The 121,896-nt window shown below is 47.5% G+C and overlaps 1 protein-coding gene across 2 annotated transcripts; it reads left to right on the top strand.

The window, feature by feature from the left end:
• Nucleotides 1–1,684: 1,684 nt before the first annotated feature.
• On the top strand, nt 1,685–86,918 carry PHF2 (PHD finger protein 2). Of its 2 annotated transcripts, XM_054838222.1 has the most exons (23): nt 1,685–1,786; nt 2,163–2,355; nt 44,482–44,567; nt 49,848–49,962; nt 52,856–53,016; nt 55,309–55,450; nt 58,242–58,428; nt 59,005–59,167; nt 60,563–60,650; nt 61,257–61,363; nt 62,559–62,650; nt 63,973–64,062; nt 65,283–65,654; nt 66,593–66,712; nt 67,985–68,103; nt 68,758–68,936; nt 69,166–69,239; nt 71,630–71,787; nt 79,721–79,998; nt 81,416–81,511; nt 82,399–82,508; nt 83,687–83,948; nt 86,510–86,917. In XM_054838222.1, the coding sequence occupies exons 2-23, from the start codon at nt 2,258–2,260 to the stop codon at nt 86,596–86,598; spliced, it is 3,186 nt and encodes a 1,061-aa protein (XP_054694197.1). In that variant the 5' UTR covers nt 1,685–1,786; nt 2,163–2,257; the 3' UTR covers nt 86,599–86,917. The 2 variants fall into 2 exon arrangements, with proteins under 2 accessions (XP_054694197.1, XP_054694198.1); XM_054838223.1 differs by lacking the exons at nt 1,685–1,786; nt 83,687–83,948 and having other exon boundaries at nt 1,820–2,355; nt 86,510–86,918.
• The last annotated feature ends 34,978 nt before the right edge of the window (nt 86,919–121,896 follow it).

Genomic DNA, 121,896 nt, shown 5'->3' with positions numbered 1-121,896 from the left:
CTGGTAGACGCACTTGGCATTGGCGAGCAGCAATGCAGTAAAGGCACGTGCAGCTCTTGCGATGGTTCCCAAGCCTCTCCTCCTCATCCTGCTTTACTCCCTAGACTTGCTCTTCTACTTTCTGGGTGAAGCTCCGAGCAATTAAAATCACGATAGATCAATTTAAACTTAAAAGAGGTCTGATTTTTAGAGGGCAGGTGCTTACGCCACTCAGCGCAACGAAGAAAATAGGCTCCTTTGTGCATGCCGAGACATTCGAAACATGTCATTCAAAACAACTGAGTCACGATTTAAACTGCAGGCCTATAATCTCCCCCTCGCGGTACCACACCTTCAGCGATGCCAGAAATTTCATCTCGCTCCCGTAAACATCCCCGGTGGACCGGAGTGCTCCATTTCTGACACTACTTCAAAGGTAGCTCTGCCCGAACCCCAGCTGAACGTCACTTCTCTGGCAGGTAAATTCAGTGGGCAAGGCAAGTAATTTTGCCAGGCCCTCTTCAGTTGTCCGAAACCGGCTCTGCCTAGACGGACAAGGCCTTCTCTCTGCAGAAAAACTTGGAATTCAAGTTCTTTGGTCCCTTGAATTTCCCTTGTCCTCCACAGGTGATTTCTGAGGATTCTTGCAGACTGATGAAAAACGGCAGAGAAATAGCCCTCTTCTCTTTTCGCTCAAAAATAAATAGAAGATTCCCCCCCCCCAAATGAGATGGATTCAAGACACTGAGTCCATCGTAACTGGAATTAAATGCACACCTCGGTTGGGACTCCCTTCGTGGGTACTTCGTTGGAAGCTCTCGCGCTTCTCAGGGAAGTGTGCCGGTGGCTATCAAACGCCCTTGGGACACAGATCCCCCCAAAATGCCCCACGGCCCGATCCTCTTAACCACCTCCAGAGTCCTGCGTCGAGGGGGAGCGAGGTTCTGCATCCTCAATCTCGGTTCAAACTCGAGGTTCCTCTTTCGCCTCCGTCGCCGCTGTTGGCCCACCTCCACCCGAGAGGCAGCCAGTGCCTGTGGGTCTGTGCAGGCCCGGGCTTCACGGACGTTGTGTGTCCGGGCGTCCCTTCGCAGCACATACCCAGCACCCTCCCGCTCCCATCCGGTGCTCCACCGGCGCCGGGTACCCGTTTTCATCTCTCCGGCGTAGCAGTGAACGGGCTGCCACGGGCGGAGGCGAGTAACTTTAAAAGCAGTAATAGAATTCTACCAACTACAAAGAAGGTCAATTTTTTTTTTTTTCTCTCTTTCTTAATGCAAATCAAGAGCCGTGCGTGTTTATGGGCCCCGTCCCGCCATCACCACCGAGCCACCAGACCAGCCGGGCGTTATTCCTGCCGGTGGGGCAGCTCCGGACTCACGGCTCCTTCCAGGCGTGCCTGCTCCGTGACGGCCGGTCACTACAAGAGGGCTTTTGTGCTCCGCTCTTGCAGGGACCCGTCCCGCATCGCCCCACGCTGTACCTGCGCGGAGGGGCGAGCGGGAGCAGCCCTACCCGCCGGCGGGGTCCGTCCCCCCCCCCCCCGCTCCCACCGAACCCCCCCCGGGAGGGAACAGAGCCTCGCCAGGGCCGCTATCTTTTTAAAAAAAAAAAAAAAAAAAAAAACACCAAACCAAAACAACCCTCCCTCCTGGCAAGCAGGAGGTAAAACCGCCCCCCCCCCCCCCGCGGAAGCCCCCGCCGGCCCCGCTCACCCGCCCCGCCGGCCGCTCCGCCGAGCCCCGCCGCCAGCCCCGGCCCCGGCCCCAGCCCCGGCAGAGGAAATATTGCAATGTTGCAAGCTGACGTAAGGACATTACAAGGAAAGGGCTACATTTCGGAGTGTTTATGAAAAGCCTCGGTACTGTACTGTCACCAGGGGGCACGCAATAGAATGCATTTCGCCAAACATTTTGAATAATAATCATTTAACAACAACAACAACAACAAAAAAAAGCCCCAGTCCGGTCGGCGCTCGCAGAGCCGGAGGAACCATGCAGCCAAACTTCGGGAAGCCCTTTATTATTTTTCTGACATTGCTCGCCCGCCCTTGAGGAGCCGTAATTGCATTATCTGATTTTTTTCTTTTTTTTTTTCCCCCCTTCCCCCCCCCCCCCCTTTTCTTCTCTCCCTTCTCCCCCACCCCGTCTCCTCGACATCGCAAACCCGCCGCGTTTGGGCAGGAGCAGCAGCCGGAGCGTCCCCGCGGCAGGAGCCGCCGCCAGCCCCGCTCGCTCCGCTCCTCCGGGCGGCCAGCCTTGTTTTGAAGGGAGCTAACATGGCGACGGTGCCCGTCTATTGCATCTGTAGGCTGCCCTACGACGTAACCCGCTTCATGATCGAGTGCGATGCCTGCAAGGACTGGTTTCACGGCAGGTAACACAAAGAGATCGGGCCTTTCCCCCCCTTTCGCCGCGGTCCCGCCGCCTTTTCTCCGCCGGGCAGCGCGGGGAGCGGCGCTGCCGGAGCCGCCGCCGTGTGCAGTTTTCCAACAGGCCTTTTTGGAGAGGAGGAGGAGGAGGAGCCACTCTGCCCCCGTCTCTCGCTCGCTCTCTCCCCGTTGTATTTTTGTGTGTGTGTTTTGTTTTGTAAATTTTGCTGGATTCCCCGCACCAAGCCGCCCCCCCCCTCCCCCATCCCTGGGGCTCCGGTGTCACCGGGGTGGGGGGGGGCCATTGTGCTTTACTCGGGGAGGGGATCGTTCCCGCCGGCCGGCTGGGCGATGGCAGCGCGGCGCGGCGGCGGGCTCTTACGGCCGGGTTGTTGTGCGTCCCGCGCCGCCCTCCCCTCGGCTCCACACCGCTTCCCTCACGGAGAACGGGGCCCGGGCGGCGGCGGGGCCGGGGCGAGCAGGGGGAGCGGGGGGCCGTGGCGCCGGAAGACGGGGCTCGACCGCCCTGTCACCGGGCTCCGGCGCCTGGCGCGGCGGGCCGGGCCGGCCTCCCGGCCGGGGGGGGGGACATTCCGGGCACCCCCCCACCCCCCCCAGTCCCCCGCGGCTCCCCGGGGCGGCGGGAGCGGGGAGGAGCGGGGGGGGGGGGGTGGGGGCAGCCGGGGTGTTTCCCGGCTGACAGGGCTACCATCACCGCGCCAGCCTTGCGGCTTAACCCTTGGCGGGGCGGGCCGAGGGCTGAGGGGAGCGCGGCGGGGCCCAGCTGCGCGCCCGCCCTGGCGGAGGGGCGGCGGGCGAGGGGAAGCCCCTCCGCGCCGGTAGCCGGGCGGGGCGGGAGAGCGCCTGCCCTGAGGCGGGGAGGGCCGGGCGGGGAAGACCCCGTTCGCCCAGAGCCCGCCCCTGAGCCGGGGCAGGGCACCCCCGCCCCGCGGGGAGCCGGCCGGCCGGGACCTCTGCCGCCCTGCCGCGCCTCACGGTGGGCGCCTTCCCGGCGGCCCGGGCAGGGGGGCGGCTGCCCCCGGCCACCACCACCGCCCCCCCCTTCCCCCGGGCCGGCCCTGTCGCCGCCGCCGAAGCGCCCGGGGCCGGGGCCTGTCGTGGCGGCGGCGGCCGCCGGGCGGGGGGAAGCGACGGGCGGTGGCGGGGGAGGGGGAGCCTGAGCAGGGCGGGCCGGGGGGGAGGATTCCTCTTTTTGGCTCATTTCTCCCCACACCGTCCTCACGGAGCGCCGGTGCGGCAGACAATGGGAGGGTGGCCGCGCTGGAGTTGGGGCGGCCCGGTGCAACTTCTGGAGTGTGTACGATTGTTCTCCTCCCCGGTGAGAAATGGGGAAGTTGGTGTCTGGAAAGCCGAGAACATTAAAATTCACAGAATTACCCGCGAAATGGCTTCAGCACCGTCCTGCAGGCAGGCTGGGGGTCCCGGAGAGCTGCGGCAGGGGCGAAGGGGAAGGAGTTGCGTCCCGAGCAGCTTGGCGGCTGGCTGCCTGCCTTCAGCCCTGGATGGGAGATGCTGGAGAACCTGGAGAAGTGGGGTCTTTGTGGGGCTGTCAGCCCAGCTTTGGTTCAAAGAGTAAACGACCAGACGGGTACCACCACTGCGAGACACTTGTGTGGCCGGGACTCTGGGACGGTGGTACCGGAGGGTCACCGCGATGGAGGGGAAGGTGGAAGAGGAGGGCAGCCGTGCGGGCTGGTTTTCCTAGCGTCGGGTGTTACGGAGGAGGAGGATGGAGTGTTACCAGCTTTGCAGCCATTCTCCATGAGTGATGCAAGTGTAAAAAGTGAACTTAAAATCCAGTAAATCACCTGGGTGAGCGCTTTTTATGACAGGTATTCAGTAAGGTTAAACTGTAACTCTTCCATTTTAACCAGTTCTGATAATTGCCTCAAAATAGTTGGCGGAGAAGGTGAAGGCAAGAGGCACTGCCTGCTGCCTTTGCAGTTCACGGATGCCTGAGTAGGCCCTGGGTCAGCCACAGATCTTCCCCAAAACCACCCGAGCGCATAAAAAACTGTTAAAGAAACTTCGTTGCGGCATTAGGGATGATGTTCCGCCATTGATTTTAAAAGCTGTGTAGAAACATGAAGCAAAATACTGAAATATCTAGTGCCAGTGGTGGCGGTGGGGTGCTCTACGAGTGCGGTGCTGGACATGAGGCATGCAGGATGCGCACTTGCCCGTGTTCATTAAGACAGGCACAGATGACAAGGTGAGGCTGATCTAGAGGCTGGAGAGAAACTTCAAGTGTTGCGCACTTGGAAGACTTAAGAACGTGAAAAAATTAGGATTTTCATGCAAACGGGTGATAGAGTGGGTTCGTGAAAAGCTAAACGGCAAAAGGAGCTAAGCTGCCTGCCAGCAGTGGTGAATTGTGATTAAAGCTGATGAAAAGGGGTTAGTTGTAACTGATGAAGAAAATGATCGTTTCGTGGACAGCTTGGGGGCAATCTCTCGTGCATGCACAAAGAAAGGTATTTCATTTTGTGGCATAAAGGGACGGAATTGAATTGGAGCTCCGAGCAGGGGTGTTGCACCCTTTTTGCTTAGCTCACGGTAGCACCCAGAAATGGATTTTAAAGAAAACTGAGAAGGAGGAGACTTCTCACCATGCCAAAACCTAAAGATAATTGTATTGGAGAAGTACATTGAGTGATTTAGTGGAAAACAGCTTGTATATGTCCCTGTTTGCTTTTCTATGAACAAATAAATATTCAACAAACTAAGTAAAAATCAGGATTCAGTTGTATAAAATTGTCCTGTGTCTCTCCTAGGCACTCAAAGCACTTGTGGTGTTTACTGTACTACAATGAAGAAAAAGCAAGTGTGCATAGCTGCAGACTGTTAAGGAGGCTTGCCCAGATTTTAATCATTTAATCATGCTTAGGTCTCGTTTTAACATGACATCCAGTGTGCATTTCAGAAGAAAAAAGTGTCATTTCTGTTTTGGTGTTGTAGAAGCAGATCAGGTGTTTTCATGCTTCCTTTCTGAGGGTAGTTTCCAAATATTTAAAGAAATGTTTTTCATGGTTTTATTCACATAGCAGTCATAGTCTCCCTCGCATCTGAGGTTGGGTAACATCTCTGTGGCAACTTCAGCAGTTCCGATGGTAAATTCACGTTATAAAAATATCAAACGCATGTTAAACTGATTTAGTGCCATGTAGAAGTTGGAAACGGGGAGACGGAGCCGTTGGCAGATGACAGCCGGGCGCTCCCCAGACCACCGCCAAGTACTCAGCACTTTGCTGCTGTGCTGCTGACTGCAGTTTGGAAATCACTGCTCCCTGTCGCTTCCCGTACAAGTGCCAGAGGGATGGATTTGAGGTTCTCCGTAGCTTTTAGATATCACTGATCATTTTTATTCTCTTTTTCGGGGGGATTTCTCTTGCAAGGCAGTGTTCGATCTTTCCATAGAAATCATTACTTAATCTTGAGAAGCGTCTGTGTCTGGGCCCCTGCGTGGCGGGGAAGGCGGCGCTTCGGAGCACTCGCTGCTCTTGCCTGGGCGCCCATCATCCCTCTGGTCTTAGGCCCGCACACTGTGAAGGTGCTGCGTTGGACCGCGCAGCTGAGTTGATATGTATGCCCGATAGGTCTCTTCTGACAGACCAAGATGAGGCGTCTGCGCTGATTTTGTAGGTCGGTAGTCTTCGGTAGTCTTGCCCATGTGGTGGTGTTGAGAGAGTAAAGAACTTGTCATCATTAGCTCTGTTCCTTCCTTTCTGCAAGCTTTCTGAGCCCCTCTGCTACAACTCCATACATTACTCATGGTCGGCAACCCTCGGGCACTGCTTATGGAGTGTGTTGGGCTATGGGGCCACCGGTGTGTTCGCAGGATGCTGGTTGTGACTTCTCGTTAGACTGAGTTTCAGTCATTTCCGTGCTTTCCGATTGCCTGAGCAGCTTGAGACAAGCAGCTTCGAGCTCTGGAGAGCGTGGAGATGATCTGATAGGCAAAAGGAAAATAATGCTAAAGCAGACAGTTCTTTGCCATCTGATGTGGGTGTTTGGTCTAATGAAGTCCCACGCACCTCAGTGGCTTCCAATCCTTTGCTTTTCTGTAAAAAACCCACCTCAGTGCTCCGTGCTTTCCTGGCTCCTCCATGGTTCTGTCGTAATATGTCTGTGTTACGTCCTCACCTGTGGGGTCCCCGTCCTGATGAGGTGTTCCTGGCAGTGTGCCGCCTGTTACCCAGCAGCAGGACAGCAGCAGTAGCTGGGGTTGTTGGAACCCCTGTGCTGTACAGCCTGTTGGTATGGGAGATGGCTCCTTGGACTTGGAGAAGGCCAGGAGAGGAGGAGGAGGGAGTTTCATCGTGGATGAAGAAGCTGAGAATCAGCAAGTGCCCAGGTAGTCACTCTGGTTCCTCATCTGTAGGCCTGGCCTACAGACGTGCAGGCAGTGCTGCGGGCCGACGGAGGTGTTTTGTGTGCCCTGTACTGCACAGGCTTGCGTTAGGGGATGTGGGACAAGACGTTTGGCCGAAGCATGTTACGCTGCGCGGCGTGACAAGCACCTTCTCTGCCGTCTCTGCTTCCAGGGCGCGATGTTGGTCACGATCTGCAAGGTTGCGTGTGGTTGAGGAGCTGCCTGCTGCAGGGACACCCTCTGTTCCTCAGCACTTCTGCTGCAAGTGCAGGCAGCGAGGGTGGGTTTGCTGACGGGTCGTGAATGCAGACGGCCGAGGGTTGGAAGGAGTCATATTTAACGACAGGTCTCTAAACATCTTGTCTGTTACGGGAGTGCTACAGAACCCAGTACTCAAGGAAAGGCACTGGTTTGTTCAACTAGAAGTCTGTACTGGGTTATTTATCACAGCTGTAGGTGAAGGAGGGTAAACTCTGCAGTACTTACAACATGCACCTGGTGGTGTAGGATGGGATCATACAATCACTTGCCAAATAAAATAACAAGTATTTTTATATTTATTTTTCTACCTCATGTATATTTAAACTTTGAAACTTACTGCCCCAGGCATAGCTGAAGTAAATAACTTGGTAAAAATCACAAAAAGTTTAGTGATCTAGTAGTTTGTGCAGTTACCATAGCAGCATAAAATTATGATGGGTGTTAATCAAGGTGCCTCGATGCGATGAACTCTGGCTGGGTTAAGAAAAGCACTTGTCTGTTACATTGCAGAACTAAAACCCCTGTGCACGGGGAGATTGGTGTCTCCTACTGGAGCACTCAGCATTGTCCCTTTTAAAAATAGATATAGTTTTGCATCGCAGCGTCTAGTTCCTCTCTGTAACATAGACTTATCACTAGCCGCGGCCAAATTTGGAAATTTGGGTACGATTTTAAGATGTGGATAATCCTAAAAATACAGTGCTGTTTGCCATAGTATTATCACAGCGGAGGGAGTTACTAAGGTAATTGTACCATGCACAGAATGATTTCCATTAGTGTGAGGAGTTCAGGTAGTAATGAGGTATGTAAGTTTTTCCAATAACTAAATATTTAAGATTATTTCAAGTTTTCCTGAAGAGTTAGTCAACATTACAGCTTCACTTATACTGGGAGGTTGGTCAGAGCAGCCATCATGGATAAGCCACACTAATACCTACACCAGAATGCTTTCCTTTATGCTCTATTCCAGGAGAAAAAAAGAAAAAAAAAAAAGCCAGGTTGTTCAGAAATTATTTTATAGAGCCCACAAAGCACAGTAATTATTCTGGATAAATGTCCGCATGGACACTTTAGTGGGTATTGTTTGCCTTCAGAGGAAAGCAGCCCAAACAAACCAAAACACCCACTTTTTTTTTTTTTTTTAAAAGAGTTGTCAGTATGGAATGTGAAGAAGATTTGAACTTAAAATAAAACTGTTAAAATCCTTCTCGTCTTCAGGTTGAAATTGCTGTCATTTTAAGCTTCCTTTCGGCAACATAGCATTATTTATTCTGTAAGTTGAAAGCTGTTCAGAGAACTTAAGAAGCTTTTTTCATTTCAAATTAATTTTATATCTTTTTTTTTTTTCTTAATTCTTTTTAAATGTCCAGGACTGCATAGAGGTAGAAACACTTGTCCCAGTACTGATGCTGGGTGTGTTGCCTTGTACTACCGTGTGGTCCCACGGCGATGATTAACACCAACTTCCAGAGCATCAGGAGCCCGGCCTGGTTGTAAAGTGAGTTGGTTTTGCACGTTGCGAATCAGCGTTGTGTTCTTGGTCCTTTGGCAGGGCTAAATAAACTTCTCGTCCTACCATTTCACATCCATTTTGCTCTGAGAAGGAGCCTGAGATTCAGAATGGAAAATATGTCAGAGTTTTAGTATGCCGTTAAAACTTGCAGTTGACCTCAGAGTGTCTCTTGGGCCGTTGCAGTATCAATCACAGCTGCAGGAATACTTTGCAAGTATTTGGTGAAAGTATAGTCTCAATTTGTGTAGCGGATTTCCAAATACAAAGTTTTATCTGCAGTTCTATCTTGTAGAGAAAATATGCTAGAAGGTTGAAAACTTGTATTTGGTGTAAATTAAAAGGGTTGAATTCTTACTCAAAAAAAAGAAGGTTGCATGGAAACTGAGGTTGACCCTTGACATTTCCACGGTGGTATGGTAATGCTGACGTCCCCAGCAGAAGCGCTCGGCACAGCACTCTGTTGCTAACCGATAGGATAAGGCTCCACATTCAGATACGCAAGCAAAAAGGGCGTCAGCTTCCCCATTTCTGAGTCTTCTGTCCTCTTCTGGACCACCGCCTAAGTACTGGGCGGGTTTTCCACAGATGTCCGTGCAACATCTGGGTCTACAAAGCTGGCTTTGAAGCAGAATGGACATTTCTCTTTTGATCAGTTCTTTGCCCTAGGACTGAGCATCACTTTTCGACACCTCTAGGTTTACTGTGCCTGGGTATTAAAACTTGCTCGTTAGAAAACCCTGAGGGTCAGTCTGAAAAAGTGTTTAACTGAGACATCGAGTCTAGTTGTGGAAAGAACTGTTTACTCCGGGTTATGGAAATAGGAATTTGGGTACCATGAGTGCTTAGCTGGCATGAACATCGAGGTGTTGATGTGTCAGCTCATGGAGTTATTCTCCAAATTAAGATATCCTTTAGAAAATCCAAGTCTAAGTAATACTAAGGGTGGACAGTAGCGTGGGAAGAGCTGGCCTACAAGTACGTTGTCTGGTACGCTGGTACCTGGCAGTGGGTATAGATCACAGAAGGGTCTTGTACATAAAGATTTGTTTAGTTTCAGAGGGTTTTACCTCAGAAAGGATAAAATGTTATGGATATTAAGCACATTTCATGTTTAGTTAAAAAAGAAACATTTGAAAAAGAGTGTGAATTAACGAGTGCTCTTCAGCACTTTGGCCGTGTTTGGTAAGCAGTCCTGCCAACACCCGGGTGCCTGGGAAGGTCAGTCGTAGGAGAACTGCACCCTTACCGGGTGCTGGCTTTTAATCAGAAAAGTTTAAGCAATGTCATTTTTCAGGCAACAAAAAATCAGTTCTGCAAGCCAAGCAGGGTTTGGATGCCCACTGCTTTTTTCTTATTGCCGAATAGCTCTGTAATAAAGGAAATGGATAAAAATGTCCTGAAAAAAACAATCAAAGCAGCGTAACTACGTATAGGAGAAACTGGTGAAGAGAAAAAGTATTCTAGAATTACTGCAAGGCTTTCTAAACCCCATCATCTTTAATATTACCTTCGTATATTTTCTTCTTTCTGATCGATATGCATTTTATAGTAGTGGTGTAGTATATCTACACCGAAAACGAAGGGTATTTTTCCAGCCTGGATAGCAGCCTGTAACAGTGCAAGTGTGGGCTTCAGCCGAGGGACAGCTTGTACAGTTGCACAAGGACTCTCAGTAAATTCTTGGTGCTTGGAGCTGTGCGGCCGCCACGGGTCTGCAGCCGGCTTTGGCCTGCCGCGGGGAGTGTGGCTTGCGCTTTCGGCTGGCAGTGTGGGCATGTGCAGAGGCTGCCACAAGCTGTGCGCTGAGCGTGAGCGGGCTGCCAGCCTTTGTCCGCCGTGAACAGGACATCCTTTCACTGTCAAAAGCAAATGATCTTTTTTTTTTTGCTCACAGTTTCATTAGCAAAATTTTGTTGCACTTCAAAAATATATTTGAATGCTGGGTCACAGCAAATATAAAATCCCACTTACTAGTGTTACGCTCTTGCTGCAGTATTATTCCGATGAGCAAAACTCCATCAGCTAAATGGCAGTAACTTTCTAGTTGTAATGACTTATTTTCCTGTTTGTCAGAAATTTGTATATCTAAAATATTCTACAGTTCCTCAAGACGTTTTATTAAATGTGGTTTGTGACATTAAAAGTGTCATATAGAGGTGCACTGTAGCAGCACAAGGGTCTTTCTTGTAACGTAGGTGAGCTAACTCCTTGAAACCAACTGGATTTTTCATGGTAACCATTTTAGGTGTCTTTATTTGGGGCTGGGAACACCACAGTGTGGGTGTATGTTAGCAACTCTTATACTTGCTGTATTAGAAACTCTTGTACTTGCTGAGTGATCTGAATAGTAATTTTTTTCTAGATTTTTATTTGAAAACAAAAAGGCTGTGCGCAATCTATTTTAGGGCATTATGCATGATCTATTTTAGGATGTTACCTAGCTGTTTGTTACATCTAAATACCTTCCGTAGAGACTATATTGGCAACAACAAGGTTTTTTAGCAAAATTCACAAAGTGAAAGGACTGGACTCGTTCCTGAGGGGTTTGTCCCCCACTCCACGTAACGGCTGAGTAGCTCAACCCCCTTTGAAGAACTCTCTCCGAGGGACAGTGGTGTCCCCGTGACCATGCTGGTGACTGGAACATCCACTTTGCTCTGGTGCTTGGTGCCCTCCAGAGCCGGGATCCCAGCCCGGGGGGCATCCAGGGTGCCGAGGGACGGTTTTCTCCTGGTCTTGGAGAGCACAAGCCCCTCCTTGTCGAGCTCTCCCAACCCTTCGGTAGAGCTGCTGGAAGAGGCTGACAATACCCGCTCAAGAGTCCACGGAGGAGTCCTCCTCTTCGTTTCCTCCCAGGCACGTCCCCAAAAAATCTTCTCCAGATGAGGCCATGGCTTAGTGATCTCCTTACAGACCCGAGCAGATGTGCGCATGCTGACTTTCACTGCCGTGCTTATGTGCTTGAAGTTGCACAGCTAACTGGTGTAGGCCTCTAGTGGGATATCCAGCAGTTTTTAGTATTTTATCCATTAGTTTTAGTGAGGAGTTGAGACCAGCAGAAAGTTAAGCAATAGTATATATTGACGGGAAAAAATAAATCAGAATTGTAAAAACAAAAGTATTTTTAAATTTCCTATTTGCAGTTGGAGTCAATGGTTGCCTTCTTGTTGTTATTGAGCTGCTTATGGATTTCATTGCGTTTTCCTCTTTTAGCAAAAAATACGGTACATTTACTCTCAGGGAAAGCATTTTTCCTTGAAATTTTCATCTGGCAGACTGAAAGGATGTAGCAAGTGAAAAAAAGAAGTGAGACATTTCTGCTAGGAGTCATTAGTTGTGATTTTTTGTTAAACCTCCTTTTTTGCTGTTAACGTCTCAATGGAAGGTGATGGAAATGTGAAAATTGGCAGGAACACTGTTCCTATGTCGTATGTGCCATTCATTGGTCCGGAAAGCTGGATTTGATATGGCCAAATTAGAATGATTTTTAAAAAAACCCAACCATTTAATGCATACTCATTATTCTTAAAAAAATAATCTTCCCGTGCTCCTTTGGCACAGTGACGCCATGTGCGCTCTATGTGCGGACGGCAGAGTGATCTCGGTTTACCAGATGATATCTTAGCTTTTCGCGGGATTTGCACATGTAGTGCGAATGAGTATAGTATGCATCTGTGATTGTTCGCGTGTGTAAAAATACACACTCATTAAATGTGAGCCATGTGGCTGTGATTTACCCTTTCAGCCGGGATCTGTATTGTTACTGCCGCGGTGCAGAACAGTATCTCATTGTGCACGCCTCGCACTGGGCACTGCGCAGCCCTCTGCCTTCCGATGCCAGATACAGCAAAGACTGCAAATGGTTTTCATTATGGTTTTGGATGAACGCAGAATAACGTGGGAGCACATGAAACAGCCAGGGATCGTTATGCAGGAATACAATCCCTGTAGCCAGAATATAAGCAATATTTAATCCCTTCTGTTGAACATCTCACCAGAGTCTCTGGATCGGGGCAGGAGGGGGAAGCGAAAGGGCTTAGACTTCTGTTGCTGCATCTGAACAGGGAGAGTGTTTCCTGGATCACCCTGCTATCTGTTTGTGATTTTCTTTCTCTCCATTTGTGATCACTAAATACCCTTAAATACAATTGCAGCAGTTGCTAAGGAATGTAAAATTAGAGTGTAACTTGTGTACTTTTCATTTTTTTTTTAGCTAAAACTTGCAGATTATTGTCTGGAATTAATTGGGAGCAGGACCACTTGAACATCTAGCTCCTTACAGACTGCTATAGGTATAACATATGAACTCCTATCCAAGAAATACTACTTGTGGAATTAAAAGAATGCTGTAGTGGTAAGGAATCCTGCCGGACACCTGAATGAATGCTAATTAAGCAAAGAATGGTAAGCTTGTAGAGCCATTAAGTATTTTTTCCATGGTGGCTCCAGAGATCAAAGTCTCAGAAGCACCGTCAGAAGCAGCAAGGCCCACCAGATGACCAAATCAGCTAAGGCTGCTTCCCACTGTGCGTAATCTAGCTAGAAAAGAAGTCTATAGGCAACTTCTCAGCAGTCTCAGCTCGCTCAACCCTGCCCGTTGTGTATGGAACACTAAAGCTTGTATTCCCCTTTTAGTTGCTGACTAGGGATTAATCGTTCTAAAGATTTGACTAATTTCTGGTCTGGAGATGAGGCCTCTCAGCTAAGGTTTACCGTTGAAAGCCATAAGGACGTAGAACGCGTTAGAGAAGATCTGAGAAAGATGAGGATGCCATTTCCTTACAGCTGAGCACGGGTCTTCTGTTCTAAAATGGGTGGGCTTACCCTTGCTTGGGTGGTTGGGGAGATCTTGAAAGATTCAGGCTTGTTCTGAGAAGATCCTCTGAGTCCACAGATTTCACTGCCAAAATGGTACTGACAGTATGCTGAACTCTTACGTAGGTCATCAATTAACTTTTTTTGCATCAGAACAAACACATCAGCCCAATGAAAGCACATCTACTCTCAAGGAAAAGTCAACAAATTCACTAGTGAGTTGTCCCAATGGTTTTTTGTTCCATTATTGGAAAAATCAGGTATATTTCCAATCTAGCTTTGCTTATTTTCAGTTTCCAGGTGTTATATCTTATTTTTTTGTTAGGTGAGTTGAAGAGCCCTCTTTCTCAGTCAGATTTTTCCATCGGCATTTTGATGTCCTTCTGCTAAGAGAGTCATCTTGTTTAGTTGTGAGGTAATATAATTGTTCGTTTGAGGTCTCCTGAGAAAGTAGTTGAACATTTCTTCTACAGTCCAAGCAATATGCTTACTTTTCTAGTTCCGTACACAGACCTTTTCATTTTTTGACCATGTTTCGGTGAATGTTTTGTCACATATCTTCCACTCAACATTAATGTTTCCCTTTTGCTTTGTCTATATTTGCGGTAACTCACCAGGCAGAACCAGCAAATGTTTATTATTTGCATTAAACTTATGAAGAAGCCAAATACAGGTTTACTAGTCATTTTTTAAGCAACTCGGTTCTGAAATTGCTTTTCTACCTTTTGAGTTAGCTCACAAATAATAGCAGAAGACTGCGCTCTGAGTCCAGAGGAAGAAGAACCCTCTCTGATATGGTGAACCAGCACTGATATAAGTCAAAGTATGAGTATTTAAGAAAAGTGTGGTTGCTCACAGCCGCAGTGTCATTGTAGCAGAGCTACAACCCAATAGCTGTCAGCGGTTGTCGCTGTCGAACAGTTTCTCACCACTTCTGCAGGAAAGCTCGGTATTCCCCCGTCAGTCTGAGCAGGTAGCGTGACTGTAAAGCCATACTCGACTGTCTGCGCTTTTCAGGTGTAAAAATACCGTGGTAGTTGGGGAAAGTGAGTTACTGCTGCAAGGGTTCACAGTCTCTAGTCAGTCTGGTCTGACGTTTAAGAGAGGGTAAAACTTTATGATAAAACTTCAAAATACAGCAGGGCATTAGAGTGCTGTAGGAGAATAATCCTTCCCGAGCGCTGCAAAAGGCACGCTGGAACCGTGAGGGTGAAATGTCTCTGAAATAGTTGCTTAATTTCTAGGAGTCCTGTGTAAGCAATTCTCTAGGTTTCCAAAGAATTAAGAGAAGTAACGTACTTAACATCTTTAGAGCCTTTTTTATTCATTCAGAACAGAGTGTGTGTCCTGACGTACCGTGCCTTCTGCACTGTCTCTTCCAGTTTGCGCTCTATAAACGGTCTCAGAAATAGGAACGTTTTTTCATCCACAGCTGCATCTCACCCTGCCGTATTATTCATAGTCCCCTGCAGTTTTACTCCCACATCTTCCAGCAATCCTAGATTACTAATGACATTGCTGTATTCGTCGAAACGTGCCCATACCTTCCGCAGCACCTATAGCTATCGTCTTCAGAGGTCTTGGGGATGACGTCATGAAAGCTGAGCGGTACTCGGATGAGAGGCCCACAGTGTTGGTAAAACCAGTAACGAGGATTCAGTAAATAACGTGCTGCCTTTGAATATTGAAGCAACTACCCGGCGTTGTGCTAAAAGGAGCTGCGCTCTTGAGTGGGAATCCTCCGTGGTGAGCAGGAGGCTGGTGGTGTGGCCACAGCAGTCCTTGGAGTGCTTTGGCCTGACTGCATTTTGTAACACTAAGTTCTGTTCAATGCAATAGCCCCCCAATATTTTTTTTTTTGGGGGGGGGGGAGGGTGGAAGTTATGCATTTCTTTCTGCTTTCCTCGATTCTTCAGCATTTTGACCTGTGGTCGCAGCGCAGCTGGTGTTGTGGTTGCAATGCACGGTACGATGCAGCCCTGCGCTGATCTGCTGCGACTGCCTGTGTGCTTCGTAGAATCGTGGAGCGTAAAGATACTCTGGGTTTAAAGTTGCTGTGTAAATTGCTTTAGTCAGAACTCTGTGTGAACTACTTGACATTTATATTTTGAGATGTAGTGGTTAAACACAGAGATTAGCGCCGAGGACAGAGAGGTGGGACTGCAAGGTTTCATTACTGGCTTTGCTCCTCCTTTCCTCCCCAGGTTTTGTCAAATCAGTTAACCTCTCTGTGGTTGGGTTCGGTTTAACTCTCTCTCACGCACACGCGTTAATATTTTAAATGTAATATGTAATGCAGTGAAGAAAATGAATAGTTTATCCCTGGAAGAGAAAGGGAGGTGAACGTTCAAGAGCCAGAGCCAGAAGAGGATGGGGAAGGTCTGGTGGCAGTGCCGCGGGCTGTGCTAGCTGGGTTTCCTCCCTGACGGCTGGCCGGCCGCTTGAGCTGCCTCCGAGTCGGAGTTCGCTGTTACCGACATCCCCTCAGCTCCCCTTCGCCGGGCACCGACTTACACTGCGTGGCAAGCGTGCGGCAGCGAGCTTTGCGGTGTTTCTGTTTGGTGGAAGCCCGGCAAACTTGTAATTGCATGGAGTCGTCTGCGGCTGTTTGGTATCTTAAGAAAAGGATTTCTTTAAGGCAGGGTGTGTGTCTTGAACATAGCGGGCTCCTTTGCAGCTTGGCGGTGAGAGGGCATAGCAGAGAAGTGACAATCCGCCGTCATTTTTCTGAGCGTGTGGCAGAATATTTAGCTCTCGTTACACGTGCTAGTTGAGTCAGCAAATCTGTGTACAAGTTGCTATCAGAAACTCAGGTAATGTCGTTTGCTCGCTCTTCTGGAGGGTTTTTGGATTTCATTTAGGGTTTCATTTTATCTCAGCAAAAGTTACCTGATTTTACTCCTTACGTAACTCACAGGTTTGGCTTTCATCAGTTGTGTTTTCCTCCTGCCTGCTCACTGCTCACCGCAACTGAGAAAAAACACACGAGCTGGTTCTCAGGCGCTGTGAAGGGATTTTATTCTTTCGATTTTCAAGCTGAATGCGGTCCACTGTCCTTGTTGGATAACGTGGGATTCCATTTTAAAAATGCTGAAATTAAGTCATTGCTGAAATTAAATTACTTCAATACTATTTGAAAAATACTCAAAGGGCTGGAATAAGCAGCAGTTGGAGTTGTTCCTTTCTGCTTCCAAAATAAAGGACGGTAGGAAATGATCAATTCAAGACATCAGTTGTAATCAGAGATGCCGTTACCCATTATGTTAGAGAAATGACAAGCCAAACTTGAAGTTTTTAATTCATCGAGCCTCTGCTTCCTCCTGTGAGGCTTTCCGGGGTGGGGGGGGGCTGACAAGTTTGTTTGCTTGGTTAGTTTTTTGCTTGCTTGGGTTGTATTTTTTTTGAGGAGGCAGAACAAGCAGCGTGTCATTTTATGCTTTGGTAAAAGGATGTTTTTCACAGATACTAAGTACAAATGCTATTCAGAATAATTTTTTCTGCATTTTCACGGTGAGAGAGTTGGCGAATGGAGTTAGCAAGAAAAGTAGGCTTCCAGGAGGGGTTTCTGAACAGCACTCAAACTGAATTTAGCAGCGAACGGGAACGTGTTATGTTTTCAGAGCCCATCTGAGTGCTGACGGTCACAATCTAAACCTGCTGCCTGCTGCTGCTTTGTCTTTGTTCTTTCTGAATTTTGAGTTTCTTTGCGTTCTCCGCAATCCCGCTCAAAGCAGGACCCTTTGCTTTAAATGCAGACCACGGCTGGCAGGGCTTGCTGCAGGGAGGCTCAGCGGCGCTGGCCCGCTGCCTGCCCACCAAAGCCCGTGGCAGAATGCCCGCGAGAGCGGCAGGCTCCGGCCCAGGTCTTGCTCGTGCCACAGGTCTTCAGGGGGACAGAAATTTCACAGAAGACGTCGCAGACATTTAATGAACGATGGAGAGTCTTAGGGGAACCCAGCCTGAACCGTTCACCCTTTGGGTAAGGTTTTCCCTTCGAGGAGAGCAAGGCTGAGCTCTTAATTTTGTGTTGATAAGCCCCAAGCAGGGAAACAATATTAACACTTTATGTCACGTTTGTAAAAAAGGCACAAAAACTGTCTGGAGAAAACAAGAAAATTTATTACTTCCCATACGATAGGTTAAGTAGCTTTGGAAATAAATGCCATTGGTAACAGTTTGCATCTTCCTACTCTTTGTATATATGAGTTCCAGTAAATGTACCGTCGATGTGCAACATAATTTTTAAATTATAATTTTAAAGCGTAATGTTAAACATAAATATAATGTTAATCGTGCTTAGGAATATGTATCAGCATGAAAACAACACTTCACCTAAGACTTTGCAGAAACCTAGCTGACTCTCAGTGCCACGCGCTAAGTGTCGAAAGACCCAGAGGCTCCAGGTGTGGGAACAATCAAAGCCATTCGCTGTGTTTATGGAGACATTTAATCCGCAGCGCGAAATGTAACGTGATTACATTTTTTTTACAGTTCTTTGGTAGATGGGAATCTGCTTCATAAATTGTGTGCAGTAAGTGTTTGTCGATTCGCAGACGTCTGAATCAGCTGAAGCGAATAGCACTTTACAGCAGGATAACATTACGCCCGTAACAATGTGCAATCTCGAGCACACATTCAGTTACTGATGGCACTGAATCTTGCTGTGTATTTTAGGTTCTGTTACTGCTCCTCTGCGGTGCAAAATAATGCGTCATTAAGAAATATTTCGGGGTTCCCATGTCAGTTTGGACCGAATTAGTTGCAAAACTGTGAAGCTAGCAGTTCCTGACGCATTTGGAGTAATTTGAAAATAGACTAAAAATTACAGGAGAGTGCGACGTGTTTGCTCTTGGAAGCAAATTAATGTCTCCGTTATTATTCACTAGTAATGGAATCATATGAAACTTAAGGAAATCCATTTTAGACAGGTTACTTTGAATGTTATTGCTTATATTTGACTTCAAATTTACTTTTTAAACTTTTAAACCTTTTGTGCTTTTAAATGACCGAAGCCCACATAAAATACTTGATAAGGAGAGCAAAGAAAAGCATCATCTTAAATGTGCCTAGTTTTGTGCAAGATTGTATCTGTTCCGGCTGGCCAAGACAGGCTTTTGCAGCAATGCCAAAAAGGTAGCGAACAAAGAGATTAAAAAAAAAAAAAAAGAGGACATAGGAGTGAATTGGCTCACTGGGGAATGAGGAGTAGGAAGTTTCTATTTCAAGAGTTGCTTAGAGGTTCATTGGGATATTATTTTGTTTGTCCGTTCCAGCTGAACTGAAGTTGGTGGGTTTGCGCGGTGTTTTTAAGAGGGCAATGATAAAGGTGTAACTGGGGTGGTGCCGGTAGCGGCCAGTGCTGGGAGCCTGCGGCTGCCCGGGGCCGTCTCTGCCATCCCGGGCAGGGTGCCACCAGTTTCCCAGAAAGGGAGCTGGAAACACGGTGCCATTTAAAATGCCTGGTTAAATCAAATTCGGATACATACAGAGTTTATGAATTCTTTCTGCCATGTATTCAGAGGAGGTTTGGGGCTGTCAAGTGTCTTGCCCAGAACCTTGAAAACCCCTACCTGCTTCCTGCGGTGTCTTTGGTGTAGCTTACATTTCAGTTTAGGCAAACTTGCCTTCCAGAGTATTTGTGTGCTACTCTGGAAGTTTGTTTGAGCTTCAGCTTTACATGGCATGCACGACTTTCACAAGTCTTCGCTGTTACCCTGCTTCCATACGAGCAGCCACGAGACCAGCAATTCCTTCTGGCTTTTGGTTCGACCATCGCATGCTGAACAGCTTTGTAAGTCCCACCACATGTCTGCCTAGGTTAAAATGAGCGTGAACCTCTCTTCCCTCCTTGGGAAATGGAAATCCCCATCGCTGCAGTCACGTCTGCAGTCAAGCCGTGTTTCTCACATGAGTAAGCTCCAGTTCACCTCTGTGTCATGAGGGGGGGGGTGTGTGTGTGTTCGCTGACTCAGGCTCCAAGACTTCATCCCAAAATAGAGCTTAGAAGAACAGTTTTGTAAAATGTAATGTTAATGCATAGCGAATTAATTTTATAGGAATCGCTTATCAAATCCGTGCGAGCCTGCCCGGCCACGGTGCCTAATGGGCTACTGGTTTCTGCAAGGCACGATCTCTTTGGATGAGGTGCTGTTGTGAAAGCTGTAACCAACAACTTACTGCAACGCATGTTGACGTGGTGTGTAGGTATGTGCTCTAAAATTGCTGAAGAACAAGGGTAAACCCCAAACAATGTACAGCACGCAGAAGGAATCTGCTCAGCGGCGGTGCCTTGGGACCTGTTTCAGTAAATAGAGGTTCTGCTGCAGTCAAGAGGGAGAAAAGGGGCCCCAGGATCAAATCTCGTTAACTGATCCAGTATCATCAGCCTGTTATGTCATACAGCTTGTAAAAGTGAAATCGATGCCTTTGCAGACCAGGAGGGAGACCAGTAGTACCAGTTAGCCAGGGAAGTGTGTACATTCAGGGTTGAATTACCAGGTGGAGCAAATCGTTATGAGTCCACGGGCATAAAGGACGCTGCTTCATTTTAGACCAGCCCAACGATTAGTCTGAATGCCTGATCCTAGGAGACCTATGTGGCTTGTGCCTCCGGATAGTACAAATATTACTACCGTGTTTTTTTCTCTAAACGTGCAGGTTTGCTTTTTTCCCCTCCCTCACGTATGGCATCTGTCATACCGAGATACGTATCCTATCTGCTGTATCAAAGGAGAAGAGGTACCACCTCCAGCAAGGAGGCAAGGCAAGCACGGTGTGGGCAGAAGGATCCCACATCACCACGCTGCGTAATTGTAGTTGGGGTGAGGTGGCCAGAGCTGCGGGGGAAGGACGTTCAGAGCGCAGCACGGATGTACGCGTACGCAGCTAAACCCAGCTTACCACCTTGAGATGGGAATGAAGTGGGATAAAGCTGTAATTAGATCATTTGAAATTTGGCGTTAATCTTTGGAGAAATGTATTTGGAGTGCTGAAGGCTATGGAAGTAAAGATACAAGAGCAGGTTACGCAACTCAACAACAGAAATAGTCAAGAATGGTTTGGGGGGTTCTGTTAATAATTTATTATTCTTAAATTGTATTGTTGTTGGGTTTAATATAGTAAGTTCTTCATAAATATGACAGTGAAAATCATTCCCTTTCCTTCTTCCCTCCTTGTTGTGCCATCGGTTCATTGTTGGAGCTTCCCCTGTAGCATTACAGTTGGCTCAGATTGTTTGCCATGCAAAATAGAGCGTGAAAAAGTAATGTCAGTGTACTATCAGGACTGCTATGTGTTTATAAATATATATATCGGTATAAAAAGAATACATAAAAGTGGTACTGTGAATGAAAATGAGAACCAGCCAAATGTTGATGGGTATTTTTGGTGAGATCTTAGCATAACAATGCCTATGCAAATTACAGTAACAAGTTACCTCAGGTTTAAAACTAAGTTATGTCAATGGACATGGCAATTAAAGCAAATCAAACACATCGTACGCAAAATCACATTTATGTATATTTTGGTATGAGTGGTTATTGTTGTGCAAAGTTAATGATGTTGCCTGGCACTTTGTTGCTGTTTAGTTTATTTGTAACGTGTTTGTTTGCATTTATCTGTAGTTTAGTCACACACGTATATCGCACGTCTCCAGCGTGCCCTTGCACACGTGTGACTTGGTACGTGAGATGCAGAACGACCAGCTCCTCGAGGCGGTGGATGGCTGGTTAGAAGGAATATGGCCAACTCTGCCTTCCTAAAATAGTAGTTTTCTCTGCATATTACAGTGCACAGCGGCTGCTGGAGGAATTAGTGTTTCTTCGCTCCTTTAAAGAGCGGCCGGCTTGGTGCTGTGCTCGGCCAGGCAAAGTGGTCCCTTTTCTGGGATCGTATTTGTGCAGAAGTGCTTGTGAAAACAGCGCGCTGGTCTCGGGGAGGAAGAAGTGTTTTCCGAGCGTTTTGGGTGGTTTCTTCAGAGGGCAGAGCAGCTATGACAGTCGTCAGTGGTTTCATTTTAAAGTATTTATGTAGCCTCAGTAACTGAAGTTCTAAAACTTAGACTTGATGGACCTCCCATGTAAATGTTTAATCCAGAAGATCGTCTACCAGTGTACCTTCAGCAGTAAAATTACTCACACATTGCTCTGTGTAAATGAGCCCTCAGACTGGTGTACAGGAAGGCAAAGACATCATTTAATTCCAGGAGGCTTAAGAACATCTGATTCAAACATATTTCCCCTCTTCAGAGCTTGACCATTTGCAAACCACCTTTACTGATGTAAATGTAAGTGTAGATGTGTCTATCCGGGTTGAAATCCAAACCCACTTGTTACCTGTGCGCAGGAAAATTATCTGAACTCTTTTTTAGCAGTGGGGGAAAGCCCCATTTCTTCCCCGATTCTTGATTCAAACGGCACGGAGGTTTTCTCTTAAACTATCCACAGAAACTGAAAAGTTATCTCCAAAAGAAAACAAAGAGTGAGAAAGATCATCTTGAGGCACAACTATGCTACTGAAAACGTGGGTATTGGAACTCATAGACAAGCGTGGCACTCGTTCATAAAGCCAGGTTTGTTGGACGTTTAGCTGCGCCCAGGGAGTAAGTACTTACACGTGTGTGCTGGTAGCTACCTGGCAGGTCCTTCTCTTGCCTTCCTCCTCCTCTTGCATACCCGCAGCTCGCAATCCAGAAAGAGTAAAATGCATTCACAGTTTGGTGCCAGTGCTTTCTGTAGGCAGCCAGAGCTAGACATGTCGCTCCACCTGGACTAGCCATGTGAGTTGGAGTTGCAGAGAGCACGTCTCCTGGTCCCACCACGGCGCAGCCTTCTGCCGGAGCGGCCGCCGGCCCCTTTGCAGCCGGGGGAAGCGTGTGGAAGGTTGGTGCGCATACGGCAGGGACCGTGGAGAGCAAATTAGTGGGGAGGAAAAAGATACAGACCCGGTTTTTAATGGATGCAGATGGCTACAGCAAGTGGACATTAGCTGAAGGTGTGATCCATGTGTCTTTCAAAGGAAACAAGCATTTAGAGAAGAGAATGCAAGCTTTTCCCTGCAAACAGTTGGATTTGTTTGTCTAAACCTTCTGTGTTAAGTTCTCTTGGTCTTCAGGCTGCGAAGTTACTTGCTCTCAGCCAGTCGTGTTAGGGGGCTGACAGTGCAGATGTGCACGAGGGAGTGGACCGAGCAATTAAAACACGGGTCTCTTGCTTACTGCTGGAAAGACGGGGATGTAAAATAGCTTTTGCACATGGTAACCATCTTGTTAATAATTCTAACATACTTGGTTTGCATAAGGTACCTTGTTTTTATAAATAAACAGCACTGCATTATGGCTCAGTGTTTCAGCTGGCGAGTATCTTAATGTATATTTTTCTAATTTTGTTTTCAGCTATCTGAAGTTTGCCCTTAAATTCACGTTGGTCTCTTAATCGCTAGGCAGAGCTGATCAACTGGATATTTTCTTGCTGCTTACCAAAGCTAGCAAGTTACTTTGAGATGCATCGCAGAGGACTAATGGAAACCTTCCAGCCACCCTGACTGCCCACGTCCCGCTACGGTCTAACGCCCGAGACGCTGGCAGCTGAAAGCAGGAGTAAATGCTACCCCCATGTGCAGCGAGCAGGCGTCTCCAGCAACAGGGTGTGCGATACCCCCGTTGTTCTCATCCAGCTGAGCCGTGCCGTGGTCGGGGTTAGCGCCGGTACGGTTGCAGTGCAAGGGAACGGTGTCGCTCCGAGTGCTGCGGCTTTTGGAGGACATGTTGCAAAATGACAAGTTACTGAGGGGTCTCCTGGATTGTGGATGTGAATTTGTAATAGGCTGGCGTTCCAGGTATTTTAGTAAGTTGTGGATATTGCATGGCTGTTTTTACTGTGGGGACAGGGCGCTGTTGCAGTAGGGTTTGCAGTAACATTCCTGTTGTAAGGAGAAGCGAAGTGACAGGGTCATAGCAAGACTGCAGTCTGTTTGTAAGGCTTTTGCATATTGGTTTATTTCCTGATATGTTTGTGCTTATTTTTAAAAATTAATTCCTAAAATCATAGAGGGCAAGAAATAAGGAATACGTTTTACACAGTGGTACTTAAATTGTTTTATGTTGCAGTGCTGCATCACAGGGGAAGTGAATAAGTTCAGCTGGCTGGGCTGAACTCAGCTCCCGTTCCTCAGTTCTTGCTTTTAGCCCAGCTTTTGGTGTCCCTTCTGCCTCATGTCCTCGAGCGCAGCCTCGGGGCTCTCCCAGGAAGGTGGCCTGCTGACTCAGTGACTCGTGCAATGACATCCCTGGTAGAGAGCCTTTCTTCTTCAGCTCCTGGGAACGGCAAAGAAAGCCTGAGGGGGAAATCAAGCACCGTGCCCAACAGCGTTGGCTGCCATGGTGGGCTGGTGTCTTCCAGGTCTCACTTGGATCGATCTTCCACTGGCGTCAGCCATGATAGTCTGTGGGGTCTTGCCCACACCATGGCTAGGTAGCTGGAGGTGTCCATCCTCCATCCATCATGGGTGCATGATGTGTTATATTAGACCTTGAGACACGGGTCTGTGGACTCTCAAGAAACCGAACGGTGTGGTATTGCTGACTTTCAGCTTTGGGTAATAGATTTGTCGCTGGCACGTACCAGTTCTAGGAAGGCTGCTTAGCGGTATGACGCTGACAGCGATTGTGGTTGTGCAGTAACTTTAGATTGCTGTGATCCAGAAACTTTATTTATTTCTGTTTGATTGATTTCCTTTTTTTCCAAGATATATAATATGTCATTTATACAACAATACTGGTTTGTTTTTGCTGAGGAACAGAAGGCACTTGCTAATAATAGACACTCTTCTAAAGCGGTTTTGACCTGTACTCACGCAAAAGGTGTCATATTCATGAAAACAAATGAAGGCTAAATCGCAGTGCTTCTTCGTGGAGAACAGTTTATGCTGGTTTTGTTATGTGGCTGTAATACAAGACCATTTGGACAGTAACTTTGGTGCGGGCTGCATCCTGGAGCTTTTTATGGAGCAATGGTAAATAGCAGAGGCGACTCGTTGAGTGAGGAAGAAGTGCTGAGACACTAATATCACAGAATTTTGTTGATCATACAATAAAGCAAGGATGCGTTTTTTTCCCCCCAAGACAATTCCCTTTCCTACCCCCTTCTCTGGGCAGAATTTAGCCTATGGTTTCCAACGTGTAGGTGAAAATGAGTACATTGCTGTTATTTTTTGTTTGCTGTTGCACTTGATTCTCAGGATCTGTTAGAGAACGCACTTCATCACTTGATAATTGCAGCTGATAAATAATGACTTGTTTTGATCAACCTAGTGCCTGATTTCACATAGAAGTTTTGAAGCGTGTGTGGAGATAGGGAATTTGTAGCTTGCTGCAGAGTTGCCTACGTAGCCTGGTAGCAAGCTGGGAGCCTGAGGGAGGAAGGGTAAAGGACAATTTTATGCGTGAGTCCACTTTTAGATTCATTGCCACTAAAACGGCAGAGTTTAAATCCAGACTGAGCCTCAGGACCAGTACTCAGCTTGCAAGTGCTCTTTACTCATGTAAAGCTCTCGGTGACTTCAGTGGGCAAACTTCAGTATTTTACATCTCAGCCATCAAGAAACTTAGCGCGAGGAGTTATTCTGCTGACAAGAGGCTTTTTTTAGGAGTATCCTGTGAGGATGACAGGTTTGAAGGCATTGTAAGATGAACGTCGTGCTAGCCTGTGCAGTAAACCGCTAACTACCACCGAAGCTACGTGCTTCATTAAAGAGTGTGAAGCTGCAGAAGGGGTTAACTGTCGTTTGAAACGGCGTTGGGTGAAATGACCCGTCCTTGAAAGAGGCCCAGTCTCTCCTTCTCTGGGCACAACAGAAACAATCTTCAGATTCCAGGGCAAAATGCTCTACTTCAAGCATGTTTACTCTCTCAAAAGTATTTTCTGGAGTGACTTCCCGTGCTCCTTTCTGCTCTGTCAATCTTGGGAGCTCCTGCTCAGACTCAACGTGCATCGCAGGAGGGAGTTTAAAGTCTCGCGTTGCAAAGGTCCGTGGTTTCTGCTGATTATAGGTCACAAACGAGGAATCTGTACTGAAATGTGAGATGAGCTTTATGAGACCCTACAAATACGTGTACTGTCTACTTTTTACTGTCTTGCGTCTAGTCTGCAACTGAGGTTGAGGTCTGCTGTGCTAGTGTTTTTTGAGACTAGAAGGAAGTCTCTCCTCAACAGTGCTTATCATCTGTAAGATAGAACCAAAATAGAAGATTTAAATGTCATTTTGTGAAAATGACTTATGCACATTAATGCAGTCTCCAGAGTACCTGGCCATTTTGTTGTGGATGAGACCATTCTTCTCTTCTGTAGTGCTCTTCTCCTCTTTCCATGTTTCCTGGCAGAGTATATGTATAAGCGCAGCCAACAGGAACCACTTGGTCAATGTGTAAGAGAGAAAGGCAGAAATGGTTTGGTTTTATATATGCAGAGTTGACAAAACCTAGATTGAAACAGTGTGCGCCACCGCGTGTGTAAACAAGGAGGATAGGCCTACTGAGAAAAAAAATTGTGATGACACAGGAGGCACAACTGGTGCCAGCAGAAGTACACACAAACACTTCGGTGCTTTCAGATTCCAGGCCGGGAGAGCATTTCCATCCTGTGGGATGCTCGAGGGCAAGCGTTAGGCTCTTTTACCTGGATGAACTGAGATACGTCGCAGACACACACACGGGAATTGAGTTTCTTACTGCTTTAGTCCTTGGTCTCGCAGCGCTTGGTGGCCTCTTCTCTGAGATCTTGATCAGGACTGGAAGGGACAAATTTAAGTGGAGAAGACCCATCCTTATGCTATGGTTTCGGAAGCTGATTTAGTGATTGTGAAGGCTAGTTTGATTAATAAAGGTTCTATTTCACTACCGTTTCTGTCTTTAACACACAGAGCAGCTCACCGAGAGAACAAATACATTTGCAGAGATTTCAGCCTCTTGTCACTATTAGAGGTACAAGTATGTGTGGGGCTGTCAGGCTGTATTCCCCTGTATTGCTTAACATAAATTTTAAAAGAGGAGAAAAGTTGCATCTGAGAACATTTATGATGAGCGATCACGTTAGGCATTCAGTCTGTTGCTGATCTGTGGGCCCGTTATCTAAAACTTCAGGTAATACTGACCTATTCGTTTTAGTGGAAAATTCCTGCTGATGTAATGGAGTTTGGATCGGGCGACTTTCGCTTATTTAAATAGTTCAGATTTTCCTTACTGATTCCTGTCACGTTGCTGGTCGTGAGGTTATTGCATCTGTCTGCTGACCACTGGGTCAAGAGACCCGTGTGGGTCCCCCCGCGGAGGGGATGCTGCGCTGGTCACAGAGCTGAGCACCGCCAGCACGGAGGGATGAGTTTTGGGGTATCGCTGGGGTGTGTGTGCAAAGGGAGGTAGGAGGTGTGTTTGTGTTCTTCTGCCAAAAATGGTCTGTTCAGATATAGCTGCTTCATGTTTTGGAACAGAGGAACTTAGATGCTGTCATGCTGAGTCAGACCGGTGTGTTTTGTGGTCATTAGCTAACTAACACCTGGCACATCGGTTGAAGATGAAATGGAAAACTGTATGTAAAGAACAGAAGGTAACTGGCGAAAGGAGCGGGAGAGAGAAAGCAAGCAGCAGAGAGAAAACATGTGTGCAAACCAGTTGTTCTTTCGCACCTGCAGGCTATCAGCTTACACCCTGGAGCAGGGAGCGGGGAGCTTCCTCGCCCTCGTCAACATCTGTGTTGCACAGCTCGGCTACCCAGCGGTGCTTTGGAACGCCTGCCTAGCGCTGGGCTCTGCCAGCCGGCACGCTGGGCTTTGTAACCTCCCCGCTACCTGGTCGTGATGAGCTTCTAGGCTCCCTGCAATTTCCTTATGTCCGCGTAGCTGGAAAAAAATACGAGCTTTATTACTGCATATGGCCGGATTCTTTTGTGGACCAGTGCTGCTTCTTTCGCTGAGTTACACACGGAATAAATTGAAAAAGAGGAGGGTGATTTTGAGAGGAGAGTTTATTTGTGTGTTATTTGTTTAATGTACTTCTTGACCTTTTGTTTTTAATTCGCTCTAGCTTTGCAATTTTTTTCCTTAAGCTTTGTTTTGTTCCTGCTTTTTACCACCGCCTCTTTCTCTGGTTCCTTCCCTCTTGGCTCATTTCCCATCTGCTTTTGGGAAATCCAGTAAGGAGAAGGGGCAGAACAAGGATCAGAACAGCTGTAATCACACAGGGCCAAGCAGCTTCTCCATCAAAGCGGCTGCGTTTGGCAGAGCCCCGATTCCAGCAGTGAATCCTTGGCACGTAAGAGGTTATCTCCAAGCGTCCTGCAAGTGCTGCACGTGGCCGAGGGCAGAGGGCTCGACGCAGGCTGGCACTGCCAGAGAACAAGGCGAGAGGGCAGCAGTCAAGCAAAGAAACTCGTAACTAGGGCACGGATTTGGGAAAGAAGCTGTGAAATAGTAAGATCTACATTCTAATCCCAGCTGTATTTGGATGAGTCTCTTGATTTCCATTAGCATGATCCTACATGGCAGCCTGGTGTGGCTGAGAACAGAATCAGGCTCTGATTATCCAGCCGTCATGGGAAGATGATGAATTCTGGATATTGGATGGTGAATTTTGGGAATGTGTTGCTGTGCAAAAATTGCATAAGCCGTTCTCCCCGTGTTGTCTCTGGTGAAGGTGACCTCTTTGAGGTGTTGCCTTTGATGTCACCCAGATGACAGACATTGCAGTCAGCTGGAATTGCGTGACTAAACATCAGGGTCAATCGCTAAGCCTTTAATTATTTTAAATTATATGACAGTGAGATGAAATAGAATTTTGATTTGATATGAAATATCAAGAAGGAAAAGAGTCTCATCGGGCACTTTTCACCCCCACCCCTATTTTGAAACCTTCTTTTCAGCCTACATTTATTTGTGGCTGGTCTGTTCTTACCTCTTTCAGCAGTAGGAACCGGGAGACCCAGGCTTGCTTCTTAAGTCTGCCCTGGATTTTCTGCATTTTCTGCTCAGCGAGCCCCAGTGAGCGACTTGTGTTCAAACTCGAGTGGTCCGCAACTGCGGATGATCTGGCCTAAAATGGCAAACGCTGACGGCTTCAGGCACTGCTGAGTGTCTCCACAGGACGACCCAAAGGATGCTCTAGGAATGGATTGGCCGTTGGCTTGGAGTTGTAACATCTCCGGTGTGCTTACCTCTACATTAGCTGCTATCTCCTCAAGGGTGGTGTGTCCGCCTGATGTGTCCTCAGTGACCCTTTGTTCCTCCTGAAATAAAATAAACTACAAGTGCTGTAACCTGGGCAACTTCTCATCAAAGTTGTGACGTTACATTTTGCTTCCCGAAATCACACCTGGTTTAGTTACATGCAGCCCACTGTTTCGTGTTTCTTTGTTTCCCCTTCTTTCCTTACTGCTATCAGTGGCAACAAATTACACAGTAAACCCAATATTAACATAATAGCTAATGAAAGGCATCATACCCCAGAGCCTATGGAAAAATGTCAACTGGAAAGAGCCGGCCTGTGGTGTGTTTCCTTGGTCTGTACGTTGCCTTAGTGAGAAGAGGTTGTTGGAAAATACTCATTTTAAACTAAACTGTAAGCCTCCTTCGAATTATATCTTAATAAAAAAGAGAACATCTTGGATAGTCTTTGATTTAGATGCGCTGCATTTTAAATGTGTCCTAATTATAGTGCTCATCGCTTAACATTAATTTAATGAACATCCTCATTTATACGGACAAGGTTGGCAAATAGGAATTAATGCCGTTAAAACCCACAAGTCTCCCAAAGGAAAAAAATCAAAAGATCTATGAAGAAGAGGTAACCTTATTATTTATAACAAGGCAAAGCACAAAATCACCAGCCGTACAGTTTTGTAATTGGCTCGGGGCCCCTCAGCAGATGCAGCTTGGGAAGGACCCATGCCGTGCTGCCAGCGGCCGTTGCCTGCCCGGCGGGGGGCTGGCAGGGACCTGCCCCCCCGGCATCGCCCTCGCTGAAGCACAGCTTGCTTTGAGGAGCTTTCAGTTGAAGGTTCCAGTAGTGCAGGTGGACCCTTGGCTTTGGTTTGGGCTCAGTTGTCTGGATCAAGGCAAGACCTCCTCTGATCCGCTCCAGAAATGACCACAGTAGTTTGTCAAGGCCCAAAAGTAAGGACTGAAGGAAGACATCAATGTTTTCTTGGTGGATCTGGAAAAGTGCTGATGATGCATATCTCTGCTTTTATCGTTTAATTGCATGCTGATATCAGAACTGTTTGATTTTAGGAAATGCTGCCTGTCAGATTCTCTCTGCCGGCATTGATTTCAACACACACGGAAGGTGGATGGTCCACTCACTCCTTAAACCCCTTTGTTACCCTGAGCTGTGTTTCAGTGAAGTCGTAGGAATTCAAGCGATGGCAGTGACAGTTATTTTCAGCCAAAGAGACCTAAGGGTACATTATGTCGACAACGGCATAGCGCAGACCTACACGGACCCCGCAACCCTCACAAATCGTCCTCTTTTCAGGTAGTCATCACATCCGCTCATCGTATGTGCTGTACCGGGGAGCGGTTGACACCACGGTGGCTAAGCTTTCCGTCTAGTCCAGCTCGGTTGAATTACTGTACTGCAGACTCAGTTTTCTCCCTAAATATGACGGTGATCTGCAAAATTTAGCCCCTTCTTGCTGAGCGCAGTGAGGAGAACTTGCATCATCCTTATCCACATCCCACTGTACAGTTATTTAAGGGGTGGGGGAGCACAGCTGAGCTTTAAACAAAGACGTAAGTGTGTTGTAAGAGTTACGCCTCGTACGAGTGCTACTCAGTAGAAAAGTGCTGTAATTGGAGACCCAGATTGTGCAAAATTTTCTTACAGAACTGTGTTTCAACTTCTGTTTGAAATCAGTGGTGAGTACATGCTGAAGGACTGCTTGAGTTTATCGATAACTGATGTATTTATTCTTAGATCTCCTCTGCCACTCTGCTGTGCCTACATGGCACTAATGTTACGCAACGAGCACTGCGTGTTCCTAATATTTGCGATATTACTGACATTAATCTTGTGTCTTTTGCCCCCAAGTCTTGTCAGCGGTGCAGCTCGGTACGTGTTGGGGTGAATGTGAGTAGTCCTGTCCCTGGATGGGTCACAGCGAACAGTTCAATGTTTGTTACCTACATGTATAATCGTAGACTCTTAGGTTCCTCTCAAATAGAGTAGCCTCTGAGCATCTCCCAGGTACAATCAATAGTAATTCTCTGGTGGACTTTGTGGAGTCTATTTAGGGTCAGGACTGTGGTTGCATGAAAATGTTCTTCGTGTCTGTCTGCGTAGGTTTATACACGTATGGACATATCTGTGTCTCCAGTGGTGGACAGACAGAGAAGTGATTTTTTTTTTTTCCCCTAAATTCTGAGAGGATAGGTGATAAATTTGACCAGTTCCGCTATTGACGTCAGAGGATCCAAGTTTATAGAGTTTTATTCTGGAACCGAAGTGCCTTGTAGTGAATTAAAAAAATCCCACAACACACCCTAAAATAAAATGATGCAACTTAATCAGAAGCTAAACCAAAGGGAAAAGTTGGTTTGAATATTACTGTGACAAAAGGGACTGTAAGATAAAACTTCCTCTGAAACCCAGGAAAAGGGTATTTGACACAGAATAAAACATCGAGTCACGAGAAGACGTGGGGTAGATCTGTGTATTTGAAAAACAGCCTCAGGAATACTGGCATGCCTTTACCTTGTCTCAGTACAGGTGTTTTCCCCTTTTTTAATTTCATTTTTCATGTTTAGGTTTCTATTAATAAGACATAAGCAGATCCAAATTCAGCTCCCGCATGCATAGAGGAGGATGGACTCTAAGAGCAGAAATTGGCTCAGATGATTAAAATTTTTGTGTGAATTTACACTTTGCAAGGCATTTTAACACCTTTCTGGTAGTTGGCAATGTGCTGTTTCTGCGGTGCTGTGACACCGGTGTCAGCCTGTAGAAGACGGTGCACAGTAGGAAACGCACATCTCAAATTCTTCATACGAATAGCTGTTTACGTTACTGCATCAGGAAACTTGCAGTAAGGATGTTTCACAGTTTATTTATGTTAGTATTTTGTCTTCTACAGGGGTTTCCTGTCTCTTTAGTGCTGTTTTCATCTTCTAAGTTCATGTGCTTTGCTTAAAGCAAGAGTGAGATTACATCTCTGCTTGCCGCGTGACCTATTTATTGCTGCTTCAGAAAAACAGAATTTTTTGACTCTTCTCATGAAATGCAAAACTGGGGAACTGTGCAGTTATTCGGGGGCAGGGGGTGATGGCCGAGGCTGTGACTCGGTTCCTTGCCACTCGTTCCTAACATCAAAGCCAGCAACACCAAAGGAGTTACCTACATCGAAACAGAGTTGGGGCTTCAGACTCAGCATGGGCTGCAGAGCGAAATGATTTATTGGCGTGCTCACCTAAGCAAAGACCATCACCGTTTCCTTGGTGAATGTTTCGAAAATTAAAGCAGTAATTAGTGACCTGTTGAAATGAGCATGGAGACACCTCTGACAGGACATTGAGCTTTTCGTGCAGCTCGTGATGAAGATAAAGAAGGGCATCCACAGTGTTTATATTGCTGCCTGCAATTTTGTGAGCATCCATCTTTAAAAACCTGTGATTTTCCTGATGGAATACTGGGGTTCTTGGGCACTATGTGGAAGGAAATGGGTTTAGCCTTTGGAAATCTAGAAACTTACCTGTGCCTCCAAGAGCACAAGCTTTTCTGGACCCTCAGGAGCGGCTTCAGTCCGTCTGCACTAAAGCCAGGCTGAAGCGTGCGTCAGCTCACCAGCAGCAGTTTTAGGGTGGTCAGTTTGGGTAGCAGCTGGCACAGGCCTCACCACCGCCTGGAGCCCTCTGCAGACGCGCAGGGCCCTCGCCTGGGGTGCTACCCACTTGCCATGGAGTCGTCAGGGCTGCAAAAGTTGAGCTTAACCTTTTCAGTCAACACCCAGTGATTCTTTGACCTCCCTACTTTCCAGAGTAACTTCAAAGACGGGTGGATTTTGAACAGTTACATCGAACGTGTTCGGTATTCAAAGTTAAATGTATCCCGGTTGGTTTGACCAAACTGTGACAGATGAGAAGTGGATGTGCATTGATTTATTAATAATTACTTTTAATAATTGTATGAATAAGTGAGAAGAAGTTATTGGGTTTTTGGAATTTTTCAACGACTGTCCTAGTTTAGATTCAGAGAAGGCTGTGGAAGAGGAACCCAGGACACCCTGGCGCGCCCCAGTGCACCCTTGAAAAATAAGAGACAAGCTGTTTGCTCAAAGGATCCTTCTCTTCTCTCAGGCCGTGTTTTGCCGGCCGAGGACTTAGAGGTCAAAAGAACTTTAAACCCATTGAAACACCTTCTTAAGAGCAGAACGGTGGTGGCTTTCAAGTGACACAGGGAGAAAGCTTCTTGGAGACTACCCTGGGGTAGGAACAGTTAGGAGGAAGATAGGCGTACAGTCACTTTGGGGGGAGGTTTATTCTACATAAACAGTAGTTGCTTTCGGGAGGTTATTTGGCCACTGCTTACAGTTTGGCATTGCTCCTGGAGGGAGCAGAATTGCAGGTCTGAGCACGCATGAGGCTAGCTGAGCTAATTATGGCTCGCAGGGCAGCGCTGCCAAAGCACGGTGCTGCGCGTGGTGCCAGGCGCTTGTGCTGGCTGGGGTACCGCACGCCGTGCAGCTGCACAAGTGCCAGGTGCAGTTCTACTGAAGAGATAAGCGGGCTGCGGTTTCCCCCCTCCTTCCACCCTTGTCACGGTGCAGCGACGACCATCTGGCCGCTGCAGCTCCCCAGGAGCGCGAACGTTAGGGCGGCGTTTGCCCCTGGATGCAGTGCTGCTCCCCGCCGCGGTGGCTCCGGCGGAGGCGGTTAGATGGGCCTGGGCGGCGCGTGCGCTCGGGGAACTGTCTTGTTCCAGCACGTGAACAAGCTGCGTGGCACCCTCTAAATGGCCCGAGAGAGTCGTCTGATTCCGGCCTCTGCAGAGAGGCAATAGTGGAAGCTCTTGTCTTGAAATCCAGCATCCACAGAGGTCGGGAAGACCTCCAGGTCACCTCACCTGCCAACTACAGCACGAAGACACTCTGCGGGTCATAAAGTCCCTGTGTGTGTGGATATCATGATTGCACAAGTATAACTCCTAGGCGTAGGCGAATGTCTTAGATTCGGGTTGTGCAGAACCTCTGGTTTACAAGTTAAAAATGCCTTTTCCGGGGATAGTCTCAAACATACGTGTGGAATCTGCTTCTTCCGTGAGTTTCCCTGACACTAAACACCTCGTGTAAAGATTTGTGGTTCCTAAGCACGGTGGGGGTTAAATACAGAACCAGGAAAATTGAATTCTTATGTGAGTTGCTGTTTGTAAAATACTCTGTCGGCTTTTCCTGGAGGCTTTCTTGATAACTGGGTGAGAACAGTGATGTTGGCTGGCTCTTGCAACAAGGAGGAATTTGGCACGCAAAGGAGAAATAGCAGGGCCAGAAGGAAGGTGTGGACTGCATGTTGACTTGTGTTCAAATCCCAGACAGCTGCTGCAGTAATGAAACAGCCTTGGGTGCACCAGTAAACCACTTTGCAATAAAAGTAATACAGAGAAGTTATTAACTTCAAATCTGGATAGTTTATTAAGGGAGAAAATGGTATTACCCTGTCAGGTTGCAGTACCGTCAAGTTGTTGACAACCATCAAGTTGTTGTCAAGTGAATGGGACAGATTGTTGATGATTACCCTGTATTCAGCTTTTGAGTTGCTCCTGCTTTCTTAGAAGATTGGCTGGCCAAACCCTAGACTGTTTCATGGCTTTTTGAGTGTCTCCAGGTGTCAGAAAAAAGAGTCTTCTAATTCAGCACGTTCCAGGGACCCCTCCAAATCATTGTCCGTTTTTAACAGACTTTTGATCTAAGAAAAATAAGCCTGATGTCAGTAGGCTTAAATTTGCTGTAAGGAGGACATCAGGAAAATATATAGGACTCCACAGACCAGCAAAGGTTGGGAAACCACTTTTAAGTAATTACATTAGCTACATATGATATTAAAAGAGATAAAGAGCTGGTTTTGCAACAGCTTACTGGGGCTCCAGTCCTCTTTCTGTATGTTAAATGTATGAAGATCATGGTACTCTGCATTACTCCAGTTGGGAGAACCGTACGTTTTTTAAGAAAAGAAAATTAAATTAGTGTTGTGGTTGATATGTTGTTGAGCGCTTCTGTTACCTGATTTGAAACGAGGTGATGCGGGCTGGTTCCCCTGCGCTGGAGTCGTTCCCAGCTGAGCAATTAGGGCAATTTTTCGGTCCTTTGTGCCCCAAGAGCAGCCCAGAAAGACCAGAACAGCACCCAGCATCTGGCCCATAGCTGAACTACAGCTGCACAACTGAAGGAAGGGAAGATGCAGCCAAATCTGTGCTGCTTTGTAAAGAACTCAGCTCTGCCGAGGGGTCGGGAGTGAGGCCGAGGGATGGAGAGTCGTGGTGGGGTGGCTGGATGGCGGAGCTCCCTGTCTCTCTGCATAACTGGGACCAGCGATTTAGGAAGTCTCAAATGCTTTTTCATTTACTAATAAGAATATATAGTAACTAACATATGGCTCAGCGGCTTCAGAGTGTGAATACCACTAATGAAAATCAGACCTGGGCTTCCAAGTGGCTTCAGGGATGCTTTTAAAAATCACACCCCTTTCTGCAGCTTCATTCAGCTGCTCGCTTCAAGACAAAAAACCATTTCCCCCCCCCCCATCATTTTTTACTGCTTCTTTTGGGGCGAAAAATTACAATTTTTCTTCTAACACATTCCTTCCTAAGGTGAAGTAGTGGTGTAGTGTGCAATTTGTTTTAAAGACTTGTCTCAACTTAGAAGAATCTTCCTTATGGTATTTTGAATGTAGGTAGAGGCTGAAAATGGGTTTTATGCATCTAAGCCTCTGGAGTAGTTTAGCATTTTATGCCTATGAATAACAGCAATGCAACTGTGTAAAAATAGTAACTCTCTGCAGAGTGATCTAAACTTTTGTTTCCTTTGTAATGTCTTGAGATTACAGAAATCACTGGGGAGTTCAGCGAGTGGATCAGATACAACGCCTTCAAAAAACAGGATGTCTTTTTCCACAACAACTAACCTGCTCGCAAAAATAGTAACCGAGGATGGATTATCATTAATAATGTTCAGTGTAATAGAGGCAAAACTATTACACCTTAGGGAAATATGTCCTATAATAATAACCTCAGTTGCTAAATAGGATTTGTTTCTGGTGTTTTTCAACTTGTTTTATGACTCAGGCTTGAACAATCTGGATATTGTTGATTACATAAAATCTGTAATTCTCTGGATGTAATTTAAGTTCTCAATGTCTGCACTTTGTTTCTATGCTTACTTTTATTTTAGCTTTTCCTTGCAATTTGGGGTGTACCTCCTGAAAAACGTTCAGTCCGTGGTTTTAAAGCTCTGCGTGTGATTTTTGCTCTCCAGAGAGCTCAGTGTGGGTTGGCACTTCCAGCAAGGGGGGCAAGCCCCTATTCCCACATCACCGGGGTCTGAGAGATTCATGTTGGGACCTTTGCAGGTACGGCTCTGTGATAAACACATAGGTGGAATGTACACTTGAATGGCTATATGCTGCAGAAATAAGGTCTTCACACCCGAAACAGGGCAGGTTTTTATCTCGTAATCAAGGAGGTGCCAAGAACCTGCACTGGCCAGTAACATCCCTGAAGTCCCTCAGCCATTTACAATTAAAAAAATATTCTGCAGCTGGCTTAGTTGGATGTAATATTTGTTTTTCAGGGAGGTCCCAATTTCACTCACTTTCACAAATACTTTTATAGAGGTCAAGTAATTTGTGCTTTCTCCCCAAGGGCTAATTCTCTGCTGCAGGCCACAACTGCAAACAAATTCGAAAAAAAATGGCAAAATGTAGTTCGGTCAACCGAAGAGCAAAGTTTATCCAAGACAGCAAAACTTGTACAACTGGCTGCAGCGTGGGGACGGAGCAGCAGAGCGAGCAGCTCCTTGCTGTAACTCAATCCCCTCGGTATTTCTCAACCAGCCTGTAACAAACAGATGGACTCTGCTCCTCTTTGTAAAAGGAAAGGGCACCTGCTTTATGAGCAAGGGATTTACTTCCAGTACAAGTGCAAACATCAAAAAGAGTGGGCAACACCCCCACGCCCCAAAGAATTCCCAAATAATGAATAAGGTGGAAAAAGAGATCCAGTCCGCCCTATGCCCCCTCTCTGGGTGCTGGGACCACGCTTCTCCCATCACAGGAGTGAGGAGGGCACCCGCGCAGCCCTTCCTCATAGACCGAGAGTTTTGTGCCTGTTTGCTGGAATAAAACGTTTTCAATGTCGTGCCTCCAGCCCCCAAGTACTTGAATCATTTTGTGGCTTTTATGAACATTCAGAAGCGCGTTGGCGTTTGAGTAAGTTAAATATGTGTCCTGTGTTAGCATGATACTCCTGTTTTACTCCTGGTATATGCTGTACGTACTTGCTTGTAGCCTGGTGGCAATAGTTGTGTGGATGTTTCCCCGCTAAGGCGCAGGCTAAGGTTGTGTGTCCGTAGTTAGGATCCCTTAGGATCACCATGGGTCCGGCTCTGCTGGCTGTAGTACCTGCACCTGCTCCTGGTTCAGATTGAAGGAACGTGGTCAAAACTGTGTAGAACAGAAAAGAAGCTCCTTCAAGATTTTTATAAGCTGGAGGAGGTTAATTCTTTGTTATATCAAATAGTGCGTTTGCTCTAAACAAGCTCCAGCGTTGGGCCCAGAATTGCGGAAACCCGAATGTACATTTTAGATTAACAAAGTACTCGGGAAAATACGTGGATTTGCGAAGGAATGGATAATGTCACAAGGCAAACATTTGTTTGTAAATTCCCACAGGCAGTGGAGACAAACCTCTACAGCAACAGCCGTGCGTGTAGGTAGCACAACCCAGCGCTTGCACCGAGCCTGTCATCTTCAAAGCACCGAGCAAACGTTTGTTAATTATACTACAGCAGCCTTCGAGGCTATCAAGCAGGTATTAATATTACTGCTTTACAGGTGGAGAAACTGAGTCAAAGCAGTTACATAACTCAGGTAAAATTAAGGACAGCTTTTCCTTGCCTTTACGTTTGCGTGTTGCCGAAGCCGCTGCGCTCCTAAAGGGAACCGCGCTGACACGGCTGTGTTTTGTCGGGAGATCTTTCCCTCTGCATTTATGTTTCTCACACACCTCGGGTGAGCGTGTGCAAGGCCACATGAAGTACTGGCTCTCCAGCGTAGCCGGGGTTATCTCTCCTTTAGGCCCTGATTCAACAAGTGCCACGTATGGGACACGTGCACGTGTGCCCAAGCCAGCCCACGCGGGTTTTCTCCTGCCGGTGCTTGCTCGTGGGTCTCCTGCTGAGGAGGCACTGACCTCTCTGTCTTTCTGTTCTCCCAGATGACTTCTGAACGCGCTCCCTAGCTTTAACCGTATCTGACAGCAGGCTTGCAGGTCTCAAAAATTCCTGTACGTGTTGTGAAAATACGTGGCTGATTAGATGAGACAAATGCTTCTGCTTAGGAAAAGGCTTGTCTGTTCTCTCCGTAGGGACCGGAGAGCGTACGTGGTCAGAGTTCACCCTGTAACAGCCACCAGAAAAACAGCACATGAGACTCAAATGCTTTCACTGCTCTTGGAACCGCTGCTTTCCCTTCCTTCCTTCCTTCCTTCCTTCCTTCCTTCCTTCCTTCCTTCCTTCCTTCCTTCCTTCCTTCCTTCCTTCCCTTTTTTTGTCTTTTCTTAACATCTCTTGCATCCCCAGCGTCAGCTGTTGCATTTCTGGATGCTGTGATGTGGACACAAGAAACTGCCGCCACTTAACATTGGCCCGGCATCAAAATGTGGAGCGTGAGTCTCTGCTGCTGCGACATCCTGGTTTTCCCACAGTACCTGCAGTTTTTTTCACATGGTGGAGGCTTCTGAAACTGGATGGGTGTCTTCCTTCCCAATGACACCTTGTTGTTAAGGAGGATCATTATTGTGCAATGCATGATAAGTGACACATCAAGAAATTATACCAGTTGTTAAGGGATAGGGATGAGCTCGGGTTAATTACTAATTATGACCTTTATTACCTATAGAAATGCCGTGAATGCCTCTTCTGCACTGGGATGGCTGCCCCATCTGGGGCTTTGATGCTTTATCCTCATGTGCTGGGGTGGAGCAGCCGGTTGCTGAGCACCCCTGCTGCCTGCACCCCTGCTGCCCGTACCCCTGCTGCCCGTACCCCTGCCGGATCCCCAGCACGCCACAAGATGAGCCCATCAGCGCAACCCTCTGCTCTCCTGGGGTATAGACATTGCACTGCCTCCGGCTTCTGAGAGAGGAGAGAGGGGTGGGACATCGATCTCCACTTTCCCACGCTTAATGCGATGCGGGTATCCCAGGGTCGTGGCAGGGAACAGAAGTTATGTGGCCTTGGACTGCTTCAGGGAGAGAAGCAGAAGCAGAGAGGTGGTTGTGTGAAATTAGAGTGGAAGGTCATTTTTCAGCATGTTTCTGGTGAAGTGGCAAAGGTTGAAAACAGATTTTAAGTTAAATACGCAGAATATAACAACTACTCCAGTGATTTATGTGCTAGCTACAAACCCTGAACAACATACCTGCGTGCGGACGTGGCAGGCAACGCCGTGCCGCCAGCTCTGCAGGGCTGCGCCCTGTGTGGGGCTGTGCTGTTGGCCCGCTGGTAGCTGGAGCAAACCCCCCAGTCCTCATCTGCACAGCGGTACGGGTGTAGTGACCTCCGCGGTCAGTACCAAGCGTACAGCGCGGGGAAAGGTGGGCTTTTTTTAGGGGGTGAGGTGGGAGTGAGGGTGCCCCTTCCCACCTGAAGCCAAAGCGGTCCATGGCCGTGTCGCAAAGAGCGGGGACGCAGCATCACCCCCCAGGAGCATCCCGGGGAGCTGCCGCTGTTCCCGTCTGTGCTGGCTTGCAGCCTTTCTTGCAAACCCAGTTCTCTAGCTGAAGACCTTATATTTCATCTTTGTGCTGTGTTTGAAGAACGCTTCTCGGGAACGGACGAAATGCCTGGCTTTGGTTTGTTTTCAGGAGTTAAGATGTTAGCTTGTTTTTCCTTCTACTCTATTTATGTATTAGATTTTATTTTCTTTCCCATCAAATGGCCTTTTGTTCGGTTGTTTTATTTTTTAATATTTTTCTATACTTGTCTTCTGGTTGATAATGGAGATTACACGGTTTTGATAGAACGGAAACTATGTGGGTTAATTTTTCTCCTAAAATTACTTAAAATGTCATCTCACTGAAGATGACAAATTGAGGTCCTCAGAAACATTCACACTGTAAAAACAATTCCGATTTATGTACCCTTTATTAGTGTTGCCTGCATAAAAAAATTGTTGCTAACTTTGTCAGAATACTGAAATCTGAACATCTCTTCATTGTGAACATAGAAGCAATTTCATTTTGAAGTGACAAAAGGGCAGAGTTTCCAATAAAAATGTAGTTTGTAGCCTCTGACCGCAAGTGCTTCTGTTTGTGCTAATTCTCATTTAAGTCACTGTAAAATGTGTGATATATCAGCTTAAACAGCTGCAATATTGAAGGCTTTACATTTCATTATTATTTTTTCTTCTTCCTGTAACAGTTTTGTTAGAATTCAAACGTTTCACTTCTATCTCATTATCAAATTAGTTTTCCACTGCCTCAACCTGAGTTAAATCACTTAAATACCATTGAAAAATCAACCATTAAGTTGTTTTAAATCATTCCGACAAGATATTCTTGGATGCACAATTTTTAATCTCTTATGCCATCTTTACTGCATTTGGGCAAAAAGGTGGAAGGAGTTTTGTGTGGGTCGAGCAGGAGGGTAGAGCGGTGGGTGCTGGCTGCCGCCGCGGGGCCGCTGCTCCTGCGTCCGCATCCTTTCCGTCCGCACCGGCTGCGTCCCCGGTTCCCCGCTGGCACATTACGGCTGCAGCCTCTCAGGCGTTAACACTGCTGGGACAGCGAGCGCCAGGCTTTGCAGGACCTCTGGGGAGTTTTCTTTCCTCGCTTCCTTGTCCTTCACCAAGTAAAAGTTTTCTCCTTCTAATTCACTTGGGGAACCTGATGCTGTCCCAAGAAGAACGTGTTTGGTCCTGCCAAACGCCTTCGTTGTCACACCGTTAAAAAGCAGGAGCTGGAGAGAATTCACTGTCAGTCAGGGACATCCCTAAATACTCCGCTGGAGGACACCACTTTGTACCTGCGCACACCCCCGAGTACGGCATCTCCGGCGCCCGCCAGGAGCCCTTGCTGCGCGAACAGGAGGACGTGTTTAGCGATCTCTTTCAAAGACTGCCAGGGCGTAAACACTGCACTACTCGATTTGTGAGTTCTTCCAGCGGAGAGGGACCTTGCAGGGATGCCAGCACACTGTTTTGGGGTGTCTGTGGGCTTTGTGAAACGCATTCTTGCACCGCTGGCACAAAGGAAGCAAATAAATCTGCTCCTGCAGTTGTCGAGAAGGCTGCTTCCAGCTCTGCCTCCTGCGCCTCGGCCCTCTGCTCCCTGCCCATCCCTTTGCAAGCTCTGCCCTACCAACTGCCGCGCCGTCCCTTTCCCGAACCTTTTTACCTCATCGGCGGGCGTGAACAATCACACGAAAGCGCTACAGAGAGCTTTTTCTGGTTCTTCCCTGTTGATGGTAGCGCATCCAGGGCTCACATCGGAGGATTAACGTGGGGCTGGCTGCGGCAGGGCCCATTGCTGGAGGCTGCTCCTGGGGATGCCGCCTCTGATCCTACACGGTCTGACTCCGGACCCGTCTGGTCGTTGCAGGGGGTCAAACGCTTGGCTCAGGTCTTTTTTATGTTTGTGTTTCACTCAGGCAAACGGGGCTGAAAAAAGAAACTAGAGGGACCAAAGTGGAGCGTTCTCATGGAAAAAAAACCAAACAGATGCAAAACACAAAGCGCCATTTGTGCTCGAATTTGGGGGCTTGAGGGGAAGGACAGCACTGTTCAGCTGCTATAGATGACTTGGTTTTCTTCAGCTAGAGAAATGCTTTGATTCTATTCTATTGTTAATTAAGCACTCTGAGAAAAAATACGTTTGTAAATGAGGCGGGAGGCTGCTTCAGGACTCTGCGCTGCTTCCTGCCAGGGCTGGCGGTCTCCTCCTGGTTCTCATTCGCACGTGCACGTGCTCTGGAGACCAACCCAAGGGTCGGTCGCTGCTGTGGAGCTGACGGCCCCCCGCTATCAAACCCTCGCCACGTAAAACCAATACGCCTGGCAAGAAATCCTTGTTCCTCTTCTGGCAGGAACTGTCTCTCTCAGTCTGTCTTTAACTGTGGAAGTTCAGTTTTTTGACGCCTGTATTCATGTGGAAGCCCACAAACAGCTCTGCTGGTGGAAATACGTGGCAAGTCACGCTCTGGTCATTGAGAAAAGGGGCACAGACTGGAACTGGTTCCTATTTTGGTTAAAGATCACCCGAGGCGTTTCGGTAGGGTGATCTCTTGGAGTCTGTACTTGCAATTTCCCGTACGACGCGGACAGCAGCTTCTGCCTACGAGTAGCTGTAAATGGCCAAACCTTATTCAAAAGCCATGTTGTAGTTGGAAAAGCTGACTGCATCTTTTAGAGGACCGTTTGAGTTTGAGGTCAGTTATTTTTACTTTTCCGTTTTGTTCTAGTTAAATATTTTTACTTGCGCTCAGAACAATAGCTCCCACCACACTGGAGCCTTTGCCCAGTGCAGTAGCTTTTCATACCTCCTCCCGTAGCAATCCAGCAGCGCCCAAGGGTCTCATCTCCTTAGTTTAGCTAAATATAGACTTTTGAAGCCCTTGTGTAGAGCCTAATCCATACCTTTACTAAGCTTAACAAGCTGAATCCAGTGGTACAAGCAGCTGATGCAGCTTTATGGGTAGAGGAATCCCCTACGTTCTCCTACACTTGCTCTAATCTGCCAGGGTTTGTTTAAATTTTCTACTGCTTAATCTGGTATTTTGCTGCCTGTATGTACTTGACTCTGAGGACTGGATTGTTGTGATGATTTTTCCTGTCTGCAAACTTACTTTTCAGTTTTCCATGCTGTCTGCCCAGGGAGACCCAATCATTTCGTATTTTTTTCAAGTGACTGTTTAATAAAAACCCCATCAGCCAAATCTGCAGATGCTTTTACACACTTCAGAAGGACTGTCCTGTTTACCAGCCTGTTCACAGGCTGAATGCACAAAAAGGAGAGTTTCTCTGGCTTTGGTTGCCAAGCTTCTCTCACCCTGTGCTCTTTGGTTTGGAGGGAGCCGGGTCCCGTGCGCACGCTGGCAGCTGCGACAGGATGAAAATATCCACAAAGGTTTCTGGCAGAACCTTACTTTGACAAAACATTTACAATGGTTATAAAAAAAGAGTCATTTCCGTATCTTAGCTGGTTTGGCTTTTTCCAGCTTGGTTGCAGACTCATTATGGGTTTTGTTGATGCTCTTTCCTACAAGCAGGTAGCTCTGTGGTTCGTAATCATGCTGTGTACAGTTACACATCACCGTGCACCTTGGATTCAAAAGTGGTTTCAAACCCACCTTTGTAAACAGGGAGGGTCATGGTGTATTTTAACAGTGACTCCTCCTGCCCCAAGCATGCGCGTGTTTGTGTGTGTGCTCGTGTGCACCGTATGCCTGCGTCATCAGGCATCAAAAGAGCTCCGAGCTCTGTGGAGCCAGGTGGCTGCTTCACTCGCAAGGCTTAGAACAGTGTAGAAGAGGCAGGCACGCACGATCATGCGTTCCACCGCCGTTGTCCATGCACCTTCCTGTCTGCCAGCAGCCGGGAGCTTAGGGCCTTCCCGGATCACGTTTAGTGATTACTGGTGTATCCAGCCTACGTGAATTTCTCTAATTATTTAACTTGCTTATAACTTTGAAAATCGTGGCATTGTCCTAAAAAGCTTGAACACGGTGAGGATGGTTTGAGAGATTCTCTAAGTCACTTGACAGAACTGACCCACCCCGTTGCCCTGCCTGTGAGCGAACACACTTTTCTCTTGCCTGTGGGTCAGAACCAGCGGCTAAAGGCTCTGAATTTGTTCCTGCACTAGTTGCCGCTTTGCACTGCCAGTGGGATGCAAGGAGGTTGCACACTACCATATGCACGGAGATGGCATTGCCATGACACGTGCCCGAACCCTTTCTCTGGCAGAAGAGACGTATCGGTGTTTTCTGCTAGCTGCAGAGCGCTGAGGAGGCGTTTCAGCACCCAGCTGAAACTCTTTTTTCTGCGTTGTGAATGTGCCTTGCAGCTTGGGCCGCTTCAGATCGAGCAAGCAGGAGCACAATCCTGTTTGCTTCGCTCCGTCGGAGGAACAGTGCCGTCCTGGAGTTTGACTGTTTGGCTGGCTGCTCAGCGCTTCGACTGCGCAACAGCTTCTTATCTCGGGTACTTCATTCCTTTGCAGTTCAGTTTTGTTTTTCCCCAGCGCTGTGTTCTGCCATGGATTGCATTCACGCGGCGTGCCCGCAGGCTGCGCTGTGTTGTTGCGTATGTTGTGCCATCCAAAATAATCTCGGTGGGTGTTCTAGGCAGCTGCCATGATACAACCCATCTTCTTGGCAGCCAGACGTGCTGTGAGCTACGTGTCTTCTTTTCCTCTTCATCTTTATATATTGTAATAGAGATGGAACCTATAGAAGTCTTGCATATGGTATCCCTTGCCAAGATTACTCCGGTACCTAGCAGCTGTCCATACATGCTTGGTAAAGGAGATGTGTTTTGTTAATTAGGTTTATGTGGGATGGTGCTCGGAGAGCTCCATGTAGATACAAAATGGTTTCCCTGGGAAAAAAAATTCTTTGGGACTCTCTGCCACATCTTAATGTAGGTCCACGGTGAGCCGGTGGTGGGCTTCTGACTGATACCTGGTTTAGCACCACATCAGCAGTGTAGGCTGCAAAAACCCAGTCTGACTGTACCAGCATAAAAAGCACCTAAGCTTTGCTTTGATCCAGCCGTTAGCAGTCAGCATAGCGGCATGGAAGGTGCACAGCTTATTGGGGTCTGGGTTTTTTCATTATTAATTGCATGCTTGCACGTTTGGAGATGGACTCAAGCTAATGTACTGTTTGCCTTCATATATTCCAGCTGTGTGGGTGTTGAAGAAGAAGAGGCACCAGATATCGACATCTATCATTGTCCCAACTGTGAGAAAACCCATGGAAAGTCTACTTGTAAGTATACTTGCACAGCTGGTCCTCACATACATAGCAGATTCTGTATCTTTAAACAATAGAAGCTTTTTTTTTCATTACAAAAAGACACACCTAAATATCACGTGTCCTAAATATTAGAATTCAAACCTTGAGGTGAAAAAATATGTTAAGGGAGAGAAAACCATGGGTCGGAGCATGGGTGCCGGTCCCTGCCTGGCCTCAGGCAGCGTGCAGGAGCTAATGCGGGGCCCCTTACCGGGACGGCTTCGCTCCCCAGTCCCGGCAATGAAGATGATGCTTCCTTCTTCACCCGGAATTAAGAACTGTGAAGACACTTAGTACTGTGGGCTAGATAAATCCTACAGAGACAGCTAGTTCTAATACAGCGAGTTTGGGAAACTACATGGTGTTTTTTGTCTTTGGATGAGAAGAGTAAGAAACAGTTTGTTATGCTTGGCCTGGATGTAAAACTGTAGCGATTTCAGTGGCAGTCAAAATTGTAGGATGCTCTGAGGGTGCCAGTTCTTGCAGTTCTTTCACAGGAAAAAGTTCTCCTGAGTAAAAGTGACAGTTGATCTCAGTGGGAGTTTTGTCTGGGAAAGAACTGTAGGATGTGTTTGCTTTGGTCAGATTGATTCACAAATTCTTTCTATTATACAATGGGGAAAAAAAAAAGAAGAAAAGCAAGCAATCCCTGTAAAAGATGAAATGCTTTACTTGAAAGCCCTTTAGTGTAAATAAGCAACAATGACATGGAGGTTCTCACTGCTTTGCAACCTTACGGCAGCACGCAGAGGGAGAACGCTGTGCTCATCTCCCAGGAGCCAAACGAATCCTAATGTTGCTTTTTTAGTGCGAAATAAGGGATGGCTGGGAACTGACTTGTGTTGTGTTAAAGTTCAGTAATTTTAAAAACTAGCAATTATTTCTGCACTGCCTTAAAAGTTAAAGTTTAAAAAGTTTCTAAGGGGAAAAGGGAGGAGTGTGAAATGTTCATTTGGGGGGCAAAAATGGGAATCATTTTTCCACATTGACTTTTTCAAAATCAAGTGTGAACTGGAAACCTGAATGACCTGCAGCTCTCCCCTCTCCCAGATGGTCTGCTAACAGCTTTGGCCCAAGCAGGGCACCCACAAACTGGGCAAGCTGGCAAAACCCCCCACGGGAGGCATGTTCTGAAAGACTTAACAAAATCATTATGTCCCCACAAAATGCTTTGATTTAAAAGAGTCAGCCTTTCTAATGTTTCGTTGGCAGATTTCTGACAAACACACTGGAAATTGGTCAAACAAATAACCACAATCTTCAAGTGAACAATTTGGTATTAGAATCTGCAGCAGCAGAGGATCTCTCGCCTCTGTGGGTTTTGTATAACATTGAGATGTCTCTGGTGCTTTGATTTCTTGCGCTTTGCTTTGAATTATGAATGGCGAGAGGCACGTACTTTTCAATGCGAGGAGAAAAAATCAGAGGCAGCAAAAGTCTATAACCAGGAATTAGATATCAGTTCTACAAAAACTGTGGTGGATAATCTTAGAATTCAAGAAATGGCAGTTTTGATAAAAAAATGACAAGCTTCATATACCAGTTAGGATGAGAAGAGTTGAATCGACAGCAGCCTTCTGATGCCTTAAGAAGGTTTTTGGCTATCCAATTCTTTTCATCCAAATAAAAATCCGGCTTGGCTGTACGTCCCTCAGCCTGCATCGTGCAGCATGGCAGAAAGTGCCCCTGGAGCGCTGTCGCTACTTCTAGTCTGACCAGCGTACGGGGTTATCGGTGAGGTAGGAATACAGAACATTATAGAATTCTGCGGTACAGCAGTACGGCTTTGTTTTCTCCCTTCACATGCAGGGCAGAAAGTTTAATGATGTACAAGACCGATCATCAAAGTAGTCGAGAGTAAAAATTTCGGGTACATGTAAATGTTAGTTATTGATAACCTTACCTTCAGGTCTGGTGAAGCGCAAGACCACAGGTTCTCGAGCTGCACCGCCGTTTTCGCCATTAACTCGTAGATTCGTGGATCCTGTTGAAAAATGAGGCTGTTATCCTGCAGCCCCTCCTTGCGGAGTGCAATGGGCCAGGGAAGTTAAAAGACGGATTAAAGGAAGGCAGGAACAGCTCAGCTTAATGCATTCATTCTGTCAGGCATTTGTATTTGTATGCAGGGTGTCCTGCTACACGGGCTCTGCTGGGACCTCTGTGAGATGAGCGCTTTCATTTGTTTATTAGTGTTACAATATATGTTTAAACTAGTTATCTAGCAGTATCAGTTTCGAAATAAAAGAGTAAGTGTTGGTTCCAGAGCCAGTAGTTCACTGGTAGGATTTAATTATTGCAAGATTAGCAAAGGGAAACACAGACACCAATTGTCTGTTATGCAACTCGTCTGGATTTAAAAATATATGTGTATTTCTGGAGCACGCATTCCACAATATATGTTTTCCAGATGTCAAATTTAAAAATCATTTTCCTCTTCTTACATTTTTCCACTTCACCAATGTGGCTTAGTGGCTACTATTTCAGAAGATTGCTTCCTGTCATATGACATTTTAAGCCGTTTCGGTTTAATGAAATTTGTAGGGACTGCTCTTTGGGAAAAATTACACACATTCACGCAAAATTTTCTGACATCATTTAAATAAAATGTAAGTGCTTTGTTTAGGCAGACTCGACTTGTTTTCATAACATGATCTGAAATGTTGGGTTTGATTGCTGTCTCATTTGCAGCAGTGAAAATCAGGAGAAATTCCTTGGAATCGGTGAAGTTACATAAATGCAAGCAAACCAAAGTCAGGCTGGAACAGTTTTTCAGTAGTTACAACCTTTCGTATAAAACAGTAGAGAACTTCTAGGTATCCCTTCTTCATAAATCCATTTGAAATAATGTAAGTATACCTTTGAAGCCTAGAATTATTCATTTTGGGATACAGTTTTCATAAAAATATATTCCCTTTTTCCTCTGGAGGGTTTCCTGGAGAAGGAGCGGGTTGTACTTTCCAACGGTCAAATTTGGATCAGAAAGTTCTGTAGAAAAAGAAATCTGTAATCACTTAAGAAGAAGTGGCCTCGCTGGCCAAAGCATTTGTTGCACATGTTAATGGGCCTTTAATCCTTACTGTGGTGTTCATGGTAAAGATGAAACATAAAGAGAATGGCTGAAAACGGGCCAAATGTCGATTGTTTGATGTAGTATAATGGGCTACAGCAGCCGGCTTGCTGCCGTCCGGGAGAGAGCACCTCCTGGGGAGCGGTCTGGCGGCGCAGGCATCTTCGTTGTCTGCAGGAGAGGTGGATGGGAGAGGTGGACGATGAGAGGGGTGGGCAATGAGAGAGGTGGATGGGAGAGGTGGGCAATGAGAGAGGTGGATGGGAGAGGTGGGCAATGAGAGAGGTGGATGGGAGAGGTGGGCAATGAGAGAGGTGGGCAATGAGAGAGGTGGATGGGAGAGGTGGGCAATGAGAGAGGTAGGCAATGAGAGAGGTGGATGATGAGGGAGGTGGGCAATGAAAGAGGTGGATGGGAGAGGTGGACAATGGGAGAGGTGGATGGGAGAGGTGGACGATGTCAGACGTGGATGATGTGAGAGGTGGATGATGAGAGAGGTGGATGATGAGAGAGGTGGATGCTTGCCGGTGCTCGGTGCCGAGGGAAATAGCTCCCCGGTGCTTTTTGAAAGAGTCGCAGTGAATTTCTTAAATCAGCACTGATTTTCTGCTTTTCTTTCTCGACACTGTGCTATCTGAAGTGTAATAAAAGAACAGGTTAATATGATAAGCTCTTTAATTTTCACTGTGGTGAGCGACACCTGTTTCACTGGGACTTGTGGGAAGAGTCCCAGTGTTGGTTCGGATCTGCTGCGAGGGGGAGGAGGCCATGGTTGGGAAGGGAGGGAGAGGAGGAAGGCTTGGCATTCATGTAGGGCTTGTTTCCTTTGTTACCAGGAGCATTGAATTAACACACTAAGCCTGAGAGTCATTAAGATAAAGAACTAGCAGCTTTAATGAATATATCCAGCTAGGCTGGAGAGCTGCATGGAACTAATAAACCCAACATGCTTTGTGCAAAACCTGGGATGGATTCATCGGGAGACGTCTTTACTTGAGTTATCCCAGGGTTGTGGTCGGGAAAACGATGATAGCTTTTTCCAAACCTCGTGTCTTATAGCTGCGGCCTCCAGATTCCTTTCTTAGTGAAAAAGTATGTGGATCTGTGTGTGTGTGCATGTGCAAAGAGCAGGGAAAGAGTGCCGTGCATGATGGTTACTCAGGAGTCTGGACCCTCCTGTTTTGAACAGTAAGAAAGGCCCAAGGTCTCGATTTTCAGGTAAAATACTGAGTTTCATGATTTAAAACAGGGGCGAAAAATAAAAGAAAGGTGTGACATATGAAAATTCTCCTAACAGAGGCTTGAAATGGTGTGAATGTGCATTTGGGATGAAACCAATTTACTTGCAAAATGAGCATGCCCGGACAGCCTGTGGAAGTTGGAACAGCTGAGAGAGATAGTGCTGACTAAGAGAAAAAGCTGGACCAGTTTTTCTTGCTCTGCGTTATCTGGCTGTCAGAGAGGCAAGGCAGAACCACGGTGACATTCGACTGGCTTATTTATTCTTGCTCCGCCTGACCCTTTTTCCATGATGAACTTGCCTTTATGTCCCACCCACGAGGAGCACAGTCAAGGGCCCTTCATTCCGTGGCATCAGCTTAAGGCCTAAGCCTGGCTCACCTTTCAAATCCTAGGAGTAAGAGGAGTTCTAAAAATTGCACTCATGGTGCCCTTGCATCTCTTTTTTTTTCTTTTTCCTTTCATGTGCATTCTGTGTGCAGGGTACAATTCAAAGCCCATCAAAATTGATGTCAAATCTGCCACTGCTGGACAGACTAAGGTAATTCATGACAAATATATTCATAAAGATCTATACTGCATATTGAGAAGGCAGAAAAGTGGCTTTGTAAGAGTTTTATGATAAGGATTAAGTGTGTAGTCTGTCAAGTACGAAACGTCCAGAGCCTGTGTTTGCATAAAGCCTGCGGTAGCTGTGCAGCTCGGTAATTATCCGTCTGGTTGCCCTTATGTTACAAAACGAACGCTGTTCAGTATGTAATAGATCTTCAGGCTACAGTATAATTGTCTAATGGTGAAATGAGAGCAATATTAAAATTTGCAGTGCGGCATAGTGGGGGTTCCCTCTTCTCTGCTCGCGTATGAAATGAAGATTTGTCCTTCCTTCAAATGTCTTAATAATGATCTTTTAGTAAATATACAGTACTGTCCAATTCATTCTTTTTCAGTGAAAAAGAAAAGGAATTGGCATAAACATGATACTGGACAGACGACAGAGGTCAAACCTGTACAGAACGGGAGCCAAGTCTTTATAAAGGAACTCCGAAGCCGTACTTTTCCGAGGTAGGTTCTTCAGCCGTGCGTGTGGACAGGGCTGTGGAGGTGAAGCAGACGGACCCAGTGTCCCCTGAAGCTGGTGATGATCCCTGCTGAAATCATTATAGAGAACGGAGCGATGAAGTTCAAATGGCTGCTGTTGTTTTGCAAATGTCCCAGGCTCTTCCCTTTGTTCTATTTGTGCAGCCATATTAAAATCTGCTCCTGGTTGAGCCCGGTTCCTGTGGGTTCCCATAGAAGCTAGTATTCGTGAAGACGAGAGCAAGAATGCGTTTGGCCCCTACAACATATGATTGCGTGTCAAACTGACCAATTTATTGCATAGAATTATCCAGTTCTCAAAAATACTAATCGTTTTGCTGAAGTCTGCCCCCATCTTGAAAAGAAGAACAATGACATCCTCAGTTGCTGCAGTGACAAAGGCTCTGTTATTTGGGGTAATGAATAGTGCCAATTGTTAGGTGACATGTTCCACACTTTATTAGGCTGCTTCACAGCCATTTGTAAGAGCGATGATTTTCTTCTGGTTCTTTAATGTAGGCCTTAGCCAAATAAATCCTTAATTATTAATGACTAATTATCTCAGAAGAATCCTTGGAGACTGGTAAAGTGTACTTGGTAAACACAAAACTTCTTTTTTACGGAGAATTTAATTTCACATTGAATTTCAGATACTGGTCGTAGGCTGGTTAAGGAAAAGGCTGAAAATACCTCTGCCAAAGAGTTGGCAGCACTTCCAGATGTGTTTCACTGAACTCAGGACCCAGCATTCTTACTTGCTTGGCTATTTTTATTTGGGCCTGCTAGATTTTTGTCTTACCTTTTTTTTTTTTTTTTGTATACAGAACAACTTGACAGGTTGCAAAGCTAATTTCGTAAAAAAGTTTTAAGGCAGAATGATTTCAGTAACCTCGGATGGCCTCTGAGATTAAACTCACATATGCAATATCTCTGAGTCACTACCAAATTGTAAAAAAAAAAAAAATGAACCCCCATTTTTTTTTGTTTGTTTCTCACATAAATGTGCACATAAGAAAATCCTGCTGCCAAATTAAAAGTTTCTGAGAAAGAAAGCTCTGTAGCCAACGGAGTGTCTACAAGATTCAGGCCTCGGACATCAACACTTGGTAGAACAAAGTCTTGTTGAGAAATTTTCTCTTCTGAAGAAAACGAATGAAATTTGCAGATGTTCAGAGAACAAAACCCAACACTCCTCAGTCAGAGTGTGGTGAACAGAAAAAGGGGTCTCAGTTCAGAGACAGACACATCATTGCTGATTCACAGCACACGACTAAATCATAACCCTTGGCGAGGCTCGGATCAAAGGCGGCAGTGAAGAGAGCAAAAAGGCGAAAAATACAATTCACGTCATTCCGCTCCTGAATGTTTAATACCAAAATAGCATTAGAGTAGTAATAATAATTAAATTGATGGTTCAGGTTCTTCAGTGTAGGTGTCAGACTCTCCATTTTGGCGCGATCATTACTAGATGCTCTGGCGCTCATCTCTTTTTACAACTATGTGTAAGTTTCTATGGCACACATAGAAGCAAATCAGACTTGAACGAGTACGTGAGGTATACTTGGGCACTGTAAAGTAAGTGCAGAGGTGTAGTGGTAAGTCATAGTTTGCTTCTTGTTCCTTAAAATCTCCAGCCTCGTTTTTTGCACGTTGCTGGTGTACGGTACCAGTGCTCACATAAATGAGGAACACTCCTTTTAATTATTATTAATTCAGTTTGCCTCCTGATCAGCCATTGCCAATGCATGGTGGCTGGGTTGACCCAGAAACAGGCTGGGTTTCTACAGCTTATCCCTCTTTGCGTCCGGCCATCTTGTTCTCCCTGGGGTTCTGACCTCCCACCCTGTGTATCCCACTGGGGCGGCCTCAGCAGGCCCAGGGTGAGGGGCTCCCGCTGCGTGGGGGGCCGGAGGAGGAGCCCCCACAGCAAAGGGCTGGGGGACCCCACAGTTGGAGGGTGTTGGGGGCCCTGCCACCGGTTGGGCTTCATGGGCTGGGGAGGCCCAAGCGTGCCGGCCGCCATGGTGGCACTCACAGCCTCGTCCCCTTTCCTGTGGGGCTGTGGTGCCTACGGCGAGGGGAGCTGTAGTTCAGAACCGCTGCAGGAGAGGGCAGTCATGTATTAGCCTTACTGCTCGGGCAGGCGGTGCTTTTGGGGTGAACACACAACGTTTTGCTGTTCTCCCCACCGGCAGCCATGGCCCTGGCCTGCCGGACAGTTCTCGAAGTCCAGCTGACAAACCACACACAACAGGGTGCATTTGGGACTGATGGTCATTCATATACAGTCACTTTTCACTCTGAATTCAAAATGTTTTACTCTTAAAAAGGTCTCGAAATTGGACTGGAATTTCCTGTGAGAGTTGTCAGTGCACCTAGCTGGTGGGCTGATGAAGCTGCCCATTCCTTAGGCCCTTTGACGCCCTCCCAGCGACTTGGAAATGATTTGCAGAATATTTCCCGAGCAATTTATTTGACTACTTAAAAACGATTTGCAAAGTATTTCCTGGACAATTTATTTGAGATTATGTAATGTTTTTAATCTTGCCTTCTTTAGCGTGGAACATTTAACACTAATTTCGTTAACATTGATCACTGGTAACTCGACAGATCCCTATAGTTGAGGAAAATGCTCCTTCCGTAAGCTGTTATTTTAGGAGTTTCCAGTAGTTGGTGCATGAGCTCAAGCAAATCAATTCCGTATGATTTTAGTGTGCCCTGTGTGCTTTGCAATAAATGGCTTTTTGGCTTTTTTCTTGTGCACCTAATCTGCATATAATTGCTTATTGTTAACCTTTCCCTTTTGGTAGTGAAACGCAGAAGACGCCAAACTCTGCCTGGAAGCACCTCACCATTGAATCTGTGTTTACTTTTTCAGTGCGGAAGATATAGTCGTGAAAGTGCCAGGCAGCCAACTAACAGCAGAGTATTTGGAAGAAAATGGATTTGCAGAGCCCATCCTCGTCCCAAAGAAGGATGGCCTGGGTTTGTCTGTGCCTGCACCCACCTTCTACGTCAGCGATGTTGAAAACTACGTCGGTGGGTATCTGGCAAACAGGTAGCATTGTCCTGTTTGGAGCTCAGCTGCTTTATATATATATATATATATATATATATATATATATATATAATTTGTATTAAAAAATGTAAAATATTGTCTATGTCTTGAGCTATGCTGACTTCAATATTTGTTATGTAGTGGCAGCTTGTAATTAGCAATTAATGCATTCTTGTTTCTTGTACCAACTCGTGTATCTTAGAGTGAGCCTGAGCCAGACTGCATTGTGCTCCGTAGCACTGCGTTAAAAGAAAGAGTCGTAGTATCAAAAAACTGTTTCTTTGGGCCAGGTCTTCACTGATTATTGCCCTCTCGCTTTGCATTGAAGGAATTACTAGCCTGAGACTCCCACTCTGCAAAAAGGCAGTGCGGTTGTTAACAGTGGTGTCAGTGAGAGGTATTTTCATTGCTGCTGGTCGTTTGGGTTCCTTTTGGCATCCTCCTGTCTCTAGCCTGAGCAGGGTCTTGTTCTGCGTCTTCTCCCAAGTCATCACATTACCCCGCCTCGGAAGACACACCTTGGCCAGGAGCCGTGGAAGTGCTCTGAAGTCACTTGTCTTGTCTCCGCATCCTTCTTCCTTTCACATGTGTGATCTCATCCATTCTCCTCTCGTGCTCAGTCCCTCTCCTGTGTCACTTTCTGTCTGATTCTCTCTCCCTCCAGTCTTCGGACGAGGCGTCGGCCTTTTGGAGCTGTGACCCCAGCTCTGGTATATCTGTCTGCGTTTCGTGGTCCCTTTATCTCCTTGTGCAGCCTGCTGACCCCTCCTCCTGCGCTCCCCCTGCCAGGCCATCGATCTCTTCCCCAAACTGGGGGGGTGCCGTCCCCAGCCATGGGTGATCCTGCCTGTGTCTGTTGCCTTTGTGGTGACTGTGTGCAGTGAGATAACTACGAATAAAGGAGAATTCAAGACCCCTGATTTTATTGTTCTCTTTATCCCATTGCTTCTACAGAAAGCATATTTTCCTTGCCCATCTGCTACACTGAGCAGATTTTCTTGTATGACCTAGGTGCTCCTGATGCATCTGCCGGCTTTCTCCCAGCCTCTAGCTGCAATAACCCACCCTACTGACAAAACAGTTAGTGAAAAGCTGGGGGAAAGAACACGGGGTGTTTAATCTGGAGCTGGCACCAGATTTGAAAGTGAAGGGAACAAATACGTGCTGGTGTAACCTCCGTGGGGTTAGTTCGCTTGAACGGGATTTCCCAGGCAGGGACTGATCTCGCTGTTTTCTAGTTTATTACATCAGACCTAGAATGTCTTTTAGAAACAACCTAAAGTAAGTAGCAGAGGACAAAACACTGCAACTGACACTGCCAAATGCGTCGTTACTGTTCTGGCATTTCGTGAAAAAACAAATTGATTTCTTTTTCCTCTCCTAATGTGAAAAAAGCTATGAATGAAACACTGGGAGAGGAAAAATAAGGCCAATTAAAATAGAAGGGAAGAAAGACTGGAGAGACTCTTGTCTTGCAGAAAGGATGTGCTTAGAAATGGGCACTCTTTATAAAGTTCTCACTTTCTCCACGTGTTCTCTGGCATTCCCGGTGTTAAATTCCACTAATTGACTAATACTGTTAGTATTAACACTGGAGATTTGTATCCAACAAGGTCTGTCAGAGGAAATGTGTAAGTACTAGCAGCTTATTCTCTGTACTCTAATGCGGAGGGGATGGATTTTTGATAGGTGTCATTTTGGGTAAAATAACAAAAAGTCAATTTTTTTGTGACACACCTGAAATATCATGTTAAAAATGGGATTTTTCCTGCAAAACAGCTCTTCAATTACAGATTTTGTAAGCAAAAAGTTAAAATAGAGTGTAAGAGAACGTACAATTTTGGAAAATCAGTTTGACAAGATATCCTGTACAGTATTACACTCTGCCTGCCATCACAAGACTTTTACAGCGTGGTGGGTGAGGCTTACTCTGTGGATATACAGGTGTTAGCTTATAACTGTCACCATGGAAATAAAATCCATAATGAAATGAATAGATTCAAAATAACACAAATCCTTTAAAAACAAAAATGACAGAAATAATTGTGTCGGGGCATACTTGCAAAAGCACCATTTTATATATATACATGTCTTTTATATATATATGTATATGTGTGTATATGCATAAATAACAAGGAAGAGACAAAGGCTAAGAAGATGAGAAAATCCAAAGACTGAGATGTTTCTCGAAATGTTAACTCACCCCCAAGCATACAAAATAGGGCAAGTCAGGCTGCCCTTCAATCTCTTTTTTTCATTCAATTAATTTTTAGGTCCGGAGAGGAGCGTTGATGTCACTGATGTCACCAAACAGAAAGACTGCAAGATGAAGCTTAAGGAATTTGTGGATTACTACTACAGTACAAACAGGAAAAGGGTCCTCAACGTGACCAACCTGGAGTTCTCAGACACGAGGTAAGAGCGCAGTGCCTGGGACACGTGGCGAGCTTCAGCTGGGGGAGTTGGAACAGCCTCTGCCTTGGTTCCCTCTTTGGGAGGTGCTGCTTGGCCATGGGAGAGCTGCTTCTTGTTGCCCTGACTCTCCGCTGCATCGTCCGTCTGCAGCCAGCTCCGGCAGAGCACGGAAATGCAAGTGCTGTCTGCTGCGTGAGGAGAACGGTACCTAGTACTGTGGAGTAAATGGGCCAGCGTTTGTCATGGTCCTTCGCACCTACATGTCATCAGCATTCTTGTGCCATCAGCAGTCGCCTGTCAGAAGACAACATTTTGGCACCTTTCAAGAGTTTAACTCTAGTAGTATAGCTATAGTTAATTCACTGCAACTAGATACTAGTGATTTTTAACTAGAGGATAGCTTCCAGGAGCGAATTCTCTGCCTGGTCCTGGCAGTGAATGATAACGTAGTGTGTTCCTGGTTTGATCTTAGGTACGTCGATACAGCTTGACAGCTACTGGTAAGGCCAAAGAAAGGAGGGCAGAGATGACCACAGAGGTTTGATAAAGCTGTATGCGGGCTCGTGGGAGAACACAGACATAAGGGAGTTTATTTTTTAATATTCTGTGTTATTTTTCTGGTGAGATGGGAATCCTTATGGATATAAGGCAACGACAGCCCTTCTTTCAGCTTGAAACATGGTGATCTCCTTGGAGCATTCTTTTTTAAAACATGACGTACAGCAGTGAACATCCTACTTGTATGGCATTGTTTTGAGTGCATCATATATTGCTTACTGAAATCTTCCATTTAAAGTAGCGGAGAGTAAGTAAATAGATGAGGTGTGGCTCTAGGTATAGTGCAACATGTCACTGGATGTCCCTGAATGAGAGTAAATTTGCCAGGATTATAATTTTGTAACACTATACCACACGCTACAGCTTTAGTTTCAGTGTTTTGGCGAGTTACCCTGTAATCTGCACGGCAGCAGTTCAGAACTAGAGTGACACTGGCTTCTCGACGGAAAGTTGGGGGGTGACGGTACAGATGAGCTCTGAATTTGAGGTCGAGGTGCTTCGGTGATGCAGTGAGCCAGAGGTAATGGTGCTGGCTGTGTGCACATCACAGTCCTCAGTGACAGGAAGCCTACTGTTCTCCTCATGGTTTGTATTTTATGTTTTATATATAGGATGACTAGCTGATGGGAATGCCTAAGAGTTCAAGTTATTGCTTTGTGCTTTATATAGCTGTATTCATCAGCTGAGCTGTGCTTTTATTCCAGAAGTAGGCAGATGCATCTATAATGTACTGAACTTTGTGCAACTGTGCAGATCATTTTTACAGTTCTCGTAGTCCTTCTGGGTAGGTAGTGCTTGTAGAAGGGAAGTGTCAGAGAAGGAAAAGATTCCTTTATGTACAAACGCTACACAGATGATGATGAGACATAAAAATAAAAATGGTTGTTTTGGGGAGCATTCCATTTTAGCAAGAAGGCTTAAAGTAGCCTTAAAAAAGAAGGCTGATGAGTAATTACAAGCTCTTTTTTTTTAAAGCCATTACCTTTAGCCCTGTAGTTAGTGTTGTAGTAGTGCACACCCATTTCTGCAGAAAGCATCTCTAGTAATTACAGGCTTCAAAGATTACCAGTATCTTCAGCTGAGATTTTTTTTAGCTTTCTGCCATTATCCCAGAATAACGGGAGGTCTTTTGTTCTGAAGGACTGCTGGAGCTGTCACTCATATGCTGCTAATTTAGACATTAACTAGCAAATATTTTATTTCTTAACACCGACAGTGACACTTTAATTGAATGCACTGCTCCATCTTTCCCTGCCATTATAAATGGAGCTATTGTTATCGGTGTTTGACAGCATAAATGACACATGGGAGCATTTAATTTTAGTTTGAAGTGCAGATCCTCTTACTGACATGATATTTTAGAGCATCCAACAGTGACCCTCCACCCCCTGCAAATATTTGTCCACATTTTGAACTATTTAAATATAAAATTTAGCACATTCTGGGATGCAACACACTGAAAACCTGTTTATCATACCACTACATCATCTTAGCTCTGATTTGTAGTATATATTATATATTTACTATAAACATTATACAGAAAGTATATAAATAAATATATACAGTATGAATATATGTCTAATGTAAATAAATATATTCATTTGTATAAATTATATAAATGAATATTATGTATGTTGTATTTTAAATATATTCACATTAACGCCCCAAATTAGACTTTTTCCTTCTTCTGAGCTTTTAATGTCATTTAGTCAGTCTAAATAAAAAGATCACTGTGATTTCCAGCAGCAGATCAAGACTTACTTAGTCTCTAACTATTAACATTATTGGTATTAGTTTTAATACTAAGCTTAACTTGCAAATGTTTAAGATTTGCCAGACCGTTTGTGCAAGAGAGCATGCATTTCACTTTCTCTTGGGAAGGAGGCAGGAGAAGTGGCTGTGATAACAGCGCTGTTGGTAACTGAGCCTACACAGCACGAGGCAGGAACTGGAAAAACACAAGCAGCGTATACTTCATCATAAATACTGCTACTGAAAGAACCCAAAGGATCGTTGCTACGTCTGCTAAGTCATCGTGCTTGAAAAGCCTTAAATCTCGGTCTGTAGCCAGTTTTCACCATTTTTCTGAGCGAAGAGCAGTTCCGCTGACACGTATGGAGCTGCTTCAGGTTGCCATGCAAGTATTGGAGTCACACTCTGCTTTTTGTTGTGTCGGGGTCCTTCTGCTCTCTTTTTAAAAGATGCACATTTGTTTTCAATTCTCTCCATAAAGGATGTCCAGTTTTGTAGAGCCTCCAGATATAGTTAAGAAGTTGTCCTGGGTGGAAAACTATTGGCCTGACGATGCTCTTCTGGCTAAACCAAAAGTTACCAAGTACTGCCTGATCTGTGTCAAGGACAGCTACACAGATTTCCACATAGATTCGGGAGGAGCTTCTGCGTGGTACCATGTGCTGAAGGTGAGGGGTCATCTTTTTGCAGTGTATCTAGTAATGAACTGAATTTTACATGCAAAGACCATCCTAAAATCCTCTCAAAAATTCAGGGCTCAGGGTTTTTTTTCCCTATGGTCCTGTTGTATCCATAAGAAATAGGCAGAGCCTTAACTGCTGTAAGTGGGAACGCTCTCAGCAGTGCCAGGGTCTGCTGAGCGAGGAAGCCTCTGGAGTGTGGAAGTTGTCTGTGTGTTTTCACTGTATTTGAATTTTAATATTTGTTTAGTGCCTTCTGCACGTACGTCACCTAAGACCTGAAAGATAATTACGTCCTACTTTTGCAGGCTAATGGAATCTGGCACTGCAAACTTTTTGCAACATCAGTCCCACAAATGTGAGCAAATGTGGTCAGCTAGTGATTTAATTATTTCAGCCATTCTGTACAAAGCTGGCGAGTAAATTTTATTTCAATAGTGTTAAAATATGTAATGCTATATATGTCTTTAGATAAATGTGTGTGCTTGTGTGTGCATGAATCTGTGCCAGTGCAGCAGTGCTTGGTTTGGCTGCTTGTTGCTAATTTTATATTTTCTGATGCAGGGAGAAAAGATATTTTATCTCATCAAACCAGCCTCTGCAAATATTTCTCTTTATGAACGCTGGCAATCGGCAGCAAACCACAGTGAGATGTTTTTTGCAGACCAAGTCGATAAATGTTACAAATGCACAGTTAAACAAGGACAGACACTCTTCATTCCATCAGGTGAGCAGGCAGTTGCAGGTGAGGTTTCCTGCTCGTTTTAGAGCTGCTGAAATAGCACATCCAAAATGCTCAAGGGATGTGATTCGACCACTTTCTCTGACAAAGTAGGAAGCCTGATTCTCAGCAGAAGTGTAATTTCATATGCTTACCAAAAAAACCCAAAGAAATCAATCAGAACTTTTACTGCTTTCTGTCAATATTTTAGCACCATTTTAAAAGTACATCTAGTAGGTAAAGTGTTCCACCCTTGGTCTAGCTGGGTTGCAGTCACTCATGAGTTTTCTCACCCGTGACATAGGTGCTTTTTGCCATCTAACAGAGAATTCACGTTGAGTTCCTTGCTGACCATGACTCCCACAAAACCTGTTCACGGCCATTGATTCCCTGTGACACTGAGGAACTATAGGTGCCTGCGTGAGCGTGAGCGTCCATTTATGGTTTCACATGAGGCTGAAGACTGGGGTGTCACAGATTTTTATGGATTACTTGATAGACTCAGGCTTTCATTGCAGGTTAGGGATGGTGGATTTTGTTTTTCTTGACTCCTGGGAGGATCTTCATAAGGATAGGGAGTTGCTCAGCAGATAGTGCAGAGTTTTAAGTGAACGCAGCTCTACTCCTGCCCCTGTCCATCCCCTTCCTCTCACCATGAACAATTATTTCCTCATTTGCATTGCTGTTTCCAGCACTCCCTGTTACCTGTTGAAACTGTAATCTCTTTGGGATGTGGATTTTCTCTGCATCTATGTGCCTTTAAACGATGCCCTGCCCACTCGATCCATAATCTGAGCTGAGGCCCCCAGGCAGTGTGAGTAGGTAACACACTGTTACTTGCGTTTCGGAGGCAGCATCCAGTAGTGCCATTTTTCTGTGAGACAGTAACATTCTTTGCACAGAATGTTTATACACTTGAATTTTACTTTGACTGTTGAAAGTGGAAAGTAGGTATTTCTCTCATGACCATATGTGGCGCAGATGGTGGAATAAACACGGAGCAATTTATAGAGATTCACTAATTTAAGTAGATTTTTGTATGAAAATAAGTGTTTGGAAAACACCTGTTCCTGGCACTCCAATAAAGTCCCTGTCAGGAGCTGTCACAGATTTTTATGGTGATGTGAAAGCAGTTACCGTTATGTAGCTGCTGCTGCTTTTCACAGTAACAAGAAAGTACTGTCAGTGTGAGCGGTCTGTCCCCTTTCGCTGTCTGCCACCGTCAAATGTCATCCTGGGACTGGGAGTCAGAGGTGCATAGCATCGTCCTGGGCTGAGCCTTTGTCATGCAAAACAAGGGGCCAGGTGCAACTTTGTTCAAAGCGTATTTGTGTTGTGAATAAAGGCTTTGTTACTGTGATTCCAGTTTTTATCCTCGGGATTCTTCTCTTTCTCTTTTAGGTTGGATTTATGCAACTCTAACACCTGTAGACTGCCTGGCCTTTGCAGGACATTTTCTGCACAGTCTAAGTGTTGAAATGCAGATGAGGTAATCTATCTTTGAAATCTAAATTTAGATAGAGGCTCAGTTGTTAATAAGTTGGCCATCCTCTCTCCTGTTAATTAGCCTAGATTTGCAGTAATATTGATGCAGCTCTATTGGGCAATTTTGGAAAGCGCAGCCACATTTGTCCCCTTCAACCGTGTCCTCCCATGCTGAGTAATTCCAAGCTGCCGTTACACCTGTTGCATAGCGTGTGGAAGGATACGTGAGGTGCTTGGATTGATGTGGCCAAGTCCCAAAGGAAGAACTGTTAAAACCCGTCAGGAGTTTTACCCGTGAACGTGCCATTCACCTTCTGGACAAGCCCCCACCTGCTCAGCTGGGTTCCTTGCCCAGTGTAAGACAATCCAAGTGGGTCTTTACTGATGCTGGACAAATAATGCAATAAAACTATCTTACATTTGTAGCGCACAGTTTCTTACCAGTGTTATTTTTATGGTTTGCTTTTGGTTTGATGCCAGAATACGTGGTAGCAGCACAAAGAAACGAAGTGCTGCAAAACGAACCTCAGGCATTTATGAGCAGTGCTTGTTGCTGTGCGACATACTCATGACCTGCTGTGCTTTAAATTCATGTGGCTTTGTATTGCAGGGCATATGAAGTAGAAAGACGGTTGAAAATTGTCAGTCTGACCCAGTTTCCGAACTTTGAAACTGCATGTTGGTATATGGGAAAGCACCTACTAGAGACGTTCAAAGGTAAAACTGCATTTCTTTGTCTGCCTTAATTGGTTAGCTTTGGGGGCCTGAAAATACTCTTAATTTCTGCTGATGTGTCACGTAGAAGATAGACAGGTGGCCAAAATCAGCCTTGTTAGTATTTCAAAACTACTTTTAACATACCAGCAGAACATGCTGGTCTGGTCCAGCTCTCCCCTTAATATCCTGCCATCTCGCTCTAGGAAGGACCTTAACTGTCCCTCTTCCCTGTGCCTAGGGGAGGTTTCATCTTCTTTGTAAAACATATTTAGGTTGCCTCACAGGCAAATGATGTTGTAACATTTCTTTTTAGTTGCCTGTCAAGTCTGGATTCATGCCCTGTTTTGAGCTATGTGCTCCGTCAGCCCGAGGCATAGAGTAGCACTTCTTCTCCCATCATTCTGCTGATCCTGGCCGAAGTACGTGGGCAGGTCACATATACACGAGGCCACAGGAACATCAGAGGTGTGGCCAGCAGGAGCACTGAGAATTAAAGCAAAGTTTTCTGTGAAATTCAAAATCTCGGCCCCAGTCAGATTCCTTCAGAGACAATCCAAACATCCATGCATGTATGTTCTTTACACATTCGGTCTCACTTTGCTCTTTGCCTCTATTATTTCTCTTATTACAGAACGTGTCTAGAGACACCCACCAGATCCTTTTATAATGAGAAAAATGTGTCCAATTAATAAGCAAGGTGAGGGGTCCCTCTGAGTGTCGCCTGGAAGGGGGCCCCTTGTGACCAACTCTGAACAGAAACTGGAATGAGGGGAAAAGTTTAGGCAAGCTTGTACGTGTACAGAAGTGAAATGCTTTGCCCAATATAACCTTTGTTTCCACATATTGGTACTTGCTTTTTCAGACAGAATAAAAGACCTGCTGACGGTACCTTTTTATTCCCACAGCCTGGGATGTATGAACGTGGAAGCTAGCTTGAGTATGGGACCAAGAAAGGAGCCGGAAGGATTGCCAGTGTAGACATAACTTAGAGGAGCACAGTGTAGGAAGGCTGAGTTGGATTTATGACACAGTAAATATACTCCTTCTTACCATCAAGTTATAATAGGGATTCATTTGTGGTGACCAACTTTCAAAGAGTTAGCTGTCACAGTTAAACATTTTCAAATTAAAGACTTTATGTAAAACAACTTCAGCTAGCAGTGTTTGAATGGCATTGTCTTTTTCCTCTACTTAGGTTTGCATAAAGCTGGGCAGCAACCTCCTGCTCATTTACTCCAAGGAGCAAAAATTCTCAATGGTGCTTTCAGGTCATGGACTAAAAAACAGGTAGGAGAACCAGCCTGTTTTAATATTGGATGTTCCTCAGGTTTGTCAATCACTGGAACAGAGAGTAAATGTTAGAACAAATAGTATCTCCATAGCAAACCAGCTAATTCTAAAATCCCAAAGAGGAGGGACTGGGAGAATGGGGAAGGAGGGCGATAGCCAGGGTTTCAAGGTGCCACACGAGGAGTCAGCAGGAAGAAACGTTCCACCAGAGTTTTAAACCAGTCAGTTCTGCACACAGCCAAAAGGATACTGAACGGACGTTCTCCCTGACTCTGAGCATTTTCATCTGCCAAATCAATTAAGCAGAGGTTGTGTACACGAGCGAAGCGAAGCCTAGAACAACCCCTGCATTTTTGTGTGCACACGGTGCCCAGTTCCTGCAAATCAACACATTAATTGAGCCAGGAAATACATATTGGTTGGAGAGAAGGCTTAAAGGGATTTGCAGCCTGAATTTCCTGCTGCAGTCATTTCAGAACCGTTATTCTTGCGTGTGTTGCTCCTAAAGTTTCGGGGAATTAGCTCCGTGCAGGAAGACAGGCCATTCGATCATAAAACGTGAACAGGGGAACTAGCAGCTTTAGGATTTTTCAGCCATTTTAAGGAGGGATGAGCAGCTGAGTGCAGAATGTTGCACACACAGTTAGGTCAGTTAGGTGGCTGTCCCAGATTTCCGTGTCGTCAGGGACCTGGCTGCTCCCCTCTGCAAAAAGCCTGCGCTGGAGCCCGCATTCAGAATTGCTCCCTGGTTTCCTGTAGAAGGACTGACTGGGGTGGAAGCTGTCTTCTCTGTGTCACCCTCTTTATTTTTCCACTTGCCATGCAGATGAGAAGTAGTGAGTCAAAGGAAGTGAGGCTGTGTTGGCATTTAGGTGAAGTTGAACTCCAAATCTTATAACATGCCATCTGAATGCAAATGTTGTTCGTCCTGTCAGGGAGCTCCCAAACCAATCTGCTGACAAGGTATATGCCTGGTATACTCATCGAAGACACCAGCCTAAGGCAATCCTTCCTTGTAGATGTAGAAAAGGAATTTCTCACAGAATTTCATATAAGGGGGTGAGCAAAGTGATGTTACAGTTGTGAAATTGCAGTAATATCTGGAGAAGACTATTGGCTTTGTTGTTCTCTCAGGACAACTATTTACAATAGCATTCAGAAGGGGAAAATATATTTTTTTCCTTATTTGGACTACTGATGCAGTCAGTATTGATTTTAGTATGTAGGAAAAATAGTGATGTTTCACTTAATGAGAATTTTTTTATATTTTTGCAAAAAACCATGCACAGAAACAGCCGTCTGGCTTTCTTCTGTTTTAGGCTTTAGCAGAGCATGAAGATGAACTACCAGAAAACTTCAAACCAGCACAACTTATCAAGGACCTTGCCAAAGAAATAAGATTAAGTGAGGTTTGTGCTCTTTTCATAATATTAACTATATTGTGGGTCTTTTAGCAATCTAGGCTATAAAATGCGTGACTTGACACAAATGAATCATTTTTTCCCACTCTTCATCAAAAGACTTCAAGTGAGGTTTCACAGTGTGTCTGCCTGTCCTACATCCTTCCTCCTCCACCTTCTCCTGACTGGATTGGCCACACTCCCCTCTCCAGCCTTATCTTCTCTTTCGCTTTAGCTACTCCCTACCCAAACACGACAGAACCCAAAGAACACTGTTGCCATCGCCGTTATCGTGCTCCCTATGGAGTACCTCCTGTTCCTTAGGCCCATCGATCTTGTCTATGACATTGTCTGAGCTTGGGACTATTACTCTGTACGTTGTCCCAGTAGGAAGCCTTGTTCTTGGCAGGCTTCTAGGCAGAGTTACTGTAGCAAACACGATAATAATTATACTCCCTTCCAAAAAAAAAACCAACCAACCCACAAAAAGGAGGTTGCATGGAGGTATCATCCACTAAGTGTGGTATCACTTGCACTTAGTGGAGATGCGTGACAGTCAAGGTGACAACAGCTAGTTCAGGTGTTTTAAGAGGACATTGTGTTACATTCCATCCCTTTTCTAACTGTATCTGAAGATATCAAAATGGAAATCTATCTTGTCCTTTTATCCTCTTTGATGTAGTATGTAAGTTTTCCGATTGTCAGAATGGCAAATTAAGCAGAAAATAATTTCTTTTTAATTAGTCAGACAACGTTAATTTTAATTGGGCAGCTATTTTACTGCTTATTTTTCCTGAGGGCATGAAACAACGATTCTGCTACGTTTATCACGTCTGAATTAAATGGAAATGGTTTGCGCTTAAGCTGATTAGCATTTTAAACAAAAGACCATTCATTTTGTACATGTGTTTGTACGGGCCGTCTGTTTAATGGTCCTACCTGATGGTATAACATGGTGAGAGTTACGTTCCTTACGAAGGCGCTGGAGTTTCTCCAGGCCAAACTTGTGCTTGAGCGAGGTAGGGGCAAAATTAGTGGTGAGCAGAGCGTTGCTGTGGGATGTGATGTGGCCTTCATTCCCTGGCCAGCTGGACCTGTGGTTGCAGTCACCCCTTTATTGAAGGGAGGATCTTGGGGGGTTTGTTTCCCGGAGGAAGGGAGGGTGCAGGGGAACACCTAACGTGAGACAGGTGGGTCTGAATGCCTTCCCATTTTGTGCTAAACTACAGAACGCTTCGAAAGCCAGCAAAGCAGACACGAGTGCCAACACAAACACCGAGGAGATCTGTCCTGTGGAGAAGGAGGAGCCACCATCGCCCGTCCAAGTGACGCCTCCGCCCCCACCTGTTGAAAAACTCCCCAAAAAAAAGACTCCCAAAACTGTGAAAACCCCCAAACAAATCAAGCCATCCAAACCCCCCAAACCTCCCAAGCCACCCAAACCCCCCAAGCCTCCCAAAACACCAAAAGTTAAAGGAGAAGGTAAAAAGAAAGGAAAGAAGGCAAAAGAGAGTCCACCACCAGCCATCCCGAATCTCGACTTGCTGGAGGCACACACAAAGGAGGCTTTGACAAAGATCGAGACGCCAAAGAAGGGGAAGGTGGGTCATGTTTTAACCTCTCCCAGTTCTCTTGCCATAATAGGGTTAAAATCACTCCTTAGGTCTCATGATAAAATAATTTAAGCAACAGTGTAAAACTCTGTCTCCACTGAAGTAAAAAAGTTTTGTAAGTGCTAGCTTATCGCCCTTTTTTTACCCGACTGTTCGATTTGATTTGACTGTTTGCTTGGTTACTCATTTGATGCGGAGCCTTCAAGAAACCTATTGATTCAAGCTGAGTCTGGCAAGCTACTGCCAGTTCACTGCCCAAGCTGAGGTGAGATGAAAATCAAAAGGCATTTTTAATGGCTTTTTTTTTTTTTGTCCCTTGAACTATTGTATTATTTCAAGTGTTATTAGCACTCTTGTGTGCATTTCCATAATCGGTTGTCAAAGATGAAGGAACTCATTTCTAAAGCATCTTACTTGCATGAGATTTTGCTCTAGAGTGAGTGAATGAAGACAAAACAATAGTTTGCTTCCATTTTTGCTCATGTAGGACAAGTTTCATTTTGATGTCCTGTAATTCGACGTGAATTTTGCTGCTGACTACAGTAAGGGCCAGGATTTCATTGAGGCACTGACCGAGTAATGTATTGTACACTGTTTGTTAAGAAGTATGCATAAGTCTTTTCCAAAATGCTTCTGAATTTCCTAGTACTTTGTGTGCAGTTTGCAAAACCTTTTCCACAGAGCAGGAAAAGGAGAGATTAGTATGTTTTTACAGTAATCTTGAATGTTGGCATATCAAGGAGAAAAGCAACTAGTCTTCTACATTCTCTGAAGCAGCAATATATGATTGAATCTCATATTTGGGTTCAAAAAGAATGAATCGGAAGAGGAGTTTTCAAAAATATATCATGTTATGTTCCAGATAAAAAATATGTTTCTGTAACATGCCAGCACTCATTAAGAGTACATGCTGACTTTTTCTCCAGGCTGCAAAGAATGTTTTAAGTGTTCCCAATAAGGAAACTGCTAGTAAGCAGAATGAGGTGGAGAAATTTGAAGTTCGAGAGCAAAATAAAAGCAAAACAGAAGCCAAATGGAAATATAAGGTAATGTCTCCTGTTAAATTCTGCCACATAGTATTAAGTCAAGGGTGGAGAAATGTTCCTAGGTTTACCTAAGCAGAGAGTACAAGGCACCAATTTTCAGTTCCCGAAGAGAAAAATTTGAGTAGAAAATAATCAAGTAATCACTGATAAAGAAGGGGGCAAATTCTTCAAAAGCAGAGGCTGAATTGTCCATCGGCATCCTTGTTGAAGCCAGTGGAACGCTGTTAATAGTGAGATTTTTCAGTGCTGATCTCTTCTGTGATTCTTTCTTTAACACAGTCGTACTACTTTAAATCTGGAGCAGTTCCAGAGAAATCAATAACTAACGATGGCATAAAAGTAGAGTTAATGAAATCTGAATTATGCCACATGAATTAAAAGCTTGCCTTCCTGGAGGGCTAATGTAGGGTGAGTAAAATTCATTCATAGAATGATACATTTCTTCTCCAGGTACCATTTAAAACAAGGTGACACTAGGCTTTCTCACAGAAATAGCTGTCTGAATTTTGCCTGCTTTGTGAACTTCTAATGACAAAGGTGCAAACAAATTCCCCAAAACAAAACATAAGTACATGCATTTTCATGTGGGAAACTACTAAGAATCATGAATCATTAACATTAGAGACATCTAAATTTTTTTTGTGTTAAAAAAAGTCACAGTTCATGTGATTAGATCAATATGTACCAATTAATTCTGCAGCCAGTACAGCTTAGGAAAGTATTAAGGCGATACTTAAAAAATAATCAAAGGTTTCCTCTGCACTGAGTGACTTTGATATTATTAAATTCATAATTCAAGCTTAATTTCAGTTTCATTTCAAGTCATAATTTCAAGGTGTGAAAGAAGCAAGTGGAGCCTGGGAATAAAATGCAGTCGTATCTGTGAGGTTACGGGCACTGTGCTAGATTCTGTCCTTAGCCACCCAGGCGCGATGCTGATGAGCTCAGCCTGTGCCCCAATTCACCAAGTGTGTGGTTAGTATTTTACATCAGTCTGCACCAGTTTAAGAGAACTGTATTTAAATTTGGCATCATGTTTGTGGAGGGGGTTGCTTAAACTGGTGCTGAAGTGCTTCTTGAATGGGGACAAGTCCCTGAACTAAAACCCATGCAGTCTAAGGACGAGTACAATCCGTTATTACTTACTGCATTTGGGGGAACATATTTTTCTCTGCATATAGATCAGTGGATTCCCTGAGGTTACCTACGAATGTGAAATACCAACTCATTCAACTAATTCTATTGTTTTGGTTCGGGTCTTTTGCCTTTCAGAACAGTAAACCCGACTCACTTTTAAAAATGGAAGAGGAACACAAATCGGAAAAGACGCCTTTATCAGGAAATAAGGACAACAAATTTACATTCTCTTTCTCTAATAAAAAGTTGCTTGGGTAAGTCAAAAATATCACAATACATCTCAGTTAAAAAAACTGGTTAAAAAGTTTAAAGTCCTGTCATTATTTATGGGTTTTTTTTACAGAAAGGTGAAAATCCGTCTCTTGGGTCAATGTAGAAAACACACTTACGCAAAAAATTCTCTCTAGAACTTGATTTTACCCAGAACCCAGCATAGTTGGCCATAACAGCAGCGACCTGTCTTTGAGGATGGTAGCGTGCTTGAGAGCAGTGTCTTCAGCATTCAGGCAGTATCTCATGTTTTGGCACTTCAGGTTCTTACTAGTTGAGTTATATTAAGTAGGTTTTGTGCAGATCCTACTTAGAGTACATTTTTAAGAAACTGTTAAATGAACTCTGCATAGCAAAATTCCATGCTGCGTGTGGATTAGGCATATCACGATATACCTTGAGATAGCTTTAAATAATATAGTGCTTACTTGTTGACATCATATCTTGAGATATAAATTGTAGGTACAGAAATGTGTTTATAAAATTATTTGAATTGCTGTGGCACCTCTGAAAGTATTCAAGTTGACTGAGATTTCTACGTAAAGATACTCATTGTCTTCCCCTATGTCAATCTGCAAAATGTTTACCAATCAGAGTACTGTTACTGATTTGTAATTTTTTTTTTTTTTTTTTTTTAGTTCAAAGGGAGTCAAAACCCAGCTGAATACCAGTGTGTTTGGGTCACTGCAGAATTTTAAAGAAGATAAAGCAAAACCTGTACGAGATGAATATGAATACGTGTCAGATGATGGTGAACTAAAAATTGATGAGTTTCCAATTAGAAGGAAGAAAAACACTACAAAAAGAGAACTGCCCTGTAAGAATATTTCCTGTTTTGTCTGTATCTGCACAACAAAGTCTTGTGTGCTGATTGTCCAAAATTAGTCTTTAAGATTGATGTGATTTATAATAAAGCAAGCCATGTCTTAACTGTCAGTCAAATATAAATGGATCTGAATTGCTTTAGAAGTTATGGCTTAGGAGTGCTAGCTTGTGAAGGGAAAAGAACTTTCATGACTTTGTTTTTCTTTTTTTTTTTAATTCAGTTTTATCAGATAAAAAAGACACTCTGCAGCACACTCCTGTTAAGAAGCCAAAGGTGGAGTCGGTATCATACAAGGTATGTTTATTGTACCTGTCGCACGCAAGCACCCGTTGTATGTCTCTAACAGTATGTGTGACGACAGCAGCAAAGCCTTCTTACAGGCACTTTTCACATCCTCTCCTTCCTTCTGCACTCCCAGTCTGCCCAGAACAGGTAGCATTCATTGCGGGCATGAAGCATAATTTGGTGCAGTGGCTCGAACAGCTTCTGCGTGATCAGGCCTGATGGGAACTGTGACAGTTGTACAAGAACAGGAGCAAGCCGTAAGAAGGAATAGGAAGGGTCAGGAGGCGTTTTCTGTTGTACCTGGCTTGATGTCACGTTACCACAGGCACAGGGGTCTGTCCCAAGCTGTGCTCCCAGCCTGTCTGTCCCCCCATTTCCATGTGCTTTGAACACTGGCTGTCAAATTTCATAGAATCATGGAATCCTAGAATGGTTTGGGTTGGAAGGGACCTTAAAGCCCATCTAGTCCAACCCCCTGCCATGGGCAGGGACACCCTCCACTAGCCCAGGTTGCCCAAAGCCCCATCCAACCTGGCCTTCAACACTGCCAGGGAGCCAGGGGCAGCCACAGCTTCTCTGGGCAACCTGTGCCAGGGCCTCAGCACCCTCACAGGGAAGAATTTCCTCCTCAGATCTCATCTCCATCTCCCCTCCTTCAGCTTCAGGCCATTCCCCCTTGTCCTGTCACTCCCTGCCCTTGTCACCAGCCCCTCTCCAGTTTTCCTGGAGCCCCCGCAGGGACTGGAAGGGGCTCTAAGGTCTCCCTGGAGCCTTCTCTTCTCCAGGCTGAACCACCCCAACTCTCTCAGCCTGTCTCCATAGCAGAGGTGCTCCAGCCCTCAGATCATCTCTGTGGCCTCCTCTGGACTCGCTCCAACAGCTCCATGTCTGTCTTGTCCTGGGGACCCCCGAGCTGGACGCAGCACTGCAGGGGAGGGTCTCACCAGAGCGGAATAGAGGGGCAGAATCCCCTCCCTCGACCTGCTGGTCACGCTGCTGGACACACAGCCCAGGACACGGTTGCCGGCTCATGTTGAGCTTCTCATCAGTCAACACCCCCAAGTCCTTCTCCTCATGGATTGAACATTTTCCATGTTCATGTTTGACAGATGAAACTCTGAGTAATGCTAATACAATAGAACTCACGTCATTTGGCGTTTCACATTACTAGAAGCCCTTAGTACCTCTTATGTAGCAACTAAAGGTTTGTTTGCTATCGCTTGGCAGGGTCTCCCTCTGCCCATTGTGGACTTCCAGCTAGAATGCCCTTGACTCAGCGTGATACTGTAGTGTGTCCCTAACCTGAGGCAGTGCCCGTGTGCTGGTTGATAGCTAACCTTCAGAGAGCTGAACAGCACAGGCAGAAGTTTGCTCTGTGCCAGCATTGAAGGTCAACGCTGGAAAAAAATGACATTAAATGATGTTAAAATTAAATGTTTTGCCAAACTGTGGTTAATACAAATTCATATTATAATATCTGAATTAGAAAAAGTAGAATAGCTTGTTAACACAGAACTGTAGGTGACTGAAATGTTTGGCTCTAAGAACTAAGGGATCTTTTTCATCCTGGTTTGGCTCCGGGATATTCAGGAGCAAGTGCAGAGCTCCTTGCCTCAGGCGGTAGCTGACGTCTGGAGAGCAGTGCCCAGGGAAGAGGGGAAACAGGCTGGTATCTCACTGTGCAGGAGCGTAGGGAGAGCAGTATTTGGCAATCTAAGCAGTAAGGGCTGGGACTTCAGAGGCTTGAAAGCAGGGCAGGAGAGGGGAGAAGAGTCGGCTTATTGTACTCTAGACCACAGTGTGTAGAGATACCAGCCCTGGAAAGATCGTTAGATGCAGGTAGCTTCCTTCCGCAGCCTCGGATGCTACTGTTCATACATGTCTATCCCATTCCTCTGTCAGATCTTCCTGTTCTCTTGCGGTTGGGATGGCAGAAGTGGGTCTGTCGCTGTGTCAGAACTGGCTGTGTTAATAGTCTTACAAGCTACAGACCTGCGCCCTGATGCGTGTCTGGGCTGACAAAGCCATGGCCACACGTACGCTTCTTTTGCTAAATGGGTCAAGGTCTCGAGAGCAGGAGCAGGGGCTGAGGAGGCAACATGGCACCTGGAAGCACCGCTGTTCTAGTGGTTTCATCCCTTGCGCAGGATCAGATCTCAAAGCTGGTTCTTCAGCGTCGGAAGGGGAAAGAAAACCCCACCATGCCTACAGGCTGCAGGCAAACAGACTTTTACTGTGTACCTCGGTTTGGGTTGGGTTTCTTATTTAATGAAAGCAAATTACAAATGCTAGCTTTGTGTCTTTGGAGGAGCAGCAGGCTGCAAAAAATCACCGCGTTGTTCTTGTTGACTAACTTAGTGAGTTTCTGGGTTTTTTGAGCCATTTCCTTGTTTTTGCAGAGTGATGACTCGTCAGATGAAGATTTGCTTCACATTGACACAGAGGCAAAGCCAGGGCGCAATTCCAAAGTAAAGAAAGAGAGCGGAAGTTCAGCAGGAATTCTTGATCTTTTGCAGGCAAGCAAGGAAGTCGGGGGTTTAGAGTATAACACCAACAGGTATGCACCAAGGGGTGTTTTTTCCTCTTACCCATAAACAAAAATTGCTCTTTTGTGGTTGTGTGAGTGAGAGAGAGAATGATTTTTGCAGCACAGTAACTGCTTTTTCTCCAGTAAGCAAATTCTTCCTTTATCCTGTGATCTGGAGGGAGAGGTCGGAAAGTGTGTGGGAAAGATTTTGGTAGTGTAATTTAAACAAATAGAGGCATTTCACATCTGTAAATGCTGAACATCCATTTTAGCAATAATACTATAACAGGTGAATCATTCAAAAGGGAGAGCTCAGTGAATGCAGCTTGAGGGCATGAATAATGTTTTTTAATGTAGTAATAATATAATAATCTAAATGACCAGCATTCGTTTCATAAAGCATTGTAAGGTGCGGCACAGTTCCCCAAATATTGAGTGTTTGAAAGAAGAAAATAGGAAGCTGTCTACCTTCCTGCCATCATTTTTCTCCCCACCAAAATGCATGGCTTGGAAAAAACTAAACTCTTTCATGGGTATTTCTATACCTAAAATGGAAGCGCTTGCCTGGGCTTGTGTTCCATATGGGACCACTATAGGTGGGCACTGAAGTCGACACTGGATGTTATGGAATATGGTTAATAAAGTACAGCACTAGATCTTTTGGTAATCCAAACAATGAGCAGTGAAAAGGAATGCAAAATCGGAAAATGGGGTTCCCAGGCTCAAACTCCTTGTCTGGAACAAGGGTTTTGTTTGGGCCCATCTCAAAATGAGCGTATGGATTCACTACCTCCACTCTGTACAGGCCAAGTCTGACCTTAAACTACTGATAGAGCAATTAGGCAACAGAAGTATGCGTGTCGTTCCGAAAGAAGCTAGTAGGACTCTTCACCTATGGAAATGTCTTGCTTAACTCAAGCCTGAGGAACAAATCCCCGGGAAGGGGTTTTGGGAACATCAACTGAGTTTCTGGCTTCCGTGCGCAGGATGGCACTGCAGACATGAGCTGCTCCCTCTTACGTGCTCCCTAGCAGTCTGCTGATTACGTAGGTCTTTGCTGCTGCAGTCTTAACGGAAGGATTTGTCCCGTCTGTACAAACCCAGAGGTATTCACCTAAGCAGGCTCCACTGCTCCACAGCGACCACAGCCTTGGTGCTTTTGGAAGCTGGGGGCTGTTTGTAAGTTGCTGGCACAAGTTTCTAGCCTCTAAATATGCCCGCTGCGCAAACAAAGGAATCGTCCTCTGAAAGGTGAGAATGGCAGGCCAGGTGGCAATACGGGAAATGAGGTGAAATGTGCGGTAAGGCTATTCTTGTTTGGCATTTTAGTAAGCCAGCTCCATCTCCGCTCTGCCTTCATTTGAAAACCACCTCCACCAGGCACGACGTGTGGTTCTCCAGGCTGGCTGCTTGAAGCAGCGTTTTTCCTACTCAAGATTCAGATAACAGACGTCGCCTGGAAGCAAGAGGTGTGTTGTGCCATTTTATACGCGCAAAGCAGCAAAACCAATCTGCTTGGAGTAGTAAAGCCAGATACCACATTCAGTGGCTGCAGGGGTACCCCAACAGCATCTTTTTCCTCCCTGCTTTCACTGGCTCTGCCTTGGTTGTACAAAGCCACAGAGCCTGTGCAGGAGGTAGCAGTAGCTGTAGGAGTGCTCCGGGAGTTGAGAACAGGCTGGACAAAGAGAAACCGGTGCTGTCCTTCTACCCCCTGCTCTGCCCTCGCTGCGCTGGGTGTGCGGGACCCAGGAAAAGTGCAGCCTGCACATTTGAAAGGACCTGTTAAAGGGGAATGAGAAGGTCCCCTCGGAGAGGAAGATGTTATCTGAAGCTGGGGAAGATTGGAAGTTAAAAGCTATAGCTGAGAATTCCAAAAGGTATGCATTGTGGTCAAAGGGGAACATATGGAATAAGTTACCAAGGGAAATCATAGAAGCAAATTTTATCAGTGAGTTTTAAAAAAAAAAAAAAGAGCTTTTTGATGCTGAGAGAGAAAATGGAATTTTTTAAGGTTTGCAGTGCAGTGACAGAGCTACAGAGAAATCTAAAGCATCTTCTGGTTCATCCTTCCTCAATTTGTTAGGCAATTGTCTCTTTCACAGCTTAGATGGTTGCAAGAGATTAAAGCATTTTATATAGACTGGCTTCATGCAGGGTACATCAGTTGCGCAGTACCAGGCAGCTCTGTGAGACAGGCTTGCCTTTGTGCCTCGACGTTTAGGGTTTATTACTTGCTGCAGCACAGTGACAGGGATCCTCATCGCTGCTGAGCAGAGGGGGGTGTGTGCAGTCTCCTCTGTGAGTTCTCTGTTCATTCCTGATGGGGGTGAAAAAAGCCAATATTTGTAAATCACCTAACATAGTCACTACATATCCTTAGAAGGCTTATCTTGACAAGGCTGCTATTCCTAGGGAAGAGATCTAATCTTGGTTTAGTCCTGGTTTTCCTCCATTACTGCCTTCCCCCTAGCAAGCAGTGGTCGATCAAACCGCCAGCCCCCTCCTGTGATTGCGGAGGGTATGGGGAGAGGTACCGGTGTGTCTGCAGCTCCCAGGAAGTGTCGTGGGCTTTGCTGTCTGGGTTCAAGTGGGTCAGTGGTTCTAGATTTTCCTGATCTCTTGAGATTTGGCCCCATCTCTGTGTCTGCTCTTCAAAGGACATAATCGCATTGGCACTTGTCTCTTTGGCTGTTCCTGTGAATTCCTTTTCCATTCTGTGTTATGGTACATAATGGAACTAGTGTTTATGTCGAATTTATGCTTACATTTTGGCAGGTAGTTAGGTGTATCTAACTCTGGGAGTAAAGTTGCCAGTGTAATATGACTCCCATGCTTGGAATTTGGTATAAAATAAGAAAACTTGTGAACCATTGCAAGAATTAAAAGAAATCTGCCTTGGTGATGTTTACACTACCAGCCATTTATAACATGGTTTGCTGCCTGCTTAACGATGTGCAGCAATGCAGGGATAAGCGGAAAAAACAGGTTAAAGAAATGGTCCTCAAAGATTCTCTGTGTTGCTTGGGAGGTGTCTTCTGCTGCCTGCGATGGGTTAACACTGCCTCTCAGTACCGGAGCAAGGCTCGGGCTTTTCATGTTCCCTCCCTCCCGCCTGGGCTCTGTACCCAGCGCATTTGTAGACTTTGCGGTTTCCGAAATCAAAGTCGCAAACGCAGTCACGTAACTAAACTCTGCATGAATTGCTCCGCTGTGTGTGGTAGTTTAGTGGGAGTGCGTCGTATCAATTTTGGCTCTTGTATAAACAATTAGGCTTTGGCAGTGTGTGTTGCTGCTTGATTGAAAAAAGCTCCCAATAAATGAAATTACTATGTTTCATTTCATAATTACACTAGGCTTTTTAAATGGCCATAACGTGCTTTTTTTTTTTTTTAAATGGAAGAAACATGATACACAAACATACTGTGTCACAACATAATGCCAGTGCGGTCATGTCTGACTCTCAGGAACAATTTCCATCTTTGTCTGCTTGTAAGGCAGATGAAGGGTAGGCATATGTACGCATTTATATATATACATACCTATATGTGTATGTATGTTTTGGATACTGCACGTAGCAGTAGTGCACATGGGTCTGTGTGGAATCTCCTTTGCTCACAGTGGTCTGTGCAGATGAGAGCCAGCTCTGAGGTGGGAAGCGTGGAACCCTGTCAGACCAGCACCAAAGCTGCTGAACCCCAGCAGTAACTTAGGAATTTTTTGTGATAACGACCTTATCTGAACTGTGTGAAACTTTATTCTGTAAAATATTAGACTGTCATTCGCAGCTGACTGAAGAAATGCCCTGATGGCATTGCCTCGGGTGCTCCAGAGAGCTGCATCTCCTGTACGTGGGTTGGTGGTAGCAAGGTGGGGAGAGATGGTGAGCGAGGTCCTGCAGAAAGGCTGAAACAGTCTGAAATAACCGAAACGGAACTGGGAAGGGACTGGTAGTCACATGATCTTGAACTGAGCAAAATTATTTGTTGTTTCCAGGTCTGATTCAAAAATTGAAAGTAATACTGGTTTTGTACTTGAAATTATTTGAGTTCCATAGTTTTATATAACTGTCACTTCTCCAAAATATTGGTAAGTCGTTACTGCCATGGCTCCGCTTCTTCTTTGTGGTCCATGTACATTTGGCCACAGGTAGGGTGAGGGGAAACGCAGAAATGACAGGGCAATACTATCACAGAGCGAGGCTGGTGATTTATTGCCTTCCCCTTACGTGCACAGCTGTTCCGCAGTGGGTTTTGGTGAAGTATTCCAGACTAACGGCAGTTGGAAGGGACCTTGGGAAGTCACCTAAAGTCTGACCCAGTTGTTCAGGGCGTTACCCCAGTGAGTTTGAAATGTATTAGGGATGGGGATTCTGCAGCCGCTCTGCGTGAGCTGCTCGGCCACCCTCGGTATGGACCTTTTCCTCTTTTGTCGGGTTGGGATCTCTTCTGCGGCAGCTTGTGCCCACTGCCTTTCATCCTGTTGGTGCTTTCCACCTCCAGGAAGGGTCCGTCTCTGTCTTCTTTGTAACCCCAGGAGATGGTTCTTGTTTCAAGTTAGTTCTTATTTCCATTTAGAAAATGTGCAGTGGTTTCTGTGACTTTCCTTTGCCCTTATCTATTTTTCCCTTAATCTTAAGATGAAACTGAGTGATAGTTATTCAGTGGCGAGGTGAGACTTAATGTCTCTCACCTTCCCCTTGCTCTTAGGTGCCTTCAGCCATCTGTGCAGGCAGCATGGAGAATGGAGAAGAGGCCACCCCTCAATGAGTACTATTGTGCTGAAATTAATAAATTCAGTTTCTGAATATGAGGATCTGGGTGAAAGGCTCGGTAATTGCTTGTGAGAGGAAGGAGAGATCTGCCTAGAGATATTGAACCCTGAGAGAGCGATGGCAGGAGTAGAATTGGTTGTGAAAAGTGAGGCACGGGCTCCCCGCATAATATCCTCTCCTGGCTCCAGGGCCTTGGGACGGTTCCTGCGCCCAGGCAGCACAGGGGCCAGCCTCGACTAAGGAGGTAAAGCCTTAGCCTGTCCGTGCCGAACTGTGCGTATTCGTGCCACGATCACAGCTGTCTGCCTATCGCCACCCGCTCTGGAACGTGCTGTCAGGGAAAGGATGCTCTTGTCAAGTCCAGGAGGGTAACGCAGGCAATGCGAAAGCCCCAAAACGTAGCCTGAAGGGATGCTTTGTGCTCCTCCCTGGTGAAGATACTGCTGGCAATGGCAAGCTGTTCTGGGACACTGAGGCCCCGAGGCTTAGACCCAACCCAACACATAGTCGCAGAGAGCGCTGTGTGTAGGGCACAAAGCCATCTGTGCCGTACAGACCCAGGTCTTCCTCCTCGGGTTCCCACTGAGACGAGTTGCCCTTCCCTGCTCCTGATCGCACTGTCCCAACCAGCGCTGCAGGCTGGTCAGCCCTTGGGGGGATTTTATTGGGGATGAGATTTAACAGCAACTTGTCCCTTCTGTTACGGTGCTTCTCTGTTAATAATGTGAAAACGCGCTGCCAGTTTCAGCTCTCAGGAGCAGCAGCAGAAGGGCAGTTGCTGGTGATGACGATGCACGTGGCTCGTTAGCAGGCTCGTGGGCTCAGGCTGCTCGGGGAGGGCGCAAGCTCGGCTGTCGGGCTCCGTACGGGCTCAGTGTGGGCTCTGGCTGGGAGCTGGGCCTGCAGACCTGACTCATCCTCCACAGCCCAGCCCTGAGGGTCGTTCAGGAGGCCACCGTGCTGCTTTGGCCATGCCTTTGTGGGCATCTGAGTGGTTCTTTTGCCTGTGGGCCATGCGGCGTGTGCACCGGCGCTTACCGCATGGTGCTGGGTGTTGCAGGGGAAGCTGGCAGTTGCAGGGTGGACCTCTTCCAGTTCCTGCATGATAAACAGCTGAAAATCACCAGGTGCTTGCTAGGCAGCAAACGGTTATTGCAGTAAACTAATCTCTCGATCATGTGTCCTTGTCTTTACTAGAGTAAAAGGAGGCAATAAAATCCCAAAAAGGGAGGCTCTACAAAAATGCTGAAGTGGAGCCCACTGCAAAAGGCACAAGCTGCTACCGGTCAGTTTGTTAAAGCGCCCTTTTCTCTGTTCAGCCACAGCATCACTTTTTAGCTTGAGGAAAGGAAAGCAAGGCTGCTGGGATTTGCAGAGCAGCGGCAGGGTCTGTGCTATCGCCCAGCGTCACCTCGCTGTGTGTTCGAAGGGCCTTGCCAGCCAGCTGCTGGGAAGGGAGCACGGGGGCGGAAGCACGCTGGCACACTTAAAGTGTTTTGGAAGTCATAGTTGTAACTCCCAGCTAGTTTACTTTCATAAATTTTTTTTTTAAAAAAAATCATTGCTGAAGCAACAGAAAGGGGATATGGCCTTCCAGAACTTAAAAATTGCTTCCTGATTCTTCTTGATTTTTTTTTTGGCTGAAATACCTCTAATGGAAGTACTTGCAAGCACATGCCCTAATGAGAAACACTTTGCCCGTGTGCAGCTCTGCCTCTTTGAGACATTTCACCCACACATTCAGGTTGTGGTTTGACTCTCAGAACCACTGGTTTTGATCATATTCCACAATTTATTTGTTGAAGCTTGTGTTGCTTAAGGCAGTTCCTCTCTGATTTGCCCATTTAGTGGTCAGTGTTTGATGGTCTGTTTGCAGTGTTTCGAAGTCCGGTGTTTGCAAAAACATTTGGGGAAAAAATTGAGAGCAAATATGTTAAGTTTTTATAGATGGTGCAAAATATGTCTTTGACAGGGAGAAGGCTAAGGCTTCTGGCGTGATAATGAGGGATTAAAATGTCTCTTTCCTAAATAAGTTTTTCAATGTTCTTCTATTCAGTGAGTTGCTAGCTGCTAACACCAGCCTTAACTCATTTTCAGGATTATTTATAAATGCAATTAATGCCCAGAAACTCTCATTATACCTTGTATGTTACTCTATCCGGAGTCCTGTAATGGTTTAAAGTGCATTAAATTAAGATCAAATAAGAGAAAGCAATGTGGTACTGCTAATTTACTTGGGGAGTGCTGTGTGTTAGTGGCTTCTATTGCATAACTGTTAAAAAAATCATTACCACAGCAAGTTTTTTTGCATTTCACTATTTGCCCAGACTCCAAAGTTCTGAAAATATTTGCTGATGTGTTCTGCCTGTTGCAGAATTAGTGTCTGGTGCTCTCTGATGAGATTATCATTAATCTACATTTTTCCATACTGTGGGGAGCGTGCTTTCCCACCTCACTAAGCGTGCACACCAGTCAGAATTTACACATCTGTTCACCTCAGCCTACCCTGAAGGAATGTAGTTCTTTGCGTAGTAGATGTGCCGTGCCTGTTGATAACTGGCAAAAGATGCCAAAAACCAAGGTTTCCACCCACCCTGTAGTTCATCCATCCGGTCTGTATCTCTCCAGCATCTCCCATAATCAACCCATCCCACGTGCACACCAGAAAACCCTCCCAATGCACTGCAGAAATCTCCTGCGTTGCTGTGCCCTACCAGGTTGCTCTTCCGGCAGATCCTGGAGTGGTGACAGTCCCCAGTGAGAACTGTGGCCTGTGACGGTGGGCTTCCAGTCGTTCAAATTCTTGCTCTGCTTACTTGGCAGTATGTAGCAGAAGCCCACCACAACATCCCTCTCCACCCATAAGCCCTCAGAGTTGGTAGTAGAGACGCTGCGTTGTTGGGAATGTTGTTACGGGCTTTGAAAAGTGACCTGAGCCCCGTCCTCGTGCCCATCACACCCCCAGCCTCGCAGCGCGCGGCTTCCTGACTTCTGGGGCAGCAACCCCAAATCTGCTGTGCTGTCTGCGATACTGCTGTTAGCGTCAAAATAACTGGTGTCACTTGAGGCAAAATGGGGAGATCTCTTCTAGCAACGCTGCGCCGTGAAAGGAGTCAGCTGTTTGAGAGGGGTTCGTGGTTTTTTCTGGAATGGCTAATAATTCCTATATTTCTTAATGTTTCCCTGCAGTCAGCCACCTGCCTCACCCAGCACGCAAGAAGCAATCCAGGGCATGCTATCGATGGCAAACCTCCAGTCGTCAGAGTCCTGCCTCCAGACGTCGTGGGGTACCAATCAGGCAAAGAATAACTCCATCTCCACACAAAACTCTAAAAAAACAGGTGGTGGCAGCAACAAAAACGCTGGCAAGCGGTTACTAAAGAAAAGCACAAAGAACAGTATTGACATCGAAGATTATGATGAAGACCAGGACCACTTAGATGCCTGTTTTAAAGATTCAGATTACGGTAAGTACAAACGAAGCAGTCTGAGCTTGTGCCTCTACATATTTGTGCATGTCTGCCAGTCCCCCCCGTGTTTCTCATGATGCGCTTGCTCGCTTTCTGTCACACTGCAATCGACTGAGTTTCGGTACGGAGCAGTGCAAATCACAAGAGGTCCGCACAGCAAAATTAAGCAAACAGTGTGTGAATGGTAGACTGACTGCAGAGCCAGTGGTGGTACGGTCATCCAGGTAGACTGTATTTGAGACACGCTTCAATCAGAAGATGTTAAGAAGCATGGAAACCCACTGAAACTGCAGCAGTCAGCCAAGAAACGGGAAACTGTCCCAGAAATGTGTGTCAGGAACTGGTACTTAGGACAGAAGTGTCCTTGTCTGCACAATAGCAATAAAACATCTAGCTAAGATGAGTGAGAAGTTGAATTTGTACTTGGAAAAGGGATCCAATGGTGCTTTGAGTGTTGGCAGAGAAAGCAAGCATCTGAAGCAGAAATGGACACAAAGCCAGTTTGCCCCACTTGTATCACTTCTGCCACAGTAATCTGCAGGAGCATTTTCAAATATGAGAAGTGAGGAACTGAAGAAAAGTAATCATGTGAAGACTGATAGGGACTGGAAAGCCTGGAGTTCCAAAGAGGGCAAGAAGCTGGTAGAGGTTTGTGCTGCGTAACAGGACAGTTTGCGTGTGTGTGTTTAAGTCTCCCTGGCAAGTGCGGCCATCGGAAATCAGCTATTATGATTGGAAAAGTGTTTGTGCCACATCTGATCAGCAGACTTCTAGTGCCAATGGCCAAATGCCGTGGTCATGCCAAAATCACCAGAGGTGTAAGCAATGGCAACTGGCAAGAAAATCAAACATATGTGGGACAAACCCACAGAAACTTCATGGTAAAGGCTGGGACTAAATTTAGACAGGTTGGTGTTTATCCCAGAGGCCTGTGAAGGGCCCTTTGGTAGAATGGTTCATGTTCATCTTCTGGATACTTGCACTGTGTCTCATTTCTTTCTGCCTGACTGTGCTGGGGTTGTAGAGGCCAGGAAGGTGTGGTGCTGATGAAGCGGTTGGCTGACCTGTCTTCAGTACCAGTCTCACTTGAGATGAAGAAACTCTTCCGGCTGTGCTGCCGCTCCACAGACAAGAGGAAGACTGATTTTTCCTGCCTAAGAAGTTTCACTGTGTATCCTAAAAGTAGCTGGTCACAGTTTAATGACAACGACTCCGAAGTGTAGTGTGCGGATGATAGCAGGAGGAATTCCCCTGAGTGTTGCAGCGGTTTTACTGCTCGGTGGTACCTCTGGGGGACCTTGCTATCCTAGCTGTGATGCCTGTAGTCACCAACGCCTGTACAGAGCAAGTGGGCCTCTATGCAGGGTAGAGCTGTTTCCTACGCTGAAACTATTGCCTTTGTTTCCTACTCTAGTTTACCCTTCTCTCGAATCAGATGAAGATAATCCAGTATTCAAATCCCGATCAAAGAAGAGGAAAAGTTCGGATGATGCCCCTTACAGTCCAACGGGTAAGTCCACGTGGTCTGTGCTGCCCAGATTCAGGCTGTCCTGCAGGTCCCTAAAAAACTTGACATTTTTCAAGGAGTGGGGAAATTGTAAGACCACAACTAGCAATTCCTTTATCAGGTGAAGGATTAATCCTTCCCAGTGCAGTGGGAGGTCATATCATGTGCTGAGACTCATGCCAACCACTGTTAGCCTTCTTCTGTCAATCCATTGGCAGGAAAAAGTCATTCCTGGGCGGGTTGTTGGTTTATTTTTCTTCACACTCTTGGCAATGGAACAATTGGTGGCCACCTTAGCAATGGGATGAGAGCGCAACCCCAGACAGCTGAATAGCCATGGCTTTTAGGTGTTGACTGTGTAAGGAGAGATAAGACAGTGTGGGAATGGTCTTCTCCAGGTTCAGCCAAAGCTGGTGGTCTGGAAGGGTGGTGGTGTTGCAGCTCAGCAGGGTGTCCTTAGACCCCTTCGATGTGGCCCACTAGCAGGGGAGTCTCCACAGCTTGCTGTGTGTGTGACAAGCAGCCCATGTCTCATTAGCCTGTGGCACTGCATGTCCACTCCCAGCTGATGGGGTGGTGAACACTGTTCATTTGGAAGTGATGCCGGAGTTGCTCATATGTGTAGGCAGAAACCTCCCGTGGCTTTGGCTCCAGGTAGCTGCCAGTGTCAGCTGTGTTACCTCTTTATTGGCAGCTTCTCCCCAAGCCACTGTGACTGGAGGCTGTCACCACCTCCTGCCTTCACACGCAGCCTGGGGAAGGAAGGGCAGAGGCTGCAGCACCCCTGGCCCTCCCTGCCTGGGAGGGCAGACCCCCGCTGCCCAGTGTGTGGTTATGCTGCTCGCATGGGCACGTTCTGCACGTCTCACCTGCATCTGCTTTTTTTGTAGCACGAGTCGGCCCCTCAGTGCCTCGACAAGACAGACCGGTGCGAGAGGGCACGAGAGTCGCCTCCATTGAAACTGGACTCGCCGCCGCTGCCGCGAAGTTGTCACAGCAGGTGAGGTTGCTTGAGAAGTAGTAGCTGCCAGGAAATGAAAGCCCTCTCCCCAGCAGCAGAGTCATGCCCAAATAGCAGTGTGGTGCCAGTCCTCCTCAGTGTTTATTCACGCTCAGCAGTCTCGGGGAAATAAATGGGATGAGAGTCCAATACCTGACAACACCGCGGAGCAGGCGATGTATCGGGAGTGTAGAGAAGTGTGAGCGAGCGAGCATAGCTACCAGGCTAAGACAGACGGAGGCTGCCCGAAAGGAGTGTGCGTGAACCACGGATTGATGTGTGTTTGAGAGTCTGGCTGGTGTGATTGCCTTGTCTGTGGAAATCGGCTGCTGGGAAGCGTAACGATTTACTGCCAAAGATTTGGTGAACCGTGGGTAATTATGGGTCAGTTTAGCAAAGATATTGAGGCACTTTGGGCGTTGATAAGCGTCCGATCTCTGGACAGGTCAGATGATAGGTGCCGAGCACCTAATGCACATAGGCCCCATGAGGCACAAAGGTGACAAGGTCTGCTGGAGCAAGGTTGGCGAGACACCTTGGTGAGTTGCTGGAGATGCAGGTTTTGGTGGCATTGGGCTTCTGCGATGTGTATTGTTGAGCAGAAGAGCTCTAAGAATGGTAGGAAGGTTTCATCAGGAAGCGGATTGAAAGTAGGCAAGGGAAACAGGATGGCGACAGACCGCTGTTCTCATGGTATGTATGTGTTAAGAGCAGCTGCGGGTCGAGAGATAATGTGTGTGTCCTAGCAGGAAGCAGAGTCTGTGAATCAGTGGGATGTTTAATATCCTCCGTGCTATTGTGAAAGTGTATGAAGATACCTGAAGATAGGAGGTGCCAGTTTTTGTGGAACATCAAAAGGTTTGTTCATGCAAAACCACGCTGGTCTCCCAAGGCAGGGTCCTTTTGGTCCTAGCTGGCTCCCGCTCGCCGCAGTGTACGCAGAGTTAACAAACACGGAGGTTCTGCACAAAGCGCATACATAGATGCAAGAAAGGCAAACGTGCGTGTGCAGCAGAGAGCTCTGAGCGAGATGGTATCGGAACAGAGCCCGAGCAGTTTGTACATGGCAAACTTCGTGGGTTTTCATTGTATCAGGACCCTAAGCAACGCCGCCGGCCCTTGCCGTAGCTAAAGGTCTTCTGGGGATTAATCTGAGCTTCATGTTTGTCATTTTAAAGGAGGAACAAAAAGGCAAGAAGAAAAAAAATACCAAAAAGAAGCTGTCAACCAACAACGCGAACAAACCGGCTCAGGAAGGCAGCTCGCCAGAGCCGAAGCTGGAGTCACATGCCAGCAGCCTCACAGATCACGAGTACACCGCAGGGGCCAGCACCTTTGGGGTCGCCCAGCCTAACAGGGGATCGCAGCCGATGGCACCCGGTGTTTTCCTCACACAGAGGAGACCCTCTTCATCCTCGCAGAACAATGCCTCCGCCAAAGGTACCAGGAAACGCCTGGGGTTATGCTGTAGGAATGGGGAAGGGTGAGTTGGTCATGTAATCCATGCCTTTTGCAGGGCCCTCACATGCTGTGTCCCTCTTGGGTACGTAGAAGTGCTTCAGCAGGTCAGGTCTGGTCGGAGATAGGGCCCGTGGCCTGGGCTGTCTTGGCCCTGCGGGCCCAAATACGCGTTTGGTGCTGGGCTGTTGCAGGGTGTGAGGCATCCCATGCTGGGAAGTACTCCTGAGCGTGCCCCGAGGTCCTGAGGAACACCTGCAGCGGTCACATCGCAGTCCAGCCTGCCTGGTGAAGCCCTGTCCAGGGGAAGATGCATCCATGAAGGCTGTTCTGCCCAGGGCTAGGTCAGGCTCTGCTGTGGTTGGGTGGTGTTTGTACACCAGTACCTGTGCTGACACGTACGTGAGGACATCCTACCCAGCGAGCGTAGCGCAGTGCAAATCTGCAAACCTCTCTTGAGAGTTGCCGCAAGGGAGCAGAGGAATGTCAAACCTCGGGAGTAACACAGCTACACAACCAAAGCCAAGAGAGAGGAAGAGGTCGCTTGTTGTCTGCTGTAGGGAAAGTGTTACAAAGCTGAGGCTGTCCTGGAGTCCTGGGCTAGGACCTCCTATTCTCTGCTTGAACTTTGCTCAGAGTGCGTGACAGAGGCAGGTGTGTGGGACCAGCACCGTGTAGTGTGAAGATTAAGTGTGCGATCCCACTGATCCTGATGCAAAAAGTGAGGCAACGTGGCAGATGTTTCCTGCATTCCCCCGTATTTGAGCAGAGCAAACTAGAGGTAGTGCGCAGTGTCCTGCCAAGCAGTAGGACATCAGAGCAGCTTGAATGGGCCACACAGGAGGACGCGCATAGCTTGTGGTAGGTGCCGGGGTCCTGCCAGGAGCTGGTAACGCCTGTGGCTGTCTGCAGAACCGGAGTGGAATGAACATATTTGCCTGGAATTGTGTCTTTGTGGTGAAATGGTGGCATTAGTGAAACAGGTCCAAGCCAGTGGAAGACGTGATGGGAAGAGGAGTGCTGAATGGAGCCGAACCCCAGTCTGGCCGGTGAGCTGGGCAGCCCAGGCAGGGCATCGTGAAGGGAGCACGTGGATCACACCTTGCCCGTGGTATAGCTCAGTCCTCAAAGGAGGGAAGGAGCCATGTGCCAAGAAAGCGAGTGGCTGACCTGGCAGGGAGCGGAGCACTTTCAGGGCCTCCTGCGCAGGGTCTTGGGACAGCTGGGGGCACCAAGGGGACTTGAGGGCCTCTCTCTGCATGGAGCACAGGAGAGTCCTGAGCCTGGGGACTACCCGACTGGGCATCACCGGGAATTGAAGGGACTGTGGAAGGAGATGGTGGGATGAAGCAGAATTAGGGAGCTCTAGGACCTCCTCAGGGCAGGTCTCAGTCTTAGAGAGTGAGGTGAAAGGATGAGAAATGACAAAACTTCCCATGGAACTTGTCACACACACTGTCACGGTCTTCAAGGCTGGACCACTTAATGCAGATAGGAAGAGTGAGGGGAGCTGAGTCTCTGCAGGTAGCGCACAAGAGCGCACAAGAGAAAAGGCTGCGTGGGTCTGTGTTGTGCCCGGCAGTCCATCCGCAACCAGGGGAGTTTCTGGCTGGCGAGTGGCGAGGCGGCGAGCGGTGCGGTAGCTGCACCCGTGCCAGGAGCAGTACACAGGGAGCACAGACCTCACTGAACTGTGCAGCTTGTGAGCAAGGGCTCGTGGCAGTGGTGTCCTCTCATCAGCATGGGGACAGGGAAGGTTGTAGTGGTGCATTGCAGGGCCTTGGCGTTAGCTTGAATCTGTAAGAAGTGTGTGTGTGTGTCTGTGTGTGCATCTTTTTGGTGTCCTCCTGGGGAGGCTGGGTGCAGGTGGCGTCTCCAGAGCTGGTGGAAGAGAGGGCAAGAAGAAACGTGGGGCTGCAGTGGTAGGCAGGTCGGACTCAGAGCAGCGGGCGAGGGACCGGGTGTCCTGGGGGCAGTGCTCGGCCCAGGCCCGGGCGGGACGTGAGCCGGGCACCCCAGTGCCGCAGGCTGCCCTCAGCGGACGGCGGGGAGGTGCCCAGAGCCCCCTGGGAGCGTGCGGGTGCGTGGGGAGGGCAGGCGCTGTACCGGCCCGCGGCTGCGAGGGGCTGTGGGGTGCCCGTGCGTGGGCAGCCTCTCCCGTGGGGCACGGGCGGATCTGCTGGAGGGGCTGGGCCCGGAGTTACCCCGGAGCGGGGGGAGCCAGGCCGGGCGGTGGCACTGCGGAGCCCCAGCCGAGAGAGGGGACGGGACGAGCCCCGCCCGGAGCGGTGCGTGGCCCCGGGGCGGGTGCGCAACGGTGCAGCTGTGCTCCCCGCCGAGCCCGGGCTGATGCCGGGGGGGGGGGTCCCCACGCTTGCGGGGTGGTCGCAGCTTGGCGGTGCTGGGCAGGGGGCAGGGCTGGCCGCGGGGCAGCGGGGGGGGGCTCCTCGGAAGGCGGCGGCCGGTGCGGGGCCGGAGGGGGTTCTGTGGGGCGGTGTGGGGCGGGAGCGGGCCCTCACCCCGCTGCCCCGCTCTCCTTCCAGGAAAGCGCACGAAGAAGGGGATGGCCACGGCCAAGCAGCGGCTCGGCAAGATCCTGAAGATCCACCGGAACGGGAAGCTGCTGCTCTAGCGGCGGGGCGGGCGGGCAGCCCGGCGGTACCGCGCTGGGGGACGCTGCCGCCTGGCTCTCGGCCACCACCACAATAATCCCTTTAACTTTCAGCGGTCGGAGTGTACAGAATCCTGCTATAAATATTTTTTAATATAGATGTCCTTTCTCAGAGTGCTGAGAGTGACTAGCCGCAAAAAGTTAATACTAATCCCGGCCGCGGGGGAGCGTGCCGGTCCCCCCGGCCCCGGCCCGGCCCGGCGCAGCAGCAGCAGCAGCAGCAGGAGCGAGGCGGGCAGCCGCCGCGCCAGGCCGGCGGGCGGGCAGGGAGGGGCGGCAGCGGCCCTGTGGGAGCGGCGCTGCCGGGCGGAGCGGGCCGGGGCCGTTGGGGCGGGGCGGGGGCCTTGGGGCGGTGGCGGCCGTAGGGCTGTGAGGCGTTGGGCGCGTTTCTCAGGCAACCCCCTGTCGCCCTGTGTAGCTGCGTTTCCCGAGGCATCCTTTTCCTAGAATGTAGCTTGTACATAGCTTTTGGAATAACCACCACCGGTTTTTTATAAGGGGAAAGTCTCTCCGGGGCGCCGCCCGCCGGTACCAGCTCTTTGCGTAACTTCTTGTACGAGGAGGGAGACAGTTATTTTACTAGCACCTTGTGGAGTGTTTCCGTGTTTTGTGACGATGTAATTTATTAATGTTTGTAGCTTTTTATATTTGTACATTTCTTATGGGCTTTGTTTATATACACACATTACCGGGGCGCGGCGCCCGCGGGGAACCAGAGCCACCCGCGGCCGTGGGCGAGGGCCGCGAGGGCCGCGCCGGCCTGGGCGTCGCGCCGGCTTTTTTTATTATGATTATTATTATTAGTATTATTATTTTTTCGCGACATGTACATTTCTAACAAAGTTTATCGTGGCTATCTATCTATGACGGTGTTTTATTTACCGATTCATATCAAATGCTCTTGTATCGAGTTCACGAAATCTAAGTAAACCTAGAGCAAAGTTTAAAAAAAGAAAAAAAAGGAAAAAAAAAGAAAGCAAAGTAAACTATTTCAGGTTTTGTACAGAACCGCCTGGGCCTGGCCTTTTTGTGGGGTCAGCATGGGGCAGTGCATGGGCTCGGTGGGCAGCAGAGGCAGCCCTGGGGTCCCCGGGGGTCCCGAGAGTCCCTGCGGGTCCTTGGGGGTCCCTGGGGGTGGGGGCGTGGGAGGAGCGGGCAGGGACCCACAGCAGGTGAAGCGGGCAGACAGCCTGGCATGGTGCTCCGCCTGTTCAGCCTGGCAGGAGCAGGCAGGTGGGGGCTCCGCTGCCCCTTTACAAGCACCCTACAGGGTGCTGAGCCAGCACCACATCTCCTACCCAAATCCCGTACCAAGAGCTCCGCTTGCTGCAGCGCCACGAGAAGCCCTGGCTAACGGCATGGCCTTGAGTGGCCTGGTAAGACCCCGTGGTCCACCCAGATGTGTTGGCCCACCACCCAGCAGTGCTCTCATCATCCACTTCCCTGGGACAAGCACACACACTCCTTTCTCTCTGCTTCCTCCCTCCATCTTGCAGGTCCCCAGGTACTACAGGCTTCCCCTTCTTTTCACTCAAAACATCAGGTATCTCACCACTTCCTTTGAGCCTTTTCTCCATATTGACCTTCCTGTCCCTGGGGCTGTTTTCCAAATACACTTTGGTTATCACGAGAGGCTGAACGTGATACCCAGAGACGTGCAACCTCTGCAACCCCTGCAGCTCTCTTTCCTAACGCAAGGCTGTTCGCATCCCTCGCCGAGGCAGCTGCCTAGTGCCTGGCCACCTTCTGCTGGCAGTGACCCCAGCCAGCCACAGCCCACACAGTTGCCCATTGCCCCTTCTGACAGCCCCAGAGGGCTCAGGGTGAGCGTTGCGGAGTCCTCTGCCTAGAGGTAAGCATGATGAGGACAGGCTGAGAGAGTTGGGGTTGTTCAGCCTGGAGAAGAGAAGGCTCCAGGGAGACCTTAGAGCATCTTCCAGTCCCTGAAGGGGGCTCCAGGAAAGCTGGAGAGGGGCTGGTGACAAGGGCAGGGAGTGACAGGACAAGGGGAATGGCCTGAAGCTGAAGGAGGGGAGATGGAGATGAGATCTGAGGAGGAAATCCTTCCCTGTGAGGGTGCTGAGGCCCTGGCACAGGTTGCCCAGAGAAGCTGTGGCTGCCCCTGGCTCCCTGGCAGTGTTGAAGGCCAGGTTGGATGGGGCTTTGGGCAACCTGGGCTAGTGGAGGGTGTCCCTGCCCATGGCAGGGGGTTGGACTAGATGGGCTTTAAGGTCCCTTCCCACCCAAACTGTTCTGTGATTCTATGATTCTATGATGTGGCCTCAAACCCAAGCCATGCTGTATTTGCTTACTAGATGACAACGACACAGTAATATGGATCTTTTCACTGGTGCATCTCTTCAAACAGGTTGCTTTTAATGAAGTCCTTATGGCAGACAGAAGGCCAGGTGTGCTGTTGAGGGATTCCTTCCATTTTGGGAGGCTTTGCCTCTGAAATACCTACACCGTGTGTCCCGGCCGTGTGTGTGCAGGAGAGGTGGTTGCCTGGTGTTATGTGGAGTATGAGGAATTGCAAAGCTGATCCCAGTTAGATGATGTCAGCTTTCAAACCAGGCGGCCGGTGGTGACGCATGGTCAGTGGATGAAGACAGTGTTTCCCGGGGGAAGGCTCTGGCAACCCATCTGGACTGAGGGATCTGAAGGAAAGTTGAGAAGTTAGTTTTGGCCAAGGGTAAGCTTTTGGCCCAGGACAGCATGGTGAGTGTGTGTTGGGGCCCAGGGAGTGTTCCTGTGGGGAACAGGGCACCGGGCCCTGGGGGGGCGTACCAACAGAGGCGGCAGCTTCATCCTCTCATGGCCTTCCAGCAGAGAGCTGAGTCACATGCTGGACTCCTTCCGAAGGCACAGGCAAACCGCCAGTGCTTGGGTAGAGAGAGAGCTCCCAACTCAGCGAGCTCCCAAGCCCATCTAGGTGCACCTTTTCTCAGGAGTTCCCTGCAAGAGTGGGGAAACCACTGCTAGTGGGGATGTCTCCTGCCTGCCTCCCACTCCCACCTGCATATCCCCCTGGCATCTTGCGTTGCCTCACCCAGCTGGTGAGAACCTTGCCCAGGGCCTGAAAAGGAAGCGTTTCATTTCCCTGCTGGAAAGGTGTTTCGGCTCCTGCACCCCCCACCTCCAACAAGTGCTGGAGCAGGTTGGCACCCGCATGAACGCAGAGTGGAGCAGGAGTACGACGTTTGCTGGCCGCAAACTCTCACCTTGGCTTGGCCCCTGGCAGAACCGCAGCGGCACGACCAGCTTCTTTACGCCCACGTGAGGGTGTGTGCTGCTGAGCAGAACCGCGGTTCCTTTGATACACACCACCTTCCCATTTATGCTGTGGGGCAGTGGTCCTGACACTCCGTCAGGGACGGTCAGGGATCTGTTACGTATAGACCCTCTTATGTACAAAGCCCAGAAGTGACCCAAAATGCACGGCACGGGCCACACAAAGGTGGCTGTGTTCTCTGAGGTCACACTTTGAAGCGGTCAGAGTGTGATGTTCCCATATGTATGTGGATAGAGCGTTGACAGAGAAACTGCTGTGCCCGCAGCTGCAGGGGGTTTGGCTCTTCCACGTTCCCGTCCAGCGCCCACAGCGCTCAGACTTTGAGAGAGAGCAACCCCTCCAAGCATCCGACACCTGCAATCACGCGCTGACCTTGGCTCCCTTCACAAGCGACAGACGGGACAGCCGTGCTACGGCACCGCTCCCTTTGGTAGGCGCCATGGGCTCCTCGTCCTGCAGATGCGCATCGCTCAGCTTCACCCTCCGGCTTCCGACCGACCGGACACCCCGTGTGCTGGTGAGTTTTCGGGGTTGGTCTGGCAATCCGTCCCCGAGGCGTTGCGGTGGCTGCTGGCAATAGCAGACGGCCACCAGCGGGGGGAGTTCACAGTTCAGAAACGGCACCTAAACCGGGGGCTGGTGGCTAACGGGCCTAGCACCCCTCAAGGCTGGGTGACTCCTACAGCCTCTGGTTCCCGGGTTTCTGGCAGTGCAGTGAGGGTGCCCGGGCACTCGGTCCAGGGTGCAGCTACCAGCAGCCCGAGAGGCCACCGCAAGGCTCCGGTTCCATCCCCGCAGCCACCGCCCTCCGAAAGGAGCGACGTCGGAGCGTAGCTGCCACGGCCCGAAGGAGACGGAGCTGCTGCTCTCCTCCAGCGCCACGGGGTAGGAGCTGCTGCTCCAGCTGCCCTTTGCAGTAGCCCAGGGCTGGCGTGGGACGACGCGGTGCGGGACCTGACTGCCCACGTCCCTGGGTTCAGCCAGGAGGATCCTAGCTTTTGCAAAGCCACCTTTGGAAAGCACAAACAGGAGAGCCCAAAAGCTTCAGCTTCACCAACAGGCTGGCCTCGTTTACCAGCAGAGAGGCTTTTCCAGCAGCACCGTGCGACGCAGCCCCTGTCATTCCTGCGGAGGGACGCCGGTCAACCTGTCCTGCCTCCTGGCCCCGGGTGCCAGACACACCCCCAGCAAGATGGGCAGCTTAAATGTTGGACAACGTGGTTTCTGACACATGCAGTGTGGCCATCAGGAGCTTGAACAGTGTCGTTACGCTTTCCAAGGCGTTTCTTACCTTTCCTTGCCCAGAGCCAGCAGCGAGGTTTGAGGCAAGTGCTGCCAACATCCTTCACATGCTGCTTCTCTGGTATTTCCATGATGTCATTTCAGAAAGGACGGCCTTGCTGGCCTCTTGGGATGCTAGGGGCTTCTTCCCATTTTACTCCTGGTTTATCTTGGCTTTTTCAGCCTTCTTCCCAGGAAGAACATGTAGGGGCTTGTTACAAATCATTCCTCGGTCCGTGATTCTGTCCAGTCATTTCGAATCTCTTGCCTATTTCCTGAATCATTATTGCTTCCTTTGCCGGCACGGATTTTTCCCTTCTTCTGCACCCCCAACAGTGCGTGTCTCTCAGTCAGGTGCTCGGGCACCAACCGACGGGGCGTGCAGCTCAGTCCTGGCATCCAGCACAGGGCCGGGAGACGTGCAATGGTGTTTTGTCTCTCCGGATGGGCTGCTGACCCTGTGCAGTTCACTCCATTTCCAGGCGACTCCTCCACCCCTTCTTGGATGAACTCCAGAGGGTCCTGCATTTGACAAGTTCTTGTCCTACGCAAATGTAATATAAAAACTAGAGCATAGACAGGAAAATGGGGGGGGGGGGAGGGAGTGAGGAAGCCCAGCTTACCCTCTGGCTGCCTTGGTGCTTCCCATCACCCCAGCAGCCCTGTGCTGGCAACAGAGACAGAGGACGCCTGGCACGGGTCCGATGGCTCTCCCACTCCTCAGCAGGGCTCCCCAGCAGGCCTCTGCGTGAGCGTGAGCGAAAGCCGTTTGGGTGCCAGCGAGGTAGAAAAGTCACTTTTTTTCCTTATGCTATCTCACAGCCCGTACGATTGCAGTCGGCATGCGATACCTGCAGCAGCCCCTCTGCCCTGCTGCTGCGCTTGGTGCACGCTGCCCCAAACCTCTGCTCCAAGACCAGCCGTGCGGAGATCCTGCCGCCTGCCCAGCTCCGCACGCAGCAAGGGCACGCTTTACGTTCCCCGCAGGCATTTGGAGAGGCCACCGAGTTCCACATTTACTCCTGCTAAGGTGGCTGAGGACATCTGGCACCTCGGGTAGTCTCACTATGCTTTATGGGTGCTGCACTGGGTACCTCTGCAGATGCAGGTGAAATACTTCTTAATTCTTTTTTTTTTTTTTTTTTTTTTTGCCAATGTGGAGCTACCCGCAGGAGGGGCAATGAGCGCACCTTGCTTTTTACTTTTACAGTGACTGGCAACTGGAAATTCATAAAGCCACTGCCCAGTATGTGAAGGATGCCATTGCCAGGGAGGTATTTTCTATACGCGTGCATGCAGAGAGGTTGTTGGCTGCTCCTGGTAAACGATTGCTAACAACATTTGGGTTTCTACTGTTTCTGTCTTTAAACCGACAAGAATCATTCAAAAATGGATGTTTGGCAGAGCTCCACGTTAAGCTCCCAGACCCTCCGTTCATCTTTCATCTCGGATCGGGGCAGACTCCGACCGCGCTGCAGAGAGTGTTTGTTACTTCAGCCGGTGGCACGGTGCCACCCTGCACTAAAACGCCGTTCTTTCCATTAACATCTGACATGGATTTGTGGTACCCACCCCGCAGAATTCACAGCATTTGTCTAAACAGTTTTGAAGTTGTTCTCTGTATATCGTGAGAGAAAGTCTGCTTCTCCTCTTCTCTTAAAAGTGTAATAATTATAATTAATTAGATTTCCTTCTGTTTCCAGTCTGCTGGGGAGACGCACTTTGAGGCCCATTTTTAGGTCACTCTTCTGTCAAACTTTACATACTTCTTTCCCCCGGCTAACTGTATTTACTAAACATTTAGCTCCATGGCGCGCTTCTCGGAGAAAGGCACGTAACAGCCTATAGCTGCCAGCCAGGCTCAGCTCGCGCCTTGGCTCGCTCGCCCCTTCGCACACTGGCAGGCTTTTGCACCGTCTGCGGACCACGAGCCTTCCTCTCACCTTCAACTCCATCAAATTAATAATTAGCAGTCACTTAAGTGACAAGGAGACACATCTTAAAAGGCTTTGTGTTTACACTACTCCTTCATTTACTGCTTAAAAAGCTTTCCTTGGCAGCTGGAGGAAGACACGATGCACCCTTTCTTCCTGAGGTCACCAGGGCATCTCTGGTTCAGCTCCTCACGCCGGGCGGCACACGAGCCTCGTGCCCGTACCGGCGTCCATGACTCACGGCTCACTGTTAGCTGGGCCAGGCCAGCCCCTGCTGTGACCACAGCTCGTTTGCAGACGTCGCTGCGTGGTCACGCAAACCCTGCCGTCACCCCGCAAACCTGCGCTTGTGCTGCAGACCTCTGTGAGCACCCCACGGGTGTGCGGGGCCGTAACGGTGACGGTTCACCCAGGAAGGCAGAACAAAGGCCGTGTCTTTTGTCGACATAACCGCAGGACTTTTAGCACAAGGCCATCGGGAAGCGCAGTCCCTCCCAGACATCGGCGTTCTTGCTCCACGTTACACCACAGGCACCGCCTGTCTCAGAGAGGATTTGTTGTCCTGGCATTTGTGGGGTGGAACAAATGGCCCTTTCCAGCACCGGATCCCTCTTTAATGTGGTGCTACTCACAGACCTCCTGAGGAGGCCCCGAGCCCCCTAATCCCTTTCCTTCCTCCCTTCCTTCCTTCCTTCCTTCCTTCCTTCCTTCCTTCCTCCCTTCCTTTCTTCCTCCCTTCCTTCCTTCCTTCCTTCCTTCCTTCCTTCCTTCCTTCCTTCCTTCCTTCCTCCCTCCCTCCCTCCCTCCCTCCCTTCCTTCCTTTCTCCCTTCCTCCCTCCCTTCCTCCCTTCCTCCCTTCCTTTCTTTCTCCCTCCCTTCCTTCCTTCCTTCCTTCCTTCCTTCCTTCCTTCCTTCCTCCCTCCCTCCCTTCCTCCCTTCCTCCCTTCCATCCTCCCTCTCTCCCTCCCTCCCTCCCTTCCTCCCTGCCCTTTCTCTTTCTTCCTCTTCCTCTTCCTCTTGTAGCACCATGACCGACCTCCAGCCCCAGCAGACCCCCGCTCCCCGTCACGTGCCGGCCGAACAAGCTGCTGCTCCTGGCCGCCGTCCCCACGCAGAGCTCCGCAGAGCAGGAGGCGCCGCGTGTGCCGGTGAGACGCTCTGCGCGAGTGAGGCGCACTGGGCTGGTGCAGCAGACGGGGCAGGGAGTGCGGCTCCTCACGCAAGGCGGTCACAGGGGGCCCAGGCTTTGCCGTGCTGGCTGGACAATAAGAATTTAACTGGTTTCCCCCGGGACCCCACAGATCCTTTTTAACCTGGGTGTGCCGGCAGCCGTGACACGCCGGGATGATGTCATCTGGTGATGCACGAGCAGACCACTCAAGAGGTCCCTGGCACGCCAGTGGGAGAGATGGCTTATCAGCGTCACGGGAGCCACGAGGTGGATGAAGTGCCTCTCTCTCTCTCTGGGTGCAGCCAGGGATGGCTTTCATCAAATTGCACCGGATAGGATCAGAGGGAAACCGCTCAACAGAGCGTGGCATCGGTCTCTTTCTGTACCTCCCGTTTACAAGTCCGAGCTCAGTAATTACTTTGCTCTCTCGAGCAAGGATTAAAAGACAGCGGGACTAAAAGACTGCTGCCTAAAATAACCCGCAGTGAGGAGAATGAGAAAGTGCTGGCTGGAGCGGCTCAGCTTTGACGCGGTGCCGTAACCATCTGACGGCTCCGACCAACCGAGGCTCGTGGAGCCGCACTCTGCCGCTCAGCTCCGGGGAGCAGCTTCGCTCCAGAGCCGGCGCGCGGCCCCTCGTCCAGCCTCCGGCAGGCTCCGGCGAGCGCTGGCGCGAGGCAAAGGCTGGGAGGGTGCTGCCGTGCTGCCCGGCTCGCACCAAAAGCTGGGTGGTGGTCCCAGGTTGGCCAGCGGCTCGCTGCGCAAGGTCGGAGGGATCGCTCCCGCCCGTTTTGCCGGTAAGTAACCATGCGTTTTCCCATTCCCTCAGGGAGAGAACCGAAAAGCTGAGGCCTGTGCTGAGTGACGCAGTTTCATCCTTTAGCTACGCAGGTGGCTGTAATCTCACTGGTAATGGGCGACGGGATGCCGTGACTGCAGCGTGCCGCGTCCGTGCAGCCCTCGTGTCCCACGGCTCTTCACTGCGGAGGCTGCGTGACCACCAGCCCGCTTCATCTGGGTCCTTGCGCTTGCCGGCAGCGGGAACTCTCCTCCACTGGCCATTTTTTTTTTTTTCCCCCCTTTCTTTGCTGAACTCAGCAGTTCCAGCCACATAGCCGCTTTATTTTATTGCTGTCATAAAATATATTTGGTGGGTTGGTTCAGAAAACAAACACCTCCACAGAATATGGGATATCAGATGCCCCAGTCCAGAGGAGGTAGAAAGGGAAGAAGGGGTGCATGTTTCCTAGCAGCGGTTGTGTATAAATTTATTGGAGCAGCCCGTAAAATAGGACATAGGACAAGTTATACAATAAAAAAGTGCACTAATGCCGTGCGGTTTACATGTCCCTTGCCCAAGGTTAAAGGCTGTAACAGCTCCTTTCAACGTACCTTCTTAATTCCAGCTCACCGGCCTCGTTACTTCGCCTCAAAACGTGCAAACCTTTAACTTCTCTCCAGAGATAACTTGGAACTCGCTCTGAGAACGAAATATTAATTAGAGTAAAAATCCCACCGCGTGCCCGGTGACTGTGTGGCCTCTGGGAAGGCAGGGGAAGGCAGGCAGCGCTCCCTTTGTGCGGGGCTTTTGTTCCCCGCATTCCACCCGTTCTGCCCTGTCACAGCTGACAACAGCTCCCCAGCCCACTGAAAGAAAACTGTCACAGCTAAGTGCACCTTGGCCGCTGACAGAGAATATAAGCTATTAACGAGCTTGTTATCTCGAGCAGGTTTTACACAAATCTTTCCCTGTCCCGGCATTTGGCATAAGCAGCGATGACAACTTTTCGACAGATGCTAGTGAGAAGAGAATAAAGATGCTGTGGCTTCAGACCATCTGCAGGGATTAAACCTTCATCGCGTGAGGTGACTTTGCTGCTCTCGAGACAAAGGAAACTTTTCTTTTTCTCTAGCTGCACACCTCAGTTTCTCCAAGACACTGTTTCATTGCCAGACACTTTCACCATAGCTTGTCTATCACGGAGCCATTTGAAAACCACCGCAAATCGACTTTTTGCCCCTCTAACATCTGGGCAGGTTTAATCCACGATGCTCATTTCTAAAGCTCCATCTGCAACCTTCTGCTTGATCCAGGGCTGTTTCAGGAAGGTTCTGGTTGCTGCTCAGGCCACCAGCTTCCAGCACTAGCCACAAGCGTCCAAAGAGCAAGCAACTCTGCTTTGTAACGTGTGACCTTAAGCGTCACAGCTTTTCATCAGCTTCCGAGCTATGTGCCGTGGGAAAAAAAAAACCTTGCAAATCACCAAGAACGTTGTGATTCTCAGTTTTCTGCACGATGTTTTCTGCAATTAAAAAAAAAAAAAAAGATTAACGCTAGAGTTTGTTTGTCCAATGCTTAAAAGTGCACAGGAAATTAAATACATCCAGGCAAAGCAATTAACTTCAATTAAGCAACTCTGCTATTTGTTTTCAGTATGTTCCAGCTGGGTGCATCTGAGGAGGAACCATCATCAGGCGGGGCCTGTTTCTGTGGTGGTTTATCTCATGGAAACGACTCGGTCCTCATGCCCAACGCTGCTGAAACCCGCGGCTCGCTCCCCCACTGCAGCCCTGCTTCCACCGAGCTCCTGGTTATCGCTTTGCACTTTCACCCCTTCCAGGGCTGAGTGTTTCTCGGGTAGGACTGACTGTGGGCGTAGCTGGAATCCTACGGATGGATCTCAGCCGGCTGGACAGCCCAGACCCGCAGGCAGCAGGATCCGGTGGTGTGCTGCCCGGAGCAGATGTCCTGGTTGTGCCGTGCTGCAGGAACGCTTACCCTTCCCACTAGCGGTAGTGCACGCAGCATGATGACTTCTCCTTCTGACCAGTTCCTGTGTGCTTTCCAAGTCTCCTTCCAGCGAGAAAAAGCCGTGAAGGCGTCCTCTTGGTGCAGCCCAAGCGCCCTTCACGTTGTAGAGCTGTCCTGGCTCCGCATTCCGTGCTCTCCTCTTGATAAAAGTGGTCCTTCTCATCGCTCTTTAGATGACAAGGGGAAGAAGTCTGAGCACTGCACCTCCAGGCTGTCAAAGCCCTAAGGTGACTTTTTGTAGGACATGATAAGCACACAAGTAATAAAATATCCAGCTGGTACCACAGTGCTAACGCCACCCATAGCGACCCACGCTGTCCTAATTCATCCCTGCGACAGAAAAGTTCTTCTCATTAGTTACAGGCCTTCCCACAATACGCAGCCCTCTCTGGAGACCACCCACACCCCAGGTGACTAACCTCCTACCACGGAGAGGGGAGAGAGACAAAGCAAGGACCTAAAACCCTCGCATCGATTAATCTCACATGTAACAGCAGGTGTGCTGCCTGTTTTAATACATCGTTTACAAAAAGTTCAAAAACGTCTTTCCTACCCCTTCTATTATGAGGAGCCCAATGTGTTGAGAACATCAAAGACGACCTTTTGGAAGGAGGGACGTAACCACCCCTGTGACTGTCACAGGAACGTTACTCCATGTACAGAAAGGAGCTTGTAAGAAAGAAAAAATAGAAGAGGGAAAAAAAAACAAACCCAAAACCCAAAGATTGCCTGGGAGAAGCAAACAAAAGGATATTCACAGAGCTGTCATTTGCAGAATGGGACCACCATGAAGTCACTGGGAATGGAGGGTGTTGGCACACCACAAGGTCTGACAGTCGGGTGCCTTCTTCTGCAGGCCAGAGCGATGAGCTGCAAGCCCGGAGGAGACCGGGGAGGCGGGAGGAAGGACGGCATTTATCCACGCAATTCTTCCATATCTGAAAATATGGCTCGTTCCTCTGAGCATGTTCCTTGTTATGCAGAATAAAAGCAAATGAGCAAGTAAACCAAAAGTCCTCGTTATTTTGGTGCCCAGAGTTAAACAGAGCAGACTCTCTCGTTTCTACAGGCTTTGCTCTTACTGTCCGCAGCACTGTTTGCGTAGCGCTATCGATACTGCAGATCTGTACGGCGCTCGCTGCAAACCTTCCCCTAGTCTCTCCGCAATGCGTTAAGGAACATGAATTACCAGCTGACTGTTGCCCACGAGCACAGTTAATCCCCCCACCCCCTCCGCTTTGGCAAGGCTGGATAACCTGTAACTCACAAACCTGGATGGGGAACCACCTGGACCCTTCCTAGCCCATTTCTGACCTCCCTCGGCTATCGTTTTTATTCCAGAGCAACACCAACTCAATCATGACCCAACAAGAGCCTCATGAAACACTTTCCCGAGTTTTAACAATCTTGGTTTGCTAAATGAGGAGCAGGGGGAGAAATAAATCTGTAAAACTTGGGCAGCAAGTGGTTTTTTTGATTCATGCTTACCTTGCACGAGACAAAAAGGCTGGTGAACGGTTCACGCGCCGCTGTCTGTGTCTGCAGATGGATCCCTTGGGTTCGAGGGCTGACCACGAGCCTAGGAGCGTCTGCTTCCAGTTGTTCTTGCCAGGGCTTTTTGTCCTGGTGAGGGCAGAGCGTGGCACCTCAGCAGCTACCAGCAGAGCCGGAGGTGGACTGCCAGCCACATCGCGCCACCACTGACATCACTTTCCTCCCGCTGCGCCTCCCCGGAAGGGTACGTACGTTGGTTGTACCTCTACGGCGCGTGCTCCTTTGCAGCAGGATTTTGCGGCAACGGAGGGGAGAAGGGGCTGGGAGGGGGGGTCAGTGTAACTGCGCATCGAGGAGGAAGAAATGCACAGAAGCTATCTCATTAAAATAATTTCTTGCCGATTGCTAATTAACCCATGTTACGTGGAGGCCACGTATTCCTACGTTGCCATGAAAGGGCGTGCGCCACCGGCACGAGGGAAAGGTCTGTAAACCCCAGGCAACGCAGAGCCCTTTCCGACGGTGAGCTGCCCCGTGCGTGCCAGGAGGGACGCGACGAGGCCACCATGAAATGGGCAGGTGAGGAACAGCGTGAGGAGCAGAGCTTCAGCCTGAACCCCGGGACCTCGCTCCCTACGGTCGGCACGGTGTTCTCCAGGAAATCCCCACCCCAACCGTTATCTCACCCAGCCCGCTTCAGCAGCGACGTGCTACCGGGGACGCCGCTGCAGAGAAAGCAGCAAGAGGAATGTCTGGGATGTTAGCGACAGACCTTCTTGTAGCTCATTACTTGTGCACAATTCCATGCATCTCAATTACTGCAAACACCTATAAACCCTCCAACCACAACCTCGCAAACCTCTGAACCGGGTATGTCTTGGGGTGTTGCCAGGTCAGCAAATTGATCCTGAAATTCTTTTTTTAGAAATACTTTATTTGCCAGCAGCGTGCTCTGTGCTTCATAATTCATTGTCCTACATAACCCAATCTCCTTTTAAAACAGAATAACTGAGTTTGAAAGAAAACATGACTTCAAAGATTAAGAGGTGGGATCAGAAGTAAGCCACCTGTCAGACAGGATAAGAACCCAGGATTTTTTTTCTTTGGATTTAACCGGTCACTTAAAATATAATAGTCATATTGTTCAGTGTCCTCTGTATGGTCTAATTTTAGAGTATTTGTACAAAATAAAAAGGTGCCTCGCATTTAAAGCCATATTTTCAACTATTATCTTCGTCATTGTGCGAGCAAATAATGACGAGGAACCAGACTCTGTTACAGTTATTGCTTGTCAGCGGCAATTTATTTGCATGCAGAAGTCAGGGGAGATTTCTTTCGCAAAACCGGCTCCACTCTGGCCCTAAATGGTCCGTAACCGCTCGGCCAGGCTAGGCACCTCACGCGCACACGTCTGTCCCGGGAAGTTGCATTAATCCTGCTACGTGTCCGCAGGATGGATTTGCACAGGCAGAGATAAATGGACCATTCTGTGCCTGCGGGCCTCAAAGACGGGCGTCTTTCCCTATTTACACTTCGTGCTGGCTGAGACAGACCTTGGCCCAGGTCCCTTTCCCGAGGCAGAGCCCGGCTCAGGCGCCAGATCCGAGCATTGTTAATGCCAGCATCCCATGAACAAGCCACTAATTCTGCGTACCGAAGGCGGACTGGCAGGACGCAGTACCTAAGAGGCTTTTCTCTGTGAAAAATGCGGGTGGTTTTGCTATGAGCCGACGGGCCGACGGACCCGTGTGTGATTTGGCTGAGGCTCTTGCGCACGGCTCCGCAGCGGGAGTCCCGAGCTCGGATTGACCTACAGGTTACACATTACACTTCAGCGTTATTTTCCATGGGGACTGACTGGGATGAGAAATCGAGAATAGTCCGGGCGGGTTATCCGGAAAGACATCACTTTGCCCTTCGGTATATTCCATTTATACATATATGTGCGTGTATTTATAAAACATATATATGTACGTATGTGTTTATATATGTAAAAAACAAACTAACCTTAGACATAACAATAGCTAAAAGCCATACTTCACATTGTTACTCATTGTTATTGCTATTAAACGGCTGTTGTTCATAACACAGCCCTACAGTACTTTGGATCTTAATCTCCTTTTGTGGTATAAAATGGTCCAAACAGCTGCTAAATGGAACAAAAGTGTAATCCATCAGTATCCTTTGAATAAACATAAACATCCCATTTCCTTGCAGACAAACATGGCATGGCCGAGCAGCTTGCTTTGACCGTCGGAGTGATGCTCCCGGAGCTCTAGCAGCTCCGAGAACGGGGAACCAGCCTGAGCCTGGCACGTAGCGCTGCGTTCGGGCAGTCTGGGGCGTTCGAGAGGGACGCATCATGTCTGCGCGGGTTTTTGGGGGCTGGAGGTTGGGAAAGACGAATCTATGAGGCCGAGCCGCGGGCTGCGAGTGCTGCTGTGGGTTGTTATTTCCCAGTGCCAGCGCTGGCTCCCCGGCTGCTCACACCGGCTCGGAGAGCGCTCTGCAGCTCTCCAGGGGACGAGAAGAGCGTTTCGGCGGCAAGCAGAGGATGAAACCCCAGCAGAAAAGAGTGCTCCTTGCGTTCGCTGTACAAGGAACCACGCTGCGGTTCTTTTCTCCGTGAGGAGCGTGGCCGGGGTGGTCCTCGAGCCCAAACTGAGGGGACCCCAGCTGAGCACCCAGACACCTGACCATGGGTGGTAGGGAGGGGAGGGAGCTGGCGGTGCCTTGCCACCACGCAGCCGCCCCTCCCCACCCCGCCAGCGCGGGTCCATCTGTCCCTGGGCAAGCTGACGTACTTCCAAAGGCTGGCAGGGAGGGTTCCCCCGTAGGTTACAAAAACAAAAAGTGGAAGCTGTTGGCATGAGGTTCCTCAAGAGACCCTGCTGCTGAGGACTTTTTGGTCCCCTTCCTCTGTAGCAGCAGCACACGCTCCTGGCAGCCTGGAAAGGACCATGACTGGAGGAAGAGGACAAGCAGAAAAGTCTGGTTTTACGAAACAGAAATGCTTTCTCTGATTGAATTTTAAAGTTATAAACCTGAAACTAATCAGAGAACTGTTTCTCCCCTTGAGATGCACAGCTATTTGGAACACATACGCGGTTCTTTTCATCTCAGGTTCAAAGAAAAGCAGGCGCTCATCGTTCAAACGCCACTTGGCCGACAGGTTGGGGTAGGATGGATGAGGTCATGATTGTCAGCCCCATCCCAGTACATCTCCTATACACTGTACCCCTACACTGAGTGAATGAAAATGAATCTGGAGACGGCTAAAAAAAAGGAGAATCGAATGCAGAGTGGGTAAGTTATACTGAGCTGGAGACAGACTCCACAACTTGGGGCTCTGCTGGGGAGAAAGAAAAAGGGAAGGGAGGAAAGGAAGAATAATGGCTCTGGAAAAGAACATGTTGTCTTCACCCACAGGTATCTGCTGCTTCCATCAGCCGCCCTGAGTCGCTGCTTTGGCATCGTCTGCAGCACTTAGATACAGAGAGACACCACCATCAGGTACTTTCTCCAGAGCTCAGGGCTGCTAAAGTGACTCCAGAAACAGGAGCACTGCTCCATCCCAGCAAACACCGCGCGCTCTGGGACTGCCCAGGCCACTTGCACTTTGCCATGAGTTTCAGACGAGGTGGTAGGCGGCTCTGCGTCTCCTCTGTCCCCCCGGAAAGCGCACCCCGGGTCTTGGCTTGCACTGTCAGCCGTGCCGCAGTCAAGCAGAGGTGGAGGTAGTAGCGTTCGTTAATGCTGAGGCAGACCACCGCGCCATCCGGGAGAAACCACCCGAGGCACAGCAAAGGAAATATTACAGTTCTGAGTCTGGGACTGCACGGGAGTTCTTCTTTATCTCAACAGCCGGGCCTCTAAATCTTCCCTTGCAAAAGAAAATTATCAACAACATGGCTTTGTTAATAACTAAAAGATTTTAGCATATCGCAAGTGCGTGCAAAACATCCATGTGCTTCTAGCTACCATCAGTCCAGGCTCAGAGTCCCATTTGAATGTGATCTGCTGCGTGAAAGTAATTGGAAAAATATGGCTAAAAATGTGTGTGTACACAATGTACATAAGAAAAGCAGCTTTCATTAAACAGAGAAACATATGCCAGACGATTTAAATCACAAAAGTTTCCTCTGATTTACCACAACCAGCACGGTATATGATATACGGAGCGGTACCTTGCTCGGCTTGCTTGCGTGCAACACTGATACCTCCGAGCAGAGAGGTGAAGTCAAGAAAAAGAGGTGGGCTGGAAATTTGGAGACTGACAATTGAGTATTGTGGATCTTCACCATTCAAGTAGAAATTAGTGCTGTCACTAGGAGACCTCATCGAGGAGAAACCCTGTAAGAGTGAGACCTCCTCATTTGCTTGCAGCAGCTGTCAGTGCAAAAACTGGTGAAGATATACACTGATTTATATCTTCATGGTAAAGATAGAAACTGATTTTTTGGTAATACATGTGCACCTGCACAGGGAAGCTCACCTTGGATTTCCTCTCCGTTTTCTGCCTGATGCTGATGGCCTGTACGTACATCTGGACTCGGGCTGGTTTTAGAGAAGCACTTGGAAGGGAAGAAAAAAGCTTGTGCAGCTCAGAGGGCCAGAAGAGCATCCTGGGCTGCCCACCCTGGCCACATGGCTATGGTGAGGGCCTCTCCGCTCCCAAAGGTGCTCAGGTTCCCTCAGCCTGTGGGGGGGAGGGGGGGCAGCAGCTCAGGCCCAGGCTGGGCAGTTGCCTGCAGAAGCTTTCAGCAGCTTTTCTGCCACGAAACATCTCCAGTCCCAGACGCTCTATGACCCACAGCCCACGTCCAGGTCTCCAGCCGGAGCAGACCCCGGCTCTGCGGCTCATCTCCCCCTTCACTTACCAGGAGGCCATGAGAGGGGTCAGCAACACATCGGGGCAGCTCAGGGGGCAGAGCAGCGCTCCATTGCACAGCAGCCACCGGGCCACGGGGGTGTGGGGGAACAGCGGTGTGGGGACATGGGGGTATGGGGACACAGGGGTGTGGAGACATGGGGGTGTGGGGACATGGAGATGGGGGGAACAGCAGTGCAGGGGCATGGGACTGTGGGGACATGGGGGGGTGTGGGGGAACGGTGGTGTAGGGACATGGAGATGTGAGGGCACGGGGGTGTGGGGGCACAGGGGGGCGTGGGGCCACGGATATCCTTCCTCAGCAGCGACGCACAAACACCTGAGGGAGCGCCGGCAAATCCACTGCTGCACGGGCAGCTGCTTTCAAGGCTTGTGTGTCACTGCTGCAAACCTGGCAATAACTTACCCCCACCTCAGTGACCCAACTGCGTCTAATCCCATCTGCTCACACTCAGGGAGCCCACGCCATCCGCCTGCCCCATGTCCTGGCCCGATTCAAAAGCAGAGGCGCGATGCTGCTGTGCAGCGTATCCTGTTTATCATGTGAGAGAATTACCCAATCTGCCTGTTTACACATGATGTCAGCCGGCCTGCTGCTGTAACAGCAGTGCAAAGATCAGGGGGTTCCTTTGTAATGTGTTTAACTTGTTTGTTTTGAGGCTAAATTACCAGACCTTTCTGTTAGGGAAAAGAGAATTGTTTTTAAGGGACCCCTGTAACACGAGGCCAGGGGCTGGATGTGGCCTTTGACTGCAGCCTGTGACTAGCCCAGGTTCAAGCGTGATGCTTGGAAGGGAATTTGTAGTGGCCACCAAAAAAGCAGTTAATATGACAAAGGAGATTTTAATTAAATGGTTTGAATTCATCCCATCGCACTCAGGCAAAGTGCTCGGCACACCACGCACATGTCCGGCAGAGCGGCCGTGCTCCTGCGCAAAGCTACGGGTCGGGGCTGGCCAGGAGACACGGCCGGGGGACACTGCAGCCATGTGGCTGCCGGAGCTTCTGTTTCTCCATGAAAGCAATGTAAAGGGAAAAAAGGTCCTCTGAACGGCTTTGGCATCAGCCTCTGTTTTGCAGCCACCCCTGCCCAAAGGAGACCTTTCCTGCTGCAGGTTTACAACTGTTGTGTCTTGTTCTTCTCTTTTCTCTTCTTTCTTTTTTCTTTTTTCTCTTTTCTTTTCTTTCTTTTTTCTTTTCTTTTCTTCTTTTCTTTTTTCTTTTCTTTTTTCTTTTTTCTTTTCTTTTCTTTTCTTTTCTTTTCTTTTCTTTTCTTTTCTTTTCTTTTCTTTTCTTTTCTTTTCTTTTCTTTTCTTTTCTTTTCTTTTCTTTTCTTTTCTTTTCTCTTTTCTTTTCTTTTTTCTTTTTTCTTTTTTCTTTTTCTTTTTTTTCTTTCTCCTTTCTCCTTTCTCCTTTCTCCTTTCCCCTTCCCTTCCCTTCCTTTCCCCTTTTCCTTCTCCTTCTCCTTCTCCTTCTCCTTCTCCTCTCCCCAGCTGTGCAGGTGGTGGCTGTTTCCATGGCCAATGCCATGAGGTTCAGGGCCACCTCCTGCAGCAGACAGGACCAGCAGGTCGCAGTGAGTGTTTCCAGCAGCAGCCTCCTGGGCTCCCGCACGGGACCCTCGCTGAGAGGCACCAGCTCAGCCGCGGGCAGGACGCTCGGCCCCTGGCAGTCAGCGTGGCCTCAGCACCGCGCACACAAGCGCTGTGAACCAAATCACTCCGCAGATGCTTGGTTGCTCCCGTAAGCGGTTCCAGGGCCGTGGGACGCGGGGCATCTGTGGGACCGTGATCACGTCAGGGAAAGGGCCAGAGGAGCAACTGCAGAAGGGAACGAGTGGGACATGCAGCCTTTGGAGGGGGAAAATTTGCAGTTCATCTAATGGCCCTACGATGTATAATGTTTAGAAACATGAAACCAACAGAGCCAGTAGGTTTTTTTTTAATTGGGAGTGTAGAGTTTTATTATTTAAAAGGTTTTATAAAGGAGTTTTAAATAGACCATGGAATTGCTATAGCAGGTTTTTTTTTTTTCTGTTGGAAATTACTCAGCCATTTGGTTTCTATTTTTGCAAAAAGCACAAGCTTTTTGAACAATCATTTGATATGCTTGTTGATGCATCACAAAAAGGAGATATGCTTTGAATTCTCCTTAAAAACCCCATGTAAACACAAGGCTTATGTATAATTGCAACAAAATACCATCTCCTTATTGAGTGCTTTCACATGTAATTTCCTCTCTGACTACTGCATGTAAACACACTTATTGTATTTGGGAAACTCCCAGAGCTCGGGCACAATCAGGATCAATAGCTCAGCAAAGGCAAATTATAGTTTAAAATGTCCATGTTTTGCAACAAGATGCCTAGAGGGTAACAGAGGAAGAAAGGAAGGGGCATTTTACCGCAGCGGGGTGGCTGAAAGGCCCCGTTTTCCACTCCTCCGTGTGGCGGGTCAGACCGTGCCCACCAGCAGCATCCTCCACCCCCCAGGGACCGCGAGTGCGCAGGCTGCAGGACAGACATCAGGCACAGGACCGCAAGTTCAGACAGACGAGGGCATTTGCCTCTCTGTCCCCTAAAATGGCCCCTAAATTCCTCTTTCTTTTTGCAAAGAAAAGACGTCACCTTCCATCCATTGGGGTCGCGTTCATTTTTCTCGCATTTTTTGTTTCCCTCAGGCAGGGGGAGGACGTAACAGGGTCAGACGTCAGTGGCTGCTGCTGCGGCCGCGCCGGATCCTGACCTGCTCCCCGGCTGCCCCGCCACCACCGCCCCAGACCCAGCTGAAGTGAGGGAAGGGGCTGCCCGGCAGCCGTTACGTTAGGGACGCCATAAGGAAATAAGCCACAGCACCCAGACATTACACAGGTGAGAAGAAATAGCAACTGGTGTAAAATTCAACATGAAAAAGACTGTAAGAAAATGATTAATTACCACCGAAATGAGTGGGTTGTCTCGGGTTGCCATGGTGCACCTAGCACATTTCCGTGCATATGTTCGATTGCTGTGTGCTTCCCCTTTGCTTCCCCCCAGAAGCCAGCGGAAATGCTGTACGCGATTTCCATTTCTTGATCTTCGGTGTCCCCAGGAAGGCTTGCAAGGTCTTTCTAGTTTAGCACGTAAACCATTAGCACCTTCTTCCCCACAGCTGGGCCTTCCGGACAAAGTGTAGAAGGTCTAAATCCTATTAATTTGGAGATGAATAGCCATGAAATTCTATTAAAAAAAATTCTAAAGTACTATTTGTACTCCTAAGGCCATTTATGGTTCTAATGGTTATATGGTTACAACCGCCTTTATGGCTATAATGGTTTTATGGTTGCAACCACCTTTATGGTTAGAATTTTCCTCTGCTGAAATTGATACTAAAATTTAAACTAGGCGCAGTTCCATCTGTAGCTGAAGGCAACACAAGATCGGGTTTCTGCTTCATCAAAGCCCTTCAGCTTCCCCTGCGCCGAATTACACAGCTCGGGGCTGAGCACGACGGGGGATTAATGCGACCTGGACCCTGCCCGCGGGGCGGTAAGGCAGAGCGGTCCCCTCTTTAGCTTTATCCGCGTACGGGCACTCACATCGCTGGAGAGCACGCTATTGTTGTCGAGCGAAAGAGCTGCGTAACGTGAGTATCCTGTAAAAATGGCACGATTGCAAGCTCAAATGGTTTTCCCCTCAACTTTCTGTATATTTTTTATTTTCAAATTTGTTTCTGCTATGCCCTGATTTATCAAAGCACTAAAAACACATGCTTGGCTTTAAATGCCTCACTGCAGCTAAAACTAATTGCATACTTAGACTTTGATGGCTCAAGGTCATAAAGAAATCACTAGCTTTTCCAAACAAATACTTCAATATGTTAATTGCTAGCAAACCAAATCCCACAACCTCCTCGGTGATGGGCACAGGGCTGTAGGCCTGACCAGAGGGTTACCGTGTTTCTGCCTGGGATTTCCCAGCACAAATGTAGGCACCGCACAATTACTCAGGGCACAGAAAGTCCAAAAGTACCGGACTGCGTTGGTCGGACATCGGCGCGTCGCACGTTTACCTGGAAACGCCTGAACGAATGTACAGGGTGGGACGACTGCGCAGTGAACCCTCTGCTTTCTACGGGGTGGCATCTGAGGGGCGACAGCCAACAAGCCCTGTGCGTGTATACAGCCACATATTCATACATAAAACTATACACATAAATATATAAATGTGTAAAGAACAGATAAATACAGAAAGAGACACATATATAAAAATGTGAAAAGAGTGGAGTTCCCATGGCCGGTCGCTCTGACAGCCCGGGGATATTCACTCCCTCCATACTGGCTGCTTTCCCCTCCAAAATTCTTAGTAGAACAATAATATTTTAACAGTTGCAGCTTTAAAAGGCTTGATTATGACCAATCATTTCTCCCAGGCAATTGTATATTTAGCAGAAGGGAAAAATTAAACTTCCCAGGAATGAGGTTATTTAGGGCATAAAATTCAAGGAAATAGGTATTTAGGTCATTGCGGGCATGGTTTTTATTTTCCCTAATTTTCAGATTACTTTCGATTAGGTCTGTTCAGAGTGGAAACTTCTTGATGTGAAATAGATACTATCTAAATCATTAGAGCTCATTCATTGCCATGTGCCACCTTTTAGAGCAATTAAACCTGACCTTGGGGTTACCTAGCTGAACACTCACCGACCCAGGGCACTTCCTCTGAATACGAATAAGGTTGGAGCGCAAATACAGTCGGGAGGCAACATCGCTCCTGGCACAGATAATGCCTTTGTTAAACGGAGCTGGGGTCCAGGGGCTCTTAGACTATGGAGCCCATTGACTCAGAACATTCTCTGTTGGGATCAGTGCTGGGGTGGGTTGGTTTTGGGTTGTTTTTTTTTTTTCCCTCCTTCTTTTTTTTTCCCTCCCAACATCTGGAGTCGATCCCTCCACCAACCTCTCAACCCCTGACTTGAAAAGAGAAAGCGAGGCAACCAGACGGACGGACTCACAGACAGAATGAGCCCCAAAAAAGCTTTGGCAAAATTAAAAAAAAAAAAAAAAAAAGAGTCTAAATTTTTCAGTCTTTTGGACCTTGATATTTTTTGTTAAATGTTTGCCACCTGAACTCAAGGCCGTCTCAAAAACCCAACTGGTTTCTTCTCACTTTCAGACTCGAGGCAGTTCTTCCCGCAGCCACACCAGGCAGCACCTGCACGCCAGATTTGTAGCCCTTTGATCACGATGTACTTACAGGGCAAGGAACTTTCAGAATGAGGGTGAATGATTTCCCTGGAAATGTCTGGGAAGCCAACCGACCCATCAGACTTATTTCAATGCCGTCTTCCTTTGGCAGAACAAATGTGGAAGCCTCCTCTACTTACATTAAACAGAAAAGGAGATGCTGGTAAACAATTAAGCGGGGTCTTGTTTAGAGAACAAATCTTTTTATACGCTGCCAAGTTATGCTAAACAATAACTGTCAGAATCTGTTAAAAGAGCAGAAAACCAATATTGCTTGGTACAAAACTAATTTTCCCAGCGTTTGTTCACAAACTGCATCGCACGTTTAGTCCCGTTTACCCCACGAAATCTCAGCAATGTGAGACAGCTCCAAATGTTTCTTTTAGCTTTCGTAATGTGCTAAGTAGGGAAGAAAAGCCATATGGCATTTCTCCGCCTGGCAGGGCAACTCCTCATTAGGCTGCTGACCTGAAACGTAATCTCCACTGTGACCTACGGAGAAATGCGCGGGACCCACCTGCAAAGTAAAAGCCCTTTTTGAGACAGAATGCCAGATTCCCCGTCGCTGGCATGCTAGGATTCACCGTTAGACTTCGTCGATCCCTATTTCATGGCCACGATGCACAAAGGTGGGACACCATAAGGGTCATCTTGGGTCGTGATGACTTCAGATATAATCCTTTTTTTTTAGTGTTTTGTTGTTGATTTTCTCCATTTTCTCCATGTTTGCTACACGTAATGTGCTGAATACTATAAAACTGGAAAGTTTTCTCCTTTACTGTTGGCCTAGCGTACGGCCTGACCCCTGTGCAGTTTGTCCGTGCAGGCTGCCAGTGGCGTTTCAGTGATGCTGGGATGAATCCAGGCAGAGCAGAGGGAACTGCTGGCAGGAGACAGACCTTTGTCTGTCAAAAGAGAGTAAGCTTTTCTGCATTAATATATGACAGTGGATAAAGCATTGTCGTTTTTCACATTTCCCCCGCCCCGTGCTTTCAGGCAGCAGCGGTGCTGTGAGCAGAGGCAAAGCCAGCCCTCAGAGCCGGCTCTGCGGCACCCGGGGGCAGAATGGGCACATGGCGATGCTATCCCAATTCTTGTCTTCTGCACGGCAGTTTGGGGACCAGATTGTGCTGCGGTTATCCAAGCTGACGGCAATGTGGGCGGATAGATGGTACTCGGGCTCCTCTTAATAAACACTTGCTTCCAAGCAAGTCTTTCTGCTCATTTGCAGGTAGAAGTTAAAGCTACCGAAGGAACTAAATCAAACCTCTTTGTTCCTCACTGACATGATCCGAGAAGACAAGGCATGGAAATACTCTTCCTTTACACCATCCCTCTCGTACACAGGGTGTGCAGTCACAGCACAGCATGCGGAAGCAAGGTCAGGACTTAATCTTGGGGGCAATGCCTTTCCACTATAGTCTATAAAAGTCTAAAGAATTATCAAATCTCCACAGTCATGGCAGATCTTGGGATTCAAATGGAATTTTTTGCAGGTGTATTTATCAAAAAAAGATGATGGAGACTATTTTAAATCCCGCTTTATCTAAAACTTCCATCCAAGGTAAGGATGTAGCCAAATTAAATTGTTATGAGAAAGGTTCTTCATGCTGATTGTTATCTTCAGAATTGCTGATATGTTAAAAAATACTTGTTGAAGAAAACCTTTCAGCTTTAAAAGGCTTGAAGACGGTATAGGACAGTCCTCAAACTTCTGAAGGCTTGCTCACACCTTGGACTTGTTCAAAACTTGGCAGTTATACTGCCATGATATATTGATCTGGCTGCAGTACCCTTTCAGCAAAGGGAAGCCAACACTGGGAGAGTCCATGTAGACAGATAAACCGCTACTTCACTGAAATCCACTGCTAAGCAAAGTTTTCCAAGCGTCTTTAACCTTACGGTGTCCACAAGAGAAATAACCGCGATTGTTACAATATTGTGGTCCAGACAGTCCCTGACCTGTCTGATTAGGGACGTTTTGTTTCCTAAACTGCACGACTAAACCTGTGAATGAACTGTTGAATGCTTTATCACAGATCAGACACAGCGGGAGGTTTCCTTTCCCTGGCATCCATGTGTCCACCACATAGACCTGTAGAAATAAAAGATGTGTTTTTGTAGAGCTGAAGTAGCAGCTTTTGTATTCAACATGACTTCATGATCTTAAATTGTCTATAAATAAATAAGCTTTATGTAATACGATATAAAAATAATCATGCTATTCGGCCTATTAAATTCCTCCACTCGCTCTGACGCCTACCCAGCCGCCGCGTGGAACCCGTGGTTGATTGGAGCGCTGCCTTTCAAAGCCCAGCCTACATTAAACTCATCTGCTTGATCCGGGAATGGCATTTCCAGTAAGGAGGTAAAGTGAAAGATACTTTGAGAGTTAGAGTGATTTTTCTATCTTTTTTTCAAGTGGAGCGGCTGCTAATTCCATGGCTGCGTCGTAAATTGGGGATTCTGCCTGCACTGAATTTATGAACGTGCAAAGAAACAAAATAGAAACTCATCCTGGCTTAACCAGGAGTTGGAAGTTGTTCCATTACACAGTGGGGAATGTACTGTAGTCCCGGATTTTTCCGGAGGTCTTGCACTTTTCCTGCGGCTTCGATACCACAACCATTTGGAAATCCTGTGTTGCTTTGGACAACAGCGTACTCGGTGACAGAGGTCCTGCCTCCACATTTATATGACTTTAAAAGTAACTGCCCCTACATCTGCAGTGGCCTTCAGTCTGTGATCTCGCTGCCTCGACGAGTTTGTCGTGTTTATTTACAGAATGGGATCAAAGTTACTGACTTTGAGCCTGAAACCCCCACCCAGCCTCCCCAGAAGATGTGTGCCTGGGTTGTTTTCCTCCCAGTCTCTGTTCAGGCACGTTCCCTCCATGCTACATCCATGACATGTATTTTAAACAAAACTCCCCATTTTTGCTTCCCTCCAGCTGGAATGCGGCAAAGCCAGATAGCCGGGCCTTTGAGGGCGATTATGCCAACTGAGACTTTCTGTGCTTGTTTTTCAGCATGACAGGAGCAGACTGTTGCTTCCCAACACTTAACAAAGCAGAACTTGGAGGAACCCAAGTTCCCGTGGTGGCTGAACAGCTTTGGGGTGAAAGCTCTGCTCTCTTTTCAGCTTCATGTACGAAGGCAGAATGAAACCAGCCGCTGTTACGCACTTGCAAGCGCAGAACTTGAGTTCATGAAAACACCACTCTTCTCCTCTTCAAAGTTTCTCTCATCGTACATTCACATCCCCGAGGGAGCAACTCATTTTTTCGTGTAAGGATTTTACTTGAAAACCATAATATTACTGTGTAATGAGTATAATGAAAGTCACCCATGGTAGGATTTCTGTGTTGGGAAACACAGTGAGGTTCACCCCACCGTCATCCCTCACGGAGAGCCAGCAGAGCCAGCATTTGCATTTCATACAAATGAACTTGTATTTGCTCAGTTAAAATACTGCAGTTTTGCTCAATTAGCCATTTCCATGTATGCCAAAAAAAAAAAAAAAAGAAAAAAAAGAAAAAAAAAAGGTTGCTTACCTGGTTACAAAATTGTACTTTCCTTGTCAATATAAAATTAATAATTAAAAAAAACCCACCCTAACTGGAAAGCAGTAACTAAGTCCCACCTTTGACCAGGAGGCAGACAGACATAGAACGGATGGGCTGTCATTGTTGGTTGACATCCATTTAGTAGGACACCTGCACTCGCCATCTAATTCCCATTAACTTGAGACTTCACCCCCAAAACCATCAGCACAAGTTGGGAGTGCTGGAAAAATGGCAGAGACAGTAGTTCACGGATATTTCAGTGGCCCTGCTAGGGTTGGTGCACTCGCAGTGCTTTGGTATCATTTTTTAACCAAACTGCATATTATGAAACCACCAGCATCCCATTGCTAAGTAGATCTTCACTGTCCCGGGCACAGAAACGCTGCATTCATAGGAGAAATTAAACAGAAAACCCTGGTTAAAGCCAACCCATTTCTTGCAGAACTTAAATACCCCACTAGCAACGCTACTCCGGCTCCTTTTTATCAGGCGATTAGAAAGAAGGAGGGCTGCCGAGCCAGGGCTGCCTGTGGCAAGGCGGGGGGTGGCGGCAGCGGGAAAGGCAATATCGCCAGCTCCGCTCCGGCCATTAGCAAGAGCAATTTGCCCACAAACAATCTGGAAAGAGTTTTCTCAGGTTACAGTAAAGTTAATGGAGTTGGAAATTCCTCCTCTTTCGGATTAGCTCAGGCTTCTTTATGCAATCTCTAAGTGTACGGTGAAGTGCGAGTAACTGGTCTGTAAGCAGGGGTCTCCGACAGCGGCAGCGCGGGGGACGGATCCAGGAGCTCCTCACTGCTCCCGGTTACTCTGGGTGTGAAAGAACAAGACCTCGCCTTTGTAAGCTGAGAGGAAAACTAAAACACTTGTAGGCTGATTGCGATCTAACTGGTTATTTAAGGGGGTGGGGAGAACTGACATAAACGACAGAAATTTAGCAAGATACGGCATCATCACTTCGATATCAGATTTTGCTGACAGCCAGCACATCGCAGAACCTCACGAGCACAAAGTTGTTGAGAGGAGAGACAAATAACACAGACGTGCCAACAGAAAACATGCATTCCAGACTAATTAAAATTAACTGTCGGTCTGAGCCAAAGCGCATTATGTGACACAGATTAATCAAAACATCAGAAAGCAGCTCACTTATTCTGCACATCAGGAATCTCTTCATAGATCTATGATCACAACATTACAGATTCTTCATACCGTTCTTTCAAAAGTACCCTTCCACCTCCTCAGGTTTAAGGGCTGTTGTTATAGTGTCAAAGTCACTGATTATAGACAAAAAATTGAACGTCATCAATTTACAGCAGAAGGGAATCACGCAAAAGCTATGTTTATTCTTCATCCATCTTTATTATAGCTACGATTTGATAAAAGAAATTAAATTGGGAGAAGTTTTTGTTGGGCACAAAGAGGGAGGTCAGCAGGATTTCTCCACCCACAGCCTTTACCGCCAGAGAAGAGCTAGCAGGGAAGCAACAAACTCCTGCTGGAATCACCTCCACCTGCAGAAGAAATGAAAAAATGCCCGTGTGCTTGAGTTAAAAAAATGGAGAAGCTCTTACACTGCACAGACTTGATCCAAAACCCACTAGAGCCACCTCTGCTGACTCAGGTGGGTTTGAGATCGATCTGTGCAAAGGACCGCGTCTTCTTCTACTAATCACCAAAGTAGCAGAGGCAAGGCAGGGAGGGTTGCTTCAAGACTCATTGTCTTCGAAGCCAAGGGATGGTTCGGCAGGGATGAGCCCACAGACACACATGACTCATCTCAGGCGCAGCCGTGGTCATCCTCAGACGATGGATGAAAGAAGCTGGCAGGGGCATATCTTCCTTCTTTTATCCCCAACTCCTCCTTTTTCTTTTTTTTTTTTTTTTAAGTGCCATTACATTTCTGAAAAAATACTTACAGTTAATCAGCACTGCTTAATCCTGTTCACTTCCATCTGTGCCTCTTTGTAGCCTGACACCTCTCCTGTCCTGAGGCCATGGAAAGCGGAGGGCAGTTAGTGCTCGGGCTCTGCCGTTGAGAGGCCTCTGGGGAGCAGCTGTCCCCAATCATCCTGTCCACGGCCCCTTCATTCCCAGATTACATCTCGTACCAACAGTTTGTGTGTGGGAAAAATCAAAGATGTCAGGGGCTCCTCCCAGGACGTGCACTTTGCGTAAGGTGCCCAATCACCGGGGCGCGGGCACTTGACCTTTGCGCTTGCGGAGAATAATGAATTGGGGGCCAGTTTTCAGGCGCTCGCCATCATCATCCAGCCCCCACCAGAGCTCAGCATTAGAGTAATCACTGACATGCCGAAGCAATGAAAGCAATCTGTTGTTAACTGCCTGAACCGGCTTGTCCCGAGCCCCCAGACTTCCTCCTTCGGGAATGTTACACAATGGGAATTCTCTCTTTCTTTAAAGGAGAAGAAAAAACTCAACATGGTAAAAGACGTCTCCTCGTAGCCTTCCTTCCCCTGTCCAGGGGTTCAAGAACAGTGGACAGAAAATCCAGGAATGGATTCAGAAACCATAGACAGCAATGAAAGCTGAATGCCTGAATAAATCCTAATGGACTAGAAAGACTTGACAACGAAAAGAATTTCTTTTAACGTGAGTTCTTCGCCCAAGCTCATTGCGATGAATCTATTGAATTACTTGCAGTCACTGCCCTGGGAAGGGACCTCAGTCTTCCGTTCCAGCTGAGTGGGGTATTGCCAATGGTTTGAAATGAAAACACACTTATGATTTCTTTATGGGTACAACTTTGAACTGTAATTCGCAGTGGACTAAGTTCTATGTTTCGGGTGTCAGCCCAGCTGCGAAGCCGGCAGGGGAACTGAGAACGCTGGGCTGCCTGCTCGGCCTTCGCCCGGCAGCCGTGCCACAGCAGCACCACTCATCACCCTCCCGTCCCGGGCTTTCCCCCCAAATTCTGGTCTCCAGTACTGACTTTGTTACCAGTAGGTGCATATCTGCCAACAGTAGTATTTTAATTGTCTATTTAACATTTAAATTAAGTGTTCACTTGGGCAAGGACCAAACGCTGTGAGGTTCCTGCACACGGATGTGCTGAGCTTGCTCCAGCACGGCACTGCCTCATTTTTGGCTTCTGGTTATTTTTAACTTCAAACACGATCCTTTACACCACAAGATCCTCATAAACCCATAATAAAGTGCAGGACAGTGAAGCACCCAGGTAAGCTCATCGCAGGAGCCCGTGGCTGAGCCAGGAGGCGAATGTCACTGCTTGCCACCCAGCTGGTGCCACCTTCCCTGCATCACGACAAGTGGCAGGCGCTTGAGCAGCTTTTTGGAGGGACCAAAGACAGCCAGCCTGCTTGCAGACCCCGCAGGGGTGCTGACTGTGCCCACAGGCCGTGCCCCCTTCCCTCCCGGGCCCCCGGCCCCACCAGCCCTGCTCTGCGCGTGCCTGCGAGCGCAGCCCGTCCCTCTGGGCTGTTCTTCATCCCAGCCAAGCTACAAAATATATAAATACGGGTCTGGCTCACGCAGCACAGCCCGCACTCCCAGGCAAGACAGAGGCTGTAGTAACTCGGGAAATACCCGGGACGTGGTTAAGAGTTCAGGACAGACAGCATGAGAGTATCACGCTGAACTGCTATTAAAGCTTTCAGAAATTACGTATCCACCCTCATAGCAAATGCTCTTTTTTCACTGCAGAAATACCATTGTTGAGGATATCAACAGTACGGTAGATAAACCTGTCAAACCTGGGTAATATTTTATGAGTGATTTAAGCGCTTTTTCCAGTTGTTAAACAAAGGCTTCTCTTCCAGCTTGGCTGGGGAAATGCTACTTAGCGCCTAGGTCACGTAAAAAAAAAAAAAAGTGTTGTTACTTTATGAACAGTGTGAGACGACGCTATCGCTCTTTCTTCTACACTTCAACGGCTTCCTGTTGCTGACTTGTTAGCAGGTATTTTGCAGGATTAAATGACCTGATGTTATCGGGCTACGGAGCAGAGTTTGGCGTGTCTGGACGGATCTGATGGACTGACGCAGTGTCCCCTCTTCAGCGCCCAGAGAAACAATCCCCATTTTTCATGCCACACGCCAGGAGATGTTGTCAGGCTTGCACAAACAGATATTTTGACAAGGAAATTTAAGTTTTCCCTCCGTTATTTTGTCTAATACTTCTCATGTTTTGTCTATTGTATTGCGGATTGGTTAAAACAGGAGTGCAGCTGATGCGGCAGCGTGCAAAATACGTAGACAAAAACGTAGTGTCCGCTTCATTTTTCTATTAGGCAATCCTTGTGGGTTGAAGAAATCTACTCCAACTTAGGAAAACGTTCTCGTGTTTCAGTGCAAACCCTTAAAAAATGAAGTTTTAACACCAAACATGCATATTCCAGCCACGACCTTGACGCTGACCCTACAGTCGTGCCTGCTGACCCTCCGCTGGGAGAACCAGCTCAGCCTGGCTCTATCATAAACATTTCAGTTAAGGACTATGAAAATTATTAAATCCCCCCTGCTGAAGGGCCAGGCCACGTGCATCCTCCTGTTATCAAGGAGAAACATGGCCACGTGTCAGCAGGGTGCTCCCAGTCCTCCTCCCCATCACCTACCCTCCCTGCAGAAGTTCGGTCCCTGTATTTGTCCTGCTTGCCCGCAGGGACACAAGACCCTGTATCCACGCCCGATGTGGCAGATTCATATCGTTTAGCTGTAATAATTTTGTCTTAATGTACCAAGGGCCATTCCAGACTCTTGCGCGCCCTCCGGCAGAAGCAAAGCAAGCCCAACAGTTGCTCACCAAGCGTGAGGGGAAACAAAGAGCAGAAAGGCTCATCGGTTTGAAGCAGCTACAGGTGTATTCTACATCATTTAACAGATTTCCAGTATTATTTTCATTTATAAATACATGCAATGTCATATGTAATCTCCGGAGAGGTAACTGAAGCTTCCCGGCAAGCTCTTACTGCAGAGACCATGAGGTCCACATGACCCCTGGTATTTCTGCCCCGCTCTGCCCGTCCTCCAGGCCTTACAGGGTACAAAACACAGAACGTGTTTCTTAAACAACTATCAATCACCACCATATCAGTATTATAGCACCGGCCTGGGCTGTTTCCTTTAAAACTAAACCAATCTTGCAACGTACCTTGAAAAATGAGGAAATTTGGGGGGATGAAATCTTGGCTCTCTGCAACGAAGTGTTAAAACTCATGTTGCTTCAGTGGAGGCTGGCCGTCACATTGGCTCTTCTGGGCCGGGGCAGAAAGGGAAATTACACGCACAGTGCGGGGCCCCTCTTTTGGGAGGGAAGGTGTTGGTTTAAGGGTCTCAGCCCAGCTCAGCAGCGGTGGTATATCTACGAGCAAGTTAATAGCTGATGTGGGTATCTCCAGTATGAGTTATGAAGTTGTTAATCCTCCACAGGTTTTAATAATCATTTAGTATTTAGTGAATACGCTATACTATAAATGTCTTATTAAACCTAAATTAAATGCAGATTTGGAACATAAATGTGCTATAGAAATTTATGAGGGATCTTAGCAGAGAATAATTTTCTTAGACGCTGCTGTGAAAGCTACAGAATATCAGTTTCCGAATTAGTATAAAATACTGTGTGTTAGTTATTAGAGAATATGTCTGTGGAGGTATGTCCTAAACCCCCCATGCAATCTCAAAACTTAATTCATCAGCAGGAATTTCCAGGGCTGTAAAAAGCAAATGAATAATTTCCATGTCAGTACAGTACTGCATCACCTGGAATCGCCGGGTGCGGGTCCCACCTTCTCCATGCTAACCAAGCTCAGGCTGTGCAGAAACGCCGTGCACATCCCCACGGCTGCAAACGTTAGGGTTGATGACGCTCGTTTGGGCCGTCACTGTTCATATCCAACATTTAAGGATTCCCAGAGTGCCATATTGGTTGCAGTACCAGATTTGACACCAGGCTTCAGGATGACTAATGCTAAATTTGTGGTTATTTTCTCTTAGCACTTGTTCGCTGAATTGTTTTAACCCTAAGGTCTTTGACCAAAAAAAACCACCCCTCAGCAAGTGTTTCATTTTACACCCTGAATCGGTCCGCCCAAACCTGGCAGCATAACTCGCACTCCAGCTCACGCACAGAAGACCTTTGCTGGCTGAGCGTGTGAGTCAGTCTGTGCAGCCACAGCCTGAGCACTTCTGACAAAGTTCAGGACCATTTCAGGCACAGCTTGGCCCAGAAGCCACCTTCCCCTGGCTAGGTCAGTGATGAGCTGGGGACCCTAAACCCATGCGTCCGCCCCAGCTCAGTGCGGTCCTACCCGGCACAGCTCCCGGGCACCACAAGGCCAATCGTCCCTGCAAAAAATGGCTGGATGTGGCCACCCAAAAGGGAAGAGTGGAGAAACTCACGCCAAAGTGAAAAGGAAGAACAGAGCAGAACTACAGACATGCTCAGCATCGCTGCCGGCTCCAGCAGCTGCTGAGAAACAGCAGCCAGAGCACCCCAGGTTCCCCGTGACAATCTGAGAATCTGTCAGGAGCGTTGTCCCCGCCGAGCCCTGCAGAAGCGATGCTGCATTCATTTGGTTTCCTCTCCTTCCTGGAGAGTCATCATTACTGCTCCTGCACCCTGCAAAGCCTGGAGATGTGCTGTTGATAAAATGCAGGGAAGCCATTCCCAAGAAATGTCAAGCATATCACACGGCATAAGGAACCATTAGAGGACAGTATCGCATGTGTCGACATGTTCTTGGTAGAATTTACATCAACAATACTGTGCATTAATTTGAAATACTTACTGTTGTTTTAAAAGAAGAAAAGCAAACCTACAACAATTTCCACCAGCTTCCAAAGCTGTTAATGGCTGCAAAAGCTGGACCTCATTCACGCTGCAGCCACTTTTGGGCTCAGATGGTCAGGCTCCAAGGTATGCAAGGATCCCATTTTCTGCAGGAGAACAGGTCATCGGTCTTGCGAGGTTTAACACCTCTAGGCAGAGCAAAGCTGTTAGCGGAGAAATGAACATCGTCAGTACCATAGCCAAGAAACAGCATCTACCTAGAACTCCTCGGTGGCTGGGAGGTTAGGACAAATTTTAAGGAAGACAGAATAGGGGAGAAGCAGCTAATTGGTCCAATGATTGTGCTTTATTTTAGAGTCACGTCAAATTTACTTCATGATCTGCACCAAAATCTAACACATTAGCTGTCACGTCTACATGTGGATTTCCTAAAGGACCAGCTCTGTTTCTAGTAATTCTAGAAGCAAATGTAAACCTTACCTAAATCAGGCACTATGGAAATGTGCTCCCATTCAGAGAGGGAAAGGAGGGGAGAAAGGAAGCGGCAGGGCAAGGGCAAGCTCCTCCGAGCGCTGGTGTGGGCACTCCAGATAGATAGTTTCTAGAGGAAAAAAAGAGACGCTTTACATTGACTATGTGCTTTCCACAGAGCAAATCAGTGTTGATGGCTTCCTATCGCTTATGAGACTGACGCATCCACGATTTCTGTTTCCAGCCCTGCACTTGATTAAAGGACGCTCCGCATCCAGAGCAATGTTGTTATACAGAATGCCTGTGTTATCAAATAATAAACTAACTGTCACAATATTGGCTCAAGGTTTAGGAATTTTCTAGCATAGGAAGATTAAGACGATTACAGTTCAAATAAGTATCATTTTTGACTAATTGTTTGCAGATATGGCATAGAAGCAATATGGCTTGCTTTTGGAAAGTAGTATGATATTACTATACAAATTTTTAGCTGAAACTGTAGCTAGAAAATAAATGCTCAGAACCCAAACTTGCTTAAATCTGTACATTTGCATTCACGTGAAGGGAAGTTGCACTTACAGGGCTGAAGAGCTGTCCCAGCATGCTGGTCTCCCCTTTAATACTGAAATAAAAAAGCAGTTACTCTATTCAATTCAATCACCTGGACTTAGATTTTCTCACAACCACATGGGCAGCTCTTCAGATCCAGTCTACAGACACCAGACTAGACCTGTGGACAAGTCTTCCCTCTCCCTGCACCATACCCATAAAGATACACACCCAGAAATTCACTCTACAAAACCCCTAGAAGCTCCCAAGGCTTTTTCTAACCATTAATATCTGGCCTTTTCTATATAGGAATGTCAGAAAGCCCACCACGTCTCCACCACTTGCTTCATATGCTCCTGCACTGTCTGTCCACCAGGAGCCACCAGAATCTTTGCATTTCTCATAATACAAAGAGAAATGAATGTCATGCCTGTGTCCAACCTGAGACTGGCTAGGATCTGGGTTATAAACAGAAAAATCTATGAACAGAGAAATTACTGCTACTTTCCACCCCAAAAGACACCCGGGGTTGGAGCGCTATTCTCTGATTTGGGCTCGCTGGTGCTGGTGACCTATTACCGGCATCAGATGTCCCGCCGATCTCTGTGGGGTGATCTGCGCAAGCACCATCTCCTCCATGGGCACTCGAGCTGCTCTGCAGCACGTCCAGCAAAAGGCACGCAAGCAGAAAGATCTTGGTTCTCCATTCCAGCTGAGTCAGAGGCTCAATATGTGACCTTCTGTCACTTGGTCTTCTTATGTCAAAATCAAAACTGAGTTTAAAACTAGGAACACACGGAGAACCAGATGCTCCATCTGAGCCAAACCTTTCTGGGTAAATATATTGCAAAGAACACAAATCATATCATTTCAAACTTTGGGAATCTGTATATATTTAAATGTATACAAAATTCTGCTGTTTCTCGACAATAGGTTCATACTCCAGAAGAACAGAAATCCAGCAGACTGAAATTAATAATGCATTAGAACAAACACCAGTGCATTGTTTCCCATTTAAGGAACTGCCTGGTTATAAATAAACCCTTACTCATATTCTGTGATTTAAATAACAGAATCATTCTGACCCGGAGTAACAATTGCACCTTTCAGAAAAATAAGAGGTAAAAATTATTTTCGAGAAGAAATCCGAGGAATTAGTCTTAAGCTCTGATGCACTGATGCTTTTGCTGTCAGTGTACACAAACCACATCGCTGGAATGTGACTCAGTTCAAAACTCTTCCTCTGAACGTCCCCAAAATTGTAGGAGAAGACCGAACTGGATGAGTGAAATGCAAGCTAAGGCCATTTCTACTTTTGATGTTCTACCTAAAGGAACTGTTTCCTCAAAGTGGCCAAGTCCTGTACTGCCTAAATTTGCACTAGCACTGCCTCGCACTCCGTCCAGGTTCTCCTCTTGCAGAATGCAAGCAGCATGCAGTGCATGGAAACACGGATACAAATATTTGCCCCGAACAACTCCTCAGATAAAAATTTAAAAAGATGAACAAGGATTGGGGATCATGGACCCTCTCTGACATAATTTTCTTACAGAACCTGTCTACCAGCAACGGGATAAAAATTTAAAAAGATGAACAAGGATTGGGGATCATGGACCCTCTCTGACATAATTTTCTTACAGAACCTGTCTACCAGCAACGGGGCACGGTCTTACGGCAGTAGCGAGAAGGTGTTTCGCTTTGCCTCTTGGGCTACAGCCTGTAATGGGAGCAGCTCACGACTATTCAGGTTCCCTGGACAACGTGCTGCTGAATTGTTGCACACGTACGCATCTCCGACGATACCTCCA

This window comes from Grus americana, chromosome 11 (genome assembly GCF_028858705.1).
Source record: "Grus americana isolate bGruAme1 chromosome 11, bGruAme1.mat, whole genome shotgun sequence".
Classification (NCBI taxonomy): domain Eukaryota; kingdom Metazoa; phylum Chordata; class Aves; order Gruiformes; family Gruidae; genus Grus; species Grus americana.
This window is presented reverse-complemented; position numbering and strand designations above follow the sequence as displayed.

Excerpts from the sequence above, each read along its gene's own strand:
- PHF2 (XM_054838222.1), top strand. The coding sequence starts at position 2,258 with ATGGCGACGGTGCCCGTCTATTGCATCTGTAGGCTGCCCTACGACGTA. Across the intron at positions 59,168-60,562 it reads GACACTCTTCATTCCATCAG|GTTGGATTTATGCAACTCTA; the intron begins GTGAGCAGGCAG and ends TTTCTCTTTTAG. Across the intron at positions 62,651-63,972 it reads GGTCATGGACTAAAAAACAG|GCTTTAGCAGAGCATGAAGA; the intron begins GTAGGAGAACCA and ends CTTCTGTTTTAG.